The 120,304-nt window shown below is 42.6% G+C and overlaps 6 protein-coding genes across 6 annotated transcripts; 4 read left to right on the top strand and 2 right to left on the bottom strand.

Moving 5' to 3' along the window:
- The first annotated feature begins 281 nt into the window (after positions 1–281).
- Positions 282–7,493, top strand: adm2a (adrenomedullin 2a). The gene is made up of 3 exons (XM_068755412.1): positions 282–304; positions 645–926; positions 7,076–7,493. The coding sequence occupies exons 2-3, from the start codon at positions 829–831 to the stop codon at positions 7,491–7,493; spliced, it is 516 nt and encodes a 171-aa protein (XP_068611513.1). The 5' UTR covers positions 282–304; positions 645–828.
- A 6,734-nt stretch (positions 7,494–14,227) lies between these two features.
- Positions 14,228–22,402, top strand: LOC137910884 (sodium-coupled monocarboxylate transporter 1-like). The gene is made up of 17 exons (XM_068755303.1): positions 14,228–14,461; positions 14,586–14,705; positions 15,803–15,868; positions 15,983–16,034; positions 16,144–16,211; positions 16,920–16,958; positions 17,217–17,332; positions 18,175–18,315; positions 18,754–18,883; positions 19,042–19,130; positions 20,227–20,336; positions 20,436–20,503; positions 20,803–20,889; positions 21,069–21,286; positions 21,920–22,023; positions 22,099–22,187; positions 22,274–22,402. Exons 1-17 carry the CDS (start codon positions 14,228–14,230, stop codon positions 22,388–22,390), a joined length of 1,848 nt encoding a protein of 615 aa, XP_068611404.1. The 3' UTR covers positions 22,391–22,402.
- On the bottom strand, positions 22,138–24,419 carry lyrm5a (LYR motif containing 5a). Its single transcript, XM_068755304.1, has 3 exons — positions 24,339–24,419; positions 23,892–23,949; positions 22,138–23,806 (listed from the first exon to the last, which is right to left on the bottom strand). The coding sequence occupies exons 2-3, from the start codon at positions 23,934–23,936 to the stop codon at positions 23,594–23,596; spliced, it is 258 nt and encodes an 85-aa protein (XP_068611405.1). The 5' UTR covers positions 23,937–23,949; positions 24,339–24,419; the 3' UTR covers positions 22,138–23,593.
- Positions 24,420–24,445: 26 nt separating this feature from the next.
- dnai7 (dynein axonemal intermediate chain 7) lies at positions 24,446–30,221 on the top strand. Its single transcript, XM_068755483.1, has 16 exons — positions 24,446–24,454; positions 24,903–24,987; positions 25,090–25,178; positions 25,365–25,469; positions 26,508–26,645; positions 27,069–27,203; positions 27,300–27,403; positions 27,702–27,860; positions 27,925–28,057; positions 28,137–28,212; positions 28,409–28,566; positions 28,645–28,804; positions 28,896–29,110; positions 29,196–29,354; positions 29,683–29,796; positions 29,946–30,221. Exons 1-16 carry the CDS (start codon positions 24,446–24,448, stop codon positions 30,219–30,221), a joined length of 2,115 nt encoding a protein of 704 aa, XP_068611584.1.
- A 780-nt stretch (positions 30,222–31,001) lies between these two features.
- lrmp (lymphoid-restricted membrane protein) lies at positions 31,002–51,923 on the bottom strand. The gene is made up of 38 exons (XM_068755482.1): positions 51,293–51,923; positions 50,548–50,658; positions 49,557–49,737; positions 48,904–48,962; positions 48,698–48,773; positions 48,420–48,578; positions 48,215–48,332; positions 47,943–47,993; positions 47,779–47,856; positions 47,581–47,637; positions 47,393–47,452; positions 47,010–47,077; positions 46,714–46,807; positions 45,922–46,068; positions 45,258–45,359; positions 44,545–44,696; positions 43,401–43,512; positions 42,452–42,701; positions 41,324–41,379; positions 39,409–39,502; positions 38,671–38,833; positions 37,004–37,120; positions 36,757–36,845; positions 36,447–36,625; positions 35,903–35,987; positions 35,769–35,802; positions 35,667–35,694; positions 35,109–35,249; positions 34,707–34,841; positions 34,446–34,593; positions 34,304–34,347; positions 34,143–34,208; positions 33,948–34,006; positions 33,654–33,752; positions 32,845–32,973; positions 32,127–32,153; positions 31,476–31,624; positions 31,002–31,147 (listed from the first exon to the last, which is right to left on the bottom strand). The coding sequence occupies exons 1-38, from the start codon at positions 51,921–51,923 to the stop codon at positions 31,002–31,004; spliced, it is 4,494 nt and encodes a 1,497-aa protein (XP_068611583.1).
- Positions 51,924–54,665: 2,742 nt separating this feature from the next.
- Positions 54,666–60,734, top strand: bcat1 (branched chain amino-acid transaminase 1, cytosolic). The gene is made up of 10 exons (XM_068755135.1): positions 54,666–54,701; positions 56,276–56,470; positions 56,620–56,730; positions 56,850–56,969; positions 57,074–57,234; positions 57,407–57,549; positions 58,129–58,214; positions 58,313–58,453; positions 58,753–58,821; positions 60,696–60,734. Exons 1-10 carry the CDS (start codon positions 54,672–54,674, stop codon positions 60,732–60,734), a joined length of 1,095 nt encoding a protein of 364 aa, XP_068611236.1. The 5' UTR covers positions 54,666–54,671.
- Positions 60,735–120,304: the final 59,570 nt, after the last annotated feature.

The following is a 120,304-nucleotide window of genomic DNA, read 5'->3' as shown; positions in this document are numbered from 1 at the left end:
ATTAATAATAATAAAGCCTATACTGTTCATAGCGTATCATCATTATTAATAATTCTGTTATCAATACGTCAATAAGTAATATTAATTACATCACAATCACGTGCGTGTTTTACCAGCCTCATTAGTCATAAAGATGTTGCAGCACCTTTTCCTCCCAAATTGCCCACCGGCAAGTGAGTTAGTAACTCCTCCCACGCACTATTTAAACCCACGGTGTCAGCGGGCGCGCACGTCCCGCAGCTTCACTGGAGAACCTGATCTTGACCACGACGTTGGAGAGAGTCTGAGCTGTAAATAGAAGAAGGTAAGTTTGCTCTTTCACTGCTGCTGTGCGCAGGTCGATAGATCAAATGTAAGAGTTTATAGATTAACAGATAAATAGATTTGTGGTACCTTTTTATTTTTTTCTTTTTTTTCTTTTACATTATGATTTACAGAAAAATGTGGAGTCTTCATCTGGAATAGTTTAATGAAGTTGAGTGACATGAGCAGATTATTTTATAGTGCAGATCGATTTTAAACCATTTCATGTTCCCATGTTGGAGGGCTTTCATTGACTTTATGTTTCTGTTTCCTGTGTTCATGTATAACTGGTTTAATTGATCATTTCTTACTTCTGATTTCTCCCAAAAAACCTTCCACAGAAATCTCCACGGCCAAGTTTGGATATAACCGAACCAACCATCAACCTTTTGGGGGGGAACATTGACTCCTTTATCATCATTTATTTATTTATATTTGTCCTATTACCCCCCCACCCTTGGGATTATCGCCTCGCCCAGTCAGCGTCCACCCCCCCCAGGGTGTAGTGTTAAACTGTGGCCGGAGATGCGGTCCCTTCTCCCGCTTGCTGTGTGTTGCGTCAGCCTGGTTTCCCTCCAGCAGCTCCTGGCTCTGCCGGCAGAGGAGCGTCCCGACAGGAACAGGTAGGACGCGCCGCCCGCCGCCCGCCGCCCGCAGCCTGGAGCCGCTCTTCTCTGATTGGATACTTTAAGCGTAAAGTATATGCGCGCCTAAAGCTGCATTACAATTCTTTTTTTTGCGCAACTGGATATAGATAATTAATGGGCATTTTACCCTTGTTGGCATGTTTATTATAAACAGTGAATATGGTGTAATGACAGAGGCATGTGGTTTAAGATTTACAAGCTTGATAAATATGTAAATAACTTTTATACTTAAATGTTTTCCATTTCAAAGGTCCGACAAGTTTGAACTCAGTATTTAATCTGTCGGGTTAAGATTTTCTCTAGATTAAAGTTGATCCATTGTTTAAATATATGACTGAACACAACGATGGTATAAATAACGGGTTCAGTCTGTGCAAAAGTAAAAGTTGTTGCTGTGTCGGGCAGATAAAGAAGAATGCAAGGTCACATGCTGGATAAAATAAAAAAAAGACATCTGCCTAGCTCTCCTTTTAGAGAAGCCCTGCTGGAGAACACATCAGCTGTGGAGTAAAGGACAAGCACAGCTAATATATGACGACTTAAAACATTAAAAACCACATGAAAATTACTTTTACTTCCAATATAAAACCAATTTTTATGACGGCATCAAGTTGTCTCTGTTACTCCTTAAAGTGAGGTAAAGTTGAAAATGAATGAGCTCATATAAAGTTGCTCATACAATCTGACCATTATTAATCATCACAATGAACAATCCAAATGTTTCTAAGGAGGATGACTCTTTTTTTCCTTCCGCCTCTCCTTCACAGGAGTAACTGTTCATAGAGGTTCTGATTGGTTTGATCTGTCATTCTGCATGAAAGGCGGTTATGAGTGAGGTCGGGAAACCAGTTTGTCTCATGCGTGTAGCCTGGAGAGAAACGCCAACGTGGACTTATTGTTATGCAATAATTACCAGTTGTACTTTTCCACCTCTTCAGGGAGAGACCTTTTAATTGGAAAAATATGTGGTAAAAGCATGACAACCAGTTTGATTACTTGCAGCAGAGTCTTCCCATTGTGTCAGAGAGGATTGCCGGAGATGCAATACATGTGTGGAGTTGTGTTTAACAGCGGGGGAGCTCTGTGGGATGAGTCGGTGTGTGAGCGCCCTCTTCTGGGAGGTTTTGGATGTGCAGCCGCTGCAACAGAAGCATCATTTCCAAGTAGTTTTTAATGTTTCATTTGACAAAAGGAATCTCAATATATTCCAGTAGTGCAATGTCTTAGACTTAGACCCCTAAACCACATATTTCTGCATTTTCGCCTTAAGTTGAGCCAAACCAGAGACACTGTGAGGAGTTAAAGAAAAGAGCTAAGAGCAAGGCAACCAAATAATTTAAACTGATGCATCCATATACTGTACAGAGCCCACAAGTTCTTCTGGATCTACAGAGTAATGGGGGGGGGGGGGGGGGGTAGAGCAGAGGAGGGCTGTTACAGGCGAACACCTGCTGCTGAAACCCAAGTAAGATAATGGAAAGGCTCCTGTGTGTTTTGTTCTTTCCGACACCGCACCTACCTGGCATTTAACCCCCCCATGATTAACTTCTCCATTTCAAAGTGTCGGGGTCGTTACGTAGCTCCTCACTGGCATTTCTTTCCAACTGTCAATTAAATTGATGCAACAATAAAGTGGATTTAGAATTGGAAAATGTATTAATTAACTGATTCAGTGCCAGGTTATATATTTAAATGATTTTTCCATTTGACAACTGGTGACCATTTACAGACTTGGCTTCTCCTTTTGGCTGTTGGTGGATTTTCATTATTCATCACAACCAGACACAGAAAAATGTCTGATATGTGTCATGAACATTTTTGACCAGCTTGTTGTCATTGACGTAGCAAAACACACAATGTGAACGTTTCTTGTGTTTTTCTTATTTTCTTTTTGTAAAGGCTTTTCTTTCTTCTAACTGCTAGGATGCTTATCCTAAAAAAATAATACAAAAAATCACATGACTTCAGATCGTCTCTTCCCAGTGATTATGGAATTGTTGACCATTTAAACAAAGTCGCATGGTCCTGTGATGGACACTGAAATATTGCAGCGCTACGGAGCGGGGAAGAGGTTTGGGTATGAGGTGTATCCTAAACTAAGATTTTTTTGGGGGCAGCCTTGTTCCCTTCTGTGTTGCAGCTGAACCCAGCCATTACAAACGCCTCCCTCTGACAGCAAGCTGAAGGATCGCTTCTTCAGCTTCATTCTCCACATTTAACATTTTGTCATCTCTCATGAATTCCAGTCTGACCTTTTAATTGGGACAATAAATTCTCATTCTTTCTTGAACTGAATCGAGCACATCCTGTTCTGTACCATCAGATACCGACATGGTGATAATGAAAGACACGACCACACGATTCTCTCCTGTTTGAGTCTGTCAGGCTCAGATATCTGTCACTCCTTTGCTGGTCCATATTTATGTCTGTGTTGTCCCTACGGCTCCTGATAAGGAGATGACCAAATCCCAAACGGTTGCTTAAACAATGCCTGTGTTTCCAAACAAGGGCACAGTGCATGTTCATGGGATCACATGCACTGGATAGCCTTCGTGGTCATGCAATGCCAAATGGGGAAAATCATGGGCAGGGGGGCACCGCGTCAGCAGTGAGACTTCACTTCACTTCACTTTATTGATTTGTCCCTCGGAGGGCAATTCGTCTTGCAGCAGTCATACATACATTCAATAACACATTCAAGGGACATATAAGACATACTGGACACATTCAAGGGACATAAAAGACATACTGGACACATTCATGGGACACCTTTACATGTCTTTATCATTGCTTTGAGGTGGACGACACTGAAGCCAATTCATGGCGCAGCCGTCAGATGTGCAGACCATAATAGTTCTCTGAATTCAACTCACGTCCTCTTGATTACCGGTAATCATAAATATATTCTGACATATTTACACCTTGTCAAGGAATAACAAGACCATACATCAGAAGTATACGTCTCAGAGATCCACTTAAATCCTTACTGAGTGATTTAAACTGGCCGTGCCTCCATTATAAATCATCAGTAGAGAAGCCTCTTCACTTGTCTCCTAAGCAGGAATTTTGTCTTGGACTGTACAGACTGTAAAACGGAAGAACTGAGGCCAAGCAGGCAAAGAATTCCACTGTGGATTAATGGCTAAACCCTAAATCCGACTTCCACACACTTAAGGGGCAGGTTTCCACTCCTAACTGCTGGGAGGGCCTGAACTCTCATGTACAGTCGTACACTCTAACTATGGCCCGGGGGGGGGGGCATATACAGCCTGTTGGGCTTGTTAATCCGCCCCTGGCCGAATTTGTCCAAATTATATAATTAAATAACATTTTATTCTAATTAAACCTCATTCATTTGACCTTTTCCCTGTAATGCTGCCTGTAAAAGACCAAATCCTTTCATGTAATTGCTTTTACATGTGACTTATATTCGTTCACACAAATACTCCATCCATCTTTTCCTGGCCCGGCCCCCCACTGTCAAATTTTAGAACCCATTGTGGCCCCCCGCGAGTCAAAAAGTTTGCCAACCCCTCCTCTATGTACTACATAAGAGGGGTAAGCTTCTTGGAGTGTAGATCAAAAGGCTTAAGAGAAACAAACGCAGCATCTGAGAGTAGAGACAGGTTACTAATCTCATTGTGCAGTTGATCTCTGATTTTATCATACTTGCATAGCTGGTTTTCATTGGCCGTTCAGTACATTAAAGTCTTAAAGTCTATTTCATTCAAATACAAGGACACCAATTATGCATCCTCTTACTTGAATGATCATTATTATTTTTTGTCCCTATGACAATAGACAGACCATGCATAGTTATTTTGAACTATTGGTTCCTAGGCCTTAGTCAGCATATTAAAACTGAATAGTAGGATCAGCATGGGCCCATAGCTGACACTAGGGCCTCAGAGAGGGTTAGTGTACCCAAGGATATACGCACGGTATATTACTTTTTCATTTAGGACAGATTTGTGTCCCTTTAATCACTGGACCATGACGAGTTACATAAATGTAATGGAAATTCAGAGCACTGCTGCTTTCCAGTTTGAATTCCACTCTCAGTCTACAGACAAGCCGGCAACAGACCCGACTTCACACATTCGTACCGTACCCACTGCAGCATGGCCTGTAAGGGAAGTCTTGTGAGCGATTTGCCAACCTCCTCACAATATGTGAGTGTTCATGGTGGAATAACGCACGCTAGTTTTTAACATTCAAAAGACAATATTTATAATTTAGACCAACTGTGGCTTCTGTCTGACAGAACATGGGAAAATTGCCCCAAAGCTGATGGAGTGGAATCTCTTAAATGCCAAATATATTTGTTCTGATGTTATATAAACCTCGTTGCATTTTCATCTATCTGCGTGCCAGGTACAACAAAGTCTCCTTAATTCTGCAGGACTTTGGTCTGCCGGTTTTACTGAAGCACTTTTAGGCATCCTGTGCCGCGTGGTGAGGAGCTGCAGGGTCGTGTTGTGAAAAGTAACTCTCCTTTTCAAACAATGAACAGATGGACATTTGGTCGGTGCTGTGTTTGCCGATCACCTTGTACAAACTGGTCCGCTGCTCTGCACAGCCTGTTCATTTTAACAGATCATTTAATCTGATGTGTTGTTGTTGTTTTTTTTACATTTGAAGAATACATAAAGATCTTATCTTTATAGAAACAGTATCCTAGTAGACAATTCACAGACCTCACTGTCAACATCTCTAATACTCACTGTGAAAACAGAAATCTCAGAAAGGCAAACAACTGTTACTGAAGTTTTACTTAATCATAAGACTCAAGTGAACAAAGAAAAAAAAAAATGGTAGTTTGCAGGAGATGATGTGATAATCAGTGTACAAATACTGGTGGTGGTGGTGGCTGATGCTTCTGCTGAGACTGGTTAAATTGTCAAAGCACATTACAACAGTGTGAGAGAACTAATGGTACAAACACAATAAATAATATTGAAAACAACAGCTGCAAGATCAATCAAGGTGTGTCGCTGGATTGACGTGATGCATGATGGCAGGAAATTAAGACTGAACATTTGTAAGAGATGGGAAAGACAGTGTGATAAGATAAATAAAATATGGTATTCCTGAAGTTTTGCTACAGTTTTTAGCTATGTGCAAGTTCCAGTGTTATTTCTCAATTCTTTGACGCGCGGTTTGAATATTTTTGGAAGTATTTTTATGTTATTCTAGGAGCTTGTAATGTCCTAACAAGCTTTATATAAATCAAATGATCTGAAATCAAAAAAAGACAATCTAGTGTCTGTCTGTTGCAGATTAGTTCACCTCTGATGCAAATCAGAGGTGAATTAATCAAAAAACAAATATAGCAAAAAACATTTTTTTATTGTTTTCCTCCGCACGGCTGGCTATGCTAAAGCTCCCACGGCTCCTACTGGAACCCAGGTGGGCATTAAAATGTGGACAAGTGCAGGTTCTGATTGCATAATGTACTGAACACGGCTGACGCGGAGCACTTGTTGTTTTTGGCAGAATAGCAAATTACTGCTATGCAGTGCATTACCAGATGAGCACGGCGTCCACATGGATGACTGTTCAAAGAGACATGTGGTCAGATGGCAAACAAGTTGCTTCACAGTTGCTGTGCGCTGCTGATTGGGTTTCTGCATCATTCTGCGTTCTGTGCTCCTACATTAGTTTCTGCACTTTATTTTTTGTATTCTAGCTATGGGTGCGGCAAAAAAAATAAGAATAAAGAGGGTTTGTGTTTGAAATGTAACGTTTGACCCTCAGTCAAATGGTCCGGACTGAACTGGGTGAATTATGATCACAGCTTGCGCAGGTACTCAAGGTCGCCAATCTCAGCGACCTTTAAACGTAGAGACTCTGAGGCTGACATTTTTAATCACATTTGCAGAGTTAATGAATTCATATTTTGCTATTATGCTGTGCAAAGATGACGGACATGGAAAACATCCTTTGCTGGCTAAAATCAGAATGACATATTGAACCTTTCTGTAAAATCCTCTACATCCAATCCTGCGCCTGAAAACCCAAACTGTTGTGAAACACCTTTTTGAATGTGGTTTGAAATCTGATGAATGAGTGATAAACACTTCCGGGACATATTTCCTAAAATCTAGTTTCTCTTCTATCTTCAGGTTGGACTTCTTCTTCAACAGGCGCACCAACCAGAGGAAAGATGAAGCATCGCCATCAATAAGCCGGCCTGATGTCATTCTCCCGTTTTTGGCATCCGGCCAGTCTCCAAAATGGCTTCCTGGTTTCCTGAGACACCGACCAGCTTCACGAGCAAGGAGACACTTACCAAGTCTGGCGTGGGCTCGCCCCACTCACGCGTCACAGATTGAGAGGCGGGTGCCGAGAGCTCGGCGCCATGCTCAATCTGGATCGCGTGGCCACCACTACCCCCAGCATGCCCAGTTGATGAGAGTGGGCTGCGTCCTGGGAACGTGCCAAGTACAGAACCTGAGTCATCGGCTCTACCAGCTCATTGGTCAAAGTGGCAGAGAAGAATCGTCCCCCATCAATCCCAAAAGCCCCCATAGTTATGGATGAGTTGACATCTTAAACACCCAAATCCAGTCTGTCTATATATATCATTTTATTTATCTTGTGATGTGTTAATGTTAGCCTTGTAGCCCAGTCGTTTGTCCCGGTTATTTATTGACTGCAATGTGTCTCTACTCTTTGACGGATTGGAAGATCCAGATTCTCATCTTTAGTCTAAATTTGTGTCCAAAGTGAGAGTCAAACATTCCAACATCATCCTTGGGAACCTTTGCCTTTGGGAGTTTCAACAAAGGTCTTTGTGTTCCTCCTGCTGAACGTTCAAATGAAGCCAAGCTCATTCTCATGTCTTAATCCTGTTAATATAAGAATGAAGCCTCGTCCTCAACACCATCCAAGGGCGTGGTCCTGTCTGCTGGCTTGCCTTCCCAGTGGTGGTTATGCTGCGGCTGAACTATTTATGAAGAAATGGATGGATGGATTATTCATACATTCCCTACAAGTCAGGGCTTTGGTTGGATAGCAGTTGTGTTGGGAGGCCCAGACCCTCAACACTAAATGAAGAACAGGGCATGAGGCATTCTCATACACTGTATACACACAACTTGGACATTTGCAAAAGTCCCTTTACTACAATATCAATAAGGTGGAGGTGGAAATATCACACAGAAATCCTGGGCAAATACTAAAAGCACTAGCTTTGCAAAGTCAATACACACAAAATAAATCTCCTTTCTTTGGACAATGTAAATTACAATGGGCCAATTCTTTACTGCCAAGGGCCAATCAAGCAGTGGTGATGGAGGGCGATTTAGAAAAAAACATTTTCTAATGAGAAATAATGATCTTATTGAAGTGTTCACACAAAGTTATTTTTGCATTCCTTTTAGGATTGTAAGTAAAAAGAGATGTTTTGTCTCATAATCTTCTGGGATTTAGAAACATTGAGATTTAAAAAAAATATATATAGCACACTTAACAGAATAGATATAGTGAATAATAGTCATTTTCTAGAAGACTAACTATAAATGCCAGCTGTTTCTTAGATTTTCTATAGTTGCAACTCTTTGTTGTTCACTTGTTGCCTGGAGTGAATGCTCTATTGTTCCATTGTGGGTTTCCAATGAGAGACTGCAACAGCCAAAATGGTCAGAGTGCCCATTTCATTTCACAAAATAGCTGAGCAGAAAATCAAAAATACAGGCCCTGCTGTTGCCCTCTACGTCCCTGTCCTGGTGAGTGACTGAGAAGAACTGCGGTCCATCTTAACGTGCAGAGGAGGTTGTTTGAGCGTTATATGTGTCATGTTTATGACTGTATGGTAGATCTTAAATGCATTGGCTTTTGTTATTTTGGATATAATTTCACAAACATTCAAATTTGGTAGTCAAAAAAAACAAAACAGTAGCTGATGCTCACCAAATACCTGGCAATACTTGACAAATCACATGACGATGCAATTGTATTGTTTTATATCTTTGTTGCTTTTTGTAAATCTTTTTCATCAGCAGTTTATTTAGAATCAATCTGTCTGCCCCATTCTGGCTCTCATTCTTCCTGCTGTATCTGAGCTAATGCCTCATGACAGATCATCAATAGGCTTTTTAAATGCTCTATAACTTTAGTGGATCGCTCTTTTTTTCTTTTCCCCCTCATACACACAACATTGCTTTTCTGTATGTGGGCCTATCTGGATACTTATCTGTTTGCCACTGTTTTCTTTTTGGCGTAGTGTGTTTTTGGTTACGTTGGATGTTGCATCACACGACCGCTTATACCTCCCCGCAGAAACATCCAGAGCTTTAACGGCTCTCTATTGCAATGACGAATGAGTGGAGTTTAGATGTTTCTGTCAGTTTTACAGGCATTAGATGCAGGTAGAGCTCAGGAGGTCACATGATCTCCCCTAGGTCACAAGAAAGCACTTTAACGCCGACACACGTGTCAATAGTGTCTTGAATTTCACTCATGATAATGAATTTGTGAAATATGGATAACGTTTTTGTTGTATATGTTGCATTTGAGATTATCTGACATGTTTGAAGATGTGTGTGTATATGTGTATATATATAATAAATATACACACACAAACTATTTAAACAAAATTAAGTAAGTAAGTTATCTTTATATTTTAATATTTGAATGTCGCCAAAGACTATTTATCATTGTTTCCACTGTTCTTTAAATATATAGTAGCGGTACAAGTTTTGACTGCAGTAAAGATGTTACTGATAATGTCCCTCACTCTGTAAAATAAAGAGCTATACTGTAGTGTAACAGAGAATGGAGTATGATTTAAGAGAGAGAGAGTGTGTGTGTGTGTGTGTGTGTGTGCAAGCATACAACATATTAACAGAAGCACATTAAGATTTAAAGAAAAATGTCCCCAAATATTCACCAAACAATGTGAAGCATGTGTTACAGTTTACTAACAGCAAGATTATTCAACCACAATTAAATATTAAGTTATTGGAAATATATATATATATATATTGCAACAACCTCAGACACAACAGATTATTGTATTTTTTTCATATTCATCAAAAAATGTGACTTTTACTGACCACTCATCAGGAGATATTTATAAATCAAATGCAGTTAAAACACTGCTTTAGCCTTAGACTTAATTTCAAATCCCATAGATTTTTTTAGTTAAGGCTCACATTTCCATAAAATCCATGTCTGAACTCCAAAAATCAGTTTTACGTCTAGAGGCGGAAGAATGAAACGGATGCTGAAAAGAACCGCTTTTCTCCAGTGAAGCATGGCGGGGGTTCAATGATGCTCTGGAGCTGCTTTGGCTCTTCCAACACTGGAAACCTGTAGTATGTAGAGCGTTGGATGCATTCGATCAAAGATCAGGATATCAGTCTCCATCTGTAAGGATGCTGAAGCTCAGGCGTCACTGGGCGTTCCTAAAGGATCATGACCCCAAACAGACTTCAGAGTCCAACAAGCCTTGGTTCCAGAAGATCATTCTAGAGCACATGTCAAACTCAAGGACTGGGGGCCAAATGTGGCCCGCCACACATTTTTTTTGCCACAGAGGAATCGGCTAAAGGTTCATTAGGAATACTGACAGACTCTGCGGTCTGGATGTGCATTATATTTGGAGCAGGTCATGATAAGGGTCTGTACAGGGGCCTTGATATGCTGTCATTAAAGGCGGATCATACAAATGCTCAGACAGTGAAAGGATGCATTTGTGTCATATTTGGGGAGAACATAATATCTGAATTGAGTGATTAAAATTGGTGCCTGTGTGAGCTGGTAATTGCAAAAATGGTATCGACTTCCAAACCCTCCTTGCTGTTACTGCGTCCTTGATCGAATCGCTGTGACCGAACAGGAAGTCAATCATTGCCAGTCCGCATGACAAAACACATGCAAAGGGTTCAGGGGACAACGTCAAGGAAACGCAGACAAATGCGTCATCAAGACACGTTCTGACGGCGGTAATGGTGAAGGTTACGTGACGACAAAGTTAATGAGTTACAGGGGGGGGTAGGTTAACATTGATGCTGTGCAAGCAGGGCGAGCTTGAACTTCACATTTTTTTTAATTTATGTTCTTCATTTCACTTTTCTAATGGATTCAACTGCTCCCGTGTTCTTCTACACTTTGATCGAGCGCAGACATTTCTGATAGTTATTTGTCAGTTTAGGGAAGTGAATAAACCGGACACCTCCCTCCAGTCGTTCGAGGTACCGGTCGTCATGGTTACACAATCCGTGACTGAAACGTTTCAAAACATTTCTTTGCCTTTGTGTAACATGCAAACCGAAGCACGTCATGCTGGTTTGTCTGACGGAGCGAACATAAACAGATGCACGTGGAGCCAAGAGATGACGTGTAGCGTCTTCCTCTCCCTTCCTATGATCCCCAGAGCTGTGAGCATCTTCCAGACAGACTGTGCCGGGAAGCCCCCGCAGCCGACTTCTACTGGGAATAGCCAGCCTTTGTCATTATACACTGCTGGACCAGGGCCTGACATTTAGAGGCTTTCCTCTCTGAGGCCTCGCTACATCCATCCTCCCACTTCCTCCCGTCTCTCTCGCTCCAAGATGTCTGCCAGTGCCATGAGGACCTTGTCATGGCGCCACCGGTATCTCCCCGGGCTAAGAGCAGTCTTGCACCCAGCCAGTATGTCGCGCACACGCCGAAGCTCCACAGCCCTAGACCCTTCTCCCTGGAAATTGTAATGTAGTATATTATTTAAAATTGACCCATGGAAAGCAAAACTCAAGCTACTTATTTTGCATCAATTATGACCATTATTCTTTTTTTCTTCATTAGTATGTGTTGTGAGTCCCCAAAATCCATGGAAGTCCAAAACTAACTGGCATGTTTGTGTAGGTTGTCAGTCACCCAGGCCCATGGTAAATCACAAAGAGCAAAAACAAAGAATCACCAAGACTTGTTCAAGTTTGATTGAGTACTGACACTCCCCAATCTGAGGGGACAGGCTTTATCTGAAGGCCAGCGCTGCCTACCTCAATAAAAACTGTTCATAAAAGTTAGGTTTTTAAAAATGATCGAGAAAAATAAAGAACATTCACTCTTTCCTCGTGTCTTTCTTCACCCTGTGTCTTCCTTCAGTATGCTCTGGTATTTTACTATTACGCAAATAAGAAATAGCTCAAATTCCAGCAGAGTGAACTATGTAATATCATGCTGTCTGCAGCTGATGCATGTCAGCCAGCAGAAACTGTGTCACATACCATTGAGAGAACTCTCCTTAAATTTACAGCTGATGGATTAATGGCCATCGGTGGACTAGATAAACAACGGATATTTTCCATGCGGTAAAATGTCAACCAGAGAAATGATCAAAAACACATCTGGTCAGTTCAAGGGACTGCAGACGATTTATTGTAATGGATTTGTAACCTTCTGGAATTTCACATGAGACCAGATCTGGTTCATGCTGCCTTGCGGGGGGAAACAAGACAAGCCAGAAACACTAAACACATCCTGTGGCAGTAAAATGTTCCAAAGCATGCAGTGCAATCCAAACCTTCAGACACAGAATGTTCTCCACGCAACTCAGAGATGGGATGCTAAGGAAGGAAATATATGTGGACAGACCGAGTTTTTTTGGTAATTCATGTTGAACACCTAGATTCATGCTGTTTCTACTTTCTGTAGATGTAACTGTCAATTGAGCCAAGCTGATACACCCTAACTAAATCCTAGATACTTTACAAGGTGACATTGTGCACGTTTGGTGATTGCAGCTTGTTACGAACGTGTTAGCTTGCATTCCAAGCAGCAGGTATGAACCACCATTACAGCAGACTTCATATTTTTGTCCATTTGATCACCAACATTGAGTCTTCAGTCACCTCTGGTTTGATCACAGAGGCCAACAATCCCCAGAAAGCTAAAGACGTAGCCTTCTGGAGTTAGCAGTTTGAAATGAGACTTGATAAGAATGAAACTTGGATGTCACAAAAGCTAATTAATAAGATAATCGGGGCTATTAAAGCCACCCAAAATGCAAAGAGTGGGGTGATACTTCACGTCAGTTTTCTTCTTTATTGATCATGGAACACCAATTGATTCTGTTCCATAAAAAAGATAACTAGTTAATAACTGGCAATTTTTAATCGATACAGAGAATATGTTCATGTGAGCATGTTAGACGGGAGGGATCTGGATCTACATTGACCCCCCCCCCCCTTCTCTGGTCATAACATTTACATTCCAGCTCAGGAGGCTCACGGTCAGCCTTCATGTAACTATCTGACTGAAACACCATATCTCCTGCAAATACTTTAGGGCTGAAACAGCTTTTAAATTTATATACACGTGTACGCACTTTTGACAGTGTTGGAATGCAGTAAATATTCAGACTGTTATTCACAAGAAGAGAAAGAGCAGATTCCACTGTGAGCCACACCAATCATGCTTACAAGGCCAACCAACGTCATCGCCGGCAAAAAAAATGCAATAAATATTTTTAGTGGAATGTTGTTGTTTAGAATGCAAAATAGATAGTCCTGCGATGTATCTTAAAAGTGATCTTTTCAGATGCATGAGCAAAGACGGTCTTTATTTGATTGAATGTCAGGTTGATTGTATCCGGGAATGTTGGACGGATGAAATGATTGTTCGATAACTGAGTACTTGAATAAGTACAAGTATATGTTCAAACTTCATTTAACACAGCAAGAATAATTATATATCCTTAAGGCTAAGTGTAAGTGCATTTATTTGATGCATTTGAGGCTCTTTACTTTAAGGATGTTTAAGCGCATAGTTATGTATTTCCCTTGCTTACGTTCTTCCTTTTCTAAAGGTTTTTCACCGACGCGACGTTGTTCCTACAACAAATTAATAAAGAGATAAAAAAGAAGTGTTTGAGAACCCAGTCATCTTTTGGGTGGGACATCAAGCCCTTTTTCAAGATCTGCACAGTTAAAAGGAAACTTGACATCCACCCTACGGTAACACACGCCCATACCTCATTTAGGGCGACCATATCATAACCGGACAAATGTGGGACAAAAAGTCTGTATAAGTGGGTCAAAGCATGATAATGAGGGCTATTCAGTAAAATGAGTGATTTATTTTTGGGTTAAACATTTCTGTAAGGCATTGAATTGCAGTGTCACTTGGGGTAAAGGTTTGTTTATTCTTCTTCACTTCAGTGTCATGTTAGATGATGATTTGCCTGGATTTCAGTTAGCCATCTCTCTCTCTTTGTTTTTTTTTTTAGTCTGAGTACAAACCTGTACACTGAGCAGCTTTTATTCGTTTTTGGTCTGACTCAAAGCAAAATGTCAGGCGATTCTCTTGTAACCGGCTCCCTTGTTGCAGCCGACTACCTGGTGTTTGCCCTCATGCTGGTGGTGTCCACCTCCATCGGGGTCTACTTTGCATGGGCCGACAGGCGCCAAGAAAGCTCCAGAGACTTCCTAACGGGGGGTCGAACACTGACAGCCTTGCCCGTTTCTATATCTTTGATTGCCAGCTTCATGTCTTCCATCACAGTGCTGTCCAGCCCAGCCGAGGTAAGGTTGATACAGTTCTTTATATCAAAATTTGAATGCAAAAACGTTAACCCATCACGACATGCTATTTGATCTCTTCCAGATGATGCAGATTTGAATTGATTAGCCATCTTCCATTTTGTAGGTGTATCGTTATGGAGCCATCTTTGTATTTTTTGGTTTGGGCCAAGCACTGTCGACGGTGGTGGTGTCTGAAGTCTTACTCCCAGTCTTCTACAGGTTGGCCATTACCAGCACCTATGAGGTATGTATATATGTTTATGTGCATTTTATGATATTACATATATCATGAAATAGAACTACTGACATTTACCATTGAGCAATTGTTTTGACCCATAATAAGAACTGACAAAAATGAGTGTCGTGTCAGTTGATGTTCTGTTTCATCCTCTATGGGATATTTCTGCGCTGCTATTATCCGTACAAAAGTGAGCCCAAATAATGTAAATGCTGGTTAACAGTTTAAACGTGCAAAAGTAGCATATAAAAACCAGGTACAAACCCTGTTAATGTCGGTTAATTCTCGGCCTGCATGGGAGGGTGTTAAATCTATTATGGGCATGCGCTCTACCAGGAATCCTGTTTCCCTTGCTGGTCTGTCTGATTAAATACTGGTTTTATAACGATTTTATTGCTGGTGATTTTAGTAATGAGTTGTTGGCATACAGGGATGCTCCCCCTGCACAGATGGAGATGTTGGTGGTTATAAATAGGGACGTTGTTTGTAAACGTTTTAAAGGGGTGAAGGAGAGGAAAGGTCCCGGGCCGGACGACATTGGGGGCAGACTGCTGAAGAGCTGTGCAGGCATCTTCACTTTTATTTTCAGGAACTCTCTGCAGCCGTGTAGGGTCCCTCTTCTTTGGAAAGACTCCATAATTGTGCCAGTGCCCAAGATTAAAAACCCCTGAATACAGGCTGCTGCCTTCCGGTCGTCGGTACATGATACCAAAGTGCAGGACAAATGGATTCCAAAATTAATTTCTTCCTGCATCTATTGTTTTTCTCAACAGCTTGTTATGATCAGCGTCTATTCCACTTGTGCACTTTTTATGTTTTAATTGTGTGTTGACTGAATTGCTGTGTGTCTCTGCTGGCTGTGCAACAAATTGCCCCTCACAAAGTTTTTTCTGATTCTGATTCTGCTCTAATTCCATTTTAAATTTGCTTTAATTTATTGCATTGCATCATCACAGCTCCTGATCTTGCAGCAGTGGAATCCTATTATATGATTAGAGTGTTTGACCTGTCTGACGTAGAATGATACTTTACTGTAAATAAATAACTGTACTACATTCATTTACAAGTGAAAGCACTGTCTCTTCTGTCATGTCAATACGAAGTATCTGGAGCTGCGTTTCAACAGAGCGACCCGCCTCCTAGGAACTGTGATCTTCATTTTTCAGACAGTGAGTGAGAACATCACAATACATACAGACGTTTACTAATGAGGCTAAATCATCAAATCTAACACACGAGGGTAATTGATGTAGACCTGCGTTACATTTCTCTTTCTAACACAGATGCTCTACACTGGAATTGTGATCTATGGTCCAGCCCTTGCTTTAAGTCAAAGTATGTTGTTTTCAGTCCACAAATTATTACCAACATCAGAATACTACTAATATCTCTCAGTGTGTTATTTGAGACTGCTGTTTGGAATCCTTTGTCTCTCTCTCCACAGTTGCTGATATAGATCTGTGGGGTGGAATAATTTTAACAGGCATTGTGTGTACTCTGTACTGCACATTGGTTAGTATTTAAATATAAACATAATACTGCATAGATGAGTTTCACCATGGACAGTGTTGGGCAAGTTACTCAAGATCTGTAATATATTACTTTTTACTCGTTACTTGCTGGAAAAAGTAATTACTTTACTCCCTGACAAATGTAACTGGTTATTTATTACTTTAAGTTACTTTTTTCCTTCTTGCCCTCAATAATTGCATCCTTTCTCCCCAAAAATGACACGATGAGTCCATCTGAGTCAATTTGGACCATCATTTGAATTAAATGAACACAAAGACTTTTACTTTGTAGGAATTCAAACATTTCTGACTAAATGAAACCACATCTGGGCTAAAACTGATAACGAACTTCAGTTGTTTATTAAAGCAGAAAACAAGCTCAGAAAGAACCCCAAACGAAATGGATCGAGTTTACGCCACCTACCTTAAAAACAGACGAGGACGAATTGTTTCTGTATCCAGTCGGATAGAAAATAGCAAAATATTACTTTTGAAAAAAAGTAAATATAATATTGCTCAAAATATAAAAGTAATTTGTTACACTACTCATTACTGGGAAAAAGTTATTATTATTTTTATTTACTTTAGTTACTTTCCCAACACTCGCCATGGACAACAATATATTTAAATACATTTGATTGGTTTTATCCACAGAGGTATGGAGGAATGAAATAACTGTAACATCTGATTAAGATCTATATCCCTACAGGGTGGACTGAAAGCAGTGGTGTGGACTGATGTGTTCCAGGTAGATCTCGCTCTGAACAACAACAACAAAAACACCCAGAAAGAAATACATGTCACAGAATGTATGCAATTCTTCCTCGATAGCATAGCCAACCAAAAGAAAAAGCACACTGTTTCACTAGTGCCAATCATAATCCTATTTAGCACATAAAATCAAAGTAAAAATCATTTAAATCCAATAACGTTACAATAAAATATAACCTTTATTTTCAAGACTTAGGTGCTTTCCAAACCAAAGGTGTCTCATTTTATTTCCTAGATCGGAATAATGCTTTCAGGTTTTCTGGCAGTCGTCATTAAGTCTGTCATCTTACAAGGCGGCCTCTCCACCATCATTTCTGACTCACAACAAGGAGGAAGACTCAACTTTTTGGAGTGAGTATGAAACACCAGTGGTTGAGAGAGAGAACTACTAATCAATGCAGTAGTTTGCTTGTATCTTAAATGATGAATGAATGATTTGTATCTTTAAGAAGCATCAATGTGTATGTATGGTTTAATTCAAATCAATTGCATTTCATTTATAGAGTGCCAGATCACAACAGAAAGTTCTCAAGGCACTTTAAAGGTGTATCAGGGAAAGACCTGCAGATAAAGACATAACCCAAATTGACCCACAAGAGCAAGAACTTTGGCAATGGATGCAAGGAAAAACTTCCCTTTAACAGGCAGAAACCTTGGACAGAACCTAAGGCTCTTGGTGGACGGCCATCTGTCTGACCGGTTGGGTAGAGAAAGAGAAAGAGAGGAGATCGATAGGGTAGTACTTAAGTACTGTGTTAATATGTATTACCTCCGCCGAGGTGAAGGTTATGCAATGACCAGCATTGGTCTGTTTGTCTGTCTGTTAGCAGGAAAAAATATATTGAATTTTAACATTGAAAACCCCATTTACTGATTCAAAAATCTGTTAAAAATCAACTCCGATTTATCTATTTTTTATATTTATTTAACAGGGAGAGTGCACATTAATAAACATTTATGTAAATGTGCCAGAATTAGCCAAAAGGCTATTTTTCATGAGCTGCTTGGTGGAGGTCTGCCCTCTCTCAGTGCTTTTCTATTTTACCATTAAATCTTTTTGCTCAAATATGTAGACGAGACAATTGAGGTCGTCACTTGTGTCGCACTTTTGAAAAAACTGGTTTGTTTAAATTGCTATGAATAAAATCATGAACGAATAAATAAATGTGACCTGGATCTTTGTGTTTCACCAGTTTTGATACAAACCCTCTGAGGAGACACACGTTTTGGACCATGGCCATTGGGTCAACGTTGGGCTGGACTAGTATCAACGGGATTACCCAATCCCAGGTGCAGAGATATATCTCCTGCAAAAGCCTCACTCATGCCAGAATGTGAGTCACACTTCAACCTATTCCCTCTCCGCATGCTAGGGCCCGCTGCATGTGTGTGGTTGTTTCAAGGGGCCTGTTGTACTAACTAGGAGTAGGGTGTAAAGATAATTTCGCTGCGTGCTTGCAGTGTAACAATAACAAAAATAAATCTTTGCTGCTGCCCAGAGTCCGTAGTGCTGCGTGCAGGGTTGCCAACTTGAGAATGGCAAGATGTGTGGCCTACCAGGGGGGGGGGGATTTATATATACAGTAGCAACATGTAATCCCAAATTTGAAAAACCAAGACCGAAAATGAACACAAACTCGGGCGATAGTGAAATATATCAGTGTTTATAGAGAGTATTGTCTGTCACGCTTCCCAATCCCAATACATGAAAGTTTGTGTCCATGTGTTTTACCTTTATTTAGTATAGAGTTTCATTGTTTTTTTTTTTCCAGAGCTCTGTACATCTGTATGTTAGGTCTGTGCACTTTCCTGGTGTCCACGGTGTTTGCCGGAATGTGCCTCTTCTCATTCTATAAGAACTGTGACCCATGGACATCTGGACAGGTCACTACTCTTGATCAGGTATAAAACAAGATGCATAGTATAAAGGCTTGTGGTTGTTACGCTAGCTTGTATATCTTTATATACAAATAGATAATTTGAATAACAATATTAATGTTATCATGTCACTTCATAAGATTCCATGTCATAATTACTAATGTCTGAAATGCTCTTCCCAGTTGATGCCGTATTTGGTGATGGACATCTTGACCGACTATCCTGGCCTTCCTGGACTATTTTTTGCAGCCGTATGTAGCGGCACACTAAGGTTCATGTTCATGAAAGTTACCCCAAACCATAGATCCAATGACAATCATCATCATCCGGACTCCTGCAAGGGAAGGGACGTCCTGTGCGTTGAGCCGACCAGATGAACTAGTTTATTCCAGCGCTGGCGGCCTTGTGCCAACTGCTCTACGTCCTCCAGCTGATGTTTTCGATGGTTCTGAGAGCCCTGCTATCAAAGCCATCTATTCTGGCGGCCAAAGTCTTGCTTAAAGGCCATGTTTCTGAGTCATAGAGCAGGATGGAGAGTACGGCAGAGTTGTAGATCCGGAACTTTGTCGTGCGTGATACGGTCTGGTCTCGACGGAGTGGTTTCCGGAGAGACGACAGAGCTGAGGCTGCCAGGGCTCTTCTGTGAATAATTTCTGGTTTTAGGTCCCCGTTGTCTGTCACAATGGACCCCCCAGATACACAAAGCTCTTGACGGGTTCTATAATGTCTTTGCCAAGCTGCAGGGGAGGTGGATCCGCTCCGTCACCGACATACATGAACTTGGTTTTTGTCCAGCTCAGTATATGCCCAGAGCATCTCTCAACTGGCTATAGGATGTGCCGAGCAAGATGGTGTTGTCAGCATACTCCAGTTCAGTCAGGTGGTAGCTGCCGGAGGACACTCCGGGGACCCACACTGGCTTCTCTCTCTGGTCAGTTTTGTAGCAAAAATGTTTCTCCTGGGGGGGGGGTTAGCCCTCCGGACGATAGTCGGTTGGTGGGGCTGCCATGTCACAGCGTACCGACATGCTGGGGTCTTTGTTTGTCTGGAACATACCCTGGAGACAAAGGGTGACCCTACCTGGAGCAGGCTCCCAACGGTAGCACTTCTCAGGGTCACTGGAACGCACAAGCCGTCAAGGCCCTAACCCAAGACAGAGATCATGATCCAATGACCACACTCAACATTTTAAATTGTATCATGACGACAACTGTGATGATCACTAATGCAGACTGTGCAAAGAAGAATATTGTACATCAACTAATTGTTGATGTCCAGCACTGCAAATGAACTGTATCCATAAAAGCTTGCATATATATGATGGTTCTTGCCTGTCATGTTGTAATTTTGTTGTTATTTAATCGCAGCACAGTGTCGACCAGCATCAATGCACTGGCTGCGGTGACACTGGAGGACCTGATCAAACCATACAGTAACATGTCTGAGAAACATCTGTTCTGGCTGTCCAAAGGACTGAGTGAGTGGATCAGCATGGGTGTGTGACTGAGGCTGTAACTCAGTAGCTGTGAAAATGTGCAGAACTAAAATACATGTTTCTAATGTGATTTGCTTCCAGCCTGCTTTTTTGGGATTGTATGTATCGCCATGGCTGGAATGGCTTCAGCCATGGGAACAATGATGCAGGTAGAGATGATTTGTGATTATATTTGTATCACAATTCTTTAATAGACACAAATACGAACCACATATGCTTCAGGACATTTGGGGGGGGGGGGGGGGGGATTGAAAAAAAGAATTATATTATAGTTATCCCTGATTGTTTTGACAAATTGGTCAATTTATATACCGACATACCTCTACTACGTAAATAGACAAAAATATTTTAGAGCTTATAAGAAATACTTATATATTTTTTCCATGTATTTATGTAGTAGAGGTATGCTCATTTTGAAATGTTGATTTGATGATCTCTTTTCAAACAGGCAAGCGTTGTCATCACTAGCGCTACTGGAGGTCCTTTACTGGGCATATTCATTTTGGGAATCCTCTGTCAATTTGTCAATTCCAAAGTAAGTACTTCCTGCACTGAAAGTTTTTTTTACCTTAAAGAAGACATATTAAAAACTCACTTTCCCCATGTTTCTACACTATTATGGTGATTTTGCATCCTTATCAACCCCAAAACATCTGTTCACCTGTTTTGAACGAGAGGCGTTACATGAAATTTAATGTGCAGTTTTGTCCACAGGGAGCGTTGTCAGGTCTTTTGATGGGGCTGGCTGCCTCCTTCTGTGTCAGTATTGGAGGCATCATACACCCCCCTCCTCCTGCAATGACCCGACCTTTGCCACTGACCACTGAGGGCTGTGGTTTCAATATCACAGACAGCTTCAACTGGACCTCCACTGTTCTGCCAACAACATCAACGTCCATCATCACATCCCCAGTGCAGAACAGTGACGGCGAGTAAGTCTGTATCTGGCTGGATCAAATTATTATGAACGCAACAGGCAGGACAATGTGTGACAAAATGACCTGAGTAATTCTGCAGATTCTATATTCTAGCAATACATAATTTTGCTACAGGAACACATGCATAGGCTACTTAGAAATTAGAATATATATAAAAATCCTAATCCAATATGTAAAATACCAGTACAAGTATAATACATAATTGATAAATACCATGACTGTCTCAGTCAGTTTCATACCTCAATCTTGGGGAACACTGGTGAATTGACAGTTGTCTAGATTGCAAAATGAAACAAATCTCAAATCTAAGCAAATTTGTTCTTACACTTCTACAAATTACGCAATCATATTTATTAAAACTGAATTGTCCTGACAAGCCATGATACATTTTGTTTATAAAAATTCACAATAACATACAGGGGTGTCTGAGCAGAGAGCGGACCCCCTCGAGAACTACAACACTACCGTGTACTCACCACCAGTCATCACACTGGGATCATATGCTGCCCAACCAACGGAGATAAATATGAAGACAAGAAAGCTCCTCACAATGGATGACGAGTTTTTTAGACAGACAGACAGATAGATGATAGATTGCTATTACTTATTTACGTCTTCTACCATCAGGCACCTGCTGGCAGATACCTGGCAGTCTCCTTCCTATCTCTACTTTGGTCCTATTGGAACTCTGACAGCTCTCATTGTTGGACTTGTGGTCAGCTTGCTTACAGGTGAAACAACAAATTTTGTTAGTGCTGTTTACATGCCACAAATGAACATTATTGATCCTGTTGTATATCTTCCAGGGGGCTGGAGGTCCAGAGTGGAATCAAGGCTTAGACTAATGAAAGAAGACACAACTTTTTATTACATGTTCATGTTCATCAAAGACAGAGTAAGTGCTGCCTGCAGAGAAACGATGTCAGACGCTGCAGACTGACGACAGCTACTGACTTCTGTTTTGTGCTTTTCTCCGGTCAGGTCACGAGGAGACAAGGAAGGTCAAAGGTGACAGAGAGCAGACAGAAGAGAGTTGGAGTTGAACATCCTGATTTGTGTAACGCCGAGATGGATTTAATAAATATAACTTCAGCATGAAAAATTTAGTCTGTCATTAAATATCAATATTCAAATTGGCTATTGATTACATGGAAAATATTGAACTTATCAATATTGAAATTTAAAATATTTCAAACATTTGAATGATAGAAAACAATTTTCTGTCATTTATTAAGTGCCAAGAAATCACAGATTCACATGTGCATCTCTATTCAAAAATAAACACTAAAATATTATTTTCTCAATGATCATACTTTGATCTGAAATAGAAATTTGTTTCCCTTACATCTTCATTCTTGCTGTCCTTATTTAGTCTACCCCCAGACCTGGAGGCCTAAAGGTCAAATTCCCACAGAATAGCTCCAACTTCTACTCTCTCCTCGTTTCCTCTCACATCTTCAGCTGTCCTAAGAATAAAACGGAACAAGCCTCCCTAAATAAAATAACAATAAAGGGGACTGTCTCTCTTTCACCTGTCTGCTTGTCAAACCAACAGCACCATCTGACTATTAAAGGAGTGAAAATAGAAAATTCTACACCAGCTATTAGTTGAAAAGCTGGTTAGTCACACGCAGCCTGTTTAGAATGCCTGAGGTTTAATGCCTGTTGAAATATGAAGAGTACTGTTTATATTTCAAAACATACAATTACATTTTTATTAACTCACATATCAAGAAAGGCATTCATGTCTGTATATAAACACTAAAATGCATTTTATTGATAACTAAACTTCCGCAACGGTCTTGTTTAAGAACCTAAAATCTGAACATCAATATCAGAACATACATTAGATTATTCTTTGATCAAGGATATGCAATATAGCAAGAAGCTATATTAAAATACAGCCCAGGAAAAAAATACTCAGTACCAATTTTAGGTTTATTGGCTAAATGTACTTCTTTCCAGCTTATGTCTCACTCTTTCTCCTCTGGAGTGAAAGCTTTTAGTTTAATTAAATGCTCCAAAGAACAGCATCTTAAACTTCTTAAAATAGTTCAGGCCTACTAAAAATGACTTTTCTTTTGCTTTCAAGGTCAGGGGTGACACAGAAAACCTTTATGTAAATTTACAATTTAGCAGAACTTTTGGACTCTCTTGTCAAAGTCCCCAGATTAATTCATCATTTTCTGTCCCTGTCCACAGACAGATGTGTTCCGCTGTGGGGCGAGGTCACAAACAAAGCTCCATAATAATCTGATGAAATAAACACGACTCTCCTCAGTGTCCTTCGTTTGACGGCAATCATTCTTCTTGTTCATAATACCTCTTTTTCATGGCTCGGTATTTTCTGAGGAAATAGAGCGCCTCCAGTTCCTTGATGACAAAGTCGCCACGGGCGACCAGATGTTTGATCTTCTCAGGGTCAGTCTCGTCCCTATTCTTTATGAAAGCCGCCTTCAAACGCTCTCTGAAGTAAGCTGATCCCTTGGGGTAATCACGGCCGATATAGAGCAGCTTCAGGGGGGGGGGGGGGGGGGAAGAGGAAAATGTCATTTTAGCATCACTGGATATTCACAGACATTTTGTTTGTGTCACTTACCGTTTTGTAAAGCCTGATAACCTCACTCTTTGCAGGATTGGCCATGGCGGACACGTTTCTAGAGACAAATAACGACTTAGTCATTGAAGGAAATGATAATAACAACATGCGCAAATATATTTGCCATGACTTGAAGGAGAGAGCAGCCAATCAAAAAACAACGTTAATCAATTTACTGTAACATTTTAACGCCACGAATAAGCTAGCTAGCATTGCTGTTGGAACTCATCACAGATGTCACAAACAAACAAACAAAAATAGTAAATTAATAGTTACGTGCTTTATGTTGTAGAGACAAATTAAGCAAGCGTTAAGTATGTCGTTTTTGGTTGTGTCGCAAAGACAAACATAGCGGCCACTTTATCAAACCACGCTAGCTAGCATGGTTGTTGTCATTTATTACAAACGCTACGAACATCAACAATAAATAATTATATTCATACTTACACGCGTTATTTAAAAGAGAAAACTACGAGGTCAGAAACACCAACAGTAAACAAACACAGCTGGCCGTACGTCGTTTCGTTGTCGCAAACAGGAAATGACAATTACGCATGCGCAAGGTTTCTATGGTTACTTGGACTCTACCGAATTAAAAGAGGAAACATGGTGAGTTTTCGTCTTTTTCTGGATTTAATTGTCTCAGTTTAATCCTCTCATGTTCAAAAGGGAAACGCGAATCAGATTTATTAGTAATAAATTATAGTCAGTAACTATTAACTTGTATTTGAACATTTTAATGCTCTCTTTTATCCGACCTCTTCTCTTTTTTTTAAATATATATTTCTGTGTTGTTAATCTTTCTGTGTGTTTCCTCCTGTGAATAATAGCCACCCAAGAAAGGAAAGGTAGGAGCAAAGGTCAGTCAGTGCATTCACAACATTAGTTCAAAATGTAGTTAAAGTTATACACATTCCAGTTACTGTCTTTAGTGCTATACCTTTTTAGGTAGCATTGAATTAGCTTTGCTGGAAATAAATGTTTTTTTTTTTTTTTTTTGCGGATTTAAAGTCGTCCAAAAAAAAAACTAAGACGAGCAAAGCTCAGAAGGAAAAAAGGCAGAAAGAGGAAGAGGAGAGGAGGCTGCGAGAGGAAGGTAATTCATCCGTTTTATAATCTAACTTGAATATTTATCACCATTTAGAAATGAAGAGAATCCTACAAATTCCTGACACATTCTGCTTTTTTTTTCTTATAGAGGAAGCACGACTGCAAGCTGAGAAAGAAGAGCAAGAAAGATTGCACAGAGAGAAAAAGGAGAGAGAGCTCGAGCTACTTGCAATAAAGGTACGGCGTGCCCTCTGAACGTAACGCCATGTTCAACATTAATAGTAATAAAGCACAGTCAGCATAACAACCTGATCAGCATCTGCTAAAATGGCCATCTCTTTCTGTAAATTGATGATCGCTGCTCTATTGAGCTTCGACACTCTTTCATGGTCTTTAATGGTCTTTAATGTCTTCTGCTGACAGGACCGAGAGCGCCGAGAAGGTGAGCTGAACGAACTTCAATCCCTGCTGGAGCAGAATCACGCCGCGGTGACGCGATGGAAGACGGAGGCTGCAGAGATGGCCAAGGTGCGTTAGGTGTGAGAGGTCGGACACACAGTCAGGACTCGTATCAATAAACAATAATGTATTGTTGATTCAACACACACGTCACAGTTTTGAGATATTCTATTCTGATACAAAATGTTGAATCTGCTCTTTTAAAATGGTTTTCGGAATTCTTTAAAGCTACTAACTCTAGGAAGTCAGTCATTCTCATGCTAATTCTTAGCTGCATCCAGACCAACATATTGGAGCACAGTGGCGGAGCTAGACATTTTAAAAAGGGGTGGCCAAAGGGTGGCAAGGGATTGTTTTGAGGGGGCCACATACAAAGTGACTAAAATTTCGAAGTATTCAGAATATATGAAAATAGTTTATATAACAAAATGTACATAATTGTATATTTTACAAAGCATGTACAACAAAGTGCACTTTGCAGCTACAAAACAAGAACTCAGGCTGCTCTATGAACAAATGAAGTCCATTATTAAACAAAATGAGATGTAAACAGAAAGCACTTATCACAACAAGCCCTTGAACACAGCCTTTGTGACCTTCTTCCATGTCAAGGTCACATTAACACATTAAAAAAAACGCATGGGGATGGGATCTGTTGTGTCCTGATCCGCACCTGATTGTTGCTTCTTTATAATCTTTTTTTTAAATTTAATTTTAAATATATCACACTTTCTCTTCATTCTTCTGTCCCTATTGAGGAAAGCCTGGCGCAATCCCATGTAGTGTGTTTGTACCATGAGTGTACTTATACACAAAACAACGACTAAAACAGCCAATTTTTAGAATGACCAAATTAAATAACATTAAAGTCTATTTAACGCCACAATAATAAATACCATAAACTCATGGAAGCAATGCTTTGAGACGTTTCTACATAAAACCTTTTTCAGAAACGTTTGTCTCACTCCGATAGAGGAATATTTTCAGCGGGGTGCCACCCGGGCCACCCCTCTGGCTCCGCCACTGTTGGAGCACTGTGTGTCAGGACTGGAGGAAGTGAGCTGAAGTGGATCAGATCCTCTGTCCCAAACGTTTTTCTGTGTCCAGTGGGAGAGATATATGCGGTGTGATGGTTCCCCCGACCCAGCAGTGCAGCGGGATATAAACACATTCATCACCTTATGGAGAGATGACCCAGAGGTCGACCACACACTCGTGCTCAAGCAGTGTAACATCGCCCTACAGGTGCGTGTTTAATGTCTAGGTGGGAACGTGTCTTTACTGGGAATAAAATTGTTGTTTTTATTAAGTTTATATTGTCATCATTTATAAAAAAAATTCAGCTGATTATTTCCCCAAGGAAGTAACGTCACAAGGTTATTTTGGGATAATTATTTGATAATATAATTTATGCTAATTGTCTTAAATACAAAATAGAGATCCAGGCCAGTTTGAGAAAAGCCCAGCAACGTTACTGCATTGCAGAATATTTTATTTTTTAAATGCTCTAACTCAAAATTATAAAAAAAAATCTAAAATGATCCTGGAGCTGCACCAAAATGTACACAATTCTACAAACGAAGAGATACTGGTGAAGATATAACCATCTTGGCGCAGGCAACTATCCCCTAGTGAGGGACGAGAAGTGAAATATTGTCCTTGTTGCAGCTGATTGAGGAGCTCGAAGTTCTGCTCAGAGACGCAACAGTTCCACAAGAGGCTCAGAAATACCAAGAGGCTATCATCCAGCTGCAGGAGCTGATCCAGCACAAACACCACGTCATCACCGAGGAGATCCTGAAGGTACGGGAGTCGCAGTCACGTTCGTGCTTCAGCGTCGAGTCCAAGGCAACGTGTGGATCATCTGCTATAACAGTTTGTGTGTCTCACTGTCCGCAGAGAGCCAGTGAAAGCGCCGACACGAATACAGGCAACATGCAGGTTGTCATCAACGGAGACAACATCACAATGTGTCTTTGGGCCAACATCTGTAAGAACCCGAGGTTGGTTAGAGTGACAAAGAAAGAGTGAGGGTTGGGCAAGCATCAACAGACCAAAGAGTATGTTTCAGTTGTACTTGAAAGTAGAAAAGAAATACCAAATACAAAAACTGGATTTTGAATGTACAAACACTTTGTCCTGGCTCTTTAAATTGCCTGTAAGAAACTCATTTTTTGTTGATTTTAAGTATTATATTGTCAGATAAATATTATGCTATAATCAGTCCTGGGAACAAGAAGCTCCATTTGTAGAACTTTTACACTTTTACTATTTGTCTTTGTCTCCAATGGCTCCATTCAGGTTTAATGGTTTGAACTTTGAAGAAGTGGGCCTGGGCTTTGAGCTTCCCAAACAGCTGGCATCGAGAGATATCGCCGTGCGGATCCTCCACACGCGTTACGACCACCTGTCCTCGCTGTCCAGAATGACTCACCTGAGAATCCACGCGCCCAGCCAAAGGTACCGGGCCCTGCAAAACACTGCAAACGCGACAGTAATGCTGCATGTCGTTCCTACTTCTCAGGTTTCTTGCCGCTCCAGGAGACGCATCTGAGCAGAGGGAGGAAGGAGGAGACGGGGAGGCGAATGAAGACGAGTCACGGCCGCAGATAACTGAAGAGGAGACGCAATCCATCCAAGATTCCGAAACGCGGGAGGTGAGGCGAAAGAGAGGCTTCCCCGGTTTGGGTCATTCACTTCACCGTGGTGTTTCCATTCTTTCTACCTGCATGTCAGCGTGCAGCCAGTAGACAGACAAGCAGAACCAGTGCCCAGCAGACCCAAGTACAGACCCAGATAGAGGCACTGGGAGGTAAGACATGCCGGAGTCACTCCAGATGATTGACAGGTCTTTTGATACACGGCCTAACGTCGTGCAACAAGTAAATCTAAGCTTCTAATGTAACACTGTTTATCTAAACCAGTTAATACTAGCGGTAGAATAAAAACATTGCCGGATGTCAAGCTGTTGAACAGCTCGTCGGTTTTCCGTGCTTCTCGCTCTCCAGCCGAGTTGGACTCCACGTCATGCGTGCAGCTGCCCGGGGACGAAGGTGTCCAGGTTGTGGATTTGACCCGGTACACACCTCTGTGTGGGGTTTTCTTCTATGACGCGTTTATCCTCCCACCACAAGCCCACCATGTGAAAGGCTGGGAAAGCAGACAGGTAAGCAGGTCTCATTGCTTTGATGTCTGCACCAAAGCCCAATAAATGAAGCGCAGCTCACCCTCCGCCTCCTAACAGCTGTTAGACGACGGCCTACATGCGTTCACCTATCCTGTGGAAACGCAGAACCCGGATGACAGTCAAGGCTTTACCTGCGTCCCCGTTGGCGTCTCCGTGACACTGCCCGACTCTGTCGTGTTCTTGAAAACGCCCCAAGTGGCTCGCTGGGACGCTGCAGGTACAACTCCAGCAGGTCAAGGTGTACAAAAAAAAAAAACGCAGGCTAAATCGGGAAGGACGCAAAAACTGACATTTAAATTTGTGTCCAGGGAAGCGGTGGAGGATGGATGGAATCACCGATATCTCTTACGAGGAGACGGACGCCAAGCTCTTGTTAAAGATGGACTCCTTCCAAGCCTTTGTGGCGATGCAGGAAACTTATGCCAACCTTCCCCTCCGAAGCTGGGAGCTCAGGCCACTTGGTGAAAACTCGGCTCTTTTCACCGTCAGCGGGGCTCTGATTAGCGTTAGCATCACAATCCAGGTGAGAGACTGAAGAACACCGTCAGTGAAACGGCTGAATAGTGAGATACAGCCTGGAAGATCATTTGCATCCGCGCGATCAACAGGGAAATCAGTGCATGTTGCTGTCGGAGCAGGAGAACGGTCTCTCCCACCTCTTAGGGAAGTGGATGAGCGGCCCCGCCCTGCAGACAGCCATGCTCAACGCCGGGATCAACATCTTTGTGAATGAGCACACAGACAAACACGTCGGCGCCATCAAGAAGGTTTTCATTACCGCTTGCCTTTTGGGGGAAAGAGCAGTAAACTAGATGTAACCCAGATTTGACATTTGGTAGTTGCTGCACATCCTAAACACGAAAAATATGGCCTTAACTTAAGTATTGTCAGGTTAATAAATGCATAACATCTTGTTTTTTAGTAAACCTTTTATGCATGGCATGTCGCTCTGGAAACAGCACACGTTTTCTTTGTGAAATCTGAAACGTACATTCCGGCATGACTTCCAGAAGTTGTAGGAACTTCAACTTCCCCACTCTGCAGAGACGCTAGCATTTAATTGTAGTTTTCCAGTGACATTTGCCTCCTTTCCAGGACCCATTCTCGGAACACGCTGCCTATCAGCAGATGGCCCTCTTTGCCTCCGATTGTGCCTTCTCATGGAGCAAGTGGAATGCTGAATGTGGTGCAGAGAGCCTGGTAATGCAGGTATTTACACAAATATAACTTTCAATTTAGTGTCCTTTTTGCTCCCATTGTGGAATGGGCCACCTCCTGAGTAAGACTGGGTTCAAACCAGAGATGAAAAATATTTTAAACTTGGTTCTGCCAACATATTAATAGCTCTCCTCTACCAGGCATGCGAGCACCAGGACCCAGACCCGGTGCCTGAGGACTCATGGAGTCTCTACCTACTGGGAGCTCAGAGGAGTCAGAAGCTGGAAGTCACAGAGAGGAGCGAGGCTTTCTCTACAGACCATTACCCCGAGAGCGAAGTTCACTCCACTTTCATCCACATGCTCCAGGACAGCATGAGTGCTGCCGGCATCGCCAGGACCAGAGAATCACCTCATCTGTTTGTGCACACAGTGCAGAGCCTGCTCTGTGCCACCAGACCCCTGATATACTCCTAAGTGGAATGAAATTAACCAGATGATTTTACTGACTAAAACAACAGTCCGTTATTATAGAATTGGCTACTTTATTTGTGCAAAGTGTCAAACATCTTCTCTGAGACGTACAAAAGTGTAAGAAGTTGACAACGGTGACATCCACCAGAGCTTTGGGAAAAAAAAAATACATTCAAACATTTGGCGTTCTGACTGGAACACCACTTAAAAATAAACAGATACACGCTCCCCACTGAAAACCCCCCAAAAACTCATGTCAATATTTAAAAAACATTTAAAATAAATGATTCATTACCAGTGTGTTTGACTTAAAAACGTCATTTACAGCCCATCCGCATAGAGGCTGGCTTTTCCATCTTCTTAAGTGCATGAAAAGTGTTTAAAAAGTCATGTGGCACAATTGGATCCTATGGTCTGTCAATAAAAAGTGGTGCAGCGATGCATGATTTGGTGGATCTGGGCCATTATTCTGATGAAGTTCTTTAACATGATCGGTTCACGCTGCGGCACCGGCGACCCGAACCTGCTTTGGATTGCGTTGGTTTCTTGGTTGGTTGCCAGTAGCGATGATGAGAAAACTGCGTAACGTGTTAAGGGTGTAAAGCTCAAGATCCACAATTAATGGTTATTCTCTTGAAAACACACAAACTAAATTAGCAAACGTGATGTCCAAGGGTTGACTCACACACACCCCCCCGGATGCTGTACTGTACTTCAAATCCCCGCAGCTCCTCTCTTAAAAGGGCTAATGGGCCACACCACCATCGACCCGAGTCAAAGGCGCTAGACGGGGGGCTGCCCGTGGTGCCGGACCCCTGCGTAGGGCCACAGCAGCTGCTGGACGGTCATCCAGGAGTCCCCGGTCCCCACAGGAGCTGCTGCATCGACCACCGGCTGCATCATCAGGCTGGCCAGCAGTGCCAAGAGACCTGACAGAGAACATTACATATTTACCAGTGGAAGAGTACACAGTTGGCCTGTCTTATGACTAGAAGATGAAAATAAATTGTTCACAAAAACTAGCTGGGTGTTGGGGGGCGCCAATCTTTAACCAGCAAACACCAGCTCTGCAAGCAGCTAGATTCTAGAATGTGCACGGAAATATACAAGATTGTTTAATATAATAATAATAATCTTTATTTATATAGCACCTTTCTAGACAAAAAAATAAATTATAATCAATAACCATACAAACAAAAAAATACCTCAATAACCGAAACAGATTTTTTTAAAAATCAAAAGGCAAACTAAAGGTACCTGCCAGGACCACCACCATCGCCAGCCACAGCCAGAGCCCCCTGCCGCCTCGGTTTTCTGCCGCAGCTGCTCGTGTAGCGGTCGTGTTGTGGGACAGAGTCGCTGCTATTCCTGGGTCTGGAGATGTGAGGCCGGAGGAAGGACTCGGACTGAAATGTAGACGATAAAATCACAAAATGTCACCACAGCATGGATGCAGGAAAGGAGGACGAGACGAACTTTAAAGCAACCCCAAGTGAAAGCGAGACACTGAGCAGGTTGCCAAAAATGAATTTCAAATATGAATATTTGTGGGTCATTTTTGGTAACTGAAGCAATGGACAGTTGGTGAACAGGTTGCAGCAAGGGGGCAATCAAACTGGGTCAGAATCGAACACCATTGACATTCCCTTCAGCATGATAAAACAAAGCCGTCAGTAGGTGTTAGTAGTGGATGGCATGAGCAAAAGAAGCAGACGGGCTGGTCCTGGAGTCCGTCAGCTGCAGCGTTGATGCTCGAAATCACTCCAGTCATCAGGAGAGTCAGTGCAAGGCTTTAAATGACACTAGATTGATACTCCCACATGACAAATGCAACAATCTTGCATGCAATGCAGATGATGATTCGGACAGTGACAGAATCCAAACACGTGTTCCTCCCCGCGCACTTACAGCATCACGAACAGCTCATCTCGAGTCCTGAGTAACGTGGCAGGAGGCAAAGTAAAATAGACATCTTAAATCAACACGTCTCCTTGCACAAAATACGCAGATTATTATTATGTTGGCTGAAATGTCAGTAATGGAAAACAGAAGTGCATCGACTGGAAAAAAAAAGGCAGATTATGAGCTGCACAATGCAAATTTAGGTAACGAATCAATGCATGAAACAGACAGCATTGATCAGCTATCACATCGATCTCAGGTTAACAGCAGAAGGAAATGACGGCTCCAGTAGAACACTGGAGAGATTAAAAGCCACCGAGCCTTTGGAGCAGAGAAGAAGGTTCTAGCGAAGACCAATTTAATGATCGAGCTTCATCACTTAGGGGGTTCCACATGTTCAAATTTATGGGTGGGCTAAAAAGTAGCCCTTTATAATTAGCGAGTGATTTAATGCTCACTAATAAATCATAATCATCCGGAGCACCATTTGTCAAAAATGCTGCGGAGAAGTCTCCACCAGGCCCAACAGTAATATGAAAGATTACTGATTGCTTTAAAGCCTACGACCAGCTTACAGAATTAACTCCCAGCCTGTTACAGATGACCAGAACACAGTTTGCAATCAGTGGAAACTCATTTCAGCTGAGTGATGAACTCTTCCACCTCTGAGCCTTGCTATCAGGAGTTAGTGCTGCAGCATCGGTGAGGTTTTGGTTGGACTAACGTCTTGAGGGGCAGAATGAAGGAGGTGAGTTTGTTGCCCAGCTCACTGAGACTGGACCTCCTCCTATGCACCACCGTCTCCTCCTTCTGCTTGTCCTCTGAGTGGCAGTCAGTGCTGTTGTAGAACATCCTGTTGGCATGCATGGGTCAGACGTTCACCAACACACTGTACAGCTGCACGTTGAAATACAGGCACGACCCCTTTGTTCCGGTTGTGCACGTAAGCTCATGCAAGTTTCATGCACAGACTGACACTTTCCACAGATATTTCTTATAACGACGCATGCCAGTGTAAAACATTCTCATTAACTATATGCGTCAATATTGGTTGAATTTTTCTGCTAATATTTGAAAGCTGTATGAGAACAAAGAAAAGATTGATCCTTTCTTTATCCATGCATGATGTCTGCATCCGATAAAGGCTTCTTCATGCAAGGAGGGACCAGATGCATTAAAGCTGGCTGCTGTCCCCACACATCCGTTTGCTGCAGTTACAGACTTACTTCATTGCACTTGAATCCATTCAAATTAGTGCTACAATAATTTTCTACAGTGTGTAACTCATCTGACACTCAAGGCAAAAAATATAAATGAGCGATCACGCTTTTTTTTTTTTTTATTAGGTCGACAGCTAAATTGTCAGGAAGGAAAATGTAAAACTATTTGCATAAATCATTCAATCCACTGATGTGGAGGGAGTGAACCTGACTGCACCACAGGTCAGACAATGATGATGTCACAAGGAGCAGCCATCTTTTACGCATCTTCACCCAACACAGCTGGAGTGGCAGCCTCCGGGGCACATCTTACCCCTTCATCATGACTGAGGGCTCTTCAGTTTCAAGCCAGGCCGCAGAGCTAATATAGCGCTTTAGAGGAGGGCGTGCCATGCTGTTCCCTGCCATATTCCTGGAAACCATCATTATGACATAGGGGTATAACAATAACAACCCTGGTGTCATGGCCCATCAAGAGCTTCCCACATATCAGAGACACAATGCTGCTGTGTAAAATATAGACTCTACAGATTCAGACACGTCTTTGTTGAACTCTATACACGACAGTCAAGACATTTTAAAACAAATTTAAAACACGATAACCTACCACGGCGAGCGCCTGACCAGTCTCTCCATTTCCACCTCCGAGCCTTCTTGTGTTTTGGACTGTGGTGTGAAAAAAAAAAAATCTGTTTGAGCAACAGTCATGAAAATGACCTTCAAGCACAATTTGATGTGTAGAAAACACACACTTAAACATTTATATTGCATTAGAGTGTAAGTGCGAGCACGCCGCCCTCACCAGGTCCAAGTGCGTGTTGCCTCCCCCAGAGCGAGGGATCGCTGCTATGCTGACCCGCCGGGCCGACTGAAAAGTAAAAGACAAAAACATTATTTCTCCTTCACCTCTCATGGCTTTGACCAACATGAAGCTCACCGAGTGGCCAGACTGGCACAGCTCACCTTGTAGTACTGGGATGTTGGCTGCTTCTTGCCACGGAAGTCATCTGGAAAGAGGAGAAGTTGCTACGAGCTGAAAGCGCTACCTATTAAGATGAGTGCTCAAATGGATGACGCTATTAAGACACGCGTCTCCACACCCTACCTCGCTCAGTCTGTGAACCGAATGACCGCTCGTTCTGCATGAGCGCCTCCCTCAGCTCCAGCAGCTCCGCATGCTCCTTCGTGTACATCCGCTTCAGGTTCTCCACGTGCTGGATCATCACCTCCACCGCCTTGCCAATGCGGTTCTCCTGAAATTACAAACAAACTTCCATCATGGGGCAGATTTTCCTTTGGGGGACACGGGTATAAATACTATTGCCACACCGACAGGTGGCAGAGACATGGCAACACGTGAGGCTACCTGGTGAATCGCTCCCAACATCTCAGAGCGGCTGGACACCCTCATCATGGACTGCAAGAGGATGTCCAGGTTCTTCTGGAGCCTCTGGATGATCTCCATGGATTGGTTATCGTCCTCACACAGAGGAGTCAAAGCCTGGGAGGAAAAGGAGACGAGCGTGAAGGCAGGTCTGACCTCAAACTCACTAACCCACACACCGACTTAAATTTAAGGTGAAGTCCTTCCTTCTTATCTCGGTAACCTCTGAATGAAACTTGTCCAAACATGAATCTCTCCACATTTTCAAACAAGTCAAGTGTACAGACCCGTTAAACTAATTACGTAAATAAAATGTAAGGTTGGACAAATAAAAAAACAACATTTAAGATCCAAACTCCTGTGGTCCAGCCACATAAAACTGACCTGTAGTAATCCCTGACAGCTGGACACCTCCCGACGGACGTTTTCCTCGGCCAGGTCACGTGACCTCTCCTCCAGCCGGAGCCTCCTCTCCAGGGTGAACATATCACACTTAAAGCCCAATGCCAGGCGCTGAAACTCTGCCTGCAAACACCAAACGCAAATAAATCAGATTCCGACACGCTGCTCGTCACGCACGGGATGTGAATCTAGATTCTGGAGACAAGGCAGCCGTTTCCTTGTTTTAGTGGCGTAAGAGTTTTTGTCAAAGAGAGCATTGTTGTACTGGCGGATAAGTTACACCAGTTAGATCTACACTGCCCCGTAGAAAAATTCATTTCAAAATACTGTCTTCTGAAAAGGTTTATAATTTTTGATTGCCATTTAAAAAAAAAGCCCCTTCAAATGTAAGGAAGGGATGGATCGTTCCTGTTTGGGAGCGAGATTCAACAATTCTCCAGAATCACTGACAGAAAACAACAGCAGATACTTATACTCGTCCATAAATACAGCACACAAAACAGACATTGTTATTCTTTAGGTTTTAAATCTTACACATACCTCAACCTCTTTGTCACTGGGAGACAGGCTGCAGATAGAGACAAGCGTTAGGACACAGAGGCTTATTGCATTGCATGTGGATGATGATGAAGTGTTGATCACCTGTTGCTGTTGTCAGAGATCAGCGACGTCTCAGCTAGGAGGACAATGATGAAAGCAGGAGTCACTAAAAACTGAACTCGAGATGGTGTCGAAAGACATCGACTAAAGCCTGTAATCTTATATATTATACATACCATCCTTTTCAGATGGCATGCTGTTCTCATTTTGGTCCTCTTGAACCTTTTGCTCCTCAGTGACCTCCATACTGCTCGACAACTCCTGCAAGATTAGGACAAACATCACTCCCTCTCTCCCCCCGCCCTCCCTGGTAACACTGAGCCATGTCAGCATCCTCAGCATCCATATTGTTCCCCTCCCTCTCCTTCAACCATCTTCGCACAACAAAGGTAAATGTGCAGATTAAAGGCATTCCACAGCGAGGCTGCTTCTCGATTCAGAGTTCTTTTTGGAGGTAATGAGCGACTAGTCTCTCCTACCTATCCAATAGCTATATCGTTTGTATTAAACAATACCTCTTTTTTATGGACCACAAGACTATAACAAATAAAACAATTAAACTAGGGAACATTTTGAAATATAAAACCTTTAATATAGTGACCCGGATCAACAGGAAAGCTGTAATCAACCGAAATAGTTGACCCAACCTTATTCCTTTTCACCATCATTAAGTAATACTGATCCGACATTCACGTAACGCCGGAGTAGAGCCGGTCTTACCAGTTTCTTCTTATTTTTGCCACAAAGGGGGAGGGAGTCCTTTGTGGGCGAACTATCCTCCGAGTGGCCGGAGTCAGAGCTCACGCTGCCCACGCCGCTCTGCGATTGGCTGCCGTGGGCAACAGGCGGCTGTGATGGAGAGTTGGTGGCTGCGCTGCTGCCGGTGAGCTGCTCCATTCCTGGAAAGAAGAGTCGGGAGTGTGGGTGGACGAAGTTCCAAACAGACAAGAAGGCATAAAAACAAACAGATTGAAAATATCTTGTTCCCTTTTTCTCTTTCATGCAAAGATTTGAGCCCGTTGCCGTTCACCTTCCGTGCTGGTGGCTGCTGCTCGAGCTTCAGCTACGCTGTCCGAGACGCTCTCCTCCTCCTCCACCAGCACTGGTAGCAGGAATGTGCTGCAACACATGGTGCACATTTATGCAAAACTACAGCATTTGTTAAAAATACAAACCTAAGACCCCAATATTAGGAGATAACAAATCAGTCAAATCATCATCAGGAGTCATCACTGGCATTCTAAAGTGAAGTTGGACAGTCTCAGCAAATCACTCACCTGTCTGCTGCTGAGCTGGCTGCAGACTGATTGTGGCTCAGGCTCTGAGATGGATAGAAGTGGAGGAAGAGGAAGAGGGAGGGGTGAGAACGAGACAGGTGGCCATTCAGCAGCGTTCTACCCCACATTACAAGAAGCGGTCAATGATTGAAAGACGTACGTACATTCAGAGGGATGTGGCGTGCCCGTCCCTCGGCAGCGATCGCTGTCTAAGCTGCACCGAGTTTGACAGAGACGGACTGATTCATCACATTATATGGAGCTTCATGGAGAGCCCTACAGCTCTGTGTGGGTGTGTGTGTGTGTGTGTGTGTGTCGCTGAGGAGTGCTCAGTGAAAACATCAACAGTAGCACACGGCTAGGTAGTAGAGGCGCATGTTGTGCATGAACAGTTTGGGTTGTACGTCACGGGTTAGCGCAAGCAAGGCGAATGCTGAGAGCATTCCAAAGTGAGTGAACTGCTTTCAAAAAATATATATTTTTGAAAGCATTCTAGTTTACAGCAGTTATTCACAGTGCCGATAATTTTTACAAAGTACTGTACGCTGCAATTGGGAGGTGAAATAACAGACATCCTTCATGCTCTCAAATGCATTCACCACACGCAGTTCTAGGTAGGTCTGCCCCCCCCCCCCCCCCCCATCCATCAGGCCAATGACTCCTCGGTCTTTCTGAACCCCCTACCATCTAACCTCCTTCACCTGGGACACATGAAGTAGCAGAGCGCTAGATAAGAGGAGGATGTAGTGGAGATATTGTGCTCGAGAGAATAGAGGAAGTGGTATTCCCACATGCATTCAAACACTTCCCCTGTGCAACTAACCTTAGTGCAGCTCATGACGACCCCACTCGAGTCCAACTCGCCTTCTTGCTCCTCTTCCTTCCCGCTGTCCTCCCTGCTCGGATGGATGCCAACCACAGCAAAGGTGAACGGTCAGCCACTATTCATGTTCTCATTTGTTAAACTTACAGAGTGCACCCAAGGACAAAAAGCACATCTCACTAAATGACAAAACGCGTACGACAGAGTTGAGGAACAGCTTTGCCTCTTTGTGGGTGGACTCTGCCCATGCAAAGCATTGCCCCAGGGACATTAGACTACAAGGTCCTCCCAGAGCGGAAACATTCATTTGACTAGTAAATTTGAAAACCTTGCTGAGTAAGGATGAAGTGGTGACTTGAGATGTGACCCACCAGGGCCACAGACGACACCCATCTTCCTAAATTGTGAGCCAGTTTAGTTTTATACTGCCGATGTATCGTATACCGCTAGCCGGGATACGGAGTGAGTCTGTCTGGGAATGCCAACTTCATGATTAGAGCTAATTCGTTACTTATGAAAACACCAAACCAAGTGTCGTCTGGGATGAAATCCACCTTTGAGTTCGATTGAGCTCGATATAGAAATCTGCTTTGCTGAATGTGTGTGTTCTTTCCCAGTCATCAACCTTCTCGCTATTAGAACAGCCAGCTCACCTTTAAAGGAACCGAATGCGGGGAGTAAAAAAAGAACCAAAAATCATGTGGTACATCAGAATCTCCTGCAGCATTTTGGTTCAAATCATAAGTATTATTTGAATCAATAATAACCATAAAAATAATTATCGAAAAACCTTCTTCATGGTAGTTCCCCGTAGAAAACATTAAATCGTGTTCACAACATTCACCTCTCACTCTTGGAAACCGCCTCATCTGGTCCAGGTGATTTGCAGTCGGGAGGAACCATCTCGGCCGTTTTCAGAGGGGTGCTACTGAGTGTGATTGTTTGGTCCTGCTGAGAAGGCCTGCTCAGATTTTGGGTTGAATTGCAGGAGAAAGATTTTGCACCCTCTGTAACAGGAGAAAACAGAATTATGTCTCTACTTTCAACATGGCTGGTGCTTTCCAGAATTTTAGACGATCAAGTTATCAGATGTCGTAATTTACTCGAAGGATTTCCATTATTTCAAAGGTTTTATTACACTAGTGATGTGCGACCCGAATGGAAATGGCATACCTCAGCTCTAATGACCAATATCTGACACCATGGAAAAAATTATAGAAGTCTCCATGACGACATTTAACAACTATGAAAATGTAAAGCAGTATACAGACAGAATTTTGACATTTTAAATCGCAAATTGTCTGACTGCACTACAAGTCCATGATTTTCAGAAGCAGTCATGAAGCACTTGAGTGGAAAAAAGGCCTGAAGAAACAATGCACACATTATTCCCAGTGAGGCGTTCAAAACAAATTGCTCGGCTTCAATCTTGCAAGATTTAGTAAAATGATATCTACAAAACAAACAAAGCAAGTCAGGAAATTGGCTTAAATTGTAAATGCACACATTATAGAGAGAAGCTGATAGAAAGTGAAACTAAAACGGTGTACAATCCACAGAAAGTGGGAAGCACAGATCTTACTGTTGTTCCCTATGTGGGACAAAGCAGGGAGAGCATCCTCCTCTGGAAGACTTATGCCAACATCTTTCAACTGGGATGGCACCGCTGCCTCTTCCTGAAATCATACCAATACAGAAAATAATATTCAATTTTATTTATATAGCTCCAGATCATAAAGTTATCTCAAGGCACTTTACAGGTGTAGCAGAGAAAGACCTGCAGGGAGAGACAGAACCATACTCATTCAATAAAGGGGCTAAAAGAATTAATAATCAAAACATACTAAATCTGGATCAAAGAGCAGACCAACAAAAACTAAACAAATTAGTCAGCGATGAGTCAGACCACATTAGAAACCATCATTGTCTATCTGACAGCTGGTATATAGAATCTGTTCCATTAGAGATAGATTAACGGAAAACAAAAATGGTACCGTCCTTTTCCAAGGAATGGAAAAGAAAAAGATGTACCGGAATACATCATCCATGTGCATGCAATCCCACACTGAGGACTTCCATCCAAGACAGAATGCATCTACACGTTTTATGTTGCACTGCTATATGTACTATGTCAAAATAATTCAAATGAAAATGCAGAATTACATTTTTCCTCACTTCCGTGAGAAGTTTCTTTATTATTCTATTAAAGGAAGACAGCAGCAACAGAAGCATGCGGAACGCTTCCTGTGAGCAGAGGCCGTGAATAATGATCCTGTACGAAGACTCATTTGATAGGCAAAAAAAAAAAGTGCAGAAGCTGAGTGGAAGAATAAAATCTCAAAAGCATTCACATTAAGCCTTTATATACTTTTTGTGTTGCCATATTTCCAATAATCGACAATTGACTTTCATACGTTTTTTTTTGTACATCACTGACAATCTGTAATCAATTACACGATCACCCCTGGACCAATCATGTCTGACTGATAATCACAGTCTCAGCAGAAAAACACTTTCTCTGGTGTTAGTTCCTTTTTTCTCAATACACTTTTGCAATTTTTCTTGAAATACTTCCCCCTTCCTTCCCACACCTGCAAAGGACGTATACAGGAGGGGGAGGGGGGGACAGAACCTCCTGCCATTGTGCATTTCACTAAAGACAGGAAAAAGTCTTGCTGCACAGACAACATGTGATTAATGTACATGGTTCTATCGGAACTATAGTGGTTACTAGCATTTAGCAATACTGCTCTTTGTATAGTATAGCCTATTTCCATAGTAAGACACAAAGCACAAAATTCTCCAGCTCAGGTATGTTTTCCATATTGCAGAATAATTGCTTAAGGTTATAGTTTGTAAAGACTGTACAGGTAGATTTAGACTTTAGACATTTAGTTGTGTAAGGACAGAAACAACTCATCCAAGACAAACCCCACTAAATAGTACGAGATCAGTACTACAAAGGGAACAGCTGAAGTGAGCATAAATTCAAATTGTAATCATTGAAACTGCAGAAGCAGTTTGCAGTAAGATGCAACACTTCCTTGTTATATCTGAACAGTGTAGTAAAGTTTTGCAAACAAATATTGAAGCGTTTTGGGCTTAGAAACGAAAGGACAGACTAATCCCATTCCTAAATTCCTGTCATGCGCTACCTGTTCAACATACCTGGCAGCTTCGCAGGATAACAACAATCTTCAACCGTCGGCCTGAACAGGTTAAGATTGATTGTCTAGATATAATGGGAGTGAGAGATTCCCTTACGAAATCCTGAAATCAAGCACCAAGCTTCACAGGCTATCGTTTTTTAAACGGTTATTATCCTCAATGTCCTAAAAGAATGTTCTTTAATAACAGACATCAAGATAATCATCAAATTTGTGCTGTTTTTAGAAAATACAGAGTATAATAAACACAGGCTACATCCAAGAACATTCCCAGTGGCGGCAAGCATTCTGTACAATAAAAACACTTCATACTTTGACAGGTACATTTACCTGCAAAGGTTGACAGTTCACCTCATCTGGCCCCGATGTGGTGCAGACTGTAGATCCTGGAACAGAGACAGGAGCAAAAATATGAGATAAATAAGGGCAAAATACGTGAACCAATATTTAATTCATCCACAGGGTTAAGAGCCATCCAAAAATGCAACCCCATCTTTTACCTAAAAAGGTCAGAATAGCTATTATGCAAGAGAGGCGTTAAAATACCATGCATGGCTAAGGTGGCATTAATGGCCACATTTACACTGGCGTTCCGTCTCACTGCCTGCTAGTCGCTCATGCAGGCAGAGGAATGGAGGATTACCGAGCTCACTTCATGGCCTCGGGATGGTTGCACACCCGGCCTTACAAGGACCTATGAGGAAGTGAGGATTTCACATATTGAGGAGACAAATCTAACAACCTCTGTAAGATCATGGAGCACAACAGCCATAGAAGGCAAGGGGTCAGTGTGTGCCCTGTGACCCCCACGGATTACAGGGGGGGGGGTATAGAATAACAGAGTCTGTGAGCTGCTCTTCACCTTCAGACTACGTCTTCCGAAGCGCTTTGTAAGAGAGTTAAAGCTGCATGTGTGATTGGGTTCACAGAGAGCTCAAGCTCAACAGCGTTGCAGGGGCCGACACTGGATGTTGCTCCAGACAGTGAAAACCACCAATAGCATGCAGCCTATTATTTACAAAGCAATCAGTCTGTTCAGTTCGTCAGCAAACACAGATCTAGAGGCATTAGCTTTTGTCTAATTACATCATTAGCGTCTCAAATATGGGAAATGCATAATAAGCTCACATTCGAAGCATCATTTTAAAATTATCTTGCCAAGATTACACACAGACAAACACACACACGTTCCCAGTGTGGACACATGAGGTTGTGTCTTTATTCTAAAGCTCAAATATCAACACTTACTGATGATTCGCCGTGTTAAAAACCAATTCAAAAATACAACGCAGCTCAAAGTTGGTGCTTCTGCATGAATTAATATGCATCTATTATGTATTGTAGGACAGAATTTTTACTTTCAATAGGTTATATCCCACTGGAAGGATACGTTGTACTGCCCTGCATTTCATGAATTGAAATGCAGTCCTGCCCTGGTGTCCCCCACTAACTGACCACCTCCTGCTGTCCCATATCCAGACCGGACCTCTTCAGAGAGGGTAGCCCAAAGATCAGACGTGTTCCTCACTTCACCCCATCCGGTTGTGTCCACCACCACCCACTTCTCCTCCCCATCCTCACCTCCGTCCGTCACATCGAGCCTGCACTCCGTTGGCCCACCTTGATCTCTGCAGTTCCTCTCCGCTAGCTCATGCTGCAGGAAGTCTTGAAACGCAAACTCCTCATTCCAATCAGAGTCATCTCTGAGCTAGATGAGAAACAGAACAGGACTTCATCATGAGTGAATGAAGCCAAACATGAGAATCAGATAAATGAATGCGTAAATAACACACATATGAGACACTGACAAAATGAGTGAAACGTAACTGAATAAATGCAATAATAAATGAATTAATGTATAATTATTTCAATAATGCTCTTTATGTGGAATCCGGTATTTGTTTTTGCAGTCAGGAGCTATACCGACTAAACTATAGCAAAGTGAGAATTCAGTTTTTTTGATGATAGTGTGCAAATCTACGCTTATAATAACAACAATGGTGCTCTAATGCAAGTGTGCGTTTTATACAAGGAGCAGCGCGTAGGTGTGTGGTTGCATCAGACTGTGTGTGTGTGTGTGTGGGTGAACATGTCCACTTCAGCCACCACCAACTCGCGCTCCTCTCTCTCTTCTACCAGATGCTCAATCTGTCTGAATACAGTGGGAGGGGGGGGGGGGGGCTCCACAAGAATAGTTTTTTATCCACTTTCACAAACTGGTCAGAAATGTAATAGTAACTCTCGTAGAGAGCCCAAACAAACAGCTTGATTACTGCGTTTGCTCAGGGGTAGAGGAAGTATTACTATTACCATCATAGGAGGCAGCTGGTAGATAAACTGAAGGGTTATTTTTGGACTTTGAGTAAAAGTCTGAGGCCCGCAATGCAGTGCACCCTTCCTCCCTGACCTCTTCCTCAGATGCGGGAGTCTGGCATGAGGCCTCCCTGCCGTCCTGAGGTGCCTTTAGCTGCTCCAGCTCCTCACACAGCTGCTGCTTCTGCTTCTGCTGCTCCTGCACCCTGTTTGCAGCAGCACACAGCAATGTTGATTAAAGCAGCTCAGGAAAACATTCAGACAGGTGGCGACACGTGCAGGAAACACACAAAGCACTCTTTAAATGTCCAGAGAGATGGAAAAGGCCATTTTAGAAGACATACTGTACCCAATCCGCAGGCCCATGCAGTGTCCCATTCTGTTTCCCAGGGTGACCAGCGCCAGTTCTGACTGGCCCAGAATCAAGCTGCTCACTTCACAATTTTGTCGCTCCAACCCCAGCCCGAATGCCTAATCTTTAATCACAGCATCTCAAACGTGTCCTACAACATCCCCTGATCCCAGCACGGAACACACAACAAGCCCAGAGGTAGAATGGCACAACGGCTCCTTCACACTCTCCCCCCAAAACAGCGGAAGAGTTTAGCCCAGCAACAGAGCACCAGTAGATCCCAGTTGGAAAGCCTGATCCTCTGGTCTGATATTGCTCTACACCAGCCCTTTTATCTGAAGGGGAAGTCCATCTCCATGAACGCCCATATAAACACACACACACACACAAAGCAAAGTTCTCCACAAAGATTCAGAGGGAAGCCCAGATCCAGTTCTAGTGAGGCGGGACCTTTGGGGTTACGGAGGTCAGGCAGATTGTCACTTCTTTCCACCACTCACGTCGCTGACTGGCACTGGAGAGCAGAGGTGGTCACATTGCGTGGGTTTGACATCTATGCCAGCCCCCCCTCCCCCCCCCCCCCCCAATTATATTAGATCAGAATAGTTTCCACTCATCTTGCAAAAGGCTTCCGTAGCGACATCAGTATTACCTTATTTAGTCAGAAAACGAACTCTCCAGCTTAGCCGACATGGGTTACATTCACCTAGCGGGAGCAGCTCTACCCTAAAGTAATGTTTCCATAACTTAAAGATAGGATTATTTATCAATGAGGATGAGATCCACTGCAAATCAATCAATTTCCACCTTCCTCTGTTTCCATGACAAAGTCTTCAATCAGCTCGCACACATCCTGATTTCTTACAGGCAGCAAAGATTTACTCACCGGACTGAAAGGTGGAGGATCTCAGTGCGGGACCTTCTCATGTTGCTGGCCATTTTGATGAGCTCCTTCTCCAGTGAGTCGGTGTAGCGGGCCAGCTGGTCCAGGCCGAGGGCCCAGTCCGCCCTTCTTGCGTCCAGCTCGGCCTGCACCGTCTGTGGGAGGAAGGGGCCAAGGTGTCAGCGAGAAGGGCACAGCTTGGATGGACGCAGAGCCAAAAATGTGACGCCCAACTGTTACAATCGTTCCATGTCAGGCAGCACACTGAGGACGGACTCGCACTGGAACAGTCCAGCCTCACCAAAGCTTTCTGTCTCATTTGGCGGTATGTTTACTGCAGTACGTTGCGTGGCTAATGAATTCAGAGAGGCAACAATGCAAGAAAAGGTGGGGGCAGCAGAGAAAGAGAAGGAGATACAGGAAGTTGGAGCGAGGGGAGGAGGGGAGTGGGCTGTGTTCACACCACTGACTAACGGCAGAGCGTTATACAAGTGAGACATCTCTAGAGGCGCGATGGTGGGTGGGAAGAAGGCAGCGATAGATGGACAACGAGGGCAGCAGGTGGAGGGACGGGAAGAGAGAAAGTACGTTTCATAATCCACGGGAGAACAAAAGGCTCCAATATGGGCCTGTAGTCCACCGTGAACCCTGATTTTGAAGCCTTCGTCACGTGTTGTCGGGCCGACGCCGAACGGAAGTGTGTTTGTGGATCTGACCTGGATGCTGGCGTCCGTGTTGCACTGGGGCTGAGCACGGTCATCCAGCAAGCCTCTGACTGTTGACAAGACGGAGCGGGTTTCCTCTGAGAAATCCTTTTTCTGAAAGATGCGGCGAGAGGAAAGTGAAAATGAAAAGCCAAGAAGAGAAAACAGTGCAGACATTACGGAGACCGTTTTAATATATGCTGTTTAAACTTGTGTCAATAGAAACGAGTGATGTGAATCCAAGGTAACGGTAATCGACAGTCGTGAGGAATTCCCTTACAGCTTCCGCTGGTTTCTTTCCCCCCCGTTTCGTTTCCTCTCAATAGGAAATGCATTAAGTGGGGTTGGCTTATATTTACTGAGGCAAACATTCCACACAGCTTTAAGACAGGACGTTTAATGCCCTGCCAGATGTAACCAGAAGGGCGCCTTCAAGCCGTTTCAGTCCATCTGAAGGTGCAACAGCAGAAACATTAAAATATCCACAATGGATAACTACGGCTTCTTTGATATGCTACAAGCCGATGCAATGAAAAGGAGCTCAGTGCAAACAAGGTATTTCATACAAGACAACAGTGGAGCTCTCATTCAGATGCAAACTGTAAATTCAAACCCAAATCTAAAGCCTCATGACAATCTTAGACGATAGAAGCAAGGCCTTCAGACACTTAATCACCAGTTTGTTAAGACGGTTCCTGAACTCCTCAGCCATATACTCAGGACTGGGTCCCTGCAGCAGCAGCAGCACCTCCCTGTCTAGCGTCTCATCCAGCGTGGAGGCGACGCTCATGGTGGTGAACAAATAATCAACGCCATGCTGGGCCTGCAGGACAAGAAAAAAAAGAAACTTAACAGAGTTACTGAAAGATGGAGCATCTGCCTGCAGTCGTTCAAACAGCAGCTCGGATCAATGGAATACACACACACACACTAACACACCACATGCATGCATCGTCTGCACACATTCTGATATAGTTAGCGGTGGCATCGACCACACACGCACGTAGCGTAGGTGAAAAATAAACATGGCATCCCGATATTACAGTTTAAGAGGAAAATTATTTAATCTGAATTTCTAATCTATCCTTGTGGTCCAGAGAAAGTCAGATCTCAGAGCTATAAACTATCTGAAGTTTTTCCAACTCCCAAAGGTGCATGAAAACTTGGAATTATCTGAATCTGCCATGAGAAGCAGGAAATAACTGGTTATAGATATTTACTGAAATAAATACAACAACCATGTCTGCAAAGGACGCTCAAAGCTAGCTGTGTGTGTGTCTGTGTAGACTGCAATCACGGGTTAGCTGCTAAAACAAAGAGCCAAAGAAAATCTGTCATCAACCGACAGGAGTTAAAAACCAGAGAGTAAATTAGTCTATATGCAAAATGTCAAACAAAAGGGAGGAGGAGGAGCCGACAAACAGACACGAGATGGAGATCATAAAAGACAGCTGCAGGAAGTGCTGACCTCCAGTGGCGACTGCGCCAGAGCCAGCTCAGTCTGCAGGGATCCCGAGCTGTCCTGATTCAACCTGTAGGCCACCGACAGGGACGCGCCAGAGCTGAGAGACAGGAGGGATCGAAACAGAGACGTTAGCGAGGAAAGGGACAGACGTTTCCCCAAGGTTAAACTTTAACCACAGACTGCGGCATAGCGTCTCTCTCTTATATTAATCGTGTGAAGACGTAAAGCAGGAGGCTAATGCCCATCTTTTTTTTAGGAGTAACTTGATATTCCTCCCAGGCCGTTCTTAGCCGACGTACCCGGTCAAGTCTGGATGCATCATCATCATCATCTGGGTCTCCAGCTTGCTCTTGTCCGCCCTCAGCAGCTGAGATTAAGACACACCAACATGACTCGGGCAATCCCATAATTTTTTTTAGCGATCGACAATGCTGCGACTCCATTGGACAATGATGATTACAAAGCGTGTGCGTGTGTGTGTAAACAGCTGATGTTATTCCCACCATCGGCCAGAGAATGACGTACATGCCGATAACGGGACACACTGAGCACAGCAGGAAATGATCTGTGTGCCAAATTACGCATCTACACTCACATTTAGCCGTTTGAGCCGAATTGTTTTAAATTACTGCACGGCGAGATGCACTATTTCAGCGTGCAAAATCTCTAGCTCCAGACTGACCTCAGTGACGGCAGAGTACTCCTCCACTGCAGACTTTAGCTCATTTATCTGTTTGCTCTTCTGTTGAAGGAGCGTAAAACAAAAGACCACACGGAGTTCACTTTACAGCAACACAAGTTAAATTAAAAGCACATCTGCACAAAAAAAAAAAAAAAAAAAAAAAAAACAAAAGGATAGCGAAGCCCAACCTCTCGTACGACATCTTCCTTTTCACCGATGATGCCGTCAAACGAGTGAATCTGCACCTGACAAAGTCAAGCACAAGGGCACCGACTTCAAACGGAATTCATTGATCAAAAATAAACACAAAAGTGCAACACAATATTTAAAGAGTGAAGAGGCAGAAAATGTAATCGTTAAATGTAAAAAATGATAACGGACAGTACATGAAGATCAGTGTTAATGTCGCACAGCTCCGTTACTCTCCTCTGAAGGTCGTCCATCTCCATGGTGAGCTTAAAGTTCTGAGAAATGACAAGAGGAGAGAGAGCAGCTGCCTTTTATTTCACCGTGGAGCCATCCGACGGCTCACGTGTGGACGGTGAGGTACCTCTTCCTGAAGAGAAGCAATCTTAGAAATGAGATTCTGGTTCTCTCGTTCCTAAATAAAAAGAAAAACAAGCCATCCTTAATTTGTGCTTTTGAACTCAGACATCTTCACATTTGACACAAGATAAAGACGATCAAAAACCATAAGACGCGTCCGAACGGAGTGATTCTCTTCACCAGTACTGGTCTAGAGTACAGTACAGCAGAAGCCATGGCAACAGAAACAGCTTGATGAACTGAATGCATTTCATAGATGCTAGCGCTGCGACCGACCACATGTTTGCCGTGTGCGGAGGCACGGGCTCGGCCTTGCTCGGTACAGCTCAGAGTGGCCTTCATCTCCTCCACCTCCTCCTTTAGCATCTTGTCCTTCTGGGCCAGCTGCTGGTTGCTGGGCCAGAACACAAACAGAACTGGAGTCAGCAGACCGCTGCTGCAACACATCGGTACCGCGTGTCTGAACGCTTCTGCGCCTCACATCCTGGCCTGATTCCGCAGCTCCTCGTTTTCATCTGCCAGCTTCTGGTTGCCGTCTTCCATGCCCTCCACCACCTGCTTCAGCTTCCTCACTTCCTCCTGCAGCTTTTGATCGTTCATCTGAAGTTCAGCAACACAGTTAACAAGCTCCGACGTGTCACTGAGTCAAAAAACAACAACACACATTTTTAACCTCAGACTGGAATATCAAAATTCAGATGCATTGCAATCCATGTTTGCGCAATCATTTATGAACCATCACACACACACGTCACGTACAATTCTACCCTGGACACCTCCCCTCCGAAGGCCTCCAAGCTTCCCGAGGTCAAATTGAGGAGGATGGACCTCTTGACTAAAACACACAGAAACAACATCCAGTAAATATTTCAAATCTCATCAAAAGGACGCGTGTAGAATTCAAGACCATGACAGGGAAACAGCAGTGATTCCGCGTGCACACACACACACACACACACACTCACCAGACAGGCTGTCTTTGCGTGTGACCGAGTCTCGAGTGGCATCGTCTGTCGTTTCCTCCCTGAAAACACATTAAATGGCCAGTTATGAGGTGAAACTTTATAATCGACTTTCGGTGCTTGTCGACGCTGCTGCTTTTGCACTTGAGACAACGTTTAAAATGATTTGCCAAAAGGCATTAGTTTGTGTGCCGTCAGTCTCCATCCTCCATCTGAGCTACAACAAACTAGAAGTCAAACCAACATTCCACATAAACCTAACAAAGTGATGCACAGCTGCCTCCGACACACACAGATGTGGTAAATTATCACCAGTTACCTTTCATCCGACGCAAAAAACACCTACACAACAATCTACTACTCGAATAACTCAAGCAAATTTACAAAGTGGCTTCCCTCTGACAAGCCGCGAAGAAACCACAGGACCGGTGAGGATTGTGAAAGCTGTCCTCACGCAGGAGGGAAAACAAATTGTAGATTTATTAAATCTAAATGCAGAAAAAACAATCACAAGCTTTAAAACATTTTCACCGACACTGGATTGAAATGTCATCGGAACTTTCAAACACTGAACATTTATTTGTTCAAATGAAGGATCGTGCTTAATGGAGCAGCATTTCAGAATAAAGTCCTTCACTTTTTCTGCGTTTCAGTACCAGTTGTTACGGCAGTCATCAATCCACTCCCTCATGACGGCGTGATACGTGTCCAGGTCGATGGAGACGTCCTTGTGTTCCGGATCCAGCATGTTGCAGAGCTCCTCCAGTCCGCTGTCCTCTGAACCGCGGCTGGTTGTGTGGCGCACGTAGTCCACGATGTGAGACACGAAGACTTTACCTGGAAGACGGCGGGAACGCAGGCAGGTGTAGAGAACACCCCGATCGGATTGGGGTGATTTACATTGTTTTTGAGATGAACTTAATTTCAAGAACTCTTCAGTCAGTCAATCACGACCGCAGACTACTTTTCCTTACTCGGCAGACAAAAATGCATCAGACACTTTCTTCTTAAATAATATTTGAACATTTATACATGCTACTCTTCACTATAAACAGCTGTATTCGAAGTTAATTCAATGTTAGCTGAGGAAATACAAAATTAAACTTCTAATTTTTTTTTTTTTTTTTTTATATCAATACAAAGTCACAAATAACCGACGCAGATAGAAGCAAAAGAGCGATGATTGTTTCACATCACCACCACAAACAACGTAGGAGACCGACATCAGATGCTGATCTTCAAAAACATTAAAAAAAAAAATGTAAATACACAAATGTGTGTCCAAGGACGAACAGGTCTCCACTAAAAACTATGTGTGTCCTGATGCGGACAATAACAGCAGAATGATATAAAAAAATCACTTGAAGTGAAATGAGTAAGAAAACTGAGGAACGCCTCCGGGCCAATAAAGCAGTCTTGTTCCGCAGACCACAATGCATTGCATACAGACGGAGCGACATCTCTCTTATTTCTATAAATATTCATTAACTTATTGTGTTCCAACGGTCTAAAGATGAAGGAACTCCCTGAAATACAGTCTATATTTACTGGCAGCTTAGAATTGGCCATTTTAGGCAGAATATCAACCAACTGGAGGCGTGAAACGCGAGACCCCATCAAGGAACACGTAACGATGCGTGGTCGTACCTCGACGGCGAGTGTCGCAGGCGTAGAAGATGGTATCGAGCAGATTCTCCTCACAGATGAGACTGATTTCAGACATATTTTCCTTCCCGTTTTCCGAAGCCATCGAGGATCCTGAGCACGAACATACAGGAAACACGCCCACACCAAAATAAGAGCGTCTTTGATTCGTGTAGCAAAGCAAGCACATGATACATTTTCCTTCAGGCACAGCAGCAACCGTGAGAGAGTTATGGTCCATAATGATCATTAAAAAAATGACAAGCTCGCTTAGCAACAGAACCACAAACAACCAGAGGCCAGTTGAGTCTCTATTAACCCTCGTTATTCTGAGAGATAATCTGCATCATGCGAGCACATATTAATCATAGTGTTGGTTTTAGCAGACAAGACGGGACAGAACCCCATCCCTCAGTAACTCTAAACTTACTCCTGGGAAATTGTAATCCATCTTGAGGGAACAGATGATTCATATTCCAAGACTAACATGATTTCAAGTATGTCGGCCCTTGTCTTAATCTCAGAAACCAATCCCAGGGTAACAAAAATCTTTTCATCCTTCACAAACGTACAACATTTAATGCCAACCTAAAAAAAACAACAACTACACAAATTGGACCCACTTCCAAACACATCCCAGGGCTTTCACCTGCACAGCACATTTAATATCAGCGAAGGCCTCCAAAGCGTAACCGATCCCGAGATGTGACGGAGAAGAACCCGAGTTGCGTGTTCTACCGCCTCCTACCTCCTCCTCCCATTGATAGTCTTTTGACAACCAGCGGCGGACAGGGATCGTTCTCTGAACCCCCCGCGATGGCCGAGCTGAAATTGAGGTCGTAAGACTGCGTTTCCTGGATAGGAGCGAAGGCGTGATGAAGTCGGGGGCTCCCGCTTGGCCTTTGGCCCTCAGGCTGCACCGGCTGAGGTCCTCGCGTCAACGAAAAGTACGGGGACTCTCTCGCGGGCGTCGAACAACACCGCTGCCATGTCTTGCCTCGTCTCAAATCCGCCCCCGTCCTCTCTCCCAGGGTGCTAGAGGTGACACTGGCTGGTGCGGATGGATTGAAGCGGGTATAGGGACCCAGGCTACCCCTCTCTGCAGAGCCAGGCATGCCCATTCTTTTCCCCTCGCCTCTCGCCGTCTCGTCCCCCCACTTTGCCCCCTCGTCTCTGTGGACAGCCCCTTTTTTCAGGACATCTTCCAGGTTGTTCCTGAGGCCACGCCGCGGGCCGTCGTAACTGCTGGAGGACAGTTTGGGAATCTGGAACGGCGAATTGGGCTCCAGGTCACCGCGCCGGCGAATGGTCTGCAGCTTGCGGCAGATGCTGTCCACGGGATTATGACGCCGATTCGACCGGGGCGTGCAGAAGTCCATGCTGCTGGCGGCAGGACTGCAACGCTGGCTTCCCAACACGAGGAGACGCCGAAGTCTGAGAAGAGGGAAACAGAAAAATGTGGTTTGAAAAAAACACAGAAGAAAGCAGGATTCCCCAGCACCATAATATAATGGGTAATCGGTACATCAAAGTCTGTCTTCCCTTCTTGTGTCCATTTTAGACAATGCTCTGATTTAGAGCCGCTACACAGGCAGGCTGGGACATTTATTTGGAATTGGACATATGAAAAGACATCAAAATCACACCAACCGCTTAATAATGTGCAAATTCAAATATTTGTAGGATACGATGTTCAATATAAATCATAATTTATCCAAACCATCCACCAAAGGCCCAGATTTGGCTTCTCCTCGCTGAGGACAATAAAGTGTGTCCAGCCAATCAACATCCTGCAGGTCACAGGTGCGCAAAACGAGCCAAAGCTACTGACGCAGTCTGCAAAAAACATTTAATTATCGGATTGTCTCGAAAATAATTCCCTAAAATTCAGATTAAAAGCAAAACCGTCAAAATTAACTTGTTTGCCGTATAAATGAGGAATATAATCACGATTTATGAAAAAAAAAAAATACAAATAAAATGCATGAATCCACTACAACAATCAGGATTTTTTTTTCTTTAAAGCCCCGAATGCAGAAGTTTGTTCAGAGAATGAAACAACAAACCTTCTTACTATCTTAGACGTTTTAGAATCCAGATTTAACCACATTTTCTTTACCTTGTGAAACCTCGTCTGTGAAAATATCCACGACGAAATGTTTGGTCCACCTGTCGTTAGTCAAGCTTCGACACAAATAGTTGATGACGCGCGGCTGCTCGAGCAGTACATCTAGTGGTCAATAAAACAAGGTGCACCAAAGGTCCAGATTTGGCTTCTCCCACGCAATCAAGTGTGTCCAACCAATCAACATCCTGCAGGTTACAGGTGCGCGAAACGAGCCAATCAACGCAAGAAGCTTCTGACGCAGAGTCTGCGAGAAACATTTAAGAATCGGATTGTCTCGAAAAGAATTCCCTAAAATTCAGATTAAAAGCAAAACTGTCAAAATTAACTTTTTTGCCGTATAAATGAGGAATATAATCAAGATTTATAAAAAAAAAAATATCAAAACAAAATGCATGAAATCGCTACAACAATCAGGATTTTATTTTATTTTTGTTAGAGCCTCGAATGCAAAAGTTTGTTTATTGATTCGTGGATTGTTTGGACTGGTTTAACTTTGGTTGTTTGGTTTCAAGTCGACACAATAAAATATAAAATATATATTAACTCATATTGAATATGTTATTTGTCCCGTCTGATTGTAGTATAGGTTATAGTTATACACTGAATGAATCATATTATATCCCACAAGTCTAAATAGCCCAAAGCTTAAAGATGTCACTGACAAGCTTTCGGTACAGAATGAAGCAGTGACGTGGTTCATGCGTTACTTTGTGTTATAAACATTTAAAGGTCCCATATTGTGAAAAACTCAATTACACTATTATGGTGATTTTGGTCCTTATCAACCTAAAAATAGCGAAATAGACCATCCAGTCAATCCTTTGTAGTTTGCGTCTGACACACCGAACCAATCAGGTGATTCGTGTGCTTCAGACGTCATTAGTCACATGACTGATTCCACGCACGTGTCGCTACCTGTTGCGCGAGAAGAGCACGCGCACAGCAGTCAGCTCGACGCGTGACAGAGGAATTTAAATCTCAGAAACTAAAAATAAAACAATTGTCCAACACTTCCCCCCCTGTGGACAAAATGGGGATCAACACCCAATATAACTGGTTGCAGTTTTACATTAGCATAGTCAATATAAAAAATAAAATAAAACATATAAATATTAGTGTTGAGACTCTTTCATTCTGTCCTCAGTTGTGTTTTGGATGGCGTGTCGTTTTGTGTTTATGCCACAGGGGGGCGCCACGAACAGGGATGTTGTGTGTGTCTGTGGTAGGCATTACAAATTTTGTCCACACGGACTTACCATACATACCAAGAATGGTTAAGAAAGAAGCTTCATCTTTTTTAATGTTTAGCTGCACTAGTTATAACGTAACAGTAAGTTTGCAACAGAATCGTTTTAGCATTCCCAATTTTAGATCCCTTTTTATCTTAAATTTAATAATTAAATTGAATTGAATATTGAAATCAAACACAAACAACACATCTAAAGGGGAGGTTTCAGCTGCAGGAGTGTGAGCAGGTAGATTAGATTAGTCTAGTTTCACGTCAGCACTTCAACCTTTGATGAAATATTTTTCCGGCTCTGAAGGTAATTTACCAGATTATATATATATATATATATATATATTGACAATATTCCAGCAAGTACAAAATAATGTCAGCAGTCAATCTACTATAATATAGGCTTATATGTTACAAGCAGGGTCACATTCTGCATTTAAAACTGTGGCAGTAATTCCATTTCCAGTATTTCTGTGGATATTTATATTTAAAAAGGACAAGATAAACAATTTAAATATCAATCTACAGACCAGGAAGTGAACATAGCGAACAGATCAGATAGCATGTTGTTATGACTCTAATGTGCTGCAGCAAATGGAACCTATTGTTGAGAACTTTTCTTTTTTTCCTTCTGTCCCATAAAGCGTTTCCCTCTTGTATCATCCAACAAAAATATATTTGTACAAAGTTATTGATTTCTGAAGGGTTTTCATGATCAGAGTTCCATTTATTTTCAGGATTCAGCTACATTCCACCAACTCAATGGCTGAAAACAGCGTCCCAAGCTTTAAGGTACAGAAACACGTCTCTTAACCCTCCTATTATCCTCAAATATGATGAACACATTTTATCCTTGGGGTCAATCTGATCCCAGAAAATGATTTTCAGAAAATTGTTAACCACATTTTTGTGTCAGGAACTTTGTTTATTTGTTAAAGACATAAATAACCCCTTAATAATGAAACCTTGACAAGTCCTCCACCATCAGGCCAAACTTTAGAATCGGCTAATCATTAGAATGTATTTATCTTTAAAGGGTTTTCATCCAAATCCTCTTTAAGTTAAGCATGTCAGTGAATATCCCAAAGGCAACAAGTCCTAAAAGACCACCTACCCTCATTTTGATGATTCCTTGGTTTCCTGAAATTCCCAAATCCCTCCTGCTGCTCCACACAGAAGATATTCCAGAACTGCTTCTCAGCCTCGTGTTTGTCTTGAGCGCCACTGAATGGCTTTCACTCCCATATTCATTCATTTGTTCTTATAACAAATATAAATAAAACATTAATAACATTTTCTAAATCCACATGCTTTCAACAGTCTTTCCCCGAGCCGTTTGATTCTGCCCTCGATGCGTCCGCTTTGCCACCATTTTTGAAAATAAGGTCACGAGCAGAATCCACTTGTCTTCCTCAGCCGTCTGGTGCGGACCGCTCAGCAGAATCCACTTTCTCAGCCCACGCTAAGTAGCTGGAGCTTTGTTTTCTGACCCTGGTAGAGATTAGAGACATTTGTAGACACACACTCTGGAGGGGGTAAATGTGACGATGCAGAGAGGATTACTTAAAGTGAATGAAGTAAACACGACGATCGATAGATTCAGACGTAAAGCAGAAGATAAGCATTGTTCTGTACGCTTTCATATGCTGCTCTGCGGCCGCTCACCACTTTCCAGTGCTGTAATCTGGGATTATGGCACAAGTAACCTTCTGTACCAGCAGGAGGGGGGGGGGAGCCAGTAGCCCAAGACGACAGGAACAGATAATAATAAACAGAATGAGGGAACAGGAAACGTGTAAATAATTACAGCACAAACTGTGGCTCAATAAAACACGTTATTCTCAGGACACATCTAACCATGACCTTTGGCCTCTGGGCAGAGGCGACGGAAAGAACCTGCAGACATGGGGAGGTCTCAGGCCCTCAGGTGGCTTTGAACTCAGGACCTTCTTGGCCTTTTATTATTGTGATTTAGTTATTTGTAAGGAGAGGCGTGTGAATGACACGTCCGTCTGGCACAGAGGACACAAGTCAAGGAGGACACGCACGTCTTATTGTCTTTAGATTGCGTAACATCTCAACTACAGATGAATTTAGAATATGTGGTAGAACCAGTTTTTGCACAGCACCTGCGTTTATCCTGTTGGGTTGTCTTAGTTACCTGATGAGTCATTGTTGTCTGCAAATTAAAAACGTGATGCAGGACACCAAATTGCTTTGTTGTTGACAAAGATGACTTGTTTTTCTTGTTCGAGTCAAAAAAAAGAAAAAGAAAGAAGCTTATTTGGGGTGGACTGTGGCAGAAAAGCTTTGAATAGATTTTTCTTTTTGTCTCTCCGCTGTTCTGCTCTGTTCTGATCAACCAGGCGTCTGATCTGGTGATCCAGCTGTCCTCCAATCCGAAGCCCAAAACAGAGATGCTCCAGTTTGGGAATGAATTCACTGACCACATGCTCACAATCGAGTGGACTTCAGCTGAGGGCTGGCAGGCTCCTCTCATCAAGCCCTTCGGTGACCTGTCGCTCCACCCAGCCATCGCGTCGCTGCACTACGCCGTGCAGGTACCCTACCCTACATGTTACCTGCGCTCTCTGAGGGTTACCGACAGACTGTTTATTTTATTTCCTGTTTTGAATTCATCAGTTGTAAAGCCCCCGAGGATCTTAGCCATTTTCCATCTCACATACTGTCGTCCTTGGTTCCTTCTTAGTTGTTTGAAGGTTTGAAGGTGTTCTGTGGAGCAGACAACCGACTGCGTTTCTTCAGACCCATGCTGAACATGAGACGCATGCTCAACTCCACCAAGAGACTTTGTCTGCCAGTAAGACTGGAAATGCCACTTTGATGAGTCCTGAAGAGTAATTATCCACCCCTCATTGTCTTTTCTATTTTCCACCCATCTCTCTCTTGCTCTCTCTCCCTGTCTCTCTCATCCTACAGATGTTCAATCAGTCAGAGTTGCTGGAGTGTATCAGACGACTACTAGTGATTGAACAGGACTGGGTCCGCCATGCAAAATCAAGAAGTCTTTACATCAGGCCAACGTTTATAAGCTTGGATGTGGGGGTGATCATAAAGTCTCGCAAATTCTTCTTAGTTGTTTTTGTTCTACTTACATTTTTCCTGTCTTTTTTCCCAAAACGCATAAAATGTTTTTATCATAGCCCCGTTTGAGCATGAGGAGGGCCACCCGCGCCTTGCTGTATGTGTTCTTGTGCTCAGCGACATCGTGTACATTACACACTGGACAATCGTTGTCCTTGTGGGCTGACCCAAAGTACACGCGGGCCTGGGAAGGAGGAACTGGAGACTGCAAATTGGGAGCGTGCGTATAGATGCTTTTTAAACCGTCTCGTGTTCCTTGCATGCTGTAGTAGCATCATTGTGCATTACACAGACACACAGTATAGGTGTGGGTATTTTTTTTACTCTGTATTATGGTTGCATGCAACAATGTACTTGTTAAATCGACCGTCGTTTATTTTGGATTTGTGCAGGAACTATGGGTGTGGCGTCGTTGCCACCCATGATGCATGGGATCATGGCTGTCATCAGGTTCTGTGGCTGTACAAAGAGAACCACTGCATCACCGAGATGGGAAACATGAACATCTTCCTGCACTGGATCAATGAGGATGGAGGTAAACTGTTCAACTTTACACCCTCCTGAGTCGCAGCTGGGCCTGCAGAACTGGAATAACAGCAGCATGCCACTTGCATAGTAATTTCATATTGATGAAAGCCCTTATGAGGCACACCTTTAAAGTCCAACAAATCACCTGCAGACTTTCCTTCCCTGGATTCTGACGACCAGTTTTGAAGGAGATGTGGATAAAAAATACGTCTGAGTATCGGTTGGCGTGCGTCCACGTCATTTTCAGATTGAATGCTACCTTCATGTGCTCTGGGAAAGATGAACCTCACCACTTGCTAATTGGTAATTGGTAATGCGTCCTGTTCATGCGCTTTTGTTGTCGTAGCAAAAAAAAGAAAAGCGGTATTTACCATAATTACGACACCATATGAAGGTACAATTATTTCTTTCCCCTTCCCATGATGCTCTGCTGCTTGGAGTCGAGCCTGTAAAATAAATACTGATTTGCTTTAATGAAATCACAAATTCTTTGATATCTAATTGCACAAAAATACAAACGATGTTTTTACTCGTGGGTTATTTTTTGTGGTGTTCCTTCGATTCATTTTTATCTTCATCACCTCAGAGGAGGAACTTGCAACTCCACCCCTGGATGGCATCATCCTCCCGGGTGTAACTCGACAGAGCATCCTGGAGCTAACCAGGGGATGGGTGAGTAACAACAGAGATCATGAAGGTCGCCACAGTTGGATATATATTTTTATTAACCATTCCACCGGGGGTCCTTCCCCCCCCTCCTCTGTGCTCAGGGTGGGTTTAAGGTGACTGAGCGCTCACTGACCATGAGCCAGTTGTGTTCTGGTCTGAAGCAGCAGCGGGTCAAAGAGATGTTTGGCTGCGGTACCGCCTTGATGATCCGCTCTGTAGGACATGTGATTTATCAGTCAGAGGTGTGTATGTCTCTATTCGCTAATACTTCATTGTCAACCGCTTATCCAGTCGCTGGGGGGTGGGGGGGGACACTTAAATTAAATATCTGTGACAGTCTTTGGTCAAAACAGCAAACAGATTTCAATTTGTATATTAAAGTCATTCATTTTAATAGAAAATATTAAATATTATTTGCAAAAGTTGACCTTTCAAAACTATACAAAGTCTGCTGACACATTTTACTTTTACATTTCTTTGTTGTAAGTTTTATTGTAAAAAGCAGATTACAGTTCTGATTAAATTATTTTGGTGTTTATAGGATTTATGCATCCCCTGTCAGGATAAAAAGATGACTGAACGGATCAAAAAAGAACTCACAGATATAATGGTTGGTGGACACACGCGCGCGCACACACACACACACACACACACACACACACACACACACACACACACACACACAGATGTTTTCCCTTGGTTGCAAACAGCTGGTCGAGCATCTGTGTCACTTACTCTCCTGTCACTCTCAGGACTGTAGTAATTGCTTACTTTGAGTTCAGTGATGAATTTGTGGGAAAGAAGACTCTAAATCAGCATCCGACAAACGACAATGAACGGAGCACGTGTGTGTTCTGTCACCTGTCAGCCTCATTAGCATGCGCATCTTTCCCGTGTGCACGACTAAATGGAAGTGTTGACTCAAATGAAAATATGGTCGATGAAAGGAAAGACCTAACAAAGACAAATATCCCCTCAAATATTCATTCCGCTCTGTAATCGTGTTACAGGCGGTTAACTCAATGAGATAAAAGCACTAAGTTGTTATAATAGAAGCTAGAAGCTAAGCCCTATTTAATCTTATCTTTCCAGTAACAACATGATATATTAGGTAATGAGTAACGACTCGCTAATGTCATTATTGCAGGCGGCCTCCTCGGCCTACGCAGCAGCGCTGTAAGGGTTAAACAGATTCACGATGGAGGCCTGATTGGTGATTGGAGCCTGTTGTTTATTGTGATGGGAATGAGGCTATTATTAGCAGGGATATGGGGAATTAATCTCAGTAGTGCCTTGCTTCCACTTGGAGAAACCTTTACAGAGTTAAGATCCTTATAAACTAATATGTTATGAAAAATCAGCCAAATGTGATCTATTTTATGAAAAATGGAAAACTGCAGTGATTATTTTTTATTTAAAAGAAACAGGGTTATTTTACAAGTTGTGTTTAAATGTCTGCCAACAAAACAGGTGTTGTCTAGTCAAGGATCAAATCACCAAAAACCTCTTGAGGGAAATGGAGTAGTTGATGTATTTTCACTACATATCCTATCTTTTGATTCTACACATATAAATATACCTATATGTTGCTCTCTCTGTCCCCTGAGCCTCGTGTGGACGGGTGATGCATGTTATAAATGCGTTGACCACATGATGGCATCTCCCTCAGTCCAGAGTGCTTCAGAGAAAACCGACTGCTGGAGATAGGAGGACGAGACGTTCCCGAGTTCTCTCATTAAGCGTGCTCGTAATTGCACAAAATCCAATTATTGCCTCAGCCTTTTGTGATCTTCAAAGCCAAGATGCTTGCAAATGAAGCCTCGAACAAGTAGGGGAAGAGGAGGAGGAGGAAGATTTGGCGGTGGTGTGTGGGTGAGGGCAGCAAAGCTTAATGAACAATAAAATCGACAAAACGCTGGAAAACGCCGCGCTCCTTCAGCGGCGTTGTTAAATCTGTTGACATTTCATTTGGAAGGAAGCGTTGCAGTGTTATCCCCCCCCCCCCCCCCCCCCACACACACCCAGCTCCTCCACTCTTGAAGACAACACTGTGCAACAAACAAACGACGGTCTGAGGCAGCAGATGAAAGATGGGTTTACTAAGTCGCCCTGCTGTTCCTCTTTCAAGTTAATTAGAAATCGCATTCTTTTGTTTCCCCTTCGCAGGCGTTTATTTACTTTCTCTCTTCGACCATTAGAACAAATTTGTGACATTAGACACAAATAATTGGATTTGTCTCTGCGGCTGTCGCGGATCAGGGGGGGAAACATTTTGTTTTGATTTTCATTATAGTTTAGCTTCTCTGCTGTGTTTTTCCCGGGTTTGCAGATTTGCTTACGGATATTTGATTTTTAATTTTTTTTGATTTGTGTTTTTGCTCGTAATTAAGCAGAAATGTGAAAGAGAAGTTTAACGTTTCGTTGGTGTGATGTGAGGCCTGTGGAGGAGAACCAACCTTTTCATGACCTTTGTTTCTCTTACAGTACGGACGCACGTCCAGCGACTGGACAGTCCTGGTGTAGCAGTGATAGAGAAGCCTGGACCGTACGCGCACAAACACACACACACACACACACACACACACACACACACACACACACACACACAGATAAAATGCCACAAGTAAATCCATTGTAAAGACATATTAAATATATAAAAGAACTGTCGGCAGCAAGTTCTTTTTGTAATTAAATTAGTGGCCAACTCTCGACTCTCACAGTAGTTAAGGAAGTAGGCTAATGTCTCACGCAATACTGCACAATATCTTACAGTTAAACCGCTGCTGCGGCGGCGCCTGCTGCTCCAACCAACATTCAGGATACAGCCGTAACTTAGAGAAAGCATGTAAGAGATGCCCACAATAAGATGCGAGAAACATAATGTTCATATACGAGTCGTATGCCAAATCACGTGTGCAAGTATTAAAGGTAGACACAAAGGAAGTCATCAGTTAAGACGTTCGTTAAGTACTAATGATGAAAGCATGCAAAGAGATAAATAAAGCCACACATGCAAAGGAAACAAATGCACAATCCTAATGACAAACATGGACTAGAGATATTAGACTGCGTAGAAATCCGCAGTTTTAAATTGTAACACTATTTGTTGCTGGATTATGCGCGTCCGATCTCTGGGAGTCAAAGGATTAAACTTGAGAAAACAACAAAGAAGAAAGTTTGGCTTTATTGCACAACTTGAACTTTATTCTAATCTTTAATTGTGAAACTAAAACATTATGTCATTACTATGTCACCTGTTTTTTTCCGACAGAGCCTTCATGAACTTTACGGATTTGAATTTCTGCAGAGATGCTTCCTTAGAAAGCCACAGAACCTGGACCGGAACCAGAGCCGTCAGCCAAATGGACTTATAACACGAAACTACTGAATCAGCTGTTTGGCGCACACACACACACACACACACACAGGATTCCTCTCCTGTATATTGTTTGTTTTCTCTTGCCATTAAAGTCTTACTGCAGCTTCAATAATAATAAACTATTAATTCATCTCTGTGCTTTTAGCTCCGTCTATTTATCTTCACTTCTAATGGAATCCAGAGTCCTGTCGAAGTCATTCTGATGATGTGGAATGATGGAGGCGTCGCACTCAGATGTTAACCGCCGAATAATCCTAACCCTGTTTGTACAACGCTTTAATGCTGCTGATATCATATTAGAAGAAAGCGTCTTTGTGGAACCCCAGTGGAACCCCAGTGTTCTCCAACTTCCTCCCTCGGGCAGGAAATAAAAGGTGAAACTATGACTGACAGGTCTAATTGTTTTGTAGGGGCTTTAAATGTTTGTGTCCCATCAGTGTTAGGTCAGTTTACTTCTGTATTCACATTTTAATTTGTGTCATTTTCCTATTACAGCGTGACCAATTGGTCACTCATTTCCTAATGGAAATGAGTGTAATGAGTTACCTTTCCTCCTCGTGCCCCCCCCCCCCCCCGCCCCCGCCCAACACTGATTATTAGGGAATATTTTATTTTAAGCTTTGATAATGTCAACATATGATTCATGGATGTTTTGGCTCCGTCACTTAAACGCAAGCATCCAGAAGCCAGGGACCCCGGCAGGCCGTTTTCATTCAGCAGTGAGAAGGTGATGATGCTTTAATTGTCACTTCTTGTTAAGGCAGCCGTGACATTCACGTGGGGACAGTCGTTGTAATCAGAGGAAACGGAGAGACAGCGGAAGAGAGAGAGAGAGAGAGAGAGAGAGATGGCACCCATTCAGCTACTAAGAGTTCTGTTTGGCTCGGAGCAGTGTGCCCCCCCCCCCCCCCGCTCCTTTGTCTCACCCCGCCGGGGCATGATCTGATTTGACAAGCGCAGCGCTGTCATCTTGAGTTTGTCCAATTAGAAATTCAAATTAATGAACTCGAAGCCACTTTGTGTTTTTGTCATCGCTGATGTTGTCTCCAGTCCAGTTTGCCTTCTATTTGTCTTTTCTTTTGCCCTTCCTTCTCTCCTTCATTCCTCCAGTCAGTTGGAGGCCACCGGCCATTCTTGTTGAGACGCCCCCCCCCCTCCCCCCCCCCAGCAGATGATATCAATGGCTTTGGTGTGTTTCCTGTGAGTGTGGCACAGTTGTGGGTAAAACCGCCTTCCTGATTCGTTTGTGTTTGTCTTTAAATCCAAATGGAGCAGAGACGAGTGACGACTGTTGCCGATGATTAAAAGCTAGAGCAGTGCTTGGTGCCTTTTCCAGGACTTCCCAAATTCACGTAGGAAGAAAAACAAAAAACAAGAGAGGGAAAGAATACAGTGGCCAGGATGTGAAAACCACATTTACAAATCCCGGAAAAAAAAAAAAGATTTCAGAAAAACAATGTTACGGAAAGAGAACGTACCAAAGTCGGGGTCCTGAATAAAAACGTGAACGTCCCAAATCCGGAGTTGACCCGGAAGTGATAACAGGAGCGGATCAGTTCCAGTTTTTGAGACGATTGCTTAAGCCTCAACATTTTTAAAGAGGATTGTGTCTCTCTACACCAGCGGGTGGCGCTAGCAGCCTACAAACCACAGCGCTCAGCTCTGCTTCACACTCAGATGAGTTTGAGGAGTGAGCTTCTGGAGTGCTGCCAATCATGATGAGAAACCACTGCAGAACTAATCTATTTCCATGCCCGTCCTAATCCACCGGCACAAGGATGGCATCATTTAATCACAGAATCACCATCACCGCTATCACCAGCATCCCCTGCAACCCCCCCCCCCCCCCACCACCTCCCTCAGCTGCATTAATAATAATAAAACCGATTTTTTTTTGTAAATAAGAGCTTGTGATTAAAGCAGATTAGCGCGTGCCTTCGGACGGACGGACAGACAGACCCTGATGGGTTTTGTTACAACAGCGTGTCAGTTGTGTACGTCTGACACGGCACCAACATTATCCTCCTGCCGCTCATGTTATTGCTCCTGGCTTAGAGTTTTAGGAGACTTTTTAAACAGCGGCGTTGCTTAAGAGCTTAGAGTAAATGGATGGATGGATAGATGGGGCGGATGAAGATCAGGCACGCACACACACACACACACACACACACACACACACACACGCACAGAGAGATCAGTGTCATTCACACAGCTTCAGCACCAAAAGCCTGATTTGCTTTGTGGTAAAAGCTGTTTTATTTCTCATCAGCGTTGTAATGGAGATGCGCTGCTGTCACGCGGCAACTTGAAGTCTCATTTTGTACAGAGGAAGAGGAAGAGGAAGATCAGACATTTTGATGCTCTGGCGTTTAATTGTACTTAACAAGTTACTGTTCGGTTTCTGGAGATTAATTATTTATAAAAAGAAGGTTTCAAATCTTCTTACCAGTAAACTTCCTTTCCCTTATGTAAAAGGGACAGTGTTTTTTATTTACTTTATTTACCCCTTTCCAACTCCAGAAGTTCTGTTGCCTCTGGAATGAACAGAAATGATCAAGAGACCTAGAAAAGAGGGAGCATTGTATTTCTTTTTCAGAAGGAATGCCGGCAAATATTTATGGAGAATGGGGAAGAAACTTGAGTTATTCCTGCAGAGGGCTTTTTTTTAATTTATTACAATCCTGTAGCATTTCAATGTAAATTAAAGTAATTGTGTCATGTTTACCTTAATTTTCTACATTCATTTAAAAACCTTTATTTTGGGGAGATTATGTGGATGCGTGTGAAACATATCACCTCTTCAAAATAAAAGCTTAAATTGTGGCTATGTGATCTCAAATCATTCTGGATTATTTATTTTTTGTAGGATACAGGATCTTCTGAAAATGTTAGGCTGCTTTAACGCTGAGAAAAACATAACCAAGCATTTTGTTTTTGTGGAATCTCCAAATTCTCTTGTCATTGTTGCAGCTGCTCATGACCATTGAAGCAATGCTTCAAAATTTAAATGGAAATGATTTATTTTTAAAACATTAATATTAATATTAAATAATAATAAGATCCCTCCACGTTTTTGATTTCAGTCTCTGTGATTGAGACCGTGTCTTCATCTTCAGTCACAGGTGGGTACATTTTGTCTCGGAATGCAGGACACTAGTACTTATTTTTCAGTGGTGTGAAAAGAGTATGTGTGTGTGTGTGTGTGTGCGTGTGTGTGTGTGCATCAAAAGGAGTGGGTGAGTAATGCTCTCCGGGCCTTGCAACTGCCACAGCTCAGTCTCCCTGCAGGTGGGAGTGAGTCACACACTCCGGCACACACATTCAGATGAATCCATTTATTTCTGTGTACATTTATTATCTATTCAAATAGATGCTTAACATCGTTTGTACTTCATGCAAAGCACTTTGCTGTTCAAAAGCACAGCACCGAAAACATTGCAGCCAGCTGGCCAATGAACAACTGTCTGTCTGTCTGTCTGTCTGTCTGCAGAGCAACAACACAAACTGCCACAGCAGCAAACACACAGTCATTCTGTCTCATTACTCACACGTCTGACACATCCCTGTCAAATGCCAGCTCACATTGAGGTGGAGAGAAGGACATCTTTCTTTCTCCTCTGTCTCTCAATATTCAAGCTGCATCACTGTACCGATTATTATAATTATTAACGACGTTAAATGAAGGCTTTCCTGCCGCTGCCGAGACGCACGCAGTAAAACCAGCTACATGTGTATTTATAGGAATTTTGACTGACTGCATAATTATGATTATATAATTAAAAACTGTTCATCATTTTCAAATTTCAGAGGGCTATTTAACTATTTATCAGGCTTTGTTATTTAAATAAAGAGTACTTTACATTTTTTTTAGACCCAACTGTCAACTCATAAATATGTTTTACTGTCTTCTCTCAGCATAAGTCTCTATTATGTTATGTGTTTACATGCATTTATAAGAAATTGTATTTATTTTTGTAAATGTTCTTTTTTATTTTTTAGTATTAAAGCACGCCATATATCATTTGTTACTAATAGTTTATTTCTATCCTTTCACACAAGCCACACAGAAATCAGATGACTATAATGCGTTTTGTCAAATGTCCAGGTCATGTTTCTCATTTTTGGTTTTATTTAGTTGCTCTCCTCTCGTCCTCCTTCTTGTCTGTCCATATTAACTGTCTCCCTTGATTCGTTTCACCGTTGTCTTATTTTGAGTCCTTTTACAGCTTAAACCTGTCTGTCTGTTCTAAAAGATGAATGTGTAATACTGGCCGATACGTTCATACGGCAACACAGGCATATGTCCCATACCTTCTTCCTGTGAAGGACACATTATCAGAGAACTGTAGTAATCTGTGCATCAGTAAGGCTGCTGAGATGTGTGTGTGTGCATGTGTGTGTGTGAGAGAGAGAGATGCCATGTTCCATCATTTGCTAATCACGTATCATAATTTACTCCAGCAGAATATTGAAATATGTCTGCCAGTATTTGTATCGCTCCATCAGGGTTGAGGAAACGATGATATGACAGGCATGGAGAACCCATCAGATATGTGTGTGTGTGTGTGTGTGGGAGGGCTCTGCGTGTGAGATTAAGTGTGTTTTAATGATGATCTGTGCAATCGCCGATGTATAGTTGCTTCTGACTGCAGATAAAACAGTTAAACACAGTAATTGCCATTTACTCTCAGCTGTGCCCGTTCTCCCATGGGAGAGCACAGCTCTCAATGGGCACCCCCCCCCCCCCCACCCACACACCTAAACATACACCTACACACACAAACACACACACACACACAAGCATACACATCTTATTTCAAAGGCTTTCATTTTTAAGAGCACTTTTTCTGTCTTGTTTTCTTCAGTCTTGAAATTTACACTGCTGCCAAATCGCAGCATACGTCCACGCGAGACATCCTGCATTCCTCATCAATATTTCAAATTGCCCAGAGGCAGTCGGAGATTCATGGGTCAATTTGTACCCTATTTATTTATTTTCTCAAATAAAATTAGGGTTATTTTAATTGTTCTATCAATTAGTTTTGCGTCTGGAACACAGCAATAACTTGGAAAATGTGTGTGTGTAAGAGAGAGAGAGAGAGAGAGAGAGAGATGTGTTTCCTGATGTATAAATGAAGAGCATATAAATTCTCCTCCAGGTTACTGGAACAACAGAGCAGTCACCCGCCTGCCAAGCATGAATGTGGGGTGCAGAGAGGGACATAAATGAGCCATTGTATGTGTGTGTGCGTGTGTGTGTGTGTGTGTGTGTGCGCGCGCGTGCACATCTCCACAGAGTTTCTCAGTTTGTGACTACTTGCCCGATGCTGTATATTTCCCACAGAGACATAAAGAGTGCATTTTCCCTGAAAAAACACAAGTGCACAAAGAGCCTATATCTTTAAGGGAACCTCGGTTCTCCAGCATAATTCATTCCGTAATGGTGTTCGAAAACCGAAACGATATTTCCCATGTGAAATAATGGAAACAGGTCTTTCCTTGCTAATCCTGTAAAGTGCCTTGAGATAACTTTCTGCTGTGATCTGGCGCTATATAAATAAAGTTGAATTGAATTTAATCTATCTGCCTCCAGCCGCTCACATGAAAGGTTACTGCGCCTCCATCGGTCCACCCGCTTTGAGATTGACAATGATTAGTAAAAGCTAGACTGACAAACAGACAGATATATGTTTTGGATTTTGCCCGGAGATCATCGCTGTGCCACGCACAGACAGGGGTATTATTTGAGAAAATTCCAGGGCATTTGTTCCCGAGTGGCTCTGTGGGCCTCTGAACGGCAGCAATTCAGTTAATGTCGCTCTTTGAAAGCATCAATCTATCAACAAAACCCTACTTTGTAGGTCAAAATGCTTCCAGCATTGCAGCAGAACACAGGGGAAAAAACAAAACAATGGCTCAACATTTCACCAGCGAGTGAGAGAAAGAATTACCGAGTGAGAGCGAAAGGAGACGAACGTTATCATTACTGTGCAAAAGCAAAGAAAGTACAGTATAAGAAAAAATCTCCATCTGACGGAACAATCTAAGTGGCTGTTTTCTGCAGATACTGCTGCTCAGTATTATCTTTATCTATTTTGTTGTGTTGAAGCGCTGCGATATTGTAGCAACTAATTCCCTATTTTGTTTGGTGGCAAATAGATTTGCTATAATTTAAGAGGAACTTGTGTTTGTCACGAAAGAAAAGTTAGAACAAACACCAAAGGCAGATGCATCTCAGTTAGAGGAGTAGAGATATGGAACAGCCTGGATTACACGTTAAAAAAACTTTTTTTAATCTAACGTTGTAAGTGGTTATGCATCCTTAAGGCCGTTTTCACACCGGACCAAGCAGACTCGGTTCGATTGGGGAGCTGAAAGTCCCAACATTGTTGTATTTATAAATTGTTGAAAGGTCTGCTTTCACACTGTGGCTTCTAATGCGAACCGAACTTTCTGAGCAGCATGTTTTTTTTGTTGTTTTTACATTAAACTGATTTATTGGATGAAGAAATGTGAGTAAAAAACTATTATGAATTTATTTTGTAAAGAAATTGAGACAAAATATTTTTTTGTCATCTTGCTGATTGTTGAAATTGCCGCATGTTTGGTGCTTTGAGTCGCAGTCAAGCTGTAATCAGGGTTTGGCTTCAATAAGTGTTTCACTTCAGCCTTTCAGTCATTGTTTTATGTTTGTTTTATGTTTGTAGTTAATCATGTCTGAGTTAAGATACTGACTGAAATAAACTACTACTACTACAACAACAACATCCATTTTATGCTGCTTTTCACTGCAGTTGCTGGAGCATATCCCAGCTCTCTATGGGTGAGAGGCGGGGTACACCCTGAATGCATCGCCAGGGCATCATGGGGGAGGGGGGGTTTCTGAACACATCCTGACCAAATCAATGACAGAGTCCTGACATTTGGTATCAATATATACTATTCTGCAGACGTGAGTGTGTGTGTGTGTGTGTGTGTGTGCAACATAACAGGAAGTTGAGTTTAAAATAAAAAATAAGTAAACTGAAACTGTTTTGTTGTGTGACTTTTAAATTGACAATATTTAGACAACAAAAGCGAGAAAACGAAGGCAGCATGATTTTTCAAAAGAGGGAGCGTGTCGTGTTCAGAGACCAAACAAGAGGTGACATCAACTAAACAACAAAGAGCCGAGATCTTATTTATTTCACACGCATGAACTCAGGAAGTTTCATGCAGGCACTTCCCGCTGGTCCCAGGAACAATCCCGATTGTTGTGACCTCACCTCCACGTCTGAGCTGACAATAAATCCTCCACCTTTAAATGGAATGAGCGATGATAGATTAATAAAGCAACAGGAGGATGATTGTTTCTCACAATCTATTCTGTGATGCTTTCTAATTGTTGTTTCTCATTTAGCAGGAAACTCCCGGCGCCGAATGTGGGGACGGCCCAGAGGCCAAAATGGTTCTGAGGCTGGTCTGAAGGTGAGTTCAGCTGGTATTTCCCTGCGACACCAGACGCAGGCTGCAGTTTTTCGGGGTCTACTCGTGATGAAGAGGGTTCACGCGGATCCTGCATGTATTCAGCATCAACAGCTGGAATGAACTCAACGTAACAAATTCACTTCCCCAGATAATCCAGGCTACAAACTCCCGTGTTGCAGCATGAAATATATGGTGAAACTCTAGATAACTTAATGGGGGGGGGGGGGGGGGGGGGGGGGGGTGGAGAAGCAGAATGAGCATTGTCTTCATTAATCAGCTGATGACACCGTTCCAGTGGGTTTAGTACAATGGAAAATTATGGAATACAACCAAACTCACCTTATGTTTAGCATGATCCTCGAGGGTGTTGGAAAAGGGTTCCAACACTCGACAGTCTTTTTTCTTCATGGCACAATGTGTGTGTGTGTGTGTGTGTGTGTGTGCGCGTGTGTGCGTGCGTGTGTGCGCGCATGCTTCAGCATCCACTCGTCCCCATCTGTACAGAGCAGCTGCCGTCAGGATGCTTCTGGGGGATTAAATGCCTCTCTCATACACAATCTGCCCCCCCCCCCCCCCCGCACCACCACCCATCCACATCTTCACCTTTCTACCTCCTTCCATTTCTCCCTCTCCCTCTCCTCTCACTCCCTCTTTCAATATTTCATTTTATTTCCAGTGCCGACTTTCTCGTTTGACTTTTACGTCAAGCTTGCAAAGTCACGTTCCACTTGCTGCAGCGATCTTGCCCACACATGTCAGAATGTATGATGCCTGCGTGCTACACAGTCTGTGTACAGGTATACTATTTAGAGTTATTATGGATTGACCTGAAATGACCCTTTATCCTAATCAGCCATCAGACCGTTAAACATGCAACTACAGTAGTCAGTTTGTATTTGAAGTTAACAGCCAATAAAAAGCCACTGAATAAATAAATCTACTTACACCTTGCGTCTAGGCGGAGCAGATCCTACAGACGCTCCATTCATTCCCCCCCCCAACAGCTTTAAAATCAAGACATGGGGACATTCTGAATTTCGAGGACCCGCAGTGTTTATTCATAGGCAAACTGTAACCTGCGCTGTAAATCCCCCCCCCCTCCCCACAAGACGGTGATCTGCCCACTTTTCCGTCTGCTCAGACATCACCGCTCTCTGCCCCTGCACAGGAAACGTAGCATAGCCACATGTTTTAATTGATGATGTAAAAATAGATGAGAAAGGCTCACACACACACAAAGACAAATGTTTAGCCAGAACCACGGCAGTTGAATTGTGAACACATGGACCAGATGAGAAATCACAATCTACTTTGTGGACTACAAATCAATGCTCATCTTTCTCCTTGTCTGCTCGATGTAGACTAATACGCATAGTGGTAAAATATAACAGCATTGTTGTGTTAACAGATTGTTCCGCTGCCCCCAAGTGGCCGAAAACTGCTTTTCAAAGGAGTCCTTTAGAATGCTTTCAAGTCCTTTAAGTCATGTTTCCAACAAGGTTGAGCAAGCATTTGTCAAGGAAGTACAATAGAAAAAGTCCAACTCAATTAAGCAAATTCAGTTTTTCTTTCAGATGAACTATATTAAATATTTGATACTCTGGCTTTCTGAATGTTTGGCACATTATTCTTTAAAAGAAGAGGACATAATGAAATCTTCCAAAACATTTCATATACCGAGAACATCTCTGAGTCTGAAACCGTACATAAAACAAGTGTTACATTTTGACGAACGGTGTGAATCAGGCAACAAACTTCACACCGACTTCACCCCTCGAAGTCTGTGCATCCGCCAGCAGTCGTGCAAATGTTTGTGAACCTCTTCGTATGTGAAAGATTAAATAAAGTGTGAATAAACACATTTTAAGGGAAGATTTAAAAGCTTTAGTACGACCATTTTTTTCTATGTGTTAAAACATGATGCGTGTTTGTGACAAAAACGCTGTGTGACAGATGAAGAACTAAAAAAAGTCTGTGTGTGTGTGCTGTGTGTGTCGGCGTGGCTCGAGGGGTGAGTGAGTTTTATCCCTCTGTCAGAGAGAATGTGTCAGATTCCGACTTCTTTGTTCCTTGTCGCCGAGTCTTGTCGTTGTGTCTATCCATAGTGTGTGTGTGTGTGTGTGTGTGTGTGTGTGTGTTTGCGTGTGTTTTCCTGCCACCCCTGTCAGCTTTACTTATTAGTCACTGGCTCTATCGAGAGCCGCCTTTTTTTTTTTTTTAAATAGTTTTGATGTCATAAATCCATAAGCAGACAGATGTAAGCTGGCGACCAAATACAGATATATATTAGGCATCCAGCAAGCTGCTTGATGGGACATAAATGCAATCGTATCTTTTCTCCCAAATCCCTCAGAGCTTTCGCATTCTAAGATGCAGATGCTCCTACTGTATACACAACACTCAGTCAGTCGAGATAATTCCCGTGCATACCATATGTCTTCCCTTAAATTTGAAGGCACGGCATCTTTTCTGAAGTGCCGATAAGAGATTTGAGTGGAACGCGGCAAGCATTGTGGGCCAAAGCGTGCTGTGGGTTGCAAGCGCTGGACCGGAGACCGAAAGAGAAAAACCGAGCCAGCACATTTTGAGATTATTTCGATGGAGAAGGCCGCAATCGAAGTGGGAAATGAGGTGATTCCATTGATTTACGGAGATAATCTGTCGGTGGGAGAATGGGAAGAAGATAGGTTAACTCCTGTCTGTTGTTCAACAGGGAGACGCTTTGAAATCATTATACTCCTATTACTGTAATGAGTTTGAGAATAATACCAAATGCTTCAGTAATGCCAGATTATAAATTCATTATGATATGCTGTAATAATGCTGGCCAGATGCTGCTATTTTGTCCAGTCGGTAAATGAATCTAATCCAAGCTGGACATCTGACAATGTAGGTTTTCATAACCCACAAATGACTTTGAACAGATTAACTTTTGTGTTAATTTGCAGGAAAAATAAATGTAGAGAAATAAAACGAAACGCAGGAAATCAAATTTGGCATTGGCACAATGATTGCAGGTGGAATATTACATGTACCTTTCATTTAATCAAAACTGATAGAAAACAGAGACATAGAATTCATTCTATTATTCCAAGCAGGCCTGACCAGAGAGTCTGGGTTTATCGAAACGGTTCCTGTCAGCAGAATAAAGGAATTGCATGTACAGAACTTGATAATGATAAGGCTGCAGGAGTTCAGCTCTGCAGTGCTCGCAGGCACTCAGAGGTGATTTTGGAACAGGAAGCGCCGCCTTGACCCCTGCTTCCTCCATTGCGCCTTGTTTATGTTCCAACAACTTCCTGCATTTCTCTCTCATTCCTCAGGCTTGGAATTGCCCCTGCAGCGGATGGACATATCATGATGCATTTGTCTGGCAAGAGCGTATCTGTTCAGAAATAGCTACGTATAAGCTGAGGTGCGGCTGCTTCCTCGTGACTGGAGGCTGCTGTGGTGTAATTGTAATGTTAGTCTCCAGTCACTAGAGGGTAGTTAAAGCTGTGTGAGAGACAAGAGGGAGGATTATTGACATGTTACACAGAATGATCAAATGGACTTAAATGGGAATCTTTTCAATACATTTTAATAATGTGCAATTTTCTCTGTGCGTGTGATTTGTAGTGAAGACCAGTCTTCTGTAGCAGGTGATAAATATCTAGATATATTATTTAGAATCTAGAAATATCTTTACCTGATGATAATGGCTGGAAACAGAAATAAGAGCACATTCACAGATATTTGACATATAGTCACAATCCTCTTTGACACGAGTGGAAACATTGTTCTGGTCCTGTCTCAAAGGAATCTCGGTTCATCTTCAGTGGAGACAGACGTTAACAGACCCATGAGATGGATCTTTCTGTAATGAAATAGATTGGCTAATAATAGCTGCAGCATCTGAAATCAAACAGAGGACGGATCTGTTCCTATAAAGCCCACCTACTGTCAACGGTTTGATCATTGCTGCCTCTTCTTGAAAAACATTAATTCCGTTTTGGAGACTTACTGTTCCAGAAGCCGTGTTGCCCAGCAGGGTGTCGTTTGGCCGGGCTCACAAGCTCCAGGCCCCAGGGATCTGCCACTTCCTGCCAAGTCCTGTGAAGGTAGCTACTCGAGTTATACATGATGCTCAGTGATCTGTGTGCATCGGCACATTTTGCTCTTTTATTCAAAGAGATGGTGTGAAGCCATTTCATTTAACATAACATAACATAACATGGTCTTTCCCTCCTAATACTGTAAAATGCCTTGAGATGACTTTCTGTTGTGATCTGGCGCTATATAAATACAATTGAATTGAATTGAAATAATACGTATATTTTTTTCTTGACTTTTTGGATTGGAAAGTATGGATTATTGCATATTCTAAAATCACGACTGACTGACAGCTTTGTGCGCCAAGGAAACTGATCATATCTTTGTCAGATTGAGCATTAAATATTGTGTTTTTGGAGAGAGAGAGAGAGAGAGAGACTCTTATTTGGAGCATATTGAAATAAATTAGGGCATCTTTGCTGCAATGTTTTGAAGTAAAAAGGCCAACACTGATTTTTGGAAACATTCCCAAACAAGCCACTACATGGAAACTCTGACAATTAAAATAGATTCTAGACAACCAGATAACAATTTCATAACAATAACAACCCTGCTCTGAAATTAGGCAGGTATGGACAAACACGGACATACTCGCGTGTAAAAAGAAAGTGAGACAGATGGGGGGGGGGGGGGGGGGGGGAGCAAGCTCAGGTTTTTCGCTCGGTTCTCTAGCTGCTAAATGCCGCGAAGATGTGAGTAAATTTGGAGTGACATTCTAGTTATTGCTCATGACATTTGTGCATTGTCCAGGCGCACATGTGCAGTAAAAGCTGCACTGAGGTGAGGTTGTTTGTGTGCGTGTGTGTGTGTGACCACCAACCTCTCAGTCGTGCACACTCACACACACACACACTCACACACGCACCGTACAAAGCCGCTTGTGTGGGCTAACTTTAGAACAAGGAGCTGCCAATCTCTTTCTTTTGTTTTCTTCAGTAACAACATACAGAATCCATTGAACTGTGAAAGTGAATTGGACAGGGATCAGCCATATGATATAGTTTTGACAGCCTTTGAAGCAATCAGCTCTGCCCCCACAGTTTTACTTATTGCCCCCGAGCCCTTTCTTCCTCTGCACAGGCATACCGTGGCATTTTCAAGGTACAGTGGGCAGCAAAATGCTCATTAGACACAAGTAGGCAACATGGATGAGGAGAGAGGTGCAATGAGTGGGGCACGGGGTGAGTCATTTAATATGGATGAGTGGAACAATAATGTGGTGGTAAATAAAAACAATGATATTTAGCTGTTTAGTATGTCAATGCATTGGCTAATCTGTCAATTGTGCAAGTAGCCAAGCCTTCAATATACGCATCACTTGACACCTGCAAGTAAAGCTGTACAATGGCAGAAGTTTAAAGGGATGATCAGATGTTCCCATGTAGACACAAATGCTCTTTGTACTTGTGCTAGTACAATTAGCATTATACTCAGCAATTCAGACATGTACACAATCCCTAGTAATTTATTTCAGTATTAATTGTGCTGAATTATTGTGGATTATCAGTACATCAGTAAGTCACATTAGCATTGAGATGCATGTCTTCTGTATAATTAAACATTGAACTGAAATACACATCTCTATTGAAGTAAGCTTTTATTCAAAAATATTTAAGGAGTTCATGGAATTACTCCGTTTGGTGGAAGAGTATTGTCACAGCTTGAGGCTGGCCGATGCTTTTCCCCGCATTAACTTCTCATGTCTTCCAGATCCTCTGTCAGCAATCAGATCATTCCCATCACCTGCGCTCCCAGGCTCACCTGCAGCTAATCTGTCATCAACCCGGACTCTACATAGACTCAGCTCAGACGCCGCACCCTTGCCAGATTGTTTCGGGTTAGGGTTTGCACTGGTGGCACGGTTAAAGTGTGGCATTAAACATATTTTTGTTTAATGTAAAACAGTATTTTTTTTTTTCTTTAACCACCAAGTATTATAGTAATACTAATAAATAAAGGTCAGCTGTGAGCTACGGCCAGACCAGGTTGTCTCAACATCTTTAAACAGCGACTAGAAGTTTCGCTCTTTTATACAAAGGTGTTTAATCCCAGACCATTAATGAGGGCTGATCTGAATTAAAGAGGATTATTTAAGGTTGTTGGTCAAATCTAATTTGTACCTGATGGATCAAGCACTTGATTCATATTCTGTTATGAGTCCTAATCCTTCGTACTTTGAGTTCTGTACACCCTCCCTGCTCGGTTTATTGCTGAGTCATAGTCTAGGTATCCACACTGAATGTGATGTCTGCTATTTACTGACTGTAAATAGAGTCTCATCTGATGCTGCTTGGTAGAGGTGGATGTTATTATCGGGCTGCAGCATCAGGGATCGGCTTCTGTTCCATTCTCAGCAGATGAACACCCAGACAAGTGCTTTACATGGAAACACATAAAACACTCTGGTTCAGTGTGTGTGTGTAGGTGTGTGTGTTTGTGTGTGTGTGTGTGTGTGCACAACTTGTGAGGCCACAAACATGTAAGAGTCAGACAGAGAAAGACATCTGTCAGTGAGTTTTCCCAATGCGATTGATGAGTCTGTCTCACACACACACACACACACGCAGACACTGGGTGTCAGTACTTTTACGGGGCGTTGATCTCATATGAGACAGGATGCAGTAAATAAATCCCCCAACATGTGGCAGTTCACTGGAGCATGCCTCGCTCTTCTTGTCTCTCCATTAGAGTACGTTTGTGTGACTTACGGTGCAATGAAATATCACAGCAAATACTGGAACTGTTCATCACTTGAAATGAAGTTTGTTAAAAGATGTGCAATAAATAGCGATCAAAAACCCATCAGCTGGATGATTTTATGAGATTACAAAATTATTGGCTGTTTGTTAGATAATAATCACATGATCTCTGAGATTAACTATACAGTCGGTATATCATTCATGTTGGTACCCCTATAAAACAATTTATACTCTAACAAAAAGGGAGGATGCCATGTAAAAAAAAAAAATAGAAGTGCGATTATATAGAATCCTTCTTGATATTCACAATTAAAGAGGGTATAAAGTATGGTTTGTGTTAGTCTACTGAAATCTGATGGGATGAAAATAAAACTTTCTGAGCGAACTTCAGATGCAGGTGAGACTTGAACCCGAAGTGTTGCTTCACTCAGAGCTCCGGTTTCATGTAGAACAACTTGGAAGCATGATGGTAAACACTGATGAGCGTGTGTGTGGGAAAATAAAAGTGAAAAGAAACTCGCAATGTTTTGCTTTAACTAAATTGAGTCTCAGCAAAAACACAAACCTACTTTACTGTTTAGACCTTCAAGGAACAACCCCGTTGATGGAAGCCGTTTTGTAACAGCGCCAGCCTCCCATCTATCTGGACTAATAAATGTCAAGGGTGTTGATCTTGGTAGGGAGTTGCAACCCCTTTTTATTTAGTCTACCTCATTTGTTAAGTGATTTTTGTGAAGTTTTAGGGTGTTCACCTCATCTATGTCCTTCATTAGTGTCAGGATCCTAGTGTTTTTCTTTGCTTTTGTTTTTCTCCCCTCAGCAAAATGTAGTCATCTGTTCCTGGTAACATTCCAAACATTTCCTAAAAAAATCCCATCGAGACCTGTCAGTGACTTTTTGAGTTATGTTGCTGACAAACAGACAGATAGACAAACACCAACAAACAAACATTCCCTCCTTGGCGGAGGTAATGAGTGAATGCAAGTGAATTTATGGTGAGTTAACTGGACTATTTCTGGGTGTATCCTGTCTGACAAAAACAACAACCTTAACTTAATAACTTACTCAAACTTTGTCACTCAGTCTCAACCAGCAGAACGCTAACATCTTGCAGTCTTTTTTTTTATGGGTGATGCTGTTGTTTCGCAAAACTGGCATGACTCTGGAGAAAAGTCAAGTCGGTCTTATCATTTCACAGATCTCATTATTTTCAATTTCAAAGATCTTTTTTTCCTCTGTCAGACTCTACATTTTCGGTATATTTAAAGTTCAGTTAAATTAATTTGAATCCCTTTCGTAATATTTTTTTTATGTACAAAAACATCTTGCAGACCCATCAATTGGTCAAGAGCCACCTCAGCCTGAAAGCAAACAAATAACAAAACAAGACCCGACAAAAAGAAGTTACCCCCCCCCCCGAGGCCTTCCTAACGAATTAAAGTCCAAGTCGGACAAAGGCAGCCTATTTCCAAACTTTTCCCCCTCCTGTTCCTTTGTGCATCAATCTCTTCAAAAAACATAACAAGCTTCTTTCATGGATCAAACGGCAGCCGCGGCGCTCATTGTGCCAATGTGGTATAAAGAAGGAGAAGGAGAGGGAGAGAGAGAGAGGGAGAGCGAGAGAGGAATACCTTATTATTGTTATCAAAGTAAAGCCAGCTCCTCTCCTGCTGCTCTGATGGGACCTCCCTGACTCTCTCTGCTCACAGACCCAGGGGGAATCTAAACATGACCTGCATTCACACCTCCCTCCCTGGAACACACACACACACACACACACACACGTCTCGCGCGTTGTTTAATTTGTGAAATTAGTCCATTCTCTCTGACCCCGTCTTTTCATCAGACACGGTGGTGCATATTTTAGTCCCTTTCCTGCGCTTGTTTTACTAATTGGTGGCTATACTTTGCCCAACACTGATATCCTTTGATCATCTCAGATCATTACGTTTACCTCATTAATTTTCTGAATGTGATTTTTCTATCCTCCCAAAAAAAATGTAACGGTCCACGCAAAAAATTGGATTAATAATAGATTATATGAGCCAACAGAAAGTGTAATTCCTTTGTGATTTCTCTTCAACTTCTCTCGCTCTTCATCTTTGATTTTAAATTATTTTATCCAGTGTCCTGTGGTGGGAAAGGCACTTTTAGGAAAAGGTCAATATTTGTAAAGAATATACACAGATGATAAAAACTGGGACTCGGGGTCAGAATTTGTTTATCTTAATTATCACCTGATCGGTTTCTTACCTGCCAGCAGCTTTTTTTTTTTTATTGAGCAGAGTAAAAAAAAAGTTCTGCAGATATCAGACTACAGATTATCATCCCGATAATTGCCTGACGTGACATTTACATTCAGTTTGACTTCACCTTGTTTAATATTTAGCATCTTGCAGCGGAAGAGAACTGAAGGTCGCAGTAGGTCAAAAAGCAGCAAGTCATAATTGATTTGCAGTATTTTCCAAGATATTCATTGAAAGGGTCTTCTTATTTTTCTGAGCACAACTGTAGTGAAGTGAGAGAGGAATTAAGTGTATTTCATCAGCGACCTTGAAACCATCCGCTGCTGAAATGACTTGTATCTCTTGTTAAACTGTCGTTCCTCCTCATCGTCAATAAGGAGACTGAGAGGCTGACCAGGGTCCAGGTCCACATCAAGACACTGACTTATGTGGGCTTCACACTTTGACTAATAAATTATTGAGAAAGCTAACATTTTGATGGGCCATTTTTTGGCTTCAATTTCCTAAACTCATCTCGACTCAAATGTAATATTGCAAAAGGCCAGAATACTTACAGACCATGCACATTCAAATTGTCTGATTTACACACATGCACAGCCAATCAAAGATGTGTAGCAACCGTCAGAGAAATAAGCATGTCAATGATCAATTAAATTTCATATGGTGTGTGAAAGAAAAAAGTAAAAACAGAGCTTTGAGGCTTTTTTTGGGGGGGGGGGGGTCCATCCATGCATCCATGTTTACTGGCTTGGCTCAGTCCCACAGAGGAGAAGTGTTTAGTGCATGAAATGTTCTGTAAAATATGGTTAATAATCAGGATGAAGAAGCAGATAAACTAAATTAGTTGTAAGCTACAAAGGGACTGAGAGCTAAACACAAGAACGTTTAAATGCATGGCGGTGCAGATGAACTGGTCATGGAAATGCAAATCAGCATGGATTGGGTTAAAGATGTGCAACCTGTTGGGTTGCACATCTTCACAGCATTCTATTGCAAGTGCAAACTGCCAAGAAATGAAATAATATATTTTATATGAATCTGAATCACACCACAGATTCAACTCAATGCTCTTCCAGATCTTTGCTTCAATTTTTTTTAACTGGGAACTTAAATGTTTAAATCCCAGCTTCACTTTTGTGTTAATGTGGATGGCATTCAACCAATAGTGTCACAGGACGTGATGTCACAGGACGTGATGTCACAGGACGTGATGTCACGCCGCACGCGCTGCCGTTTTTGTTGTTCGTATGCGTAACTCCAGATCTAATAAAACGTAATGACAATAATTATCCATATATATCTGAGTCCTAATCGGTAGCTAACGTCCGATTCAAATCGAGTCTGCAAGCATGTGATCGGCCCCGATTTCCGATCACGTGATCTGATGGGGACGTCCCTAATGATGATGATGATGAGAGTATACAGGTGTACTCCACTCACCAGCTGTGCAGACTGTCAGTACTTCCTGTGTCTCACTGGTTCCTGTATTTATACACATACATCTCGCCTGACATTCGGTTGTTGTCTGTGTTTGGTTGCTGACAACTCTATTGTCAGTCTGTCCAACTGTAAATTGCATCACAGGTGCAGGCGTGGCGTCCCCCTCCAGATTGGATCAGCATTGTGCTGCACCTCTGCCTCGTTGTCACATCGAGCTCTGCGCCCCAACATTATCATATAGATAAGTGAATGTCCCGTTATGGAGAGATGTTGATCTAAAGCAGTCCTTCGTGTGCGTCGGTTAAATCGGCTCCTGTTGAACCTGTCGGTGGCTGTAAACATCAGACATGGAGGCTACATGTGGAAGGGAACGATGATGACGATGATGTGTGTGTGTGTGTGTGTGTGTGTGTGTGTGCTATAACCTTGATAGACTTATTATTTCAAGGGCAAGATGAAGGGAATTTTTTTAATGATGGTTTACGTCGTACGGTTACATTTCTTCATATTCTACAAGTTTATTTTTTTTGACTGTGCATTTCTATATGATTGCATGCATAAAGGACTAAAGTGTTAGTTTTCCTGTTTATCTTTTCTTCTGCCGGTCGAAGCTCTTTGACAAGGATATGGTGAATTTAGCAAGAAGAAAAAACTTTACGTCTTCGGTTTGCCGCTTCTAGATTCTGTGTTGACGCAGAGAAACAGGAATACACCGCACTAAAATCCTCCCTCTGATTGCGGGAGAATAAATGCACTGGTTAAACTAGATTACAACTGGTGTTTTAAGATGGTATAGTTTATACTCATCCAGCCACTAAGAAGAAGTGTGTTTCTGTTTTCCTATAAGCATCTTCTATCAGCTTTTGCAAAGCAGTGTGAACTCAGCCGGAGGAGCTGCAGGCCTTGATGTGATGACTCAAAGATGAAGGGAGACAATCTGTTCCTTGTTCAGCCCCAGGTGTGTGTGTGTGTGTGTGTGTGTGTGAAAGAGAGAGGGAGACATTTGTATGTATTAATGCAAATGCTCCTCATGGATTCGATGCACCATATCGACAAAAGGCAGGTAAATGTTTATGCACCTTTTATCCTTCAGCAACACTTCCTAACTCACTGCGGGGTTTCTGGAAGGTGTTCCAGGCTAACATGAGACAATCTCTCCAGATAGCTCCGGGTCTACCCAGGGGTCTCCTCCCCAGTCAGACGTGCCTGGGTAAAACCTCCAAAGGGAGGCACCCAGGAGACATCCTATTTAATATATTTGATATTATATTGTGGGATGCACCTGCTGGGATTCATGTTGACATAATCACTACGTCTGAATTTGTCATATTTCTGATACATTTGAACAGTTTGAAACACTGAGTTGTCCAGGATGAGTAAAAAACAAACAATTGTTTCAGCGCACAGCTTGATTTGGAACCCGTGGGGTTCTGTGGAGCTCCAGCACATCTTGATTTGGAACCCGTGGGGTTCTGTGGAGCTCCAGCACATCTTGATTTGGAACCCGTGGGGTTCTGTGGAGCTCCAGCACAGCTTGTTAACAGAGGAAACTTTACTAAAAACATGTTTCTGACACAAACTCCATTCTCCTCCTTGTTCGTAGAACTTTTATTCCCCTTAATTAAAACCTCTGCCACTGGTTCAGCTGGACTTCAGGGAGGGGTTTGCCGAATTTATAGATTACTGCAAGAACAAACTCTTCAAAGTTGGAGGATTGAATCCTTTGATTCTGGAATTTTCAGAGTAGCTTGCATGGATGAGGATTTCACAGAACATGCATGCATGTAATCCAGTGTCACTGTGTACTACCTCACCATGAGGCCGGGTTAAGATAAAGTTGATGCTGATAATACTCCTCCCCCCCCCCCCCCCTCCCCCCAGAACCCGCTTTGCAAACCACAGGATAAAGATGCTGAAAGCAGCACTGAAGTCCTGGCGGAATTGTTCTCCGGCAGCGTATTTCCTTTTAAAGCTCAAGGTTGTTACGAGTATCATGGAGACCTGCTTTATTAAAAGATCAGATCAAGGCAGCTGGGTGGCTTAAGAGCATGTTAAAATCAAGAGTGGTCCTTAAAGTCAGATTCTTAGAGGTGATTTCATGTGAATGAATAAAAAACAAAAAGCCAAACATTAGCATGTATGTGGAGGGTTACACTGAGTTCAGAGTTCAGACATGACTTCCTCAAATACATATTCATATCGTTCTCTTTTATTTTGAAGAGAAAAGCCTTTTGAAGACAGGTTGCCTTAATGACCCCTTTAGAAAGACAGAATAATGGGACAGTCAGGGGCCGCTATGCGTCACCATACGTTCAACTTATCAGCGCAGCTCTTTGACTTGTTGTTTTCTTGTTTGTCATCTCCACCTGTTATCGCCCCGCCTTCCAGCGCTGATGTTTTACTGTGTGCTCACATTGTTAACGGGCGTCTCTAATAGTAGCTAAAAACACACAAAAGTGTTTGACGCCAAGTTTACATGCGTGTCTGAAGTGGTGCATGAGCCAGACTGAGTCTCTGATCCAATCACCACAGCCTCTCTCTCTCACACACGCACACACACACACACACACACACACACACACGTCCTCCTTCCTTGATGCGTTCTTCCACTTTCAACATCCTTTGCCTTTCTTATGGAAAAGAGCCAATTAGACTTGTGTCTGTTTGTTTTAAGCAAAATGGCTTTTAATTAGTGTGATCAAAAAGGCTTCTTTCTTCAGGCCCCAGGATCCACTTTGTAGTTGCAGCTCCAGATCGCACATGCGGGTTTGATGCCACCTGATAGGACGCCAAGACATTCAGAACACTTTTATGACGGACGATCACACACTTTATCACTTTGTCTCCATCTCGCTCTTCTTCTCTCATAAAGCCTTTTGTTATATTGCTATCACAACCATTTCTTTTTGTTGCCCACATCCTATTAATTCTCCCTTTTGCCAGTCCTTTCTTCTCTTTTGTCCTTTTTTGTCTGTGATCTGTGTGGTTTGACGTGGACCCGCAGGGCTCGCAGCTGGACACGAGCGTGGCATCCGTCTTTAGCGGCAGTCACAATCTAAATTGCTGCTCTGTTTCTTTAATGATTTCATATCAATACTAAGATGCAGCCCTGTCTGCTGTCACTGTGATCTCCCAGTTGCAGTAAGGATGTATGTTTCATATAACAGTTTCATACAAACTACTAGCAAATACTATATCTTTTTGAAGGCGTTTGATTGCTCTGCCTATCATCAAATAACTGATAGCACGCCTCGTTCATCTCGGTCTTGTATTAATGGAACAGTGAGGATTTATTATGTTAAATATTGAAGCTTCTGCATGCGTCTTTTAGATTTTAGAGTTGTGGTTATATATGCTGTGCTTTTAAGCCGGATGCTCTCGTACTGGCAAAACCACTGCATATTTGTGTTTGTTTTGTTGTCTGTCTGTCTGGTGATGCCTCCTGTATTGTTTGGCTTGTTGCTGACAGTTGCTGCAGGGAGTAAACATGGGACCCAATCAGCCCTGCTCTGCTCACCATGGCTCCTAATTGACACGTGTGTGCATGTGTGTGTGTGTGTGTGTGAAACAGGTTGAACTGACAGCTGTCGGTCTGGTTGACTCAGACATAACCTTCATGCTGTTGTTTTCTTTCACATATTCTGTCATGGACTAAGAATTGATATAATATCTTTAACTTGATAACTCAAATATATAAATCAAAGTCAGTATTTTTTTTTAATCCAATATTAATATTGTTGGATTTGCTTTGAAATAGTGATACAATTTAGCAGAAGTTTTGACAGATATTTGGGTTAGAAGAAACACTTTTCCTCCCCCGGCTTGTCCCGTGAGGGATCGCCACAGCAAATCAACCTTGTCCACTTCACCCTGCTAATTAGAGCTTGAACTAGAATATGCAGGTTCATCAGAGTATAAGTGTAATCATGATGAATGTAGTGCGTCCTCCTCAGAGGAAGACAGGAGTGCTTGAGTTGAAAGCCATGATTCCATGGCTGCGTTGTTAGCACCAGTGGTGGGCCGTCCACCAACCTTAAAAACAGACAAGGATAAATCATTTCTGTATCCGGACGGAATTAAAATAGTAATAGATTACTTTTGACAAAAGTAAATCTATATTATTACATAAGTAATTCGTCACACTACTCGTTACTGGGAAAAGTAATATTGTTACTTTTAGTTACTAGTTACTTCAGTTACTTTCCCAACACTGTTCTTCTGACATATATTAGCATTCACTCGTCATCCTGTCTGTTTGCTGTGGTAGAAACCTCCCGCCTGTCATCCTCTTCCTGGTTTTTCTTTAGTCTGCCTGATTCAACGCCCTGATTTCTATTATCGATTTGTTCTGACCCTAATCTACCTCATATCATCACTGTCACCACTACACACACAAACCTTGATAAATGGACAGGAATAAAACACAACAGGGACCAATCAGACCGTACATGTGATATTTTGGCATATGTTGGAGAGACACAGCAGTGTGTGTTCATGCGTGTTGGTAAGCTGGCTGCACACGCTATCCCTGTGACAATTATGACCTTATTGTTGATATGAGTAGCACTTAAAGTGGACCACATTTGCCCGTAACCTTCTCTGTGACTGTAGCTCTTTTTTGCTGTGACAGTGAGAACTCTCAATTGCACGAGTGTGTGTATGTGTGTGTGTGTGTGTGTGCACGGACATGCCTTTAAACACACTTAGCATAGAGCCCTGCTGGTTTCTCTTCATTTCCATATAATTAGATTGTGTGTGAAAGGCTACTTCCAGTGCATTGATTAAGTGTCAGAGGATAGGAGACACGCATCTCTGGGAAGGAGAGGAAGACATGAGGGGTCATGGCACGACAGCCTGTCTCTGTCTCTCTGACACACACACACACACAGACATGTACGCAGGCACGCACACACACACACACACACACACATGAATTTGTATGTTCTACCTGTGTCCACGTGGGTTTTCTCCGGGTTCTCCCCAAAACATGGAATTTAGGTAAATTGTTCCATCCAAATTTTTCCATAGTGTATGAGTGTGTGTGTGTGTGAGTGGTTATCGCCCTCTGTGTGGCCCCACAATGCACTGGTGATGAATTTGGGCTGTACCCCGCTTCTCGCCCATAGCAAGCTGGGATAGGCTCCAGCAGTCCCTGTGACCTGCAAAGCGGAGAAGCGGCTGCACAAGAAGATGGATGGACGGATGGACGGATGGACGGATGGACGGACAACTTGATGACTCAAAAAGGCACCAACTAAAGGATCTGAAAGTGTGTTTATAAGGCTGACAGATGGGTGACTGCTCAGTTTCTCCTTTTATTTTGTAAGACAGAATCAGATCAGACAGTCTCAGCCTTGTGTTTCTGAGACTGAACCCCATTGTCTATGTCTAAATGTATATTTTTCTGTGCGCGAGCTGCCCTATATAAGGACAAGAGTACAGAACTGGGCTGAGCTGAGCTGCACTAATGTATTACGGTCTCCCCACAGCTGTGTGTCGACTGTACCTCGAGTCGGGAGACCAATAAACTCCTCAAACATCTATTGTTTTTCACCTCTTTTTTCTCATGGTTGTTTTAGACCAACATAATTTTCCTGCTACTTTCGCTGCACTCTATAGAACTCAATGAATTTAAAGTTAATAAGGAATTTCCTCTTTGTGCATATTGTTGTCCCTCTAGAACCTTATATTCAAGGACTTTAAGTATGTATTTCTGGTCTCATCAGAATCCTTGTTGCTGTGAACCCTAAACCCACTGCTTCTATGGAATTACATCCCACTCAACATTTACATTTGCAGTGGTTTGCATTACGCTTATCTTTGGATGATGTCGTTTCTCTTGCACTGTTTTACTGACGGATACCTGCTTGTGCTGTAGCACCCGATTTGATAAAGAGCAAGCAGGGTTGGATGTGACCTGTTAAGCAGCGCCGCTTAAAGCCCAAGCAGAGTTTGGATAACCCAATCCACGTCACGCACGCACGCATGCACACACACCTACACACACACACACACACACAAAGATTGTACTGTCGCTTCATGCTAAGTGTTAATTTGCAGAACAAAGCATCTGTTGTCCTTTATAACACAGCAGTTAAATATTTCATCTTTCCGCCTGTCTCCACCAATCTTCAGCTCTTCTGGAGGTGTAGACCCCCCCCCCCCCACACACACACACACACAGCCTTGTCCTCTCATGTGAGCTGACAGCAGCATCAGCATAATGTGCCATATTAAAGTGAACAGGACCTTTACTATAAACACCATTCCCCCCTTAGAGAGCTGGAGGCTTGCTCCGACAGAGACGGGGCCAGTGGCTAAGTGCTTATTACCCTGCCTCCCCTGATACTTAAAAATATACACTTTGTTCCTCCGCTGTCTGAGGTGGGCATGAAGGTGCAATTAAGGGAAAGAGCAGAGATCACAACCTGGAGAGATAGGAAAAAGACATCTGATGCTCTGTCTGTCTTTTCCCTCTGTCTCCCCATCATCCCCCTCCATCTCTGTCTCTCCCATGCCTTGAAGGAGTGTGGGGGCAGAGCGCTCTCATCTTGTTAAACGGCTGGCAGATGACAAAAAAATTAGAGACATTTCGCTCTTGACAGGTTGTTGTGCGTGTGCACGTTTTTTTTCCCCCCGTCCTTCCATTTTTTTTTCTGCTTCAAATGTTTTTTGTCAGTTTGTTTTCAGCCAAGCTGTCTCAGCACCACAATAAGTGCATCCAGTGCATGTGGAAAAAAAAAAACACACACGTGCAAAAACACATGCACCGTGTTTTTTGTGTGTTCAGGTAGAAGACAGATCTGATTTTGTGTTCTCAGATTGATGGCAAGGGGAGGAGGGAGAGGAGTCGTTTGCTCACAAAGACATCCCCCCCCCCCCTAATTATCGAGGCAGGCTTTGATTGCCTGTTTGGAAACAGGTTTTCAAACAGCTGTAATGACGATGATTAGGCGGCACAGAAAATGTTGTACAGGCGTGGGGGAGGCATGTGTAGTTGGTCCAGACATCTCACTACCTCAATTTTACGTGAAGGCATGTACGCTCTTCACAGCTGCGTTTGTCTGTCACTTTGTAGCATAATTTTTACATTACACTGCAGACTTCGTCCGTCTGACTTTTTCTTTTTTGTTATGAGTCACCGTTTGAGCTGACGAAAGTTCCTTCAGGTACTAACTACCACCTTTGAAACAGAAGATGTGGTAAAATTGTTGTTTTCATGATTTAAATGGCAAAGTTTTCCTAAAACGGCCGGATACTTTATTATGTGGTTGTACAAAAAAGGGGCTTCGGCTCAACCCGACCCAATACCAGTCATGTGGGGGTGGATTAACACCCTGGGAGGGACAGGAGGGAGTGAGAGGCAGGCCCACCAATCCAGAGCCCCAGGCCCAGCGGGGAAATGCCCCGCATGTAAGTGTAATTTAACTTTCACCTGGAGGATCTCAAGCTGTTTTATGCTCCGAAGAGGGGGGAGAATTCGGACAAACAGAGGGGAGCTGCTGCCAGTTAGAGGTAGAGAGAGAGTGAAAATTAGAGATTGAGATCTCTGATTTGATTACTTCTGCCTAGACAGACAATGAAGTTCAAGTGTGTGTGTGTGTGCATGCGTGAAAGTTAAGCTGCCTTCTGTTCCACTGTGTACGTTAACTGCTCTCCCTATAACACGCGTCCTGTCCAAATCTATGTCCGTGTGTGGACATGGTGGCAGATGAAAGGAATGGTATATTCTTTCTTGATCATTTGAAAATGATGAGAATTAACAGTGTGAAGTTTGTTTCATTCAGTAAATTCAAGCTTTTGTCAGTGTAGCAGTGGTAAAGAGTCAGCCTTGCACACAGTGGTCAGACAAAACAGGAATGTCAGGAGTTTGATTTGAGTTTGACAGACTGTTTTTTATCTTTATAACCAAAGATTATTCATAATAAACATTTTAAACATGAAGGAAAATATTGCTATCTGAAATTTTAGTCTAGTTCATTAAGAATATGCTGGATCATGAGACGATTGAGGCCGTCTCGTCGACATGAAAATGGATGGATTTTTAATCTGTGGTGGATTTGTTTCTTTTGAATCAGCTCCAGAGACTTCAATGTGCTTGGACAGTTTATAGTTTCTTATTTAGAGTTTAAAAGTGCTAACATTTTAGGGGGGGGGGGGAAACAAGTATAACACAGTGGCTTTCAAAGACAGCCGTAGCCCATAGAAATGACGGGTGGGCAGTGGCAACTTCACTCCATTAGCTGATGTTTTGCAAACTGTGTCCCTTCTTTAGAGATTTGTCTATTCCAGTTAATTTAAAGCCTGAAATTGAAAAGATGCACTTCGAGACAGCTAATTGAATTACCCTCAAACTAAATAACATAATGTGAGAAGACTTTTGCTTTATCCGATGATGCTTTTATATTAGAGAAATGTTTGTTCGGTCGAAAAACACAGTATCAGTAAGAATATCTGAATCTGTACATGCTCTGCTCTCTCATCAGAGCTTCGCCATTAAAAATGCATTTTTAATGGCTTTTATTATCGATGTTTCTATACAAACTTATCATGAAAATAATGCTAGATTGCTTTGATCCTTCACAGCTACCATGCTTTTGTTTGTGTGCTGTTTCTCAATGATCTCCTGCAACCCCTTTCTGAGACTTTATAATTAGCTTTCTGCAGTTTTATACTGCATGTTTCACAAAAAAATACAGTACATATATAGTTTACACCAAATACAGTGGTATAAGACCATTTGTGTAGCGTGCATATGCACCAACATGTGTTACACCTGGGATAATCACAATGTTTGTGAGATCAAATGATGCCCACCATCCCCCATCCTGCTTCCTATTATCTCTAATGTGGAGAATAATCCTCTTGTGGAATTAATCTCATCTGAATAGCATTTGTGACCATGCTGAGATGGCATTAAAGCTCTTGTTCCACTTCGGGCTGTGATGTACTTGTGTGTCTATTCCTGTCCATGTGTGTGAGACGTGCTCAAAGAGAGATATAAAGTGCAGGAGTAGTTTAACTAAACATCCAGCTGGTTTTACGGGGGGGGGGGGATGTTCTCATTATCTGATTAAAAAAGAATCAGTCTGTTTTCTTTGGGATTGACTGTCCTGTTTAACTGCAGACATCACTTTGAATTAATTTAATCCATTTAATTTGATCTTGGCTGATCTCTTGAAGATCCGAGTTTGTCTCACAGCTTTGGTTTCCAGCCTTATCCTGATTGGACACAACAGGTCCGATTAGCTCAGGCTTTTGTTTCTCCTAATTACCTTTGACTTTAATCAGATCTGCTTTGACTTTATTCACTTCAGCTGTTGTGTGTGTGTGTGTGAGATCAGTGCGCTTGAGACATTAGTGGCCTAGTTATTTCCTCTAGTGGAAACTATTGCTGTGGTGAAGACGCACAGTTTTAATGTCTGATTGTTTGCAGAGTCAAAGTATCTCTGTCTTAGTTTTCTGTTTTCAGAGTATTCATTCTCTCATCTCTTCCGAGTATGGGCATTTATCTTATTGACGGAAGTCACAATGTATGCCTGAATGTAGATTTGAGATTTATTAGATTCCATTGGCGTATAAGACATGTAGTATTTATAACTCACCCAAATGATCTGACGAATGAAATGTCTTTGTCATACTTCACATATAAAGTTTTGGTCTGTCCTCTGTCTGTCTCCAGAGGACCGATCAGAATGTTTTACCTGGAACATTTAATCGCATTCACGTATTAAGCTGCTCATCTCGTACATGTTTCGCTAGACATCAGATGCTGCTCATGAGTTCAAGTTGGAGCTGGAAAAAAAAGGAACCCCAAAATATAGCAAATGTGTGTTTGTTGCTGTCTGGCCTGCAGACAGAGGTGAGGGAGATGGAGAGAAAGGAATGGAGAGATAGACAGGAAGAGGGAGAGCTGTAATTTAGCTGGCTGACAGAGGAAGTGAGATCTCTTGGGGGGGGGGGGGTCTAAATGAATAGAGACATCAGTGTGTGTGTGAGGAGGGATCTGTGCTTGGTGTGTTTTACTCACCCTGTCAAAGCTGAGACAACACTAAAGTGTTTTTATCAACCTTCCTCCACTTTTCTTCGCCCTGTCACAGCTCTGCGGGGTGAAGTGTGTGTTTCTCCATGTGTGCCTTGTAACTGCTAAAAGGGAAGAGTGCAACAGGTAGGTGGAGGAGCACCCAGGAACAACCCAGACCGTCCAGAGATCCAGAACCCACCCTGGCAGCTCCAGATCCCAACGTTAGCTCCCGATCAGGACTCGCATATAATATGGATCGTTATTGTCATTACTTTTTGTCAGATCTGGAGTTGCGCTGTGGCACAGAGTGAGACCTCTGTACTACAGACAGAGATGGTAACGCGTGCAGCATGACGTCACTTCCTGTGACGCGATTGGTTGAATGATGGCTAAACACAGAAGCAGCTTGGTGAGGCAGACAGTACTCTGCCTCAAGACCGAGGCGCGCGCGAAGCCATGTCGATGTTTGTTCTATTGACGAAACACGCGAGTTACAAAGAATAATAATAATAATAATAAGAAATACGCGAGTTCAAAACTAGGAAGTCTTTTCACCGCAACAGTGGAAGATGCTATATCAAAGCTATGCATACAAATTCAAGATGGGAATAAAGTACTGTAAGATGTCAGATTACAATAAAATGTCCAGCAGGAATCTCTTTTAATTTAAAGCAAATTGTGAAACATTTACACAGGCCTCATTTTGTACTATTGCTTTTATACACTGCATAGAGTTTTAGCTCCGCACATTGTACACAAAGCTGCATTCAGAATCTAACATTTAACCGTCTTAACCATGTGATCTGCTTTTCCTCTCCTCGAGCCAAGCCCCCCCCCCCCCCTCCATTAAATTAATAAGCTGTCCAGTGTTCAATTGTACAGAAGTGCCTGCTTCTGTCTGTTCAAACGCTTTTGTTTGGTCTGGACATCAAGAGGTTTACAGGAGGGCACCATCAGATAGGCAGGCGGTTTAAAGCATTTCACCGTGTGATGGTTGGACGCAGCACTCGTATTCTATGGGAAAAATGGGACCAGTCCACGCTTCTGAATGGCCGACTCTCAGCCAGAAATGGGAAAGGGGAAACAAATCAAGTGATGATTGCATATATATTTATAAAACATGTAGACTCAAGAATATGTATTCAAAGAGCTGTAAAATAAAAATTAAAGAACACTATAATAACAAGCATTTCCTTCTCTACATGACCCCCCCCCCCCTCCGTCAAAAACAGAAAGAAAAGTGATGCAGCAGTTAGACTGATGACAGCAGCTCATTCATCCAGTGGCTCCCATTCACCAGATGACGCAGTCGCTGTTGGGATGAATCAGCTCCGCCTTCGCACAGATCTGATCTCAGACTAGTTATCAACTCCCCTACATGTGACTCTCTCTGACATATGCTGATCCCAGAGCAAACCCTCTAAACAGGAAGCTGAAGAGATCAAATGCACCAATCAGATTGTGGCTGGGGAAGACTAAACATCATACCCCCACAGGAAGGAAGTAACTATGTCTGAATTACTCAGACCATGATGTGCGTGTGTGTGCGTGTGTGTGATTTTACACAGACCAGCGCTTACATCCCACACCCAAATATTTACCTCTGTGCAACTGCCACTCGAGGCAGAGGTGTGTTTGTCTGTTTGTCCAGTGGCACACAAACTTTGTGTGTTTGAATAAGTAAGTGTACTGTAAAATACATGCATAATTTTTATTTTTGCATGTGTGTGTGGGTCTTTGTGTGTAAAGGGGCAGGATTTGGAGGTCCCACAGAGACCACCTTGGCGAACAATGGCCCTTTTATTCCACTGGAGCGTTTGACTGGACTCTGTGTCTCAGAGCACCCACACGCAGAACCAGACAGGAAACACAGGCGTCCACACACACACACACACACACACACACAATAGTGCACACATAAATTTGGTAATTCTTTGGGGGCATCTAGCTGGGGTCAGTTTTCGCTTAGACGAGAGACACTCATGTTTGTCCAAGTGTAGTTTCAGGTAATTTGGCCGAGTGGGCTGCAGCGTCAGACGCTAAGGAATGTGTCCGGGTAGTTGGTCGCACTTTGCTTTGAGGGGGGGGGGGGGCATTGCAAAAGCACAGAAGTGGAAACAAGTGGCAGCGATGACAAGTATATGTTGACACTTATCAACACATACACATCTACACTTAAACTTCTTCATCCAACTCGTATTTGATCATTCAACAGTTTAAAAGACATATTCATGTTGCTGTCTCTCTGTTTTATTCTGACTTAGTTTATTATTATAGTGTGCATTTCAGCTGCAACTTATGCATTTGACTATTTTTTTTTCAACAATCTTCATAAATTATTACTATGTTTTAGCAGTTTTGGGCTGATCCTCTCCATGACAGCTGCCTTGTGCACTTTTCTTTGACGGTTTGCTGCATCCAGGTTTAGGTTTGTGTGTTTAGAAAAACCGAGTTAAGTCCTATTGATTAATACACAACAGGTCAAATACTCCTCACTTTTGTGACTCGAGCCTGAACCGAATCAAGTCCTCCCGCTCTCATGCGCTAACTGCTACTGAAGTAGGACGGTCTGTGAACCAGGTCTGTTGAGCCTGTTGCTCAGCCTGAATGTCTGTTTCCCAAAACAGATCATTACTATAGGTTGTCCATCTGTAACTGTCCCTATCCCTCTTGATTATGTCGAGGCCCAAATGACCAGATGTTTCATCACTATTATGGCATTAGTGTTGAGCTCAATTGGCAGATGTGTGTCTCTCTTGGCTGATTGTTGTCATGATAGAAAATAGTCTGATTACCTCGTCTGATTAGTCCAATGGGCTGCTAATCCCTCCACAGCCGCTTCACCTCCAATGACTATCGGCTCTGGCCCGCAGGTTGCACGACACACACACACATATAGTAGATCGAAATAGAGGTATGACTGACAATAAAAACACACACACACACACACACATTCAGAGGCCAATGTCAGGGTTTATAACTTGATCTCGGCAAGTAATACCAAATGTCATGTTTATCTGATCCGTATTAAAGACCTTGTGACAATGGAACAGATGGGGCCGCCTTTTGTCCTGCACACAGTATACACACACACACACACACAGATATATCTATAGACTCCCTTCTCTGCCCCCTCCCTCTATATCTGCCTCTCAGTGGGCTGTGTGAGTTGGGTTGAGGTAGTGTGATTGTGTTTAGCCAAGCAGAGTGATGGTGCTCTACAGGGGAGCCAGCCTGCTCTCGCCACACCAGACGGACAACAAACATACACGCGAGTCCCCGCACAATTTTTTTTTTTTAATATTCCTTGCTGGCTTTGCTTTCCTCAAAAGCAACTGAGGTCAAATACATTCATTGGGTTACACGTGATCATTTTCTGTCCTCTTCTCCTGTTACAGAAGCTACTGACAGGAAACTGATTTTGGAAAGTATGTTTATTCTATTTTTTCTCTTCATTCTGGCAGTCAACAATCTTATTATTGACAATATGCTTTTTTGTGGTTGTAGGAACAACACAAGAAAATAAACATTGACCTTTAAATGATCGAAAAGATGACATTTATGCCTGATTTTCATTGTTGTTGTTTCTTTAATCAGTGTTTAGATTAGACAGAGAAATAATTTAGATGAAGTTTTGGTGGATAAAAATAAAAGTGACTGGAAATCTGTAGAACACAGATTCAGGCAACCAGCAAAAAGTCTGCTTAAAAATGGACAGCAAGTGAAAAAGTGCTGTTTTATTAAATCACAGATGTTCTGTCCTCTGAGCTAAAGAGGAAAAGGCCTAGATAACCAGAGCAACACCCTGCATCTGTCATGGGTTCACATATGTAAACGCGTCATTAATGTTGAAATGGGTACATGCAGGTTTAGAAATAACATGCAGCGCCATCTCGGTGATATCAGTGATGTCCTTTTGACTTCCTCATTCTGCTGCTTTACAACAGCTTCATGGAAAGATTTCAGCTACTAGACTTGGCCCGTCTGCAGTGCACATCTGTCCCCTACTGAAAACACAGTACGCCTCAGGAAGCACCGGACATGACAAAGGAGGCCTTCTTGTGAAGTTGATCAAACCGGAATGGGTCAGAATTCACTTTCAAAGCGTCGACATTCACATTCGTTTCCTTAGATCCCAATGATTATTGCTAAAAGGAAAGACACACGCATGTAAATGTAAGCACAGGCATCAAATTCAAAATGAATTAACGGTTTAAAACAACTTTTTTGTCAGTTTGAATATTCAAGTAAATACAAGTCAAGCATTTTTGGTCATCATTTCATTCTTACATTTTACACATTGCTCCAATATTGTTTTAGAATCAATGCCATATTTTCTTTTCCATATTTCTCATGTTATTTTGTAACTGCACGCTTACAGTGTGTGACATCTACATCTAGTAGTACCGGTTGTGAGTTGTTTGTAGGTGGTTTGCTTGTGCAGACGGACGGTGTAGGAGAGGGTGACCAGTGAGCAGCAACAAGCCAGCAGCACTCTGCATGCACCTGGCGTCCCCTCACACACGCCACCATTATTAATTGCTAATACATATTTATGTGGCACATATTTGCCATTTGTTTATGCATAAAATTATCAATACTTGTGGGGCGCTTAGCCAGAGAAAATTGTGACCTTTTTTAAAGAGTAATAAATGGAGCTGTGTGTGTGTGTTTATCTAACGGCTCATGTTTAATAGGGAGGTGTTAGGTTGGAACACGAGGAGGAGGAGGAGGGAGGTGGTTTTACGGCTGGACATGGCAAAAAGGTAGCTGAGTCCTGCCAAGAGGAGACCCGCTGGTCTGGATGTTGACCCCACAGTTTTGAAATGCTCTGTTTTTGTCCTCAGCCTCATTAACCGTGCCCATGTGTCTGCACTAGATGTGTGTGTGTTGATGAATTCAATTACGTAAGTGTATATTTCACTTAAATATATGCAGCTACTTCTGAGCTGCACTGAAATCACCTCTGCTGCCGCCTCAGAGTGAAACGACAGCAGCACAGATTGTAGCGCAGACATGCAACAGCCCCCCTCCGCTCTGTAAACTGGGCTCTTGGCTCTTTAACGTTATCTTCTTTGCTTCCTCTCCAGCTGCATTCTACCTCCGTCACTGCTCAATTCTATTTATTCCACCTTCCCTTTTAGGAGTTGTTGTTTTGTCCTCTGCTTGACACTGTCCAGTATATCCGAGGGTCTCATGTGCTCCAGACTTTTTTCTTGTTTTTAACCTCTTTTCCATCTTTCTCGCTGTTATATCTGTGTAGCTTTGCTTTGCTGTGTATGTGTGTGTGTGTGTCGGTATTAATGTCAACCTGCTGTATCTATGACTGTAATATCTGTCTACATGTATCTCTACCTGGGGCTTTGTCTCTCTGATGGGTATCCACTTTGCAGCAGAGCCATCTCTCTGGAGACACTTGTATGTCTGCTACGATGTCTATATTACACATACGCACTCTCACACATGCAAACACACACACACACACACACACACTTCTTGTATGTCCTCTGGAGACTGTCCTAAACTACAGCAATCAAACACATATTGAACCGGGTTGAGTAATATCAGTCATGCTCTATCTTTCTCTGCACACAGACCCTCCTTCTGCTTCTGTAACCCAGCTTTTATGTGGCCTTCATGAGGTCACACACAGGGCTCAAGTCAGTTTCCATGACTACACATCCAGCATCCAGCCAATCGGAATTCTCAACTGGCCTTTATGGGGCCAGCAGGCAGCCTGTAAGCTTCATATCAGTGCATCTGACATGGATGTTAGAGGGAGGGGAGAATGTGTTTGTGAAGTAGCTTCTAATTAAATTATGAAAAAATCACTTTTCCCATTTTTCTACACTATTATGGTGAGTTTGGGTCCTGATCAACCCCAAAACAGCGAAATAAACCATCAAGTCAATCCTTGTCTGTAATCACCTCCTGAAACACGTCTGGAAGAAATCGCCCCTCTTCTGACGTCAGAAAGGGCAAGCGTGCATGTGTCCCTGTGTCAGCGCTCTCTTCACCGTCATGGTGATGAGGCAACTGAGCTGAAAGGCAAAGCTCTCCATTTTGTAGTATAAAAACTAGTGAATGAAAAAACCAAGGCGATTTTGTGGAAGAATGAGGCAGTGGCCAAGAGAAAAGTTTTTAGAGCTTTTATGAAAAGTTTGTGTCGGACTGTTTGACCTTCTCTGCTGAGTTAGTCACCTTTAAGTATAGTTTTGGTGGATTAGTTTGACCTTTGCTGCAGCTCTTTTAGAGCAACAAACTCCACAAACAGAACTATTTCCTGTATATATCCTCTGCTGCTTCGTTACTCAGACGCTCACTGTCTTTTTTTTATGTGCTCCCTGTTTCCAATATAAGCTTTTTTTATGAGTGGGTCACTGGAATCACAACGTGTAAGAGAACCGACATGTTAAATGGCCAGAGAGCGGCATATGGACAGTAGGGAGAGTGGGAATGTTTGTCTGGGAAATGAAAGCAATGGGAGAAGGGGACAGGAAACAACAGCTGAGACAAAAGAGACAGATGGAGCTTTAATACAGAGACTGTTTTATTTATTTATTTTAGCACTGAACTATGTATGAAGTGAATATTTCTTACATGAAAAAACACACAAGGTAATTCAAAGGTTGGGACAATTGATATCAGATGGGAACAGCTGACAGAAAGGAAAGAAGGAGAATAGAAAGAATAATAACACACAAGTCAAGACTTTCTTCATCGGAGATCCTCGACTGAGGGACCACAATGACAGAATAGGAAAGACCCACATATCATCTGCGCAGGGGATAAATGTGGTGTGTATTTGTGTGTGATCATACCCGTATCCAAAAAGGGAGCATATGCACATTCTCATAGGCACGCAAACGTTCAAATTCAAACATATGTATATCAACACATTCATATGAGCACAAACACACATCACCAGAGACACTTGGGCGTAAACAGACTCCATGTCACTGCTGTCTCTTCATCTGCTAGAGCGGCCATCCAGAAATCCCTGTCCTTAAATCAGCCTGTGTCCGTGGTGTGCTCTGTCCTTTCTGTGGGCCTGCCGCTGGGGTGACATGCTTCACGTGGCATTACATTGTCTGACATATGGGTTTTGCTCCTCTGCTCTGTCCAGGAAATAGAGCCAAGCAGGCAGCCTCAGACCGGAGCCCTTTGGGCTTGGTGGAGTTTCCATCATGTCCAGTCGTCTCTGATGTCGCCAGAGCGAACAGGGTCACCGGCTTCTGGGTGTCTGTGTCATGTTTGGTTTCCCTGCCTCCTTCAACTTCTTGGAGAACACGAGTCCATGTGAGACTCATTTCTGTAATTAGCTCACCTCACTAAAAATGTCTGAATTGGTTTCCGCTCATTGATCAATCCACGAGTTCTTTTTTTTTCTTTTTTTTTTCTAAACAGTAGATTCTCTTTCTTTTCCCGCTGAAGCTGCATTACTGTCGAGTAACAATGCAGAAAGCTCATCTTTGATGGAAACCATCATTAGAGATGTCGAGTGGCTCAAATTCAGACACTTCTACTCTTCACATTTTACATGAATGACTCCAATCAGTTACGCCACATACTGGACTCTAAATATTCCTGACTTATATCTATGTAACTTCATGAGGACTCGGGTCAGTCCACTTTAACTGTGACAAGCAAAGCCATGATGACATAGTTCCACTACAACTGTATCTCTGGTTCAGCTCGGTGTCCTACTCATGTCTTCTCTCTCCAAGCAACGTCCCAGCGATTAGAGGTCATTTTTGGAATATGCACAGTCAACAATTGCACAGCAGCAGTCGCCCACTGGAGTGTGTGTGTGTGTGTGTGTGTTTGTGTGTGTGAATGTGAATGTGAAGCCTAATGTAAAGCGCTCTGAGCAACGGAAAGGTGGAAAAAACGCTATGTGAGTGCAGTCCATTTAGCATTTATCATTCCAAATATGTGACCATGCAGTTCAGTAATATACTTATACAGGAATACACTTTTGATATGACATATACACTAACTTAATAGCTCTGAGTCTCGGGGCATGGGTCCCACCTGCATGCTTACTTTTTCCTCAAATGTGTGTGTTTGTGTGATGCGAACATGGTGGGGTTGGTGTGTTTACAGGCGTTTGGGTGCCGAGGAGCTGATGGCGTAAACAGATAAAGCTGTGATGGAGGACGTACGCTCTTTTGTTTGAGTTCAAGAGACAAACGACTGTCTGAAATACACACACAAGCCGGAATACACACGCACACACCACCTCCACTCTGTAGTGTGTATACACCACATGTCAGGTCTTAAGTGCTTGGTAACAAAGGGCGAGTTTATGCCTGGGTTTCAATGTAAATACAATGATGACTAATGCTAAGAAGACTGGCCTGCGGTGATTGCAGCCATGCACAGCCGAGAGATAGTGAATGTGTGTGTTGTTTTTATGTTCCTTGTCACCTCTGTTCTTCTTTAAAAGGTGATCTCAGTTAGATTTTGGCTTCCTCAAAAATGCAGCCACATTTCTCATGAATCTGCAGCCTTCCCATACACGGTGTGGCCTTTCTAGTCTTAGTTATTATCCAAGAAAATCCAGTATGTGATGCCATGAAAAAGGTTACTGACCCCTTCTACTACTGTACTTTAGGCTTAGGGGTCGCCACAGCAAATCAACGTTCTCCACTTCACCCTGCCCTTTGCATCGTCCTCCTCAACACCAGCCACTCTCATGTCCTCCCTCACTACGTCCATGTATCTTCTCCTGGGCTTGTTGGCATAGTGTTTAAAGGTGTGACTTAACCTCTTTAAACAACAAACCAATCTTTGGGGATGGTCTGTGGTCTCTGAATGTAGAAGACCAGTATAGACCACTAAGCTTCTCAGAAATGATTTCACTTTGGTGCCCTGAATGCCTCATGATAGAGCTAAATTCTCTTGTAACCATCAGAGCTCAGAACATGTGGTGTTTGAAGCATGGGGCTTAGACGATCTCTAATTTCATTTTTGGCTGCAGCATCCGAAACTTCTAACAACAAGGCTGGGATAAAGCTATTGTTAAAGTCGCAAGCTGTCTCCATATGGTCAAACACACACACACACGCACACACACACACAGGAGCACATCATCTGTCACCCAAGGCCCTGGCGGAGGCACGACAGATTGTCCTCGCGGTGTTCCTTCAGGTCCCATTGCTCCAGACACACACACACACACACACACTTTGATAGACTGTTCTCACAGTATTCCCTCAGAGTGCATTCAGGGCTGTTTCACTGTTTCACGTTATCTCAGAGGAGTACTGTCACATGGGGACACAGAGGCGCTTCACTGTCATGTTTGGAGTGTGTGTGTTTGTGCATTTATTTTACACGTGTCTATCGTAGTTTGAATGACTTCCATTCTTGTGGCTTTGTTCCCGGTAAGAAGAATGCGCTGAACGGCACACACAAAACGCACGCATGCACAATGAGCTGTGCTTACAGTTAAAGACGTGTGCGCACGCCAAACGGAGGATGACTATTTGTGGTGCGGAACAAATGATTCTCAGATCAATGGTTTCCTGCAGCTATATGATATGGCGGAAAAGGGAGATCAAAACGGCAGCGTGATGTCTTTAACTGTCACAAAGCAGCCACATCAATGAAACATCAAGAGCACACATTCTATAGCCTGTTTTTAGCATCAAAGTGTTGCTCATCCAGCACTAGGCCTTTTAAACTCGGCATCCATAAACATCACCTGGCCTTGTTCTTTGCTCTTGGGGAAACCTCACAGGCTTCCGGTCTCTCTCTCTCTCTCTGTGTGTTCACAGCTCTGGGCCTCATATATCGTTGGAGTTTACACCCTCTCGTAATGCGCTTTCTTTTCCTCTGTGGAATAGTTTTTCCTTGATGGGAAACAGATGAATAGAGAATAGAGGCAAAGGAAAGGAGTACACGGACCAGGTAGCTTCGTTTACTCCACCCCCTGAGTGCCTGGGTTATGGCCAATTAAGCCTATTAGCAACAACAAAACACAAGAAAATACAACAAAGCCAGGCGGCAGGCAGGCAGGTAGTTAACGGTGGGAGGAATTGTTATCTCTCCCACTGGCAGGAACAAAGAAAACACTCTCCAGAGTGCCCGAGAAAGAATTTATACCTCCCAGTGTTCTCGATTCTACAATTAAACGCTTTACTGCAATCTCCCATTGGCTGGAGTCTCCAGAGGGACTTTTCAATGCGCTGCAGTGATTTGTGAGTCTAGAAAGTGGTGTTTTATGTAATTAGCCAAATTGCAGAGATGACACAAGTTTGCAGCTTTTAAACAAAACTCCATCGAGTCTTGTAAAGGATGTGATGACGACACGGCTTCTTAATTAATTATGGCTTGATTCGGCTCCGTCTTCAGCAGGAATCAGCTTTTTTCTTCTTCTCAATGTAAAGAAGGGCAATTTTATGAAAAGCTCAGACCTCCGCCGAGCAGCTCATTCCGCTCCTAATTGGATTTACACCATGGTGATCTGGGTCATCATCAAAAGGCTCTACCATATTTACCAAACTATAAGTCGCACTTCATTGGGAAATTTATTTTGCACAAGCAAAAACGAAAACACATGAACAATTACTGGTATTCAGCTACGTGTCGCACACACACAACAGCCTGCCATGCATGCCATGTGCAGCACACACACCTAGTTTGTTGGGTATGCTTCACGTAGCACACACACATCTCCACATCTGGCCATATGTCCTCTGTTCCTGTTGTCCTTGCTTGTTCTGTGTGTTTGTGTGTGTTTTTTTTATGCTGCAGCTTAGACTATCCGGTGGATAATACTCTCAAGCCTGCGCCGGATATGTTGCTGTTGCTAATATTTAACAAGGTGTTTGTACCGTGTGTGCCGCTCCAATGTATTTTTGTTGTTATTAATTTGACAATGAATTAATAACACAGATTGATTGATAGTTTATTGTGCGCGCCACAGGCAGCACACACAAGCTGGATAGATTTACGGTATGTTACTGTAACAAAACACATTAACAGCAATTCAGAAATGCAATAGGATAAAGAACATACCTGGGAGGCTGAATAGGCAGAATTGGCGTAACAAGCAAGTTTAGCAAACTAGCGATTTCATTCTACATCACTGAATGCGTTGGATTCCTCATCCTTGGTGTCACTTCTGAACAATTCCATCAACTCCGGAGGAAGATGAAGCGCTGTCTCCTCTTCTGCGGGGCTGTCGTCCGGCTCACCATCAGTTCCAGTTTCCAAAAGTCACCCCCTAACACCCAGTTATACACCTGTGATAAATAATTTGTTTCATACATGTCTATGATTAATATTTAAGAGTAAAAACATAATTACTTGCTTCGTCTGTGCACATTTCCGCAGCAGTCCAAAGTCCAAAGAATCCAGCTGTAGTGTAAAATTATTGAAATTCAGTTGCAGACAAAGAGGAATACTCCAGATCCAAAACCCAGCAGACGTGCTAGTGAAATTACCGGGCTGATATTTGCTCATTCCAACATTACACTGTGGTGTCTGTCCAGGCATGATATGATTTTGAACTCCAATTACATACAGTAAAGATTCCATTGTTATCTTAATTTTATCATTTTCTCACCACCTTTTTCCTCCATCTCTTTATTTATATGCCAGTGCCTTAATTCATGCTCAGACTAAATGCTCCCTGCCCTGCATAAAATCCATTGACTCAACATGCACATGCACCGCCGTCACCCGGATTGTTGCTGAGCATTGTGTATTGTGTGAATGTCATGTTGAGGTAATCAAATGGAGACGTGTAGAACAAACAAGCAAAGTATGGAGGGAGGGAGAGAGGGGGGGGTGGAGGCATGGAGAGAGTAGGCAGGGAGGTAAACTAAATGTGACATCTCATATTAGACTTTTCACTTCCCATTTAGCTGACACATCCAAGATAAGTGGAGGAAAGATTACTGCTCTCGTTCTGTTAGACAAAGGCGTGTGTGTGCGTGTGTGTATGCGTGTGTGTGTGTGTGTGTGTGTGTGTGTGTGTGCGTGTGTTCTGCTGGGTTCAGGCATGCAAATTCTAAATGTTAGCCCTTTAGCTCATTCTCTCTCATTCTCTTATGAGGCTGAGGTTAAATAACCCGGTCAGAGTTTAGCGTGTTTGACCTGTTTCAATTGTTTCTTTGACATTTTTGGGTCCTTTTGACCAACTTGAAAATGTATTTTCATCCAATTCTGGTTTTATTTGCTTTAGTGTGGACATTATTCCTTTGAATAATGACATTACAGCGCTGAGTAGATTATTTGATAAGGTGTGAAAAACAACTGCACCATCGCAGCACATGGAATGTGAGCAGCACAGAGAATGGAGATTGTCTTACCTGCATTTTAGTCTTTTCAGTTTCAGACTGTTTTCTATTTACTTGTGTTGTGATAATATTTAACATTTGTGAACTGCTTTACTATAAAATCATATTGTGTTGAATGATGTGCTCCTAGATATTGTTTTAAATAATAGTTTTATTATTATTACCATCATTTCCAAAATATGTTTATGACCACAAAATGCTAATGAGACATAAACATCGTCATTGTTAACTTGTCATAATGCAAAAAAATACAATTTTGTTTTCATGGTTTTTTTGTGTTAATCACACGGATGGATTACCTATAGAAATATCTCTGTCATCCATATGAGTAGTATTACATTGCGTGTATGTGTGTGTATGTGTGTGTGCCCGCCAACTCAAGCAAACCAGAGCCTGTCGTTATCTTCACCTCCAATTCCACACTAGGAACTGTGCCGTGTGCGTCTGCGTGCACACAATCACACATTTCGGGAACCTTTGTGTGCGACTCCCGGATAGTGATTGTGTGTGTGTGTGTACATACTGTACGTGTGTTTGTGTAGCCCCCCCCCCGCAAGACCCTGGGGTTAGAGGCTGTTTGGTGATGGTACAGATGGGATAACATATGACATGCGAGTGACCGAGGGAGTGTGTGTGTGTTTGTGTGTGTGCATGTCGGTCCATCTGGGCGCCCCTCTGATCGACCGGGGCTCCCTCTGCTCTCTGTGGCCCACTGGGGGGGGGGGGGGGGGGGGGGCACCAACAGAGTGATGGAGAGCGAGAGGGCTGCCTACCTTCAGCCCTTCTCACCACCACCACCACCGTTACACAGCAAGTAGCCTTCATGTTTGCCTGAGTAGAAATATCACGTTTCTCTGTCTCAGGGGTTTTCTATATGAAAATAGGATTCGTTATTCATTATATTATTGCAATATTTCTAAGTAATTTTGTTTGATGGCAACCTTTCATGTGAAAACCTCCATAAAGCTTCACTTCAGTTTGAAATTATACAAACGAAAACAAAAAAAACTACAAAAGAAATCAGTTGTTTTCAGCCTGAATAGTTTTAAATGTAGCAGCCGCTGTAAATTACCGGGGGAGGTTTTATTTATATAACATTTTGAAATATGAAAACAATAGATCGGATTACTATTATGATTATGAGATGAGTGTTGCTCGTAAAAAATGTGGACAACATGCAGTGTGATTGTGTTGCTCAGTGCTTGAAGGCACTGCCTGTGGTATAAGTATACGGTATGTCCTTTCCATTTATTAATTATACTGCAGCTTATGATAGCAGGCGTTCACATGCGATTACAGTACATGCCGTCTATCTATTTTGAAGTTTAATGAGGTCATTTTTTTGGTGTTGCATCCATGCTTCTTTAAAGCTGGCACAGGCTTCATGCTGCACAGCCAATGGCGTTTTTATCATCACGACGACGTGACACCAAATGCACAGAAACATTATGCATTAGACTTTGTGTCCCCATGAGATTTGTCACACTCTCTCTTGTACATGGCATCCAGGTCTGTAGCTATTTTGTGTGGCTGGCCCGGGCCGCGTGGCGCTGAGGGATGCATTGGAGGGACGGTGTGTGTAGTTGGGATGAGAGGGAGACAGCGGGGAGCTGGCTAGTCGGTTTGTTCCTGTTCCATCTGTGGGATTTACGCCAGTGGCTGGACACCGAGGATGGCGGAAAAAAAAAAAAAAGATTGATTGAGGGAAGCAGAGCAGGAGTAAGAATAGAGGGATACAAATAGATATTAGGTCTTTATGGAGAAGACAGGAAGGCCTGGTGAAATGAGGAGAAGATGAAGAGGGGGAGAGGGAATGTCACGAGAACCATGGCAACTGCAGGTGATCTTCTTGTTCAATTAAGCCGACGCTCAGATGCTAAAGAGGACTCAATGAAACTTGACAAGTGCAATTAATAATTATAGGAGATGAAGGTCATGCTGCTAACATGACAATAATTGAGATCACACTCCCTTGACAAGCTCCGTCTCCTGCCCTTCTTCTTCCCCTCTCTGGTCACAATTTTGTCATCTTTTCTTTTGCTTCTCCAATCACTCTCTTACACCTTTGTTGCTCCCTCCCACTCTTGCCCCCCCCCCCCCCCCCCCCCCCCCCACCACCACCACTCATCTTGCTCTCTCCCACCGTCCGTCACTGCAACCGTCACCATCAGGTGTTGACGAGTTGCTTGATATTCATGGGTGAGATTATTTGGAAGTGTGTTTGTCAGGGGTTTACGGGAGGTGATGGAGTGTGTGTGTGTGTGTGCCGGTGAGGAAAGGGGGTTGCAGGGTACACAGGGTGTACATGAAGCATCATTAGCATATCAAAGACATGCTAGGCTTTCTGTCCTAATGGTAATTACACTGCCCACAATTGGCGCTCACTGCTCGGATCACAACAAGAAGAAAAAAAAAATCAAAAAATAGATGGAGGGAGGAGGAGGAGGGGTATTAAAGGGAAGTGGATGGGGGGGGACAATTGGCTGTGGCTTTCAGGTTATGTTAATGCTGCTCATCTATTTAATTAGTGGCTGGCGTTGGGCTTTGTTTACATCTGACATGCCCCTTCTCGGACAGACAGACGAATAAAAGGAAACAGAGAGACGTTATCAGAAAAGAGAAGAAGAGAAATGGATAGATTGGAGAATAGAGTGGTTTCTGAGGTCGGGTGGTGAGATGACTGGAGTGAGGTGTGACTGTGCCTCTTGAAGGTAAAGAGGTCCATTGTGGGTGGACCTTTGATAGGCCTCCGGGTTCCTCCTCATTCATCCATCAATGGAGCCAGGCAGGCTGGGCTGAGTCAGGATTAACTGCTGCCTGTTCCTCTGACCGACTGGCTGGCTGGCTGGTTGAGTCCCTGGCTACATGACTGAAGGACTGAGGAGATGATAATGAAGCTTGTCTCTTGACATGACAGATGCAACAGACGCTAGCGATCAGGGGTGCCCACACTTTTTTAACATGCGAGCCACCTAGAAAATGACCAAGTTAAAATGATCTACCTTCAATAAAATTGCAAAACATACATTTATTTATAAATATATTGAGAATTCTTTATATGAACATTATACGGTACTATACCTTGCATAACAGTGTGAACCCACCTTGCTGAATACAATATTTGTTTGTGTTTGGGCTCCTCATGTTTTGTTGTAAGACATGGTCTCTGATTTTCTTTTTTACATGCAATTTGCTTATGCATATGAGTCCTTGCACCTCGCTGTACGCATTTCTGTCAAGTCTTTGTAACGTGAGTGTTTTGGCTTCTGAATACTTTTCCGTGTGCGTCTGTATACACTTTTAAAAAGGGGCTTGTGATGGGTACTCTAATAGAACCCATTTTACAGCACTCAGGGAAAAGTGAATGTGGAAATGAGAGGAAATGAGGCTTTTGCCTCTGTTTGAAATCATATCTCTTCTGCAGATAGTGGTTGACAGGTGTGATTGTTTTCCCGGGAGTTCAATCAGCTTTCAGTTATCAGCAAAGAAAAAAAAAAAAAACAGAGAAAAAGTGATCAATAATTCAATTAGAAGCCATCACTATGTGCATATGAGTGCACAATGCCATTTTAACTCTGGATGAAGATTGCAACCTAAAAAAAAAACTGTGACATTTCCAACAGTTTTATTTCACTTGAAAAACCAACCAACTTGCACAAGGACCTCCAAGTGAGCCTTTTTGAAAAACACTGCCCAATGGCTGACTGATAATATATCCATAATATATCCATCTCTTTCAACACTGAGACCATCCAGAGAAAAGTTTACGAATGTCAGCCTACAAAAGAAAAAAACAAACAACTGATGATATGAAAGAATATGAGATGAATGAGAGAAATACACCGTGTGGTCACTGGGAGATGATCTCCAAGACCTTTCTGGTAAATTACAGTCAGTGGCTATGCCGTATGAAAGGCGCTTCGCTGATAAACACAGTCAACAGAAAGAAACAGGCGAGCGCAGTAGCTTCTAATGCTGAAAAGGGCAAGAGCGAATGATTGTGCTCAAGGAGAGAAACAAGAGAGAAGAATCAAGGAGGGTAGAGGGAACAGCCCACATGCTATCACACTGTTTTTAATAACAGTGTAGCAGCGACCCGAGGCCTCCACTTCCACGCAACGGCTGTGCAATGTCTGCTCAGCGTCTGTGCCACACACCAGAGGGCTCCGATCCAAAAGTCAAGCCATTCTGCTCTGTCTGTCAGCTACAGGCAGCAGAGAAGCAGAAGCAGCCGAAGACCTCTGCTCTCCTCACGGCTGTAGCTTCACCCGGGAAATCAGCGCCATGGCCCTCGCTCTTCATCCACAAAACACTGCTCCAAAACAGGGTCATGTTTGCACTAACGGTTTAACATTCACTGTGAAATACCTCATCTCATCTATGAGAAGTTCATTATGAACCGTGATATTTCAGAGAAGCAGAACTAATAAACTAAAAACTCTGTTTGTGACCATGTGACGACTCCAAACTGCATCTCCCGTCCTTACTCACAGTACCTGATCAGTGTTTCCATACATCTTATTTGATAAATGCTTGTTAATCCAAATCACCAGTTAAATACTGATGAATTTTCAAAGAAAAATGAGAGAAGAACACTTTATTTTTTATTTCTTGGTATCTCTACACATACAATCAAAAAGGCATCCATAGTGTTGTAATAAGTAGTAATTATAATGTGTACTAATTGTATCATTTTAAAAAAGGCTTCAAATAAAAAACAGATTCGGTTGTTAGCATGATTCAAAGTTGTAGAATAAAATTGTCATTAAATACAAATAATTGTTTTCTTTAAATTCTAACTATATAGCTGTTAAACACATTAACATCTAGAATATAATTAGCTTTTTTGGTGTTAATTAACAGTGTACATTTATTTTGAGAAACAAAATGTATTCTAAATTTTTATTAAGAAATAAGTTTTACGTACCATTTTTTAAAGGTTTATCATGAGCAAAAATATGTTGCCAAAATATATGTACAATATTGTTTTCCTCTTAGAAATACATAAAAAGATACAATTTTGTAATTATTGAAAAGTTGCCTGTGTTGAAAGCAAGCGCAAATATTGTTCAAATATTATTCAAAGCCCGAAACTTAACAGTAAACTGCAAATTTGAATTTATTTGTGAAACACACAGCTCTCTGAGGACTAAAGGAAGTTCCAGTAGGAGGCGTACTGCTAGCGCAAGATGCTCAATCCTGGCCTCCACCTCTCCCTCCTCCCTCTGGGAGTCTCTCCTTCCATTCCTTCTCTTCACTTCTTCCTCCTCTTCTCACAGTGTATCAAGTGCATCATCCTCTCACACCTCACTTTGCCCTCGAGAACAGCGCCCCGCTCACACATACATGCAAACGCCTCGTAAGCGAGATGCAGAACTTGTGGCACCAAAGGGTCCGGCTTCTGTCACCCTGCTACCTCGCCTGGACTGTATGGCTGTGGGTGCAGCGCGGAGTGAGAGAACAGTGTGAGGAAGAGTGGAGTAGGAACGGGTGGAGAAAAATGGAGTTCAGGTGCCCAAAAAAAAAAAAGAAGTGATGTGATAAAGATACAGAAGATGAAGAAATTAAGGAGGAGGAGTGGCAGATGGGGACAGGGTGAAGGTGTGAAATAGACGGAAGGCTTTACAAAAAAGGAATGAGCAAGCAACAGTGCCAGCAGAGATGTTTTTTTGTGCATTTTTGTCAGTTGGGCTTCCACCATTTAGCGTGAGGCAGATGCAACCGGGAGTGCTTGGAAATGATCACAGCGAACCTCCCTCAGAGCACATGTGCCTTCTGCTAATCTTCACAGAGATTCAACGTGGCCCGTCTGGCTTCCAACATTTCGCCTCTTTTTTCGCAACAATAGACAAGAAAGGAGCACAGCAGCACTTTGTTCCTCCTGTGCGTTTCCTCAGAGCACAGAAACACGCTTCAGACGCCGACTTCTGCCATCTTTGCGCAGCCGACTCTTCGGTGCGTTCTCCGTCGTCCCTTTTCACGTTGAGTTCTGAAGCTCCTTTTCAACAGGTGTTTGTGGATCCCACTGCAGGAAAGCTGGGACCTGCAGACTCTTGATAAGCCTCCGTCCTCTTGACTCAGCCGGTTTGATAGAATCTGCATGTACCTGCAATCATGTGCTCCAGCCAAATTGATAGAACTATTCTCTCTCTGACTGCAGAGATAAGTTATCTGCATCAGCTGTGCCTCCCTGCACTTTGAACACAGAGTTCAGATAAACGTGGACTGACTTTACACAAACTGCAGTCACAATCGCATTTTGGTCAAACTGCCCTTAATGCGCTTAAGCAGCTTAAAAAAAGTCTGTGAAGATTGAACTGCACAAAAACAGAAACAGAAATAAAGTTTCAAGCTGAATTGCATGCCACTGAGACTTTACAATGTATAGATTCCAGTGGTATAGGGAGACACATGACATGATATACTTAAGAGCAACACAGTAAAGAGCCAAGAGGCATATTTCACTGGTAAGAATGTGATTTTTCCTGGTTAAAGCAGCTGAAGAGGTTCCATCACATGTTCTTGTAACTGTGCTGCACACAATCCCTATTGAAAAAATAATTACCAGAAAAAAAATGACACAAAATTGGACAGCTGGATGACCAGACCTGCATTTTAATCATGTGTGAGGAACTTCTAAAAGGCTTTTTACTTTTTTATTTTTCACCCAAACCACCTGGATCAGTAAACAAATTAAGTTAAAATGAGTTTTAACACCACAATGAAGAAACATCTGCTGAAACAACTGCGTGTCACCACCAATGCACTCTGCTTTCCAAGCCTGACATTTAACCCATTTACTTGTAATATGAATTATATGTTATATATGTGTTAAACATACAGATTTAGTCCTAGTAAAAATACATATTGGTAATAATTTATTCTGCCAAACGCCAAACCAGATTTCACCGCTCCAATGATACACAGAATCTAGATTTACTGAGGAAATAATTTTCACCATCTTGTCCCTCATGCTTCACAGCCCCCCGCCTTCTCCCAATCATCTTCCCTTGTACTCCCTCTACCTGACCTCCTGTAAGTAACATGTAATCTTTGCTGTCAGGAATAATACTCTGGCCTTACGCAGGTCACCAGTGGCTTTAACATGTCTGCTCCCCCCCAGAAACACACCCATAACACGGGGTGGTTATGTTCCACCTCGGGACTTGTTGTACTTGTAAAACAAATCGCTGTGCTGTGGCTTAATAATGTAGTGTGTCCGTTAAGCCGCAAAAGACAAGTTGATCCGCTCCATTACAAATATGAGAACTTCCTTTCATTACATGGCCACCCGCCTCCCTCCATTGCTAAGTGTTGTGTTTGTTGTCCTATCAGCGCACTTATTCCTAAATAGGTCAATCCAAAAAGGGAGCTTCGTCATTGCAAACATGTTAAAATTGAAGCATAGGATCATATCAAAAGGAGAAACGTTAGAAGTATCTGAAATGGAAAAATTGGATGCTTGTTTTTCCAGAACACACTCCAACCAACTTAGCCTAAAATATTTTATCCCATAAAATAATCTGGCGTGAACGTATCACAGCAAAATGTATTCTTAGGTCCTGATGGGAACAAATATGTGAGTTCCTCTCAAAACCACAAAGCATTGGTTAAAAAAAACACACACACAAAAAAAGACTTGGATTCCTGCCATGCTCAATCCTAAACTATGAGAAATAGTTCTGCGCAAATCTTATTCAATTTATTTTTTAGTATTTTCATCGCCCCTCTTTTTTTTTCTATGTTCCAACCATTTGTCCGGTCATTTCTGCCGCCGCTTCGATTTTTGATCACCGCTGGGAGACTCGTTCTCTTTCTCGTTAAAGACTGAAAAGAATTTCTGGGTGTATAATGGTACAAAACAAGAGGTCATTGCTTGTCTGCGTTTCATCGCATAAAGAGAGCTTGCATAAGAGCTGCAGCATTGTCTGCAGTACTGCACCGAGCAGAGGTCAAGCTCTGGAGCTACTCTGCATCTGAGTTTCAGTTGTATTACACGAGGGACAAGGTCCCTGCAAGCCCAATGATTTGCTACTTTAACAATGCCAGTGTGAGTTATCAAGAAGCTGAGACAGCTGAGACCGTGGCACCCTACCGGTAATAGAGTTCCTTTGCCAGTCACGTGCGGTGTCAGTTTCCTGCTGTCGGGTCCTGTGAGGGAAGGGGGGTTACAGGGCCATTGAAATCCAGAATGCCGAATCTGTGTTTGGCCTGCGTAGTTGATAATAGACGAGCAGCACAATCATTATCTGTCCAAGGACTCCACAAAGGAGCTTTCAGTGCAGACGCTGCGTTATACCTCAAGGTTTTTGCGCACACAAGGAGAAGCATAAAGATCTACCTCAATATTATACCTCAGTGTCTCAGGTTCTTTTTGCTCGAGATGTGTTAGCGTTAGGGTTAATCGTAAAAACGCTTTACCCGTTCCCTGTTCCATATTCCATTTGTCGACTTATTTGGCACTGATCCTCGCTCCCCGTGACAACTGGAATCCTTTTGTCCCGTCTGACGCGTTTTATGCTTGAAAGAGAACAGAGGGTGTTTTTTTGACAATGGCCTTTTATGCCCTGTGAGAAATATGTGAGTCTTTCGGTGCAGCTAATGAAGGAGCTTTCATGTCCTCCAACAGCAGAAGTGCATGGAGATGGATTGTCTGGGGGGGGGGGGGGGGGGGGGTGCAAAAGGCCTCAGCATGTCCCACAGCACAACCCGAGGCCTCCGAAAGAAAGAAGGGATGAAAATTACAATCCCGAAATGTTCTGTTCTGAATGTTCCACTCCCACTCTGATGCTAGTATAGGAGAATAAGCAAGGTGAGCCCACCCTCATAGGCGATGCTCCGCCCTTCGTGCTTCTGTCGCAGCTCCATCATGACCACCGTCATTATCAAGGTGACCATTTACGCCCCTTGTTTTAGAGATGGCCATTATGGCTCCGGAGAACAGAGGAAGGGCCGGGAATAAGGGGAAATGAGAAAGAAACATGGAGACAGAAAATAAGAGAGGAGAGAAGAAGAGGAGGAGGAAGAGCTGTAATAAGGAAATGCTTGATTGGTTAAGTTAGACAGGAGAGAGAGAGAGAATGTGAGAATGAGTAGAATTGTTATAAAGGCCGGGTCTGGACCCTTCAAAGACAACGTCCCCTTCGCTTTAAGGATGCATCGTTTCCCCGCTGAGTGTTTGTGCGCTGTGTGCTGCTGAGCTGGGATGACATCGTGTCACCAACAGCGGGGAACGGAAATATTGTGAGCGTTTAACATCCCGGCCCGACGGATGAAGGCGTGTGACTAATGCGAGGGCCGTGGGTTCAGTGGCAATACAAGAAGAGGGATTTTATATATTTTCTTTCTTTCTTCAAGAATACAAGAGGGAGCTGGGTAAATAATTCATTTCCTTTAGCTGAGGGCACGTCCTATTGTCACCGCCGAACAAGCACAAGGACAGGCAGCCCGTGTGCCTCTTATTGCTTGTGAACGGCAGAGAGAGGGATGGAAGCCGCGCGAAGGGAAGAGGGGAAGGTATGCTAATGTGCTCTTTGATCCTCCCTCGTTAGCCCTTGGCGAGCTTCTTCTGCTCGCCGCCGCCCAGAGAGACGGTCAGATCACGCTCCTGGCTCTGTCAGGTGTGTTCAAGTAAAAGGAGAGTAAAGACACTTCCTCTCTTAATGCAGCCCAGGTGGAGGTGCTCGCTCAAAGCGGGTCAAGAAGTATGCACACACACACACACACACACATATTAATAAGTGCTCAGATTATGCATCTATGAAAATGCTAATTCCCATGCACGAGAATGCACATCTACAATTTATGTCATGAGAGTGCTTGTCTTTAATTTTAACCGCACTCAGGTGGTTAAATGTGAGAATAAGAATCCAACGCAACGTAGCAACAGCAGAGTGAACAGCTGAGCTGTGCTGGACTATATAAATGATCACAGAGAGAGTTTGGGTTGACACAGGAAGTCGAATTAAGTCGCAGCCGCATCGGATTGCGCTGCACGCTGCCGTTTCTATTGAGCTGTAAAACAATGGCAACCGCATGAACTGACAGGCAGGCGTAATGGATTTTAGTAGAATCAACTGATTGAGTAATTGTTTCAGCTCTACAGATGATGTCGCGTCTTCACGCAGAAATGTTTTGCTGTGATAAGCTAAAACAATGGCGGGGATTCTCCATCGGCGTAGTCTCTCTCTCTCTCTCTCTCTTTGTTTTCGGGTTGAGAGAAGCAGGAGGAGGTCCAGGCCTGTGAGGGGACAAGGTCCAGGCTAATGCAGGAAGTCTTTAAAGTTTGCCCCCCCCCCCCCCCCCGGACACTTACCCCCGCTTTGATCCTCCCGCCCTCTCCCGGTCTGTCTCTACTGGCCTCTCTCCGTCTCTCACCCCAGCAGCAGAGCAGAGCTGCTGCTTAATTAACAGATCGTTTGATAACCCAGCAAAGCCAGGCGTAAGCAGCACAAGCACACCCGAACACACGTAAACAGAAATAAACACACGTTTGACACAGACACACTAGTATGGCTAACAAGGCAGCTGAGACACAAGATGTGTGTCCTCCTTCTTGCAGACACAAACACATTGTGACTCATTAACAACTTAAACGTACTTTTATTCTACTGTGGCACAAATGATCTCCTTGGTAACCATCAATCTGCTCAGTTAGATACACACAGGTGGACTTTGTTTAGTAAAGTTCTGTTTCAGTCTCTGCTGACTACGGGCTCGAGGCAGGGTACACCCCGGATGAGACGCCATGGGGCCACACGGAAGACAAACAAACACAAAAACACACCAAGGGACCATTTAGAATGACCATTTCACCTAATCTGCATGTTTTGGGCAGGTGAGAGGAAACCTGATGATCTATTGTGTCAAAGGCTGCACTGACATCTAATAATAATTAAGAAGCCATCAGCATCCATTTATATCAGGAATCTCTAGCTCTTTAATATCTCATTGAATAACAGCCAACTCTCAACCAGTCAGAGAGCCGCATTTCATCTAAGAGAGGGCGCCACAGCTGACATTGTTGCCTCTTCTAGCCTCTCCTCTCTGTAGGTGTGTGTGTGTGTGTGTGTGTGTGTGTGTGTGTGTGTGTACGTGTGTTTTAAAGAGGTATTAGCCTGATGGCAGTTGCATTCAAACACTTTTATTAGGTTTTCACGTGTCTCAGCTGGATTCCAGCCACAGTTTTGCTTTAGCACGCTCTCTGTCTTTGGAGAACACTACCCCTGTCAAACACACACATACACACCACACACACACACACACACACGCACACACACAGGTCTCTAAGTGAGGCAGGGCCCTCGGTAATTTGCTGTAGTGGAGCGGAGTGGCACTAAAAGCCTGCTGGGTAATTGAGAGGCTAGGGCACGGAGTGAAGGCGACTGCCCTCTGTGTTCCCGTGCACGTTGAAGTGTGTGTCTGTGTGTGTGCACGTATGTGTGTGTAAGCAAAGGTCCCTGCTCGCTCTCTCTCATTATGCCACGGCTCCTGCCTGCCTGTCATTGTTTGGATGCAGCAGCCACAGAAAGCAACAGTAATGCGTGATGACACACGGCGTGTGTGATTGTCCGACTGTATACATGCATGTGTGTGTGTGTGTGTGCGTGTGTAAGTGAGTGCAATGTGCAACCAGACATCAAATCTTCTAAAAAAAAAAACAGTATCCTCACCCTGTCCTCCTGTGTACAAAAATGCCAACACACACATAAGTACACACACATATCATTTCACTATCTGAAGTCCATAGCGAACACTGACCCGCGCCATTCTTTTTTTTTGGGCTCATTTTGCAGAGAAAAAGAACTTACCTAATAATTTTGCACACCTTGATATAGGACTTGATCTCCTTAGGCCAAACGCTCCCTCATTAGACAAATACACACCACCTGATATGCTTAAATCAACAAAGCATTCAGGTTTATACAGCTTGCAGCTGGAAAATATGCATTAAAAATTACAATAGAGTCAAAATACTCACTTGCCTAATAATTGTGCACACAGTGTAGTATTTTCTCCTGATGTTTCAGCTGAGTGATGCAAACATTACCTTTAAAGTCTTTCGATCCTTTATCCCTGCGTGCTGCTCACCTGCACTTTTTCCTCTAACTGGAGCTGACATCAAATCAATAATTTCACTTCTTTTTTGTCCTTTTGTCTGGTTTTCTTCTGCTATGGTCAGATGGCTTTGGCAGTAGGGGGGGGGGGGGGGGGGGGTGAGAACCGATGGAATGGTCCTTGTTGTCTGTGAAAAGGGAGGAAGACTAAGAAAAAAGTCATCTAGAGCATTTTTAAAAATGTTTTTTTTCCCTTTGGAAATATGTTAGTTGACGTATTACAACAGATACAACAGATACACGGGATATATACGTGTGTGTGTGTGTGGGGGGGGGGGGTGGTGTGTCTGGCAGCCACTGGTTGATTCAGAGAAAATGGCTTTTGTTCAGTCCCCTGTGCTATCTAACATTACAGAGTAATTACAGAGTGTGTGCTTTGTTTAGGGCTGGTCTAATTATGCTGTTTGGGTTGTGCAGAGCCCTGGGGTGTCACTCTCTCTCAGTGTGTACGTGTGTACGTGTGTACGTGTGTAGTCGGAGCGAAGACACTAATTGTGGAGGAGGTGTTAATGGTACAGCAACCAACTAGAGAGAGAGAGAGAGAGAGAGAGAGAAAGGTGATGATAAAGAAAAGCCCAAGCTTTCCGCTTTCCGCTTTCAGTCCATCAGTCCATCCGGTATCACCGCATCTCTACCATGACAGAAATCCCTTTTTACACATGGTCTTAAAACATTAGTGGGGTTGTTTTTGACATTAAATATAGATTTAACGCACAAATGTACAATTTCTGCTTCGTGAAATATGGCTGCATAGGGAAATATTTACAGTACCAGTATTTGAAATACCACGCTTAGAACTATCAAGAAAGCAGGACAATATATGAGGTTAGACATACTGTTCCAACTCGTCTTTTATTTCACATGATTCAAACTCTTCAGAGGCTAGTTTAGTCTTAACTATTGCTTTGTCAAAGAAAGGTAAATGTATTATTTCAGTGTGTGACAGAATATAATAATCCTGTCATTAATCATCTTTACATCCTGGTTGTGTTTAACCAACAGGCCACTTTGAATTGTTCATATCTATTTAAAGCAGGCATTTACTTTACATTATCTACTCTTTCAATCATTTTCTTAACAACTCCTACTTTAAGTTAGTACTTTATCTTATGGAGTGCGCCCTTCATACATTAACCAACAGTTCCATTTCAATGCAACTTGTCAAGAAAGGTTTTGTGTTATTTCCATACCTTTTCATCGCCGCAGCAGCTCGAGTGACGTTTTCCTTTTTGTTCCGTAGTTGTTATCTTTCCTCAGTCGAGTGATTTATTTATTTATTTTGCGAGCTATTTTCCTCTTAAAGCACGGTTTTCCTTTGCACTTTGCCATTTAAAGATTGTGCATATTGAATTGTGTTTCCCCGAGTCGTGCATTTGGGCTAAAGTCCTTGTTTCGGTTTTGACAACATTTGAATTGCTTTAATGAAAGCCAGTCATTTAGCATCCTATGTACACCAACCAAGACTTCATCTTGTGGCGTATGAGACAAAAAAAAGACAGCCCGAGAGGACAGGACATGATAGAAATATGTTTGTCAAGTGAGTTTGATTGTGTAATGTGTTTGTGTGTTTTTGCTTTCAAGGTCTCACAGCTGAGTGTCTGGCATTCATCAGAAATTAAATCTAGCTATTCTGCCTCACAAAGACCAAACAGAAAGGGTTTCATTCTTCCTTGTTTATATAATTCTAATTACCTGGGATGATTTAGACTTGCCAAAGAAAGGTAGTGATGCTGTATTTCAAATGGAACCCATGAATTGAATAGCTATTGGCCAGCTCTGAGGTTTGGGGGTCAAGGTACTGAGATGCATCTTTGTCCATACAACAAACAATACAATACCCTGGTGTCACTGATGCATAATTGCTAAGCACATTTGTTCCAGAAAGTTGTAGTTGGTAATGACATCTTTGGACTCAATGGTTCATTGTCTATATAGTATTAGAACAGCCTCCATTTCATATTATGCACTCAGGACATTAATTTGCCCATGAAACATAGCGAAGTGAATTTTATTATCACTAACATTATCTTTGACAGAATTCAGAATTCTTATATCAATGCAGGAATAAACAAAATTGCGACATTGTCCACATGAATATAACGAATGATGAAATAATGTTTACTGGTAATACTGTCTGAAGAGTGAACTGTGCCTTTAGGAAACAATTCTGATGTGCTTATATGGTCAGTATAACACAAGCAGTCTGACATCCTAATGTGATGTTTCTGACTGACATCTTCCTCTGTTGCGTTGTATATAGAGTATGCATGTACGCCTGTACTTACAACAAAGAAGTACTGTACTTTCCATATCCTGAAGTGTAGCCCATGAACCAATAGACTCATCATGCGTCATGCTTGGTGTGTTTATTTGGCGCAAGCGTGTTTTAAAGCAGCAAGTAACCCGATTAGGATGTGAAGATGATGCTACTAAATGTATGTGTGGATCAGTGATCACATTCACACTCAATCTCAAACATCTGGGTTTGAGCGCTGTCCTGGTTCTACCTCAGTTCAACTATAATTTCTGACTTTATCAGTAGTAAATAATCAGGCTGGTCATTTTTCTCAAAAGGAGAGGGAAGAGAGCACATTTTTAAAGAAAGCAATGCTTTTAAGAGGAGTTCATGACAACATCCCAAAAGACTTTGGGGTTACTGCTGATAATGCATGTCGTCCTCTGTTAGGGGCAGGCTGCGGTTGACATTCAGCCTGGGAGCTAGGCTTGGAGAGGCCTGGTTATCTGACACAAGTGGAACTGTAAATTTTAAATACTTTAATGGCAGTATATCTAAACATATGAAAATGTTTAATGGTATAAAAATAAAAATAAAAAGACATGAAGCTTATCAAAATCTAAGCAAATATTTTGAAACAAGACTTCTGAATGTTGCCAATACTACAAACAGACGCTGCAATTTAAATAAATATCCAATATTCATGTAAATATTAATCAACATTTTGTATTCTAAAATTTAATGTGAAATGTCTAAATTGTAAGAGCAAATCATGATAAATATATTTTAAAGTATAAATTAGACACCCATATTCTGTGGATAAAAGTGCACTAATTTTATCTTGAAGATTTTATTTGTCTTTGTCTTTGCATGCAACCCTGGTGACAGTCTAACTCTCTTTGCCATAGAGAAAACATTTAGAAAAGCACAGAGAATTGGCAAATTGAACCAAAAAAAACACGTTTTAAATAAAGCACAGTTCTTTGACCTTGCTGAATGTCCTCTTTGGTTTTCAGTGTCAATTTCCTCAACAGACACAATGGTCTTTTACTATAGAAGTAGCATGGCCAGGTGTGTAAGTCTTTGGATATGCCAGTTTCAGAAAGAAAAATGTAACTCATATTATATTCTATCTAACTGAAATTATAGGGCAGTCGGTCAGTCAGATCAGAAACACAAAATATTAGCAGGAAAATATTGTCGGAAAATGTTTGAGAAATTTACCTTCACTGCAACCGAAGACAATGTGAATGAGCAGCCACATCATCAGAGTACAAAAGCTCTACTGTATCAGCATCAGTGTCAGACGTAACAGAACATGGCATGGTGTTTGATCTCAAGGCGCTTTTGGTGCTGTGACATGCTGTGCACAGAGAGGAGAACTGAGAGCATCGATTTCATCGTAGGGGAGCAATGAGTATGTGTGGTTTTGCTAATGTGTGTGCAGGAACTGTTTTGAACATAAAACTATAGAGGCCCATTCACGCCTTTCTTTTTGTCGTCTTCCATCGGGAGATTGCAGGGACATTGAACTGCGGCAACAAAAGCAGAGTTTCTGAGCGAGAAAGACGGCGTGTTGAAAGGGCCGTAAATGGAAGTGTGTGTGTGTGCACAGAGACACCAGTTAGTACTACTTTTTAAATGTTTTATAAGTAAAAGGAGCCTAGAGAGGAACTGTGGTACTGCATGAGGAAGTCTGGAGTGGCAGAGAAGGATGTCAGAGTAGTTCAGGACATGTACAACAGCAGTGAAGCGTGCAGTAGGAGTACCGAGGTCTTCATCAGCCCTGTGACGCAGTTAAAGTCTACTGTATCTGTGTTTCTGTTGCAAAGCATGACAGGCTTGGTCTGTAAACTACAGAGTTCATGTAGGCCAGTTGAAATACATGGTGGAAATGTGGACTAGTGGATCACTACAGTATTTATAAAGAAAGAAGAGGTTCCTCAAACTCTGTTATGGGCTGTGCGAGAAGAGCCTGTCTCTGTGATAACAGACAGTGGCAACAATCCCAGAATCATTCACTGTTAATTGACTGTTGAGCTCCAGCCCAGTCCGTGACCCTCTGTTCTTATTCTTCTAGATAAGTGCTGCATTTGATACCATTGACCACAGAATTTCTTTTGGATCACGTTGAGAAAAAAATGTTTTTGTTTTTTTTTGCAATTGGGTATCAAGTGTTTGGGAATTATGCTTTGCTTTTTGGTGTTGCTCAGGCAAGCTGTCTTGGTCCGCTTCTTTTATCACTCAATATGCACCTTTAGGGTGACACCACCAGGGAAAATGATCTTAATTTTCATGACTGCCTTGTGTTCCTTCAGTACTGGGAATGCAGCAATACTGATGATCTCGCAGGCTTCTCATGGATTAACCATCGACTGTTTCAAATGTTCCGCCACACTTCCTCATGAGGAGACGTGCAAAATCTTCCAATGCATAAACACACCAGTGAGAACCATGGTTCCAAATATAAGTATTTAAGTGCAGTACTGTATTGTTGTCCTGAAATCACATTGCCCAAAATTCCCCCAGAAAAGACGACACAACGGCTGCTCCCAAATCTGATTGGTGTTATTGGTAAGTCAGCCTAAATCTCAGCGAAGCTACACACACAAATGGAATCAGGGCTTACTAATCCATTTGTAAGGCAATAGGCAAGCAAACAGGGACGGGAGAGCTTGCCAAGTGTTGTAATCACAACTAAAGATGATGAGCCCACTCCCTCCCTCTACACTCTACAGTACCACAGTTGTCTGCGGGTGTGCGTTTGTGTGCGTTTCCGTGTTTGTCCTACATTGCCTCCTTCAAAAACTGTGACAAGCACGATAGAAAATGAATCGGTATCAAATGGATAATCTACAAAAGTACACTAGGAGCTTTTCCACCTTATGCAAGCCCCCCCCCCCCCCCCCCCCCGCCCATTCATTGGCACATACCACGCAATCTCTTCTCCAACGCGCCAGCAGATATGAGTTTGAAAAGGCAGTTATTGTAAGCAGGTTGGGGAATAAATTAGAATGATGAGAAAATACAGATAAATCCAGCTTAAGAGAGATGTATGCCACTGTTTATTGGATTTTAGCTTTTCTCTCTCTCTTGCTTTTTCTCTCTCCTTCATTTGTGATATTTTTTTTACTGGGGTGGAAAAATGGATTTTTGTCAGTGATTTGGCCCTGAAATAGCTTATTGTTGTCTAAAGCAGCCGCTGTGCGGCTACGTCAACATCACGTGTGTGTGAATGCGCTTGCCTGTTTCCATGGGGAGTAATGGCCGTGGAAGTGTGTATTGGCTCTACTGGCACAATACACCACTGTGCTCATTGGTTCAGACTGGTCTGTGTGTGTCTGTATACGTGTTTGCAGTGGGTGTGTGCACTTAGTCTTTCTTGTTGATATTTATAGATTGAAAAATTCTGGTATGAAGGGGTTGAAGGTAGGAGGATGGGGGGGATAAAGAGAGGAGAGGATTCTAGAATGAGTTAATCTGCTTCTCCCTCTCACCTTTTGTGTCTTTATTTTCCATGATTTGTCTCGCTCATCCAGAGATGCATTGTGACTGAGATGTCCAAGCAAATGCTGTGATGCTTGATTGAAACCTTCCTCACTAAAGTTTTTGCAATATTGAAAAGAAACTAAGATCAAATGGGCTTTCTAAATAATAAGCGTACATATACAATAAAACCTGTTTGATCTGACACTTAATGATAAATCCTGTTAAAAAAGTTAAACCATGAAAAAGGAGTGAAAATACAAGACAAATTCCCATGAAATAGACGTTCAACAGTGATGCTGCCTGGCCAGCATGTGCGTGTGAGATAACAGACTGGGTATGGATGTAGGACTGTTTATTTCGGATTTATGTTGGATAATTCAGAGATCTGACTGCTGCGTGTGTTTTGACCGGGGTGGGGACATTGCTCTCACAGTACATGTGTGCCCTTTGCTTCAGGCGGGGAAAGTCCCCATCAGAAAGTGCAAGGACACCCCGTTTATCTGTGCTTGGGTGAGTTAGACAATGTTCTATTTGCTCTGTTGAAAATTGTCCGCTGCCATTCAAGCTAAATACAAGGAGCCATATTGTTTGAAT

The sequence above is a fragment of the Brachionichthys hirsutus genome, chromosome 22 (genome assembly GCF_040956055.1).
Source record: "Brachionichthys hirsutus isolate HB-005 chromosome 22, CSIRO-AGI_Bhir_v1, whole genome shotgun sequence".
Taxonomy (NCBI): Eukaryota; Metazoa; Chordata; class Actinopteri; order Lophiiformes; family Brachionichthyidae; genus Brachionichthys; species Brachionichthys hirsutus.
The sequence above is the reverse complement of the archived record's forward strand: the minus strand, read 5'-3'. Positions and strand labels throughout refer to the sequence as shown.

What these genes read in the sequence shown, in the direction of transcription:
- LOC137910884 (XM_068755303.1), top strand. Translation starts at nt 14,228, where the DNA reads ATGTCAGGCGATTCTCTTGTAACCGGCTCCCTTGTTGCAGCCGACTAC. An exon ending in AGCCCTTGCTTTAAGTCAAA is followed by an intron (nt 16,035 to 16,143) that starts GTATGTTGTTTT and finishes CTCTCTCCACAG; the next exon opens with TTGCTGATATAGATCTGTGG. An exon ending in GTCAATTTGTCAATTCCAAA is followed by an intron (nt 20,890 to 21,068) that starts GTAAGTACTTCC and finishes TTTTGTCCACAG; the next exon opens with GGAGCGTTGTCAGGTCTTTT.
- dnai7 (XM_068755483.1), top strand. An exon ending in CCAGATAGAGGCACTGGGAG is followed by an intron (nt 28,213 to 28,408) that starts GTAAGACATGCC and finishes CTCGCTCTCCAG; the next exon opens with CCGAGTTGGACTCCACGTCA. An exon ending in GCGTTAGCATCACAATCCAG is followed by an intron (nt 29,111 to 29,195) that starts GTGAGAGACTGA and finishes CGCGATCAACAG; the next exon opens with GGAAATCAGTGCATGTTGCT.
- bcat1 (XM_068755135.1), top strand. Translation starts at nt 54,672, where the DNA reads ATGGCTGAAAACAGCGTCCCAAGCTTTAAG. An exon ending in CGCTGCACTACGCCGTGCAG is followed by an intron (nt 56,471 to 56,619) that starts GTACCCTACCCT and finishes GTTCCTTCTTAG; the next exon opens with TTGTTTGAAGGTTTGAAGGT. An exon ending in GGAGACTGCAAATTGGGAGC is followed by an intron (nt 57,235 to 57,406) that starts GTGCGTATAGAT and finishes GGATTTGTGCAG; the next exon opens with GAACTATGGGTGTGGCGTCG.
- adm2a (XM_068755412.1), top strand. Translation starts at nt 829, where the DNA reads ATGCGGTCCCTTCTCCCGCTTGCTGTGTGTTGCGTCAGCCTGGTTTCC. An exon ending in GAGCGTCCCGACAGGAACAG is followed by an intron (nt 927 to 7,075) that starts GTAGGACGCGCC and finishes TTCTATCTTCAG; the next exon opens with GTTGGACTTCTTCTTCAACA.
- lrmp (XM_068755482.1), bottom strand. Translation starts at nt 51,923, where the DNA reads ATGGACTTCTGCACGCCCCGGTCGAATCGGCGTCATAATCCCGTGGAC. An exon ending in ATCTCTGACAACAGCAACAG is followed by an intron (nt 35,695 to 35,768) that starts GTGATCAACACT and finishes CTCTATCTGCAG; the next exon opens with CCTGTCTCCCAGTGACAAAG. An exon ending in CCCTCAGTCATGATGAAGGG is followed by an intron (nt 32,974 to 33,653) that starts GTAAGATGTGCC and finishes GCATGCCAACAG; the next exon opens with GATGTTCTACAACAGCACTG.
- lyrm5a (XM_068755304.1), bottom strand. Translation starts at nt 23,936, where the DNA reads ATGGCCAATCCTGCAAAGAGTGAGGTTATCAGGCTTTACAAAACG. An exon ending in TTATCAGGCTTTACAAAACG is followed by an intron (nt 23,807 to 23,891) that starts GTAAGTGACACA and finishes CCCCCCCTGAAG; the next exon opens with CTGCTCTATATCGGCCGTGA.